This window comes from Gopherus evgoodei, chromosome 1 (assembly GCF_007399415.2).
Source record: "Gopherus evgoodei ecotype Sinaloan lineage chromosome 1, rGopEvg1_v1.p, whole genome shotgun sequence".
Classification (NCBI taxonomy): Eukaryota; Metazoa; Chordata; order Testudines; family Testudinidae; genus Gopherus; species Gopherus evgoodei.
The window spans coordinates 179,412,123-179,556,301 of NC_044322.1; the positions used below are offsets into that span (position 1 = coordinate 179,412,123).

Here is a 144,179-nt window from a genome sequence, read left to right on the forward strand (position 1 = left end):
TCACAAATGTTAAGCACAGTACCAACAACTTTCCAGTAAGTGCTTGTAATTCTGGGAAGCAATTCAACAGTAACTTCTGTAAATTTATATTTCTTTCAAGAGCAATTCAAAAGTTGAAGACTAGCGACACAAAGAACCAATAAATATATACAAATAGCTTGATAAAGTCTGGCAGACTGATTCATTTTTTCATTATGGGCTAGATTCTTCCACCTTTACGCATATGGAGTATTGCCTTATTTGGCAGTGTCATTTGAACTGCCCAATGAGAAATTAGTGTGAGTAAGGGTGTCAGAATCTAGCCCTATATAAATATGATTTAAAATACTGAAAATAAACTGGTTTGTAAATGACAACACTGATTAATACAATCTCAGCTGATTGTGCCACATAAAAAGATGCTTTCCAAGCCATGTTCATCTTATATTTTGCTAACAGTCCTATTACAGAATATTTCAGATAAGCATTCTTAATATTGCTTGTTCACAGTTCCTCATTTTGTAGGTTCCTTCTCAATACAAGACATTCCCTAAGGTTAAGAATGAAAAGGCATCTACTACAGACACACTTGATTGAAATAGCTGGTAAATTGCTGCAGTAATGAGAAAATTCCCTTTCCCCTGGATAGTCCAACTGGTTAGCACTGAACCATTTCTCAGATAAAGAATTTTAAAGAAATTAAAATTAAAGAGAATTTCTTTAAAATCACAAAGGGCCTGCTCTCATGGAAATTAGTGGTAAAACTCTCTTGCAATGTTAGGCAAGATCAAGCCATAACATTAGTTTATGCTTTATAATTCAGAGACTGATTTTTCAGGGATTCTGATGTGCAAATACAATGATGCTTTAGAAAATACTGGTGCTTCTTAAAAAATGTAGTTAAAAACATAAGACTATGAAGTTTGCCAAATCTCTCATTGGCTTAAAAAAATAGGTCAAGTAATACATTATTAGTTCTGCTAGTACACAGTTCCTACATTCCAAAGTACAAGAGATTTTGCTTAATATTTCAACATCCTGTTTCATTCATTAGTCTATAGATTGAAATATTTGGCTTTAGCCATATGCACCTCTTTTTTATTTTTGAAACTGGAATCCAGATGCTATTTGTGTAGTTATATTATCTGACATGCCCATTTATTTAAAAAAGATGTTTTAATATATTCATTTGTTAGTTTCTTTGTGGTTTTTAAAAAGGTGTATGTTTGGGTCTGTTCTATCCTAGAATGTTTGCCTGTGTTTTTTATGGTTATTTGCCTGTATGTAGTTGTGAATGTATTGTTTTCTTTCCTCCTTTAATACTTTGTTTTTAAAAAGGCAAATAGCCTGTGTTGTTTTAGAAAAGGCGAGCATTACCATGTTTTTTGCTGTGTATATAAAAATCTTAAAGTGTGCTGCAAAGTACTTACGAACCCATTTGTTGTTTGCGGACTCTGAGCACAAGCACTCTGTTTGTATAGATGGGATGTGACCAAGGTCAGACATTTTGTGGTTTTGCATATAGAAAACAAATCAAGCAGCAGCATATCCCATCTCTCTCTTCAACTTTTTCCACGGAATGGCACTGGAATACCTGTAGCAAGAGACATTAGATTGTAATTCCTTGGGGGCAGGGACAGTGTCTTCTTCACATAGGTTTGGACAGCACCTCGCAAAATATTTGGTAGCCCTGAATAAGTTAAACACGAAGCTCTGCTCAACCTTAGCTATGGGTGTTACTACCACAGTACCACTTCACTGAAATATTAGAACTAAAGGCAAAGATTCAAGGCCAATAACAAGAGTTTTGTCTAGCAATGGAAATGCTGGTTCAGTGGGAAGGACTTGGGAAAGGAAGGATGCAGTTCTGTCTCCTGCGCTCCCTTCATCACCATCGTCAACTCTGGAGAACTTATAGAGCAGCTCACCATATCTGTTTTCTTTCCTTAAATCCCAGCTTCTGGAGCCATGTGATTGGGGAACCCCAAAGTCTCAAAACAAGAAAGCAACGAGAAAGAATCCCAAGTTTATTATTTTCCAAACACTCATTGGTTTTAACCAATCTCAAGGTTTTTTTGGGGGGGGAGGGGGGCCCTGGCTCCATGGTTTTGGACGCTGGGGAGTGGTAGTAGTGGCTCTTTCCACTCCAGTCTCACTCCCGGGGATGCCTTTCCTCTCGTTGGGTGCTCGATTTCAAGCAAAATTTATTCCCTGGGAGCCATTTACCACCCTGTCCTAAAATCTCCCTTACAAACAGAGCCCTGCTGAGCAGGAGGCAGGGGACAGTCTCCTTCTCTGCCCCTCCCTCGCTGTGGCGGGAGGGGCCAGGAAAGGGTTAAGCAGAAACTTGGCAGAGGAGCTGAGCGGCATGGAGAGGGGAGGGACTGGGCTGCGCTCAGCTGGGTGGGGAGGATGAAAGTCAGCCTCCCAGCCATTGCAGCAGAGCGAGCCAGGGCGGAGGGCAGGCGGCGAGCTGTGTGTGTGTACGCGCGCTGCCTGGCAGAGGAGGCTGCCCCGCTTGCCGTGCAGCCAGGGAGGAGACTCTCCCCCGGCCCCCACGCAGCAGCCCCCTGCTCTGGAAACGCTCCCCGGAGCCCGGCCCTAGAGGACGCGGCTCCGCGGGCGTGAGAGGGACACGCAGGGCGCCTGCGGGCCGGAGGAGCGCCGGGCCGGCGGCGGGGGTGAGTGTCTGCGCCAGCCCGCGGGCTGGGGGCTGGGGGCTGGCCCCGCCGAGCGGGGAGGGAGGCAGGAGGCTGGGAACAATGCCGGGGTGGCCGCGGAGCGGGCGCCGCCGCCGCTGCTGGCTGGGAGGGGAGGGATTGTTTCCGGTGACCGGCCCCCCCCCAGCTGCCTGCCAGCGCCTCGGGCGGGCGAGGAAAGCGAAAAGTTTGGCCCAAAATTGCTGCTTTGAGGGGAGCCGAGAGCGTGGCAAAGTTTGTGTTCCCCGCCGCCGCCCCGCTTTTCCCCGCAAGCCCCGCTCCGGAGAGACTCCCCCGGGTCGGGTGCGGGGCTCAGGCAGCGCGAACTCTGTGCGCGGTCGCTGCACGTCCAGCAGCTCCCCAGGCCTGCGTGTCTGGGGGGCGGGGAAACAAACCCTGGGGTCTAGAAGCATTAAACCAGGACCCCCCAAACCGCGTTGTCTCCCCCTCCTTTCAGGATCCACCGCCGCCTCTTGCTGCTTGCACGGCAGCAGGCAAGGCCATGCTTCCCTCTGCTCGCCCCTCTTGTTGTTCATTTCCTCTCTCCGCCTTTTCCAAAGGCGCCCACAGTTTATTGTGGGCTAGGAATCCCCCCACGCCATCTGCTGTGTATGACACACAACTCTTTTCCCCGCCCTCGCGCAAAAAGGTGCTTTCTCACCATTTACCTTCCATAACGTGCAGCCCCTGGGGGCATCTCTTCTGTGTTTTATAAGCTGAAGGTTTGTATATCAGGACTTGCTATATATTTGGTGCCCCCAAAGCCCTTCAGGATTCCCTTTTGTCCCCTACAAAATTATATTGATTGAGAGTTATCCATACTTCTCTCAATTACTAACAAAATTGAAATCTATTGAAATGTACTTTTGGGTCATAGGATAATAAATTAGGATTACACAATCAAGCCTTCCTGATGTGCACTGTATTATGTTGTGTGGGGTACTCTTTGTCTACCTTGAGTGTGATGGTGTGCATTTTTAGTGGAAAGCACCAGGGTGGTACTGGAAATCCTCAACACATGGAGATGATGTTCTAAGAACTATGGAGTTTCTGACTTTGGAATGATTCAGCCTTAGGGAGGCTGATATGCAGTTGACTCATTCTGGTTATTACTCCTTTTACTCTTCTTGTGGCAAGATACCTTTTTCAAAAGAAAGTTCTATTTGAGTTGTTTGATTCTGGGAGTATTTTATGGGTATTTTGTTGTTTTCCGCTGCTAACACACAGGCCAGGTGGAATTTAACTGAGTCATGGCAGTTTAAATTATCAGATATATAAATTTATGGAGTTTGTTTACAAAGAATGGTAATACAACACACAGAGCTTGATAAGGAAAAATGAAGTCACTTCCGAAAAGGAGGTGACCTGTCCTTCAGTTTATGATACAACACTTGCTTTTTTAAATGTGCTAGAGTCAATTGCTGTCTTAAATGGTTGTTGGACTAGAGACTGGAATGTGACATATTGGTAAACCATCTCACAAACAAAACTTGAGAATGTTTTGTGATTAATCATCTGATTTAATGTCATTCAAGGGGAAACTTGCTATAAAGTGAATTTTACAAACATATTAAAACTGCAAAATTGCCAGAACTAGAGTTGACATCTCATGCAGTGAGCTCTCATGCAAGACAGCTAAATTCAGAACAAATAAAGAGTTTTCTGCCTCTCTTTGCTGTGCTCTTAAACTTCTTAACTTCTCAGCATTCCCTTCTCCTACAGCCTGAGAGACAGAATTGAGATTGACATTTAACTGACAGGAGCACTTGACTGTAAGTTCAGTTCACATACTATGTGCAAGTTTTGGTTGTGCAAGAGATAACTAACAGTGAACAGGCATTCAGTAGTGAATGGGAACTCTTGCCTTTCTCTTGGACTGGCCTGCAATCCTTTATTATCACCACCTATGGTGAGATCCTCTGGTAATGCTTTTTAGAGCATTAGTGCACTAAATACAACCCAGGTAGATTACTTTTCTAGTAGTCTTAAGGGTTACTTGTAACTATGACATATACAACATCTTCAGAAGGAAACTTTTGTGCTTATGTTTTTTTTAAGTTGATGGTGGTTCTTAAAAAAAAAAATCAAAACTTTTGGAGAGAAATAGATTTGGTTACAGTACTAAAAACTGTACTAGGTAAAGAAGTATAGATGATGAGTATCTTCATTTAGTAAGCTTGAATGGCTTATTTAAATATTGACTTTGTTGACTTTTATGTTGTATCTATCATTCTGTAAATGACACCAAGGAAAAAATTGATTTAAAACAACAGAGGTTCACTAAAGGTCATCACAGAGTTCAAACCTGGGTGAACTGAAATACTGATCTTACTTTCCTTTTGGTTTTTGCTTAATATGAGGTCTGTTAACACGAATACACATGCCTGGTAGATAATAGCTTATCACATTGTCCTTGCAGAGAAAATTTGTTCTCTTTTTGCATAATTAATATAGTCTGACAAAAGAAGGTTTCTAGAAATCTTAATGCCAGGCCAGCATTGATACTGTCTTGTGTGATCTTCTTCTCATAAACAACCTAACTGGAGCAACTATAAGGTGGGTGCATAACTGGTTGGCAAACCATTCCCAAAGAGTAGTTATCAGTGGTTCACAGTCATGGTGGAAGGGCATATTGAGTAGGGTCCCGCAGGGATCAGTTCTGGGTCTGGTTCTGTTTAATATCTAAATCATTGATAAAGATAATGGCATAGAGCAGGGATGGGCAACCTTTGGCACACGGCTCGCCAGGGTAAGCCCCCTGGTGGGCCAGGCTGGTTTGTTTACCTGCCGCGTCCGCAGGTTCGGCCATTCGTGGCTCCCACTGGCCGCAGTTCACCACTCCAGGCCAATGGGGGCTGTGGGAAGCAGTGACCTGCACATCCCTTGGCCCGCACTGATTCCGGCAGCCCTCATTGGCCTACAGCGGTGAACCACGGCCAGTGGGAGCCACGATTGGCCGAACCTGCAGATGCGGCAGGTAAACAAACCAGCCTGGTCCACCAGGGGGCTTACCCTGGTGAGCCGTGTGCCAAAGTTTGCTGATCCCTAGCATAGAGAGTACACTTATAAAGTTTGCGGAGCATATGAACCTGGGAGAGGTTGAAAGTGCTTTGGAGGATAGGATTAAAATTCAAAATGATCTGGACAAACTGGAGAAATGGTCTGGTGTAAATAGGATTAAATTCAACAAGAACAAACACAAAGTACTCCACTTAAGAAGGAACGATCAGTTGCACGCATACAAAATGGGAAATGACTGCCTAGGAAGGAGTACAGCAGAAAGGGATCTATGCATTATAGTGGATCACAAGCTAACTGTGAGTCAATAGCATAACACTTGCAAAAAAAGCAAACATCATTCTGGGATGTAGTAGCAGGAATGTTGTAAGCAAGGTACAGGAAGTAATTCTTCCACTTTACTCCACATTGATTAGGCCTCAGCTGGAGTATTGTATCCAGTTTTGGGAGCCACGTCTTAGGAGAGATGTGAACAAATTGAAGAAAGTCCAGAGAATAGTAACAAAAATGATTAAAGCTTTAGAAAACATGTCCTATGAGGGAAGATTGGAAAAAAATTAATTTGTTTCTTCTGGACAAGAGAAGAGTGAGAGGGGACATAACAACCTTTTATGTACTTGAAAACTGTTACGAGGAGGAGGGAGGAAAAAATGTTCTCCTTAACCCCTGAGAGTAGGAGAAGAAGCAGTGGTCTTCAATTGCAGCAAGGATGGTTTAGGTTGGACATAAGAAAAAGCTTCCTAAATGTCAGGTTGGTTATGCACTGGAATAAATTTCATAGGGAGGTTGTGGAATCTTCATGGAGCACATGAACTATTTGTATTATGTGTTGAACATATGTCTAAATTTGCCTCAAGCAAGCTTATGAAACTACATTTCACATAATAGCCCTGCCCAGGAAAGGTGCAGTTGTGGTCGCTTCAATCTCAAATAAATTATATGAGCGGGGGGGGAAGTACGGAGAAAGGCAACAAAAATGATTAGGGGGTATGGAACTGCTTCCATTTGAGGAGAGATTAAAAAGACTGGGGATTTTCAGCTTGGAAAAGAGACAGGTAAGGGGGGATATGATAAAGGTCTGTAAAATCATGACTTGTGTGCAGACAGTAAATAAGGAGGTGTTGTTTACCACTTCACATAATACAAGAACCCTGGATCACCCAAGGAAATTAATAGGCCTCAGGCTTAAAACAAAGAAAGAAGTATTTTGTCATACAATATACAATCAGCCTGTGAAACTCATTGCCCGGAGATGTTGTGAAAGCCAATATTATAACCGGGTTCAATAAAGAATTAGGTAAGTTCATGGAGGACAGGTCCGCCAGTGGCTATTTGCCAAGATCATCAGGGATGCATCCACATGCTCTGGGTGTCCCTAGCCTCTGACTGCCAGAAGCTGAGAGTGGATAATGGGACCATTTGATGGTTGCCTGTTCTGTTCATTCCCTATGAAGCACTTGGCTTTGGCTACTATCAGAAGACAGGATACTGGGCTAGATGAACCACTGGTCTGACTCAGTATGGTTGTACTTATGTAGGTGCTTGACTCCTCACTGAAGGACTATCACTAGGAAGTCATCAGGACCACACTCTGAGGCTATCGACTTTGAACTATTGACCTACCCCTGTGGAACAGTTATTTTTCTACAGCTGGATTGGGAGGTTGAAGTATTCTGGTTGCACACATAAGGAGACAAGAGACTTAAAAGCAGAGTGCTGCTCTGTCCAGGTGGGCTGACCATTGCCATGTGTAATGAGGACATGCTAGATCAGGCCCGCACAACTCGTAAAGCAGTGAGGGCCACATTACTCCAAAGGAAACAGCAGAGGGTGGAAACACACCTCCCCAGCACCACCTAGCCCTGCAGAAACAAACCCTCCTTCCCCAGCACCGCCCCACCAAAACAGCTGTGGGCCAAAAAAAGAAGATTGGGGGTGGGGAGGTGATACTTGATTTTAAACCAGCCAGGGGCTCCAGCTGAAGAGGTGGCTGGGAGCCCTCAGAGGCAAATTAAAGGGCCAAGGGCCCTGGCAGCTGGGGGAACCCAGAGCTTTGTGGGGCTGGGGCAGGGATTTAAAGGGCCCAGAGCTCCTGCCGCTGAGGGGAACCAGAGCCCTTTAAATCCCAGCCTCAGCCCATCCGCTGCGGGCACCCCAGAGCCCTTTGAAGCCCGGCCGCAGCTGGGATTTAAAGGGCTCTGGGCTCTCCGTGGCTGCGGGCAGCCCAGAGTGCCGTGTGCATGGGATTTAGAATCCCCCTGCGGGCCGCACAGTGAGCCACACATGTTGTGCAGGCCTGTGTTAGATAGAGGGTGAGAGATGCTGAAATGCTGACAAACCTCTTCCTCACAGAAGGGGTGAGACCAGACATGGGGAAAGTGCATCTCAGGACCTCTATTTTCAAAGATCTGTAAATCTCAAGTGTTTTAACAGTGAAGTCATGTTGGTTAAGATAGTCCTTTTTGCTAAGCCTGTGTTCCATGCTTTCCTCCCACATTGTTCCCAAATGGGTTAGAGTAGAAGCCCTGAAAGCCCCAGCCTGAGTGGAGCTCTGGGGGAGTGTGTGTGTAAGCAACTGGGGGGCTTGGGAGCTGGGATACACTGGTTCTGGAGTCCAGGGTGGCCGGACTGTGAAGTTCCTTGTTTCAGGGAAGGGCATCAGCCCAGCTGTGAGCCTGGGGCTGTGGCTTACAGACAAAAAGCTAGGAATGTTGATTAGACTTTGGCCAGCTCCAGTTGACCTAGAAGCATGCAGGAGACCACTTGTAACTTAGTGGTGATAGTACTGAGCCAGATTGTAACCCTATCAACTGCTAATATTTTTACAATACTGAGAGCAAGTGTATAAATATAAATTAATTTATCACTAATGACTGTGAATTTAATAGGGTGTGGTAGATGAGTGGAAAAACTACCTCTACCAGTTTAAGGGAACTGGTATAGTATGAAGTTTAAACAGGAGGAATAGAAAGGGATAGAGTATAAACCAGCCAGAATGACTAAACAGACAGGGAGACTTTAATTAAGAAGGAAAAAACAAAGTTTTGAGGCCAGTGTATGAAATATTTAGGGTTGTATGAAGTTGTTGTTACATTTTTTTTTAAACAGTTTAGGCCAAAATAAGACTTAGTTTTAGAAACTTTTTTATTGTATGTAATGCAAATTAAATGATTACTTGATATTCCCTTAGGATTTGTTGCTGTTGAAGGACATTTTGTTAGTTCTGTTTGAAAATATTGAATTTGAGAAGAACATCTTGAGATGGGGAGTCTGTGTTACATGGGAGAAGGAAATAGTCTGTCCTTGTATTCTCATATGTAGGAAGGTCCTTACCACAAGAAAAACTGAATGTAGCAACTGACATTTCAAAAGAATGCTGTTGGTGGAAATATATTTGCTTATGGAAGGCCCCACAGAAATGTGGACAGAAGTATGGTACTTGGATTCCAGAAAATTTGAGAGAATGATACTGTCATGGTATAATTCTCCACTCTGAACCTTAGCGTCCAAAAGATAAGGTACCAGCATGAATTCCTCTAAGCTTAATTATCGGCTTAGAACCTGTAGCACTGCCACCAACCAGGAATTCCAGTGCCTGGTACACTCTGGTCTCCCCCCCCCCCCAAAACCCAGACCCTCTGGATCTTAACACAAGGAAAGTAAACCCTTTCCCTCACCATTGCCTCTCCCAGGCTTCTCCTCCCTGGGTTACCCTGGAAGATCACTGCAATTCAAACTCCTTGAATCTTAAAAAGAGAGGAAAATGCACCTTCCCCCCTCCTTCTCTCTTCCCCTCCCAGATTCTCCCTGAGACAGACAGTAATCCTAACACAGAGAGAAATTAGCCTCTCTCCCCCTTCCCTCCTTTCTCCCCACCAATTCCCTGGTGAATCCAGACCCAGTCCCCTGGGGTCTCACCAGAATAAAAAACAATCAGGTTCTTAAACAAGAAAAGCTTTTAATTAAAGAGGGGGGAAAAAACCAGTAAAAATTATCTTTGTAAATTTAAGATGGAATATGTTACAGGGTCTTTCGGCTATAGACACTGGGAATAGCCTCCCAGCCTAAGTATACAAGTACAAATTAAAATCTTTTCAGCAAAATATAAATTTGAACTCCTTCCAGCCAAATACACATTCGCAAATAAAGATGACAAACATAAGCTTAACTCGCCTTATCTACCTAGTACTCACTATTCTGAACTTATAAGAGCCTGTATCAGGGAGATTGGAGAGAAACCTGGTTGCACATCTGGTCCCTCTGAGCCCCCAGAGTGAACAAACACTAACAGCACACACAAAAACTTCCCTACCTCAAGATTTGAAAGTATCCTGTCCCCTGATTGGTCCTCTGGTCAGGTGACAGCCAGGCTCACTGGACTTCTTAACCCTTTACAGGCAAAAGAGACATGAAGTACTCCTGTTCTATTAACTCTTACTTATCTGTTTAACAGATACTATTTGGTATTTTATTGCCCCTCATTTGGGTACCAGGCATCTAGGCTTCCTGGTTAAGGAAGTAGGATGCAAGCTAAGAATCTGTAAACATGGCAAACTATTAAGTAGAAACGGGTCCTGTCTTGCCTCTGGCCAAAGAAACTAACTTGTCTTCTGTCAGGCCCGGACAACAGTTTACATTCCAACCTATTTCTTTTATAAGGAGTGTATTATTTAATTAGTGTGACTTTTGAGAAAGACATGTTCTCAATTTTTATATGTATATTTTATTTCTAAATGTGTTCCTCTACAACACAGGAAAAAGGAAAGGTTTTTTTGTTCTAGACATAGGGCTTGTCTACATCAGAAAGTTGCAGCGCTGGTGAGGGAGTTACAGCGCTGCAACTTAGGAGGTGTACACATCTGCAGAGCACCACCAGCGCTGCAACTCCCTGTTTGCAGCGCTGGCCGTACTCCCGTTTTGTCTCGGGTGTAGAGGATCCAGCGCTGGTGATCCAGCGCTGGTAATCAAGTATAGACACTTACCAGCGCTTTTCTTGACCTCCGTGGAATAAGCAGGTATCCCAGCATACCTGAGGAAGCCTCTGGTAATCAAACTGGTCTCCTTCCCCAGCTTGCTCTCGCGTTCCCCGAACCCCGAGCAAGCAGGTCTCCTTCCCTGAGGTTTGCTGGGTGGTTCCGGGAACGCGAGAGCAAACCGCGGCGAAGCTGGTCTCCTTCCCCGGTTGCTCTCGCGTTCCCCGAACCACCCTGCAAACCGCAGGGAAGGAGACCTGCTTGTTCGGGGAACGCGAGAGCAAACCGCGGCGAAGCTGGTCTCCTTTCCCGGTTTGCTCTCGCGTTCCCCGAACCCCCCTTGAAGCCGCCCAACAGCGCTGCAGTGTGGCCACATCTAACACCACTTGCAGCGCTGGTTGCTGTAAGTGTGGCCACTCTGCAGCGCTGGCCCTATACAGCTGTACTAATACAGCTGTACTAATACAGCTGTAACAACCAGCGCTGCAAAATTTTAGATGTAGACATGGCCATAATCAGAATAAAGCCAGAAGCTGCTGCCTATTTGGAAGAATGCCTGTTTTCTGTCTGAGATCAGTTCTTTGAAGTTGATCTTCCTGAATACACACACCACACACAATCTTTCCTCATGTGAAGTACTAGTCTAGTTTTCCTTAAACATATCTAGTTTTGAGCAGGAGTGAAATTAAGTGAGAGAAATGCATTTTATAAGCAAGTGTTGTGGTTTGTGTGGGTGGCTGATTTTTTTTTTTTTTTTTTTTTCCCTTTCAGTGATTACATGAAACAAATAAGATTTGGAAGGTTCCACAAAACATTTTGTTGGATTTTTGTGTAAAAATGTCTTGCCCATAAAAAGCACACAGTACTTCAGTTTCCTTTGACAACTGATTGGTACTAATGTTCTGTGTTGTCCGTTTTTTCAGTATCAATGTTAAAGTTTGTGGCTACTACCCTTTTTAATTTCAGAGCTGAAGAAGAAATTGGAATGAACTTCTTTTAGGGATGAAGTGGGCTCTGGTTCTCACAGAGAGAAATGCATTTCTGTCTCTATTGTGACAAAGTTCCTCCTTTACCTTGGTGGGTCCTGCACTTATTGGCGGATTTGCTCACTTCAGTGATCTTCCCCTCTGGTGGAACTCACAGTCTGGGTCAACTCCTCCTGTGTCTGATCAGGAGTCGCAAGGTTTGGGGGGAACCCAGGCCCACCCTCTACTCTGGGTTCCAGCCCAGGGCCCTGTAGATTACAGCTGTCTATAGTGCCTCCTGTAACAGGTGCATGACAGCTACAACTCCCTGGGCAACTTCCCCATGGCCTCCTCCAAACACCTTCTTTATCCTCACTGCAGGACCTTCCTTCTGGTGTCTGATAATGCTTGATTGTCTGATAATTCCTCAATCCTCTAGTAGCACACCCTCTCAGTCTCAGCTCATTGTGCCTCTTGCTCCCAGCTCCTCACACACGCTTCCACTCCTCCTTTCCTGATCTCTTTTTTAAACCCAGGTGCCCTGATTAGCCTGCCTTGATTGGCTGCAGGTGTTCTAATCGATGCAGCTATTTCCACTGCCTTCTAGAAGGATCTTAATTGGCCCCAGGTGCCTTGATTAACCTGGAGCAACTGCCATTTGGTTACCATGGTCCTAGGGATTTGTTTAGCCTGGGGCTAACATACCTGTTCCTTAGTACTTTACTATAGCCATCTGGCCTTGCCCCATCACACTGTGTTATCCCAAGTGGTTGCCATATTCAGATCTTTCTTTTTTAGGTGGTGGTTTTTGTGTGTGTGTGTGTTTTTTTTTTTTTATCCCCCCAACTACCTGTAATTTTAAAACAGTCAAACTTAGTATTTGCAGAAACTGTGCACAACCCATCTTCCAATGCAAGGAGTTGTTCTTGCCAAAATTCTGTTTAAAAACTTTAGGGAGAGTAGGAATTTCTTCCGTCTTCCCAGGAATATCAAAGTGGAATTGCTTGTGCTCTTTTCTCTAAACTTCTGTAAACCTGAAGCCTCTTGTATGTCCTTGGGAGAAAAAACAGCGCAATCATTTACTGCTGGCTTCAAGAAAAGCCAGTGGCTATGTTACAGCATCAAAACTGTTTGCAGTTACATAGAAAGCTTAGCTTCTTTTGCTAGTTGTTTTATTTTGGTATACAAGAAACTTTTGATGTGATGGTGATGGCAATACAGAAGAAGACTGCTCTGATTTACAATAAAGGAGAAAAAAACTATTTAAGAAACCACCTTGCTGAGCACAAAGATGATCTCAAAAGACGAACATCCTCTAAAGAAGCATTGCTTCCCTTCCTCTCCTACCTCCTTTCTTCAGTTTGTGAATCATAAGTCTGTTGTGAGAAAGGTGGATGATGTTGCTGTGACTACATTATTAAAACTTACTTATGCTCACTTGTCTGTCCTACTTGCACTTTTAAGTTAAAATGAAGAGAATGACTCAGATCCTGTTTTTACTGCTTTTTGGTAGTGCAGGGTAAACTCACCATTTACTTATTACATGATTTATTGTGACTCCAATGACAGCCTAATCTCTCTTCCTAATTAAAACAAAAAATGGAGACTTGCTTCTGTTTAGCGAAGCCAAATAACACTTTGTTTGTTTGGAGAAGCATGTAAGAGATTGTATTATTTAAGAGTAGTTCACCTGCTTTTGCCAAAAAGATTTTCAGCATGGTCTTTCTAATGGATCCATCATTCCTTATGGATTCTTGAATGGCAGCAGTGGTCCAGAGGACATCCAGTTTCTGTAGCTGGCCTGGAGGCTTTGACTGTTGCTCTCTTGGACAATGCCCTTGTGACATCTATCTGTGACTTAATTGCTCCTGGCTAGATAGCACTGTTATAGCCATCTTTAGAATTCCTTCAGAGTTCATCAAGGAGCTTGCTTCAGCTGCTAGACACTGCAGCTGGGTGTGACTGCAATAGAAGGAACTGTTGTGTACGCACAGCACGGATGCTCTGGTCTCTACACTGGTTACTTGTTTGCTTCAGGGTGCAGTTGAAAGTGTAGGTGATAACCAGTTCCCATGGCTTTTAAAGGTAATCTCAGAGTGGTAGTTAAAGTTGATTAAAAACAGAAGACCAAATTTCACTGTTTTACTTACACACACACACACACACACACTCTCTAATAGAGCAATGGGGTGTATGTTGGTAGTGATAGCTGTGAGAGCAGCAGATTTAAAATTACCTATAATGTATATCACTTTAATCAAAATACTTTGTTGCTCTAGTGACAAGCACTATAGAAGTTCTTATATACACACACACCCCTCCCTCCTCAGCTGTTTTTATATAAACAGCTAGTTTGGTCCGCCTCTAACCTGAGGGTTTTATCACGTCCATTTAAGGAATGTTAGTGAGGGAAGTAGTTACAAAAGTGCTTCAGGTGGATAGTGATATCACAGTGAACAACTTTTCATACCTATTGGTTGTTTTAAATCAACAAATTGCTCAAACTAAAAGTCTTTTGTGTTTGTTTTTCATCTTTTTGCCTGATCTTTAGAATTTTTTGGGACATATAATATGGTATATAAAAGAGGTTTCTGCTATGGCCTGATATTTTCCTTGTTGCCATATTCATTTCAATAAGGGCCCTTTTAGAAAACATGACCTCTGGGTATTTTGTGGATGTGAAATAAGTGTTAAGTTATAACCATATAGAAAGTCCAAATTTAAAAAAAAATATCAGAGCTATTGTCTTTGAATCCAAAGTTCACTATTTTACATGGATACTATCATTTTGATCTTGAAGAAACACTGTCCAGGTAGTTGAGAAATAAATACAGAAAAATCTATTACAACAATGGTCCTATTCTGAGAGGTCTTAGTTTCTGGAGTTCAAAGTTATGTTTATTTTGCTGACACAAATGGGGGGAGGGGTAGCTCAGTGGTTTGAGCATTGGCCTGCTAAACCCAGGATTGTGAGTTCAATCCTTGAGGGGGCTATTTAGTGATTGGGGCAAAAATGTGTCTGGGGATGGGTCCTGCTTTGAGCAGGGGGTTGGACTAGGTGACCTCCTGAGGTCCCTTCTAACTCTGATATTCTGTGATTCTTTGATTACTTGTAAATCTTAACACACACATTCAGAGAAGTGTAACTTCCCTAACAGTAAACCAGTAGCTGGGTGCTATGATAGAAGACTGTTATGCAGATGCTCATGATTCCACCCACCAATCAAGCATGGAATTGTTCAGGAGAACTAATATATCCTTGGGCTCCTGAATATAGGCTTTCCAAGTTGGACCACTCTCAAGGCAAACCTTTTTTTATTAATAAATAAATAAATAAATAATGATTTTGTCAAGATAGTTATCCGAAAGAAAAAGTGTCTGTTGAATGACTTTCTACCATATAGTTTTAATCTTAATCTTAAAATGTATTATATAATTCTATTTTTGAAGTTAAAACTTGCCAAAGCAAGAAATGGAGAAGTTTTTATACAGTGTACACCCAAGAGGCAGAAACATAAACTTTAGATAGTGTTGCATTTTTATTTTTTTATTTTATTTTATTTTATTTTTTTGGTGTGGAACTGGCTAGTGGGGCCCTAAGATCTTCCAGACTTTGTTTTGATACATTATAAGCATGAGAGAGGAAATAAAATACACATTTAAAAAATGATTTTTTAACCTCCTATAAAATGAACACCACCCATAATAATATGTAATACAAGACAGGTGAGCTTATATGGGAAATGACGACTACCATTTTTAAATGGTTAATGAATATTATCCTACTTATCACAATTGGTTTGCAGACATTTAGTACCACTATCAGTTTGTTAATATATGCTAACTTCATCTCCATTTCTAAAATCCTATTTCCCTTCGGTATAATGGAATCATCCCTTTAGTCTTGTCCAAAGATTGCCTTCTTTATGGCCCAATACTGCAAACACTTGAACATGTGAGTAACTTTACCCACTTGAGTATTGAATTCAGTAGCACTGTTTGCATGAGTATTTGCAGAATAAGGCCTTTAAAGAACATGGAAAAAAAATGAAATGATTGGGAAGGAAGTGGTTGCAGGGTTGCAGGGTAGTCTGTTTTATATTTAGTACTGTTAGGACTGGCTTACCTTGGAAGGGACAATAGCAATGTCAAATTAACAAACAAAAAAGCAGTAACAGAGCTGTATTCAGATTTTAAGATCAAGCATACCACACTGAAAACTAAAAAGTACCTGGCTTATCAACTTTATAATTGTAATCAGTGTGGTTATAATGGATTCTTATTCTGATAAACCAGTCCATGTACCATCTGACTGCAGCCCACATACTACCAGTAGTGGATGTACTACAGTTTGAGAATATCTGAACTAATACAGTACATTCAAGGATAATCACCAGAAAATCTGAATGTTGTTGATTAAACTTTAGATACTTGAGTTTCAGAATCCATCCAGTATCTTTTGATTTTTGCAGCAGCCAGCACAAGTGGAAATCAAAATGTGGCTATCAGTCAGGTTATGTCTTCACTTAGGGCTTGTCTACATCAGAAAGTTGCAGCGCTGGTGAGGGAGTTACAGCGCTGCAACTTTGAGAGTGTCCACATCTGCAGGGCATCACCAGCGCTGCAACTCCCTGTTTGCAGCGCTGGCCGTACTCCCGTTTTGTCTCGGGTGTAGAGGATCCAGCGCTGGTGATCCAGCGCTGGTAATGCAATGTAGACACTCACCAGCGCTTTTCTTGACCTCCGTGGAAGGAGGAAGCCTCTGGTAATCAAGCTGGTTTCCTTTCCCAGTTTGCTCTCTCGGTCCCGGAGCCAGCCAGCAAACCGCAGGGAAGGAGACCTGCTTGCTCGGGGTTCCGGGACCGAGAGAGCAAACCGGGAACGCCGCGGTTTGCTCTCTCGGTCCCGGAGCCAGCCAGCAAACCGCGGGGAAGGAGACCTGCTTGCTCGGGGTTCCGGGACCGAGAGAGCAAACCAGCTTCGCCGCGGTTTGCTCTCTCGGTCCCGGAGCCAGCCAGCAAACCGCGGGGAAGGAGACCTGCTTGCTCGGGGTTCCGGGACCGAGAGAGCAAACCGGGAAAGGAAACCAGCTTCGCCGCGGTTTGCTCTCTCGGTCCCGGAACCCCGAGCAAGCAGGTCTCCTTCCCCGCGGTTTGCTGGCTGGCTCCGGGACCGAGAGAGCAAACCGCGGCGTTCCCGGTTTGCTCTCTCGGTCCCGGAACCCCGAGCAAGCAGGTCTCCTTCCCCGCGGTTTGCTGGCTGGCTCCGGGACCGAGAGAGCAAACCGCGGCGTTCCCGGTTTGCTCTCTCAGTCCGGGAACCCCGAGCAAGCAGGTCTCCTTCCCTGCGGTTTGCTGGCTGGCTCCGGGACCGAGAGAGCAAACCGCGGCGAAGCTGGTTTCCTTTCCCGGTTTGCTCTCTCGGTCCCGGAACCCCCCTTGAAGCCGCCCAACAGCGCTGCAGTGTGGCCACATCTAACACCACTTGCAGCGCTGGTTGCTGTAAGTGTGGCCACTCTGCAGCGCTGGCCCTATACAGCTGTACTAATACAGCTGTAACAACCAGCGCTGCAAAATTTTAGATGTAGACATGGCCTTAGAATACTGCTGCTGTAGTGCTTCAGTGTAGATACTCGCTACAGTGACCAGAGGGGTTCTTCCATCACTAGTTAATCCACCTGCCTGAGTGGTGATAGCTTGTTTGACAGGAATTCATCCATAGACGTAGTGCTGTCTCTACCAGGGGTTAGTTTGGATTAACTGTTGCTCAGGAGTGTGGATTTTTCATACCTCTGAGACACATAGTTGGGTTGACCTGACTTCTTTGGAGTAGACCTGGTCTCAGTCCATGATTGTTTAGTTTGTTACATTTAACCACTCAGAAAAGCTTAGAGGCTGATCTCTTGACTTGCTCTAGTATTTCTTAGTAATCTTGGCAATCAAAGTTGTTGAAAAGTTAGTTGTGTGACTTTTGCTGATCTCAAAACAACCAAGTTATAAAATTTACTGTCTAACAGTCTGAATTGTAAATAAATGTTGTGCATTAAGTATATCAACTTGTCAAAAAAGGTAGCTATTCTGAAAACTTGAGGGGATATTTATTACCTGTTTATGCACAGCGGATATCCTGATATATTTAACATTTGCTTTTTCTTTGCCCATCCAGACCAATACACATTTTGAGTGGGTACCATGTTCTGTATTGCTGGTACAAACAGTCTTGTTATGGATGTTTTTTTATTCCGCCTATTTCAGTACATAAGCTTGCATTACAAGTTGTCAAAAAGTGTTGTGCTGTATTCTGTCCTGAAATTACCTCTTGCGTTAGAACCAGACATTTGTTCTTGTCATTGGAATTGTTTTTTTGGTTATCAGAGTTCTAGATCATTAGGGTAATTCCCAAAAGATCTTTTGAGTTCTTAAGCAAAAGTAATTTGCAGGTGGTAGGGAAGTACCAATCATCCTGCATACCAGAACAGATTTATTCCTTAAAGCAAGAGCTCTCAGCCTGTGGGCCACAAGTCATGATACACCTCTACCCCAATACAACTCTGTCCTCGGGAGCCAAAAAATCTTACCTTGTTATAGGTGAAACTACGTTATATCGAATTTGCTTTGATTTGCTGGGGTGCGCAGCTTCACCCCCCCCCCGCCACCCCCGGAGCACTGCTTTGCCGCGTTATATCCAAATTTGTGTTATATCGGGTTGTGTTATATCAGGGTAGAAGTGTACTAAATGAGAAAGGAGTCTATTCCTATATTGCTGAAAGAGGGGTGAGCCCCAGATACATCTCATCCCTGGATGGTCTGTTGTGGGAAAGAGGGTTGAGGAAAAATGTGGATGTGGAAAAAGTTGAGAATCCCTACCTTAAAGATATTGCAAGTTAATCATTTAAGGCTAGAATCTACCGGCTGGGGAAGCAGTATTTTACTCTGCAAGTAGACCAGCTGATACCTTACTCATTCAATAGCCTCAATGATATTACGCAATGTGAGCAAGGATGGACAGAACATTGCCCTCAGTGAGGAGAAATTGACATCTTAAAAATAAAATAGTGCTTTGTTTTGCAGGCTTCACTGCTCAGCGATCATCCATAGCATAATCCACTCTGATGATAAATTATTGTATTTACATTTTTTTTGCTAAGAATGGGCTGTTTGGGGAAGGTTGGAGGGCAAGAGCAAACATTGCAATATTTTTTTTGAAAAAGATAGTGATCCAGTGACACTTTCTTGTTCTAGGGAGTATACTGTACTTCATTACAAAAGAGAAAGAAACAGTATTTTTCTGTGACAGTTGGTTTGTGTTTTTAGTTAGTGGATATGTAGTACCTTTTAGGATTTAACCCTTACATCACTACCATTTTCCATTTTGCCTGCCAAATGAATTTGATGATATGATGATGTCTATAACCTTTGGGTTAAGAAAAATGACCCATATGCTTTCAGTAGCTTGGAATTTAATATTTTACAGCAAAGTTTTTAGTTTAACATATGTGAACTTGTACTAGATAGGGTTAATAGGCTAGAACAAAAGGTCAAAGCATAAGGCATTAGGCTTAATTAAGGGAGAGCAGAGTGGCAGGAGTGTGTGACAGTTAAATGGGTTTCCCACAGACTAATGTCGGTTACAGTGCAACCATGCCTCAATTTAAGTGGGTTATTTTGTGCAAAGGGCAACAGTGATTAGCAGTTTGACATGCCAGACGTTTCTAGCCAATCCCATCTGTTTTAGAGGTTAAAAAAGCACACCTTTATGAGCTGATGGATTGAATTGTGTGCCTCTCTGGTAAAGATTAGAAGTCCAAGGCCAGTGCAGTAAATGTCAGTTACTGAATATTGTACTTTCTTCGTGGTTCTTTGTTTCCAGTGTAAACTATTTTGTAATAGGGATAACTGCTGTTATAGTGTTATAAACATTGACTATAGAATAAGAAAAAAATACTGCAAAGATTCTGAAGCAGGTGTCTTGAATTGAAACAGGTTGGGGTGTGGGCACACATTTTGTTTAAGTTTTATTTTAAACCTTGAGCAGTAGCTCTTGTTCATTGTGTAAATGCTTTACTCAGCTGGGATCTTTTATGAGAAAGTTACTTTGTTTTGACATGTGGTACATGATTTTTCTTAACAACTGTCACATTAACCAAAAAAAAGAAAGTGTTTGTCCAGTGGTTAATTGTCTCTGTAATAATCTTCAGACACAAATTAAGCTGAATGTAAGGAGGTTCTCTACATTTAAGTGTCATTGACTTATCTGCATAATACTCTCCTTACCCTCTCCATTGTGTTGTTTGACGAGAATATAGATAGATGGGGTGTGTGTGTGTGTGTGTGTGTTTCGATGTGGTGGTTTTTTTGCTATTACATTGCCTGCTCCTGTGGATCGCTTTCCCAATAGTGTGGTAAGTCTGCTTACAAGCCTAAAATCAAATGAGTGGTACAGTAAGTCTGACTGCTTCTTGTCATCTTTATGACTTTGTGAAGTCAGGAAGGTAGCATCACATTTAAATTATTGAGGCAATAAAAGTGTTTTTGGTGTTCAGAGTTCATACTTAGTGAAAAGTGGTTATCCTTCTTTAAAGTGAAGCAAAGATGAGGTTATGCTGTAAGATATGACATCAGCCCAATGACATGTGGTAGCTTCAAAACCCATGTACAGCAAGCGTTACACAAATAAACACCCCACATTAAATCATTGGCTATGAATGAGCTTCACAGTAACTTGCTGGTAGCTTTTATCATTTCTTTAAAGGGAAATGATACAATGAAATGTCTTTCTCTGTTTGATTAAGACTACCCTGGCTTAAAATAAAGGAATACTTGTGGAACTGTTTTCAGAGTATCTCTTTGGGACATTTATAGCTGATGTGTAAAATGAGTGTTGCTTTATCACATACAAGTTGTCCTCATCTTAGCAGAATTTTTTGGGGTTTTTGGTACCCCCTCTTAATCTTTTTAATATATATATAGATATATGACTTTTGGTTGAAAAACAAGGAGATATTTTCACTTTCTTTTTTAGGAGAGGTAAGATGGCATCATTATCTTGCAGTTAATTCAGTAACGTGGAGCTGAAATGGATATATGCAGCATCTTCTTCTCCGTGGAATATCTGTTGAAATTATTTGGATCTAATACATATTTACATGGAAAAAGCATCTTGCCCTTCTCTGGGGAGAGAAGGTGAACAAGCATAAATTTTATAATACTCATTGCTTCACTTGCACTAAATCACTCTTAAATTGCAAAAGGTTGGCTTGAGAGTTGTGTAAAAGTGCTTGGTTAGTAAACTAAAGCTGCATGGAGACATCTAATTTACTACTAAAAAACCATTGTCAGCTTCAGGGAATTTGATGTGCGGTTGCTTAATCTCAAATGTTATACTTTAGATTTTTATATTCTCATCTGTAATATTTAAAATGCCTATATAAAAGACAATTCAGATAATTTCATTGCTATTGATCACACCTAACATTATTCAGTGGAAATATGATTGGGAATGGGATAGACTTGGTATCAGTCTTCTGCTGGTCCACAGAATAACATACTCTGTGTTCATACTATTTAGTGATCACTGTTACAATCTTTAGGATGCTGCTTGTGTGTAATTAGCATAATTTTGGTATTTCCTGTAGTAAGTATAGCACAAATACTGTAATAACTTGAATTAGGCAAAAAAGTAAAGATTTTAGTGGTAATTGCTGTGCTAGATATTTTCTCTCCTTCTACCTCAGGAGTGAAATACTGGCCCCATTGAAGTCAATGGTAAAACTCCCTTTGATAGGATTTCACTCATAAACCTAACATCACTTATGATCCATGAGCTACAATGGCATGACGTTAATACAGTGGTTTTTCCTACTGCCTACATTACTAAATAAATCAGTGCAAAACATTCCCATTTCACATAATTGAAAATAGCAATATGTTGTTGCTAACAATCATAGCATATTTGGCAACCAACATCATTTTGCTCTTAACATTCTCTGTGCTCTCAATTAGAACATTATAAAATATTAATCTTGCTTGCATTGGTCATTAAGCATTAAAAGCAATTTTAATTGTCCAGTGTCTCCAATTTTTGGATCGGCTTCAAAAAGGAAAATACACTGTTATACAGTTCAGCTTTTTAAAACATTGTTTCTTACATGTAATTGATGAAAAGGCAGGCACTTGTTGATATCATCATGGGCCCTTAATAATTGGTGAGATGAGACTGCCACAGCCTGTTTGAGTAAACTGCCCCATGTGTGTATCTCTTCATTTTACTTTTTCCATACTCTGTGACCTTGCAGTCATTGACTTCAGTCTGGAACAATTTCAGAGTCATGTAAATGAATGTAATTAAGGTATTGCTTATCATCTTGCAGAGTTCAGAGGGAAGCTTATTGGCTAGAAAGGTTTGTTTACTTAAAATGGAAGGTCAAGCTAAAGTTAAACACTTTTTTGCATAAAATGGTTTTGTAATATTTTTATTTAGCTGCTAAAGAACGTAATGTTTGGAAAAGCAGATAGTTTTATTTGACGTCAGGGTGTTTACTGAAGCTTGCTTTATTGAAGAAATTTGTTTCCATACCACAAACAGGTGGAATGTTGTCTTCATCTCCCATCCTCCAAAGAACTCTCCATTAAAGCTAATATCTTATGTCTCCACCTATCAGTAATGAAGTACAAAAACGGCCAGTCATAATTAGTGTAAATAGTCTAGTTAGCCCACACTCTTCCTTGTGCTTGAAATTCAGGTTTTGGTAATCAATTAATCTCTCTTTTTTTTTTTTCTTTTTTCCTATCCTGTTAGGTTTAAATACACTCAGTTGTTTCACTTAGTCTTTTGAAATTGGTGGGTTGCCTTTCTGCTGTAGGCAAGCATACATGCCACTCCAGCTGATCTGCTTCCAGAGTCATTTCAGAATCTGTAGTGCAGAGCATTTGTCCAGGGCTGTTCAATTACCTACCAGCTAACTACAGGATTTTTAGGAGAAGAGGAGTGTCCATAAATCAAACCATTTTGAGTAGGACCCTTACTTCCAACCACCGTTCATAATCGTTTCCCTGGAACATATCTTTTGTGGAATCATCCAGAACACTGGCATTATCTCCACTCAGTGAGAACCTCTACAACACAATTCCTTCTTGACGTGGCAGATTGAGCATTTACCTTTCCTATACAGTAATCGGTCACATAGTCTCCTGTAGAAAGAATCCCTTCTCTACTTACAGAATGTTGTTGGGTTTATTATGTGTGTGGATGAGGCTGACTCACAAAGATCAGGGCATGCTAATGCTGCTAGCTTAGGGCAATATCCTTTAGCTAAAGTATTGGCAAGCTGTTTTGTTTTCTAGTCCCATCTTCCTAGATGTGTGACTCATTTGTTAATTTTCTGTCTTCAGTACAGATTTCTATTTTTATGTCGCTCCTTTCATACAAGAATAAGTGATATGTCTATTAGAAGGAATAGGGGAGTTAAGGTGCAGAGAGAGATCACAATAATTTAGAGAGAGAATAGAAAACAAAATCTGGGAGTGAAATCCTGTCCAACTAGCAAAACCTCATTTTGACTTCATGGATTTCAAAGAAGCCAAGATTTCACCCTGGTCTCCTAAATCCTAGATATCTCGTCTAAATGGAAGGCTTTTCTAGATTATGGGGGAGTGATGTCTCAGGAACAGCTGGCTGGAAAATGTCCTGTCCTTATTTCTTCAGACTTGATTCATGAGAAATGTAGCAAAAGTCCTCCCACCACCTCCAGTGTTTCTTTTCCCACTAACATACTACCAAGGGAATAGAGCAGGGGTTCTCAAACTGGGGGTTGGGACCCCTCAGGGGTCATGAGGTTATTACATGGGGGGGATCATGAGCTGTCAGGCTCCATCCCAAACCCCGCTTTGCCTCCAGCATTTATAATGGTGTTAAATGTATAAAAAAGTGTTTTTAATTTTATTATGGGGTCGCGCTCAGAGGCTTGCTATGTGAAAGGAGTCACCAGTACAGAAGTTTGAGAACCACTGGAATAGATGTGGCGTCCTCATCCAAACTGCTCATCAGTGCCACCCTAAGAATGAGTAGAGACTGTTTGAAGTCCTCTTGGCACTGAGGAAACTGTGATTACTTTCCAGGCTGCACTGCAGAAATGGATGCTGGCTCCCCCCTTAGCCCTTCGTTCAGTCTGGAATCTGGGCCTAACTCTCCACTGCCTTGCACCCAGGTAGTCATTTACACCCACACAGAGTGAGTTCAAAAACATTACCAGATCAGGATGGTGGCATTTTACAGTCCCTTTGCACACAAGAGGCACAGGTTAAACTGATAACGCAAGATACAAGGCATTGGAAAATCAGGCCCGTTGTCTCTGGAACTCAACTTATCCTTGGAGTGTAATATCAAAAATGAAAGCTTGACATGACCTTTTTGGTGGAGCTCTTGAAGACAGCCACCCTTATTTTCTTGCTCACAAACTTTCTATGAAGTAATTTCACAGAGTGTTAGGCTTATTTCAGAGAGCTCTGTTTCCCTGCCACCTTTCTAGGGATAGTTAGTTCAGGAGATGTGATATGGCCATTTCCCTCTTCTTCAAAGCAGCCTTATAAAGGCTTTGTCCTTGCATCTCCTTCTGTTCCTTCCTCTAAATGTGGGACGTGGCTTAACCATTTCACAGAGGGGCATACTCTTGCTTACTCAGACTTCACTGGATTAGTTTGCTTTGGCAGTAAGCTCCTGCTCTATGGCTCAAGTTAACCATATATGATGACCCAAAAAAGTTTATTCTCGGGCTATAATAATGATAGGGGGCTGAACTAGGTGTTTTACTCTGGTACTTGGCCCAAAAAGCCGGCATGTCTGACTGATCCTGACTTCTGAATCATAAAACAATTGAAAAACTTTACCAAAAAAAAAAAGTAGGCTAGACTCCCTATCTATTGCATTTATGCTTGTGCTTTGTAAGTCTCAAAGTGCTTATCTGTGTTTTTCACCGTATGCCTGGGGCAAGGTCAATATCTATGATTAAGGTTAAGATTCTAGGTCGTGAGCGATAACAGAAATTCACAGGAGCCCGCAACCTGTCCCTGACCTCTACTAAAAATACCCTGGGCAGTGGTGGGAGGGAAATGATGACAAACAAAGTGCGATCAGAGCTTGCAGCTGTTCTAGTTCTGCCGCTGTTGCTGTGGCAGGGGCTGACTGCTGCTGCTCCAGCCCCAGAGAGGCTGACCCAACCCTAGCTGCTGCTCCTGTGAGCCGCAGGGCTGGCTGCCAGTCTGCCGCTCTAGGGCTAGCCACTGCTCTGGCAGCCTTGGGACTGGCCCAAAATATGCTGTGGAGATCCTAGAAAGTCACAGAATCTGTGACAGAATCACGTCCTTACCTGTGATTCACAATTCTGATAATTTTCAGATCTCCATGGTCTTCCCAAATCTCTAGCTTCAGGACTCTAGTTTTCATATCTGCATGGTCTTCCCAAATCTCTAGCTTCAGGGCTCTATCTTTCACCACAACCCTTCTCTATTGAATCGTCTTCATGTGATGAGGGACTGCTTAGTGAGATGGAGTCACTCTTAATAGGCACATGAGTGTTTCAGATAGTGGACAATTTTCTGACTGAGCTTAGGGCTGTATTTTCAATGTGGTACGAAAGAGAATTCCTAATCCTCTTCATGCTCCCTGTGGTATGTTTAGGATTTATAACTGAGACAATGTTTTGGGTTAGCAGATTGAAGTGTCACATGGAAAGAGCGTCTTACTGCATCCAGCATATTCAGAGCCTTGATTATGCAAACTCTGACAACAAACCTCGATGCCAGCTCTGCCCACATATCTACACCAGTGACACCATCACAGAACCTAACCAGATCATCCACACCATCACCGGTTCATTCACCTGCACATCCACCAATGTAATATACTCCATCATATGCCAGCAATGCCCCTCTGCTATGTACATTGGCCAAACTGGACAGTCTCTACGGAAAAGGATAAACGGACACAAATCAGATATTAGGAATGGCAATATACAAAAACCTGTAGGAGAACACTTCAACCTCCCTGGCCACACTATAGCAGACCTTTAGGTGGTCTTCCTGCAGCAAAAAAACTTCAGGACCAGACTTGAAAGAGAAACTGCTGAGCTTCAGTTCATCTGCAAATTTGACACCATCAGCTCAGGATTAAACAAAGACTGTGAATGGCTTGCCAACTACAGAACCAGTTTCTCCTCCCTTGGTTTTCACACCTCAACTGCTAGAACAGGGCCTCATCCTCCCTGATTGAACTAACCTCATTATCTCTAGCTTGCTTGCATAATATATATGTATATACCTGCCCCTGGAAATTTCCGCTACAAGCATCTGACGAAGTGGGTATTCACCCACGAAAGCTCATGCTCTGTTAGTCTATAAGGTGCCACAGGATTCTTTGCTGCTTTTACAGATCCAGACTAACACGGCTACCCCTCTGATATCAAACTCTGACAGTGTTTTGCCTTTATAGGAGCAAACTTCAGCCTTAAAATAGCTGCGTGATTCCAAGCTTCTTCAGTCGCCACTTACATGCTGTTGGGAAAACTGTTGCTTTGGCTCTTAAGTTTTCTGGAGAAATGGGCATGCACACATGCCAATTAGATACCAAGAGCACTGAAACTCTTTGCATTTTCAGCTACCTGACCCTTCTGGGTGTCAAAGGAAATTGTTGCTGTGCTTGTAAAAAGTGATTAGAGCCTTAAGTCTCTCTTTCTTGTTGGATTAAAGTTTGTGTGAATTTAGCATACAAGCACCTTTGCTTGCCTGCTTCTTAGAGGTCATTTGTTGGCAAGGTGAAGTTAATAATATAGTTGAGTCATAATAGGCTATTGACACTTGTATGGCTGCTATTGGAGCTAATCCTTGTTAGTTTATCAATTATACTAATTGGACCTGCTGTTGTCCTGAGGGGTGTGGTGTGTAGTGTTTGGGTTTTTTTGTGTTTGCAGAAAAATGCTTCGAGCTATATGAAAGTAAGCCCATTTCTGTTACAGGGCCTGATCCAATTCCTATCAAAGTTTGGCCTCGTTTACACTACGAGTTTATCTGGAATTTAGCAGCTTTAAACTGAATTAACCCTGCACCTGTCCACACAAAGAAGCCCTTCGTTTCGACATAAAGGGCTCTTAATATCGATATCTGTACTCCACCCCGACGAGGGGAGTAGCGCTGAAATCGGTATTGCCATTTCGAATTATAGTTAATGTGGCCGCAATTCGATGGTACTGGCCCCCGGGAGCTATCCCACAGTGCACCATTGTGACCGCTCTGGAAAGCAATCTGAACTCAGATGCACTGGCCAGGTAGACAGGAAAAGCCCCGTGAACTTTTGAATTTGATTTCCTGTTTGCCCAGCGTGGAATGCTGATCAGCACAGGTGATCATGCAGTCCCAGAATCAAAAAAGAGCTCCAGCATGGACCGTACGGGAGATACTGAATCTGATCTCTGTTTGGGGAGATAAATCTGTTCTATCAGAACTCCATTCCAATACACGAAAGGCCAAAACATTTGAAAAAATCTCCAAGGCTATGATGGACAGAGGCTACAACAGGAACTCAACACAGTGCTGGAACTTAAGGAGCTGAGACAACCGTACCAGAAAGCCAAAGAATGAAATGGGTGCTCACGGAGGGAGGGGCGACTGATGACTGTAGCTATCCCACAGTTCCCACACTCTCTCCAAAAGCCATTTGAATTCTTGGCTGAGCTTCCAAAGCCTGAAGGGTTAAAAACATTGTCACAGGTGGTTCAGGGTATATGTCGTCAGCCCCCCCTGCCCCCCCCCATGAAAGCAAAGAAGTAAAAAAATTGTTTCTCGCCTTTTTTCAATATCGCCGTATGTCTGCTGGTTGCTGCTGGCAGACGCGGTGCAGTGCTACACAGCAGCATCCCCTTCCCTTCCCTTGTGGACAGCAGACGGTACAGTGGGACTGGTATCCGTCATCGTCATCCCATGAATGCTCCTGGCTGGCCTCGGTGAGGTCGGTGGGGGGTTCCTGAGCCAAAATGGGAATGACTCCAGGTCCTTCTCTTCTTTAAGCTTTGTCTAATGGAGATTCACTCCTGCCTGGAACATCGTAGCAGCTGGAGGCTGCCCTCCCCTTCTCCCTTTGATCTCTGCTTGCAGAGGCAATAAAGTCAGTATTTGTTTCTTATTCATGCATTCTTTATTACTTCATCACACACGTGGGGGGATAACTGCCACGGTATCCCGGGGGGATGGGGGAGGAGGGAAGCAACAGGTGGGGTTGTTGCAGGGGCACCCTCTAGAATGGCATGCAGCTCATCATTTCTGCAGGATGTCTGGGGCTCTGACTCGGAGCGGCCGTTTGCATCTCTGGTTCTTTAGTAGGCTTGCCTGATATTCTAGGCAGGACTGACTCTACCTTAGATAAAACTTAGAGGAGAATGATCTTCGGAGTCATTCCCATTTTTGTCCATGCGCCCCTGACTGACCTCACCAAATTTGGCCAGGAGCACCCATGACCGCAGCAGACAGTACAATATGACTGGTAACCGTCATTGTTAACTTGCAAAAGGGAAGGGGGTGCTGCTGTGTAGCACTGCAGTACCGCATCTGTCAGCAGCATCCAGTAGGCATACAGTGAAAAAAGGCTGAACGGGCTCCATAGTTGCCATGCTATGACGTCTGCCCGGGCAATCCAGGGAAAAGGGTGCAAAATGATTATCTGCCATTGCTTTCACGGAGGGAGGATTGACTTACAACACTTACCCATAATCACCTGCGACACTTTGCCCCATCATGCATTGGGATCTCAACCCAGAATTCCAGTGGGCGGGGGAGATTGCAGGAACTATGGGATAGCTGCCCATAGTTCAACGCTCAGGAAATCGACGCTAGCCTCGGTATATGGATGCATACTGCTGAACTAATGTGCTTAGTGTTTCCGCATGCACTTGACTTTATACAATCTGTTTCCAAAAATCGGTTTTTGTAAAATCAGAATAATCCTGTAATGTAGACATACCCTGTGTGGGAAACTTGAGTTAACTTTAGTTTGCACTATATCAAATCCTCAAAGAAGGGCTCATCACAGCCACTAGTTCAAAAGAAACTTCCTTTTCTAAAAAGAGGGGAGGAGAATATGGCAAGGAAATATGATTTACCTGTAGTTGTTTTGTCCTATTTTCCTCCTACCCTGTTCTCCTGTGTATCTCCAAACATTAACCTCTCTTTTTAAATGTTAACTTGAATTTCCTTCAGTACTGAAAGAGAAGAAAGTTGGTGGTGCTAGTTCAGATCCTCATAGACAATTCTTGCTTCCTGGGAAGTGGAAAAACATCATAATAGCAGTGCTTCTTCCTTTAGAGGAGGAAGAACAGGACTCTCTGATCATTAAGATTACCACTAAGGAAATCTGCCTTAAGGTTGATACAGGCGAAACACTTAGGCAGAAATCAATGATTAAGCAAATAGAAGCATTTCTTTCTCTGCCTCTTGCTATTAAAACAATGTTTCCAAACATGGGGGAGGAGGTGGATTTGCAGGACAGAGAAGAGGAATGTGGGGAAAAAACTGTGACCCTTTGTTCCACTTAAAAAGATGCTTGAAAGCCATCAATATCCATTTCCCTGGTCTTTCTGTGACCTGTTGTGAGACTAGTTAGCACATGTGAGCTGCAAGCTTGGGCTCTGCTTCTCCTGCATAACTGAATTCAGCCATGAAATCTCATCCTGCTGTAAGTAGTGTGTCTAACTGTTTGAGGCTGAGGCAAAACTAATACGGGGGAAAAACACCTCTCCCACCCCCCCCTTTTTTTTAAACAAAACGAGACAAGAAGGGGTGTTTTTTGGGTAGGGCAGGGATTGGCAACCTTTGGCACGTGGCCCGCCAGGGTAAGCCCACTGGCGGGCTGGGCCGGTTTGTTTACCGGCTGTGTCCGCAGGTTCAGCTGATCGCAACTCCCACCAGCCGCGGTTCGCCATTTCAGGCCGATAGGGGCTGCGGGTAGTGGGGCGTGCCGAGGGATGTGCTGGCCGCCAGTGGGAGCCGCGATCGGCTGAACCTGCAGATGCAGTAGGTAAACAAACTGGCCTGGCTCACCTGGGGACTTGCCCTGGTGAGCTGCGTGCTAAAGGTTGCCGATCCATGGGGTAGGAAGAGGTGAGCAAAAAAGAGCAGGATTTAAAAAAATCCTGAAAAAATTAAACACTGCAAAAATTGTTGCAGAACAGCACTGAAGATGAGTTCTTTCCTCTGAAAGTTCGACTCCCTTATAAATGAATGTAGGGGCTCCCTCAAAAAAAAAAAATCAACCACCACCAAAAAACCCATGGGATTTGCATTACCGTTTGAGGTAGACTTTTTCAATATCTGACCATCAGTTTTGTAGTTAGTACAACTATTGATTTATATAATTGGGGAAGAAGATGAAGCCGTAACTACATTTCTAAAATGTAGAGTTCTCTTTGCGAAACGTCAAATTAGACTTGTACTTGATCTGAGGATACCAGAGCTGGACTTGTTTCATCTCAAAGATGATACATGCTGTGGATGAGTTGGTGAACTCTATTAAGTTGTGTTGAACTGTAGTAAGAGGAGTCTTCTGCATTTTATGTTTCTTTTCTGAAACACTAACGAAGTGCCACTGTCTGGTAGTTGCTGTGTTCCAGTATGAATTTATAGAGTGAAGAGAAGCTAAGAGAAAGGAATGTGATAGTATATTTTACTGGTGATGGGGCTGGTAACTTGAAATACGCTGATTACCCCTACCTCAGTTTTAATGGATGAGGATTAATTTTTCAGTTCTTGGACAGCTATCATGCTATACCAGGGATGAAGATTCAAGCACATGGCAATTTTTTTCTCTAATCCTAATTTAGATTCTATATTTAAAACCCCTATCAAATGACCACATGCATGCTCATTAGGGAGAATTAGGGCATACTGCCACCTCATCCCATATTTGAAACAGTAGAGATGGTAAAGCTGACTTTGTGAAAACTTCAGGAAAACTTAACATGATGTTTTCTTTGTTCTTCATAGAGTGTAAGGTATGATTATTTTTATGGTTTTCATGTAGTTTCCTAACAAGCAAGAGTATATACCTGTTCTGAGTTTCAGAGGTCATGTAGCATAGATAAATATGTAGTGCTCGCCACTTCTGAAACAATTCTGCAAAAAGGAGGTTGTGTTTGAGGGCATTTCATGATTTGATAGGTAAAGTTAATTTAATGTTTTTCAGAGATTCTTGAGAAACAAATGCCTTACTTTCCAGGACAGTATTTTTTCAGAATGAGCGGCTTGGTATATCAGTTAAAGTAAAGCTAGTTCCTCCGTCCCCACCTTCTATCTAAAGATCTTGTCAGTTACTAATATATAGTTTCTAAGAGCCAGATTTTTGGTGGGTGTAAATTAACATAGCTTCATTGACTTCTGTTGACCTATAAAGTCACTGTCTATCCCCTTATTAATGCAAGAGTATTCTGATATCATATTCCGGAGCTTTTTTAAATTTCCAAATGAGGCATCTAAATGGGGAAGAACATTGTATTGTCATGTCTATCATTTTCAGGTGTTCTTTTTTGCTCATCTCATTTTTAAGAGGGTTATGAGATTTTTTTAATTTTTTTTGTATGTGTATGTATGTCAACAGATTTTTGAAAGTCTCTTGTATTTGCCAGATGTGCGGTTTACTCTTCAGAATTTGCTCATGTTTGGTGTGCATTAAGGAAAGGGTGGAGGGAAAAAGACTCAATCAACATATTCTCTTTAGAAATTAAGTGAAAAATCAAGAACAATTTTAAATGCAGTTGTGTAATGGCTTTGTCGTGCTAGCATAGCAACCGGCATGCCAGAAGTCAGCACGTTTTCATGCTGTTAGAACAGGGTTTCTCAAACTTCATTGCACTGTGACTCCTTTCAGACAACAACAATTACTGCATGACCCCAGGAGGGAAGACTGAAGCCTGAGCCTGCCTGAGCCCTGCTGCCCAGGGGGTGTAGGGCTGATTCCAAAGCCTGGTGGGGCCAAAACTGAAGCCCAAGGGCTTCTGCTCTAGGAGCAGAACCTGTAACTGAGCCCCACCACCCAGGGCTGAAGCTCTCGGGCTTGGGTTTTGGTCCTGGATGTTGGGGCTCAGGCTTTGGCCCTGGGCCACAGCAAGTCTAATGCCAGCCCTGGTGACCCCACTTTGGGGTCCCAACCCACAGTTTGAGTACTGCTGTATTAGACTGATACTAAGGACTTTGACCATTCACGTGAGCTCTGAGGGCCATTCTTCATTATAAGTCATTATCCTACACTATTTTCTAGAGCAGATCTTCAAGTGATATAAATCTGTATAACACCATTGAAGTCAGTGGAGTTGCATGATTTACACCAGCTGAGCATCTACCTCCTGTATTTAATTTGAAGTATTCTTTGTGTATTTTTTAATTTATTGAAACGCATTGGTCTTGGTAGTGCTGACTTATAAAAAGGAATAACATAAACAACTGGTCTACTGAAGCGTACTTATTACTGCTGTCACAGGAGCGTAGATATGGGAGAAAAGTAGTATTTTGATTTTTAGTATGTTCCTGTGAGAGCAAGTGTTTTATTAAGGCAAGAGATTATTTGTTTCAGTGAACTGTTTCAGTGTATTATAAAATATAAATAACTTGGACAGGTGTTCCTGCCTAGTAGTGGAGTAATGAGGTTAGAAGTAATGCCTTGGGGTAAAATATGGTTCTCTCAAGTTGGGTGAACTCGAAGACAGGAGAGCGGTTCACTGTGTCCCTTCTGTCCCCTCTCCCACAAGCAGGAGTGAATCATAACACTGCTTTCTATACTGAGAGTGCCAGGGGAGCTGCTGCGCTGGAACGCGCACTACACATCCAGGATGTGAAAAGCTGGCATCTTCTGTTGCCTGGGAATCCCAGCCTGAAGTCAAAGGGACTAGACCTGCTTATGTTCTTGCACGCTTTGTTGAATTGTGACAATCCTGCTTCCTTGTATGTTACCGATACTCCAGTCTACTTGCCAGTCTCAGTGCGCCACTGGCTCTGAGACATAACTTGCTCCTCTGCCATTTTTTTGTGATTTTTTTAAGGTGTCGGTAAGTGTATATACAGTATGTTGTTCTGGTTTAGTAGTAACTTTCGAGGCAAGTAGTCCCACTGAATTCAGTGGGACAATTTACAGATTATTCACTCTGAGTAAGAGCGTCTGAATCTGTCCCTTTGTGTACCTCTTAAGACACGTTAGCAAAATTGAACATTCTAGCTAGTTGTGTGCTGCTGTCACTATGGAGTGGAGCAAATGGAGCTTGTTTGTGCTATCACTGAGTAGTCTGCTTTAATAAGATATACAATATTAACACCAATCTGCTTCTATAAATACAGTGTAAAATGGATGTATGCAGCAACGATTTCTTTTCTGATTCATATGTCCTCACTGCAGGCTTTTTAGTACAGTACCTTTTTGTGATAAATTGAGGTGTTTAGTTAAAGATTATAGACAGGCTTTGATGTTTAAAACTGCCACCTTTTTGAGCTAGTCAATTTTAAACATTCTTCAACCCTGGTCAAAGCATCATAGGTTGAAGTATATTTACTAGGGAGAAAACTGGCATCAACTCTAGGTCTTTAGCCTAAAGCCTATACTATGTTTGTTCTGTTGCAAGGCTATTGTCAAGGCTGGTTAACCTAGCCTGCCTATACCCATAAGCTAATAGGTCTAAGGCATGTTCACAGTTTCTCCTGTTTTTAAAATTTGCTTTACCTTCTGTGACAGGAATCATGTGTAGTGGCATGAATACGGTAGGAAGTTAGGGGTCTCAGCCAGCATGTACTGTTTGGGTCTTGTGTACATGGTTGATTCCTTCCTTGCTGGACTTGGCATCTATTTTAATGTAAAATAGTCGGATAGGAACGCTTTTTGAAAAATTTGAGACTGACTGACTCCATTTCTTCCCTACTTTCATGAATGGTGCCAACAGACATAATAGGGAAATCTGCAGCATGGGATTGCAGAGAAAAATGGTTCTTGGAGCTAGTTCTAGAAGACAATCTAGAGGTGAGACTTCAAAACATATCGGAGCATGTCTCTCTGTGTGATTGCATGTGTGTGGGGAGATGAACCCTGGAAAGACTCATTTCATTTTGATCTCTGAAACAGAAAGGCAGGTATCCCTCTCAATCTGGGATGCAATATTGAATAAGTCAGGGCGGGGGACACACTGTAGTAATGAGGGATACACAGATTTCCATATCTGAGGAAATCTGAGGAGCACTCTTTATACTTTCAGTGTAACAATACACCTCATATTTTAAATTATTATTTTGTATTATAGTAGTTTCAGGCCTACCGACAGCAATTCTGGGCCCCAGGGTCATCCCTAGTGGGGCTCGGGGTGGAAGTGACATCAGTCACTTCTGGGACTGACAGTGCTGTACAATCGCACCAGCCTGCAGGGCCCCAAGCAGTCACTACCCCATGTGTGTCTAGGAGCCCTGTAGCCCACCTGGGCGGTTTAAAAGGGCCCGGGGCTCCTGCTCGCTACTGCGGTGGCCAGGGGCCCCTGGGCCCTTATAAGTTGCCCAGGCCTCTGAACAGTTTCCCCTGCCCCACTCTGATGGCAGTTCTGAGTAGTGTCTAGAGGTTCCAGCTGAGATTAGGACTCTAGTGTGCTATGTGCTGTACAAACTCATAGTACAAAAGAGTCCCTGATCTAAAGAGTGTCCAGTCCAAACAAACAAAGGCAAAAGAGGAGGGGGCGTGTCGTAGCAGTATTCCTATTATGCAGATGTGCAACTGAGGCACAGAGAGCTATTAAGTGATTTGCCCATGGTCATACAGGAAGTCAGTGGCAGCACTGTGAATTGAACCCAGATCTCCAGAGTCCCAGTCAAGTATCTTGACCACAAGAACAGATTTCCTCTTTATGCAGAGTCCATTATTTGACAGCTTCACGTTGACAACATGCTGGGTCAGAAGTTACTTAGTAGACTACAGGGGATTATAACCAGAGGTATTGGGTTGAAATTAGCAAAATGGAATATTTAAGCAAAAATATCAGTGTCTTCCTAACAGTGCACTCCATGATACTCTAGGTTAGATGCCTACGAAAAATGGCTGAAGCCTTTCCCAAAGGACAGTTAAGACTAGATGAGACAATGTATTAGACAGTACACTCCAGGAATTTTCTTCATTAGATGCAAAATAGAATAAATGAAGAGTATTTTTCTTTTCTAATTTCCAAGAATATGAAGTGAAGGATAGAGGGAAGCTAGGGTTTAGGTTAAGGAAGCAAGGACATTTTTTCTAGTTGCTTTTAAATATAGGGATGTGTGCTACTTTACACACCTTACACTCCTTTACATGTAGGCAGAGCTGGTGTAAATAGGAGTCTAAAGTGGCAGAAGTGGGAAGAGCTGTAATTTGTGCCTGTATACTTGTCATATCTGACTTTGAGTCAAAATGTCATGCAAATTGAATAATGTGAAATTAAAACCTTTTTTTTTTTTTTTTTTTTTGCCTGTTTTGGCAGACTCTCTGCATTTTCGGAGGAAAGTTTTTGAGAGAGATGACTGAGTCATTTTCTGAATTAGGAATGACCTTCCAGTAGGCGTGGTGGGAGTGAATCCTTGGCTATAATCAGCTGGCCTCTTATTTTATTTTTTTGACCCTTGAAGGGTGAGCCTATAGACCAGATCACCGAGAGCAGCAGGAGGAGAAGGATGAAGAAAAGGGAGGTTCTTATAACTGTTAACTGACTCTTCTAAAGGAAAGAATACTACTGTTTTCTTACAAGAGAGCTGGCTGCCTCAGTGTTCTAAACATCTGTTTTTTTCTTTTCCTTGTCCTTCTCTTGCTGCCCTGCCGGGTTTTATTTCAGCTGCTTGCAGGGGCAAATCCATTCCAAGGGGGGCGGGAGTGGAGGGGGAGAGGGGAAATCCTCAAGAATTTAGGTGAAATGGGACCAGAGCCACCCAGAGAATATTTGCGGTTCAGGCTCTTGTAAAAACTCTAATCTAGCCTATGGTTGTTCTTATTGGAAGTTTAGTTCAGGAGCCAGGCATGTAGGACTTGGAAAGCAAGGCAACATTTTATTTCTAGAAATTAGTGACTACTTCTATGCAGATTACAGTTAACACCTAGACCTAACTTTTATTTTTATTACTGTTGTATTAAAATGGAAATCTAAAATGTGTTATAGTACTTAACAAAGGATTATTTTGATTTAAACATAAATTCTTTAAAAAAAAATTGACATATACAGCAATATATAATAAGTTCCATAGCACTGGAAAAATGCTCTGAAATTAATAGCTGATTAATAGCTATTTTAGAAAAGTAACTATCACATCCATTTCATAACCTTCCCCCATGGTATAGACTGCAAGACTTTTTTTTTTTTTAAAGCTCTCCTTTCTTTCTAGTATATTAAATTGTTTTATAAACAAACCTTGCAAAAGCAAGCTTGTCTGCTGTTTTTTGTTTTTGTTTTTTTGAATGATATATTAAAATGCTCTGGACATAACTTAAAACTCTTAATCAATATTGTTTAATTTGCCTTGAAATACCAACTTCAAGCTCTTTGATAAGTGGTTTGAAAGGTTGTCTAACTGCACTATAAGTACTGGAAATACGTTCATATTTTCTGGTGAAATGCCACTTTGTAAATTGTTGCAGCAATACTCTGTGAATCAGAACAAAAAATCCTTATTCCTCTTACAATGTAAGAAATGCTATTTCCCCCCCCCTCCTCTTTCTTTTCTGGTACAAGAATACTCCGACACACAAACCGGTGCTAAACAATGGGACTGGCCATTACTACTCAAAGGTCTATAATTTAGAAAGTTTGATCATTGTATGTACACATAGACAAAAAGATAAGAGCTAGAAAACGTGCATGAAGGTACAAGGGGTGGGATGGAGTTTAAAGTTCAAGGAGCCACATCACTTCTCTCGCTTTGCCTCTTGTAAGAGAGTCAGGCACAGTCCTGGTCCATTTGTTTGGGGACCAGGTGATTCTAGCAGACATAGCAGTGCTAGACTGTGCAATAGTAAGGAAGATATGACTCTGTTCTTCCATATGAACTGTTGAAACCTGGCCAGCATGGGGCAGCACACTCTGCATCATGTAAAGGAGTATAACAAAGGCCATTCAAGTCTGTGCTTCTGGATGCATTGTTACTTTTGGACATCGCCCCTCCTCAGCACTCTTCTTCCCCCATGGACTGTGGTTTAAAGCCCTCTGCACTGAGAATTTTATAGTGTTTCAGCCCAGTATGTGATGCATCAGAACTTTGCACTAAAGACTGAGGATCATTGCCAGTTACTGAATTGTGTAAGTATATGAACAAATACATGCACCAAAACAAAAACAAACACCCCCCCCAAAAAAAAAACCCACCACAGAATGTATATTGTAAACTTTATTTTGCAGATAGTTTTAACTAAAAACTTTACAATTTACTATAAAGTAAATTTTATTTTTAAAAAGGGGAAATTATAGGTAAGAGGATCCATTACAGCATCTGCTTTTGAAACTGCTCAGAGGTGGTATTCACCCACACTAACTGTGAAAAGATTTAATATGGGCTTAAAGAGCCAGTTAGCTTGCCACCTTGCACCTGAAGGATGGACCAAGAATAATTAAAGCCCAGCTGGGGGAGAACAGGGTTTGTTTCCATAAAGAGTGGGGTGAGCCTTTGTTGTGGGGTAGAAAACCTGAGGAGGGAAAGTTGGGAGTTCCTGCTCTCTGAAAAGCAGCCTAAAGGAAAATTGAGAAGGAGAAAGGGACAAACATGGGACAGGCTTCTGCAGGGGTAAGACCTACCAGGAAACTGCCCGAATCCCTCAGTGGGGAAGGAATGGGCTAGCCTCTGCATTGTGGGGTGGATTGAGGCCTGGGACAGTCTGAAGGTGTGCCCTTGCTGCTTTAACGAGGTAGCTGCCAGCTGAGCCCAGCTGCACTAGAGGTGTGTTGGGTTTTTTGTTTGTTTGTTTGTTTTGGTGTATTTCTGTTGGACTTGTGATAAGACTGGCCTTGGAAGGGAAGTACTCTGTGAAGTTGTCTGGCTGGAGGGCCAGGATGCCACCTATGGCTGGAGTAGGCCAGAGGATAGTGATGGGGAACTGAGGCACAGCTGCCTCAATGCCATATCTGGCCACCAGGGCTCATATCAGAACAGCAGCTTAGCACAGGTGGAAAAAAGCCACCAAGTTTTTGTTTAATGCTAATTAGAAACTAGATTAGTGAGGTTGTGCTATAGTTCACACAGTTTTCTTGAGAGAGAGAGAGAGAGAGGGATGCTCACTTCCTTACTTACCATAATATCCTGAGAGCATATGAGTGGAAAGTGTGTGTGTTGTTTAAATTGAGGAATATGATGGAATGTATTGCAGGTATAGTATTTTGTCACCAATTGTGGGTGACATACTGTTTCTATTTAAATACTTTATCTTGCATTACTTGGATGCCAAGACAGTCTAAATGACAGTAGGATTTTTTTTTTTTAATGGAAACTGATGTGTTAACTGCCTTTTGGTGGCTGTTAGCTAAGAAAGCAACATTTGACACCAGCAAGTTTGGATTAAGTGTCAGATTGTAAATTAGTGTCTCTCCTATTTTTAATAGCTCAGCTTTTTTTGATTATTTATATCAGATGCTAGACAGAAGGATCTCTGTCCTGCATAAACAATAATGTTAAAACATGACAGATGTCTTTGGAACGAACATTGTACAGTGCTGCTAGTTTCACAGATGACCAAAATGGACATCATCAACAGGCACCTTCATATCTGTTGAATTACTGCTCTTAAATACAGTCACTTTTCACTGAATATTTTTGCTGCTTAGTTTTTCCAATTTAAACATGTTGTTTACAAAGATACTTTTATTGAAATACAAGAAAATATTGACCGTTTCATGATTATAAGTTGGTTTTAAAATGGTTATGTTCAAAATTAATATATGAAGTGATTTTTCAGTAATGTTGTTTTGAGACATGTATAGCAATCAGTTTGTGTACTAGGTATTAGTTCAGTGTCAGTTGCTCAGGCTAATATATAGAACCCTGCAAGAAAAAAGCTGTTTTATAGTAATACAAATGGACCCTCAACAATAGTTATGGTGCAAGGAACTTCTGAAATTACATTTACACCATAATATAGCAGTATGTAATATTGAAACTGACTTTCTGGCATTTGGACATGGAAAAAGCATTAGGCTGCAACAATACTTAAATGTAAGGAAAATATTGATTATGTTTTGGAAACCTGCCTTTTGTTGTTGAGTAATATTTTACTCTTTAATTATTAATCCAAACTCTCTCTCTTTCTCTCATTTAAAATGTTCTTTCATGCTGCGTAGTCTCAAGAGTTTGAAGCTTCCCAATATTTTTTCTGATAGCATTGAGTAATTGATTGATACAGCCAGAATTCCAAGAATACTTGTTTATTTTCTTCACAAGAACATATTCTGTGGCTTGCCATTCTGCTGTGACTATTGGCAGGAGTTGCAGGGGAAGATGTGATTTGTATAAATAAACTAGCTCTCAGGATTTTACAAGGGGCTCTCTTGAGAGTGAGTTTTGAGGCTCTTTCTTACAATTCTCTGTCCTTAATTTGAACCAGATTCTGCCTGCCTTATTCTGTGAGTGACCCCTTTTTGGAATCACTGGGAATCCTGGCAGAATAATCCAGTACAAACAGTGGTATCAGAATCTGGTCCTCTGTCACTTATCAACCCAAGTCTAGGAATGGGGTTCATTAACTTGAATTCTCTTTCATTTTTTGCATTAAAAAAACACACAGTATTGTTTGTCTTCCATAACCAATTTTCAAATTATTTTTTTTATCTACTCTCTTCTTTCTGCACAAGATTGATAAAGTTGTTGTGAGGCATCTCTGGTATCATCTGGATATTTTGGGTTTCCTTCAGCCCCTTTCATGCTGGTATTTGCTCCAACAATGACGACAGCCTTGAAATACCCATTTGTTGGTTTCTCCCTCAAGATCTTTGAACTTCCTTGTGTGCTGCCCATCTCTGAAATAATCCGTCAAGCCACTTCCTTCTCCTCTCAGATCCTACTGAAAGACTTTTTGGTGCAGTGACACTAACAAACCAGCCTTGCAACAATGGTTAGCCTGTACAGCAGTCAAGGAGTGCTGATTTTATTTATTGAAAAATGAAATTAACTTAGAGCCTCTCAGGGTTTCAAATGATATCATTCTTCTCTGAAGAGAATGGCTTGAGGCAATTCCTTCTCTGACTCCATTGAGTGGGATTCTGGAACATTCTTTTAGTGATCTCTCTGGTGGAAGATTGAGGCAATTTGGCTTGTTCTTCTGTCAATATGAAGGTGATCTGCAGCTCCTGGTCTCATTCACTTTAGAGCCAGATACTGGGAAGGGTATGTGGGTGCGAGCAAACTGGTGAAACTGAAGATGCAGGTAATACTAGGAGGTTGGAGGAAAGGCTGTTTGGAGTATAGTAGGGTGGTTTCTGCACCTGTAACTGAAGGTGTTTCATTTCACCGTTTTGCCTCAAGACTTCTGCACTCTGGAGTTTCTCTTGGACACCTTTCTGCTTCTGTAATTCAAAGAGTGTCCATGTCTAAGAATGCCTCATTCCATTTTCATTAAGCCAAATATTTTCTTTAGGATCTGGACTTTACTACTGCCCTTTGTGCCTTTGGGACTTCCACATTGGACTACAGAAATGTGCTATTCTGAGAAGTCTTCAAGCTTAGCCTCAACAAATTTGACTAAGGGCTTGTCTATGCTTACCTGTGCTGCAGCTGCAGTGCTTAGTGAAGAACTTCTCCCATCGTTGTAGGTATGTTGAGAAGAGAAGCCCTTCTGTTGATGTGGCACTGTCTACACTGGGTTAGATCGGTATAACTTGTTTCAGGGTATGGATTTTCCACACCTCGGAGTGGCATAGTTATACTGACATAAGTTCATAGCATAGATCACGGTTCATGAAGAATGCAGCTGCCTGCCTCATCAGTGAAGTTGTGTGATGTAAACATACAGTTGCAGTTCTTCAGCTGCTGCACTTGCTTCCTGTCTGGCCTTGGTAACCACAGCCCTGCATGGCTTTGACTCAGGCTGAAAGACTGGTCTGCCTTTTTGATCCAGCATGAAAATTAATGTCAATTGGTATGTTCAGCCTGAATTGCTCTAGATTTTAATGTCAACTAGCCTTTGGCAGCAAGTTCTCAGAAGGACTTTTGAATCTGGAAAGAGCTCCACAACTTGGCCTGCCAGAGTCAGTTTGCTGACAGGGCACAATGCCAGGCCCATCTCATTTCTTTGCCTAAAGAGATGAGGAATTGTTCTCTTGTTTGTTTTTCTCTTTTTGCCTCTGCAAAGAGACAGGTTTGCATGGGTTTTGTACCTGAGCGTTTGGGACAACACATGATGTACATTAAAGAAAAAATACCACATTTATTGTTAAAATGAAAGCAACTTTTCTTTGGATAGAGGGGGTGAATTTTATTACTATTTATATTGAACTCTCTAAGTCCAAGGTCAGAGGGGACCATCATGATCCTCCAGTCTGACCACCTGCACATTACAGGCCACAGAACCTCACCCACTCACTCCTGTAGTGCCCTCTTACCTTCTGGTTGAGTTACTGAAGTCCTCACATCATGTTACAGAAAATCCGCCATTTACCCTAGTTTAAACCTGCAAGTGACCTTTGCTGCAGAGGAAGGCAAAAAAAACAACAACCCAACAGGGTGTTTGTCAGTCTGACCCAGAGAAAATTCCTTCCCGACTACAAATATGGTGATCAGTTAGACCTTGAGCATATGGGCAAGGCCCACCAGACAGACACTTGGAAAAGAATTCTCTGTAGTAACTCGGAGCCCACCTCATCTAATGTCTCATCACTGGCTCTTGGAGATACTTCCTGCTTGCAGTCACAGATGGGCTACATGCCATTAAAGGCACTTTCATTAGACGAGCAGTTCTCAAACTGTGGGTTGCGACCCTGTTTTAATGGCGTCTCCAGGGCTGGCTTAGACTTGCTGGGGTCTGGGGCCAAAGTCTGAGGTTACAGGCCCCCTGTTTGGTGTTGAAGCCCTTGGGCTTCAGCTTTGAGCCCCCCCCCCCACCAGGGAGTTGATATCAGGTGTTGGCTTTGGCCTCCAATGCAGGGTGGGTGGGCTCAGGCCTCAGTCCCCCCTTCCTGGGGTCATGTTGTAATTTTTTGTTGTCGGAAGGGAATCATGGTGCAATGAAGTGTGAGAACCCCTGCATTAGACCATCCTCTCAGTCCTGAAGCCAGGTGTGTGTGTGTGTTTTTGCCTTCACTTCTCCCCTTGGAAAGCGGTTCCAGAACGTGACTCCTCTGATAGTTAGTTAGAAACCTTCATCTAATTTCAAGCCTAAACGTGTTGATGGCCAGTTTATACCCATTTGTTCTTATGTCCACATTGGCATGTAGCTTAATAACTTTTTTTCCTTTCCTGGCATTTATCCCTCTGATATATTTATGGAGAGCAAACATCTCCCCTTTGTCTCCTCTCACAAGGTAGGTTTTCTATTCCTCTGTTCATCCTCATAGCTCATCTCCGCACCTGTTCTGGTTTGAATTAATTATTCCAGATGAGGTCTCACTTTGCCCTGTATAATGGTACTAACACTTCTCTGCCTCTACTGGAAGTGCATTGCCCTATGCACCCCTAGGACTTCATTAACCTTTTCCATTGCCTCATCACATTAGTGGTTCATAGTCATCCTGTGATCAATCCATACATCCAAGTCTTTCTCCTTCTCTGTCACTTCTAATGGATATGTCACCAGTTTATAGAAAAAATTCTTATTGTTAGTACCTAGTGCAAAGTCATGCATTTATTAAATTTTATCCCATTTCTATTACTCCAGTTTACAAGTTTGTCCAGATCATCTTGTACGATATTCTGGTCCTTCTCCATCTTGGCAAAACTTCCCAACTTTGTGTCATCTGAAAATTTTATTAGCATGCTCCTACTTCTTTGTGCCAACGTCAGTAATAAAATATTAATTTGGTCCCAAGACCGATACCTGAGGAACTCCTCTAGGAACCTCTCTCCAGCCTGACAGTTCACCTTTCAGTTTGACCCATTGTAGTAGCCCCTTTAACCAGTTCTTTATCCACCTTTCAGTTCTCCTATTAGTCCCCATGTTCTCCAATTCATTGTTTCCAAAATGGAACTGTATCAAATGCCTTACTGAAATCCAGGTAGATTAGATCTACCACATTTCCTTTGTCTAAAAAATCAGTTTTCTTCTCATAGAAAGAATCAGATTGGTCTGACATGATTTGCCTTTTGTAAAATCATGTTGTATATTATCCCAATTACAATTTATGTTTCAAAATTTGTTCCAAGACCTTGAATACAATTAAGGTCAAACTAACAGGCCTGTAGCTTCCTGGGCCCTTCTCTTCCCTCACCTCCCTTCCCTCATCCCCCCCCCCAATTTTTTTTTTTAAATAATAGGAGCTATATTAGCAATTCTTATAACACCCAGGTTTCCAGATTCATTAGAAATCATTGCTACTGGGCTGCAAGTTCATGTGCCAGTTCCTTAATATTCTTGAATGGAGATTATCTGAGCTGCCCAATTTAATCCCATTAAACTGGTTGAGTTTGACTTCCACCTCATGTGATAATTTCTACCTTCATATCTTTGTTCCCATTAGCCACCCTGCGACTAACTTTAAGCTCTTCATTGCCTTATTTATTTTTTTTAAATAAAGCTAAAGTATTTAAGTGTTGGGATATGCCTAGATTAGCTTTAATCTTCACCGCATCCTCAGTGTTTAGCAAGGAAAGAAGGGGGACAGCTTTCTTTTTATTTATATGGCTATAGAAACTTTTACTATTGGTTTTAATTCCCTTTGCAGGGTCCAACTCTGCTTGGCTATTGGCAATTCTCACTTTATGCCTGCACTTTCTGACTTCCAAGAAGTAACTTTCCTTTCTGATCCATCCCATCTTCCATTCCTTGCAGGATTTCTTTTAATCACCTGTTTGAGATGTTTCCTCATCTAGGTTGGTCTGCAACCCTTCCCTACACATACTTTTTCCCCTTGTTTGGGATGCAGGCAAGTAACTTCAAGCTGCCTCCTCATTCAGATCCTTGAGTTGTTCAATCCAGTCCACTTCCCTAACTAATTCCCTTAATTTTTTCAAGTTAGCCCTTTTGAAATCAAGGACCCTAGTTGTAGATATATTTTTTTTCTTTATCCTTCCATTTAGTTTGAACTGAATTAGTTCATGATCACTTGAACCAAGGTTGTCCCCTACAACCTGTTCTTCTGAGGTGTTCACTACTCATCAATAGTAAATCTAAAATACGATCACCTCCTGTTGGTTCTGCGGCTGTTTTGTTTAGTGAAGAAATCTGTCGGCTACCATATGGAGGAAAATCTGAGCCCTACTATTATTAGTAACACTTGTTCTCTAATCTATATCTGGGAAGGTAAAGTTTCCCATAATCACGCAATTCCCAGTAGTATTTATTTCACTGAAGACAGTAGAGGTGGCTATCTATATCCAAATCAGATCCTGGGGGCCTGTAGCATTCCCCAAGCAGTAGCCTGGGGAACCTCTATTAGCCTTCTTCCCCAAAGTGATTTTGACCCAAACAGACTGTTATCCATTCCATCACTTCTAATTTGTTTAGTCTACTGCATCATTAATATACAATTCCACTCTATCACCTTACCTCCCAGACAGCAATTTTAAGGTATAATAAGTTTAAATTTTACATCTTTACAGTATTTTGTTTTTCAGCATTGTGAGAGAGACTGAGGTTGCATGTGAGTCCCTGAGAGAGACCACCTTACATGAGAGGAGGATTTCAAACCATTAAAATATCTCCAGCTTCCTGAAAATTTAATTGAAGTAGCCTCCCACCGACTCTTGGCTGAAAAGAACTTAATAGGCCTTCGTTGGCACTGAGGCCTGATCTACACCTAAAATTTACATCAACCTAGCTATGTCACTCAGAGATGTGAAAAATTAACACCCCATAGTTAAGCTACCGTAAACCCTGGTATAGACTCTGCTGGATCGATGGAAGAATTAGTCAGAGCTACCACGTTTCAAGGTGGGGATTTACTACAGAGACGGAAACCCCCCTTTCGTTGCTGTAGCAAGTGTCTACACTGCAGGAGTGGAGCTGCAGCAGTGTAGCTCCGCTTGCTGTAGCGTTTTGTAGTGTAGACAAAGCCTCTCCCCCCACACACACAATTTCTTGCCTTTTCCTGGTAAAGTCATGTCTAATGCAATTATCCATCTCAGTTAAGAAAAATACTAAAGAGCAAAAACCATTTTGAGAAGGATTGGTTTTATTTCAGCTGTGTTTGAGAACTGAAAGGGTACATTCTCAGGGAACTACTGTGGAAACATTCTGCTGCCCAGCAGCTATAGCCAGGCATTGGAACAGTTACTGGTAAATGCCCAGCAGCCAATCAAGATGTAGTCCTAAACTCCCAACTTCAGCTGAGTGAAGTCAATGAGAATTACTTCAATGGATCAGGGCTGCATGCTAGAAGACAAGTCACATCCCTGACTGAGCAGCACTGCAGCGTGAGACTATATTCTAGAATCTAACAAAAACTTAACATTGCTGATTTGGATAGCATTAGAAGCATATAATCTTATCACTTTGAGGCTACTTTCTGCTGGAATATTTCCCTGATCAGAACCTGGATTGTCCAGTGCTTCCTGAGAATTTACTGAAGGGCATGTGCCTGGTAAAAGAACAGAAACAGAGAGAGAAAAACAGACAAGGAAGGTGGAAAAAGAGGACTTTAGATTAAGAACTGGTGCTCTAAGAAAAATGGGTATGCTACAAGAAAAATGAACAGAGACTAACATCCCTCACAGGGCCTGATCCAAAGCTCAGTGAAGTAAATGAAAAGACTCCCATTGACTTCAGGGGCTTTGGCTCGTGCCAGTAGAACAAGAAATAACAATGAAAATGTGGAACAAAAGTAAATCGGAGCAGGATAGAGAAATAATGTATACATAGCACCTAGATGCTGAGGCCTGGGCTACACTTGAGAGTTACAGCGCTGTTAGTGGCTTTTATAGTGCTGTAACTCACTCCCCGTCCACACTGGCAAGACACGTTCAACGCTGTATCTCCCTGGCAATAGCACTGCTTGTACTCCACCTCTGCAAGAGGAATAAAGAGTATAGTGCTGCAGGTGCCAGTGTAAACAGGGAATAATCTTAGTATGTTGTAACTGACCTCTGGAAGCTTCCCATAATCCTTTTAAGTAAAGATAACTCTTTGTTTTGTTATGATGCCTCTCTTTATTTTGTTGTGAACTCTGGGCTCCGGGAGCTGCTTATCAAAAAAACAAACACAGCCACTGTTTGCTGTAAATGAGCAGAGGCAGGGGGCTCCCTTTGGAACGCCCACAGCTAGTGTTTGCTTGAAGAGAGGGGAAGGGAGGGGGCTTGAGAGGAGCAGCACGGCGGGAGGGAGGGAGTGGGGGGTCCGTTTTGGGGAGACTGCTTATCTGGTCTGTTTGCTTTCAGTGAGTGAGAGAGGGGTGGGGGAGAGGGTTGGAACTTGCAAGGCAGGGATCTGAAGGAGTGTCGACTACAAAAATCCACTGTCTCTTTTTCCCCCCCCCCACGCTGCCTGTCACACTCCACCCCGCCCCCCTCTTTTGAAAAGCACGTTGCAGCCACTTGAACACTGGGATAGCTGCCCATAATGCACCCCTCCCAATGCCGCTGCAGATCCTGCAGATGTGGCCACGACAGTGCGCTGTCAGTGTGGACAGACTGCAGTGCTTTCCGTACTCAGCTGTACGAAGACAGGTTTAATGCCCAGCGCTGTACAGCTGCAAGTGTAGCCATACCCTAAGATGACTAGATACAGAAGAATAGGAAGAAGTTTTGGAAGCCATGAATGGAAGACATAATTTTTGTTAAATTTCATTTTTTTAATTCTTACATAGAGTCGTCATCCACTGGGTAAGCATATCTTAACGTATCTGACGAAAAATAGTGAAGAAATAAAGGCAAGCTATTGACAATATTAAAATAGCTGCTTGTGTTTTATAGTAGTACATGAATTGGTGTGTGTTTTGTGTGTGAAGGTTTGTTGTGTCCTTATGGGAACCTCCTCAATGTTAATGAAAACATAAACAATTTTTTTCTTACGTTTTGCTCATTTCCTTTGTACGAGCTCATTTAATGCTATATAGAACCTGTTGGAATGGTAGTGAAAGTATATAATTAAACCCTTTCATCATTAAACTAAACCACAACAAAGTTCAAGTAACATTAGCAGCCAGATTTTTATCTGGTAAAACAAGGCAGTTCAGAGTTGAGGTTAACTCTGCTTTTGTCATTTAAGACCTAATGGTATACTAAATCATTAGTTCTCAAGCAAGGAGCTCCTTACCAAATTATTTGCCAAAATTCAGGACTCACCTGTATTTTATAAAACTGTGGTGTTCTACTCGGCTTCTTCTGATCTTCAGCCTTACTGGTGTTACAGTGGGAACTTGGGCTGTGGCTGCTGTAGTGTTGTAGTTGCAAGTGCCAAGTGACCGGGAGCAAATAAATTTAGACCAGCTTACAAAACGTTGAGCACTGGGTTTATGCTTGGTGCCACTGAGGAGAGTGGATGACTTGAGGGGAAAAGGTGGCTAGGTTGCTCCAGCAATGATCAGGCAAACTGCTGTATGCTCTGTGCTCTGGCCTGCCCTGACATTCATTTGATAAGCTCCATTCCCTGACAGGGAGTGGAGCAGCTGGTACAAAGCTGGCATACCAAAAGCAGGTGGAGCTAGGGTTGTGGATCGTGTGTGTGTGTGTGTGTGTGTGTGTGTGTGTGTGTGTGTGTGTGTGTGTGTGTGTGTGAGAGAGAGAGAGTGTGAGGGGGAACGGCATCTTAGGTGTATTCTGTTACAGCATGGCTGCATTCTCTATAATATAACGGTATTTCAATTTGCTGTCTCATAATTGCTTCTGCCTTTTTTACCTTCTCTTCCTGCACTTCGCTTTCTTCCTTCATTTATTTTCTTTGTTTTTCACTTAATCTCTTTGTTCTATCTTCCCTCATGTTCTTTCAGTCCCTCACTATTTCCTTTGTCTTTTCCTTCCTTCTCCTGCTGTTAACTTACCCAACAATCCCCATCCTCAGTCTCTCCATCCTTTCCAGTACTCCTCCTTTTCTGATCAATCTATCATCCTCTGTTCCCCTGCATTCCCCTCCTCCCACCCCCCCCCAAAAACCTATTCAGATCTAGCCTCCACTCAGGACCAGCCCAATTGGAAATTACTGGGAATATGACGGCACCCTTGGAGAGTGCAGGCCACCCTCCTGAGGCTGTCTGAGATTAGCACAAAAATGGAATGTATAAACATGGCTGCTTGATGTGTGTTGTCAGAAAGACAGATGGAATGGCCTCCCAGCCTTGGCTCCCTTATGCATCTCATTGCAAGGACAAAGGAGAGGAAGCTAGCTGGGGAACTTGCCTCTTTCTCCCAGCAGGCAACAGGCAGAGGTGAGGATTGAACTGAACTCAGCTCAGAAGCACAGAGAGAGCTATAGAACTGAGGCAGAAGACTCCAGTTTAGGAACCCTTGGTTTAAATCATTCAGTTTGGAGATAACTATACACTTATCTGATGGGTTTGCTGTAAGGATAGAGGCCAGACATGATTCTACATGTTCTTGGTTTTGGGAATTAAAATCAGATCCATTTGTGTTTTTGTGAGATTAATCTTTTTAGCAATTGTAGCATAATACACTGTGTACAGAAACTGCTCCCCTCAATTTAAAAAAAAAAAACACCAAAACTTTTGCAGTTTAATATTAAAGATCTGACTTACAGTGACAAAAAGCAAAGCAATTATTAAAGCTGCTGGTCCATCATTAACTCAAAGTAATATAAATGTCTCCTGAACTCATGTAAACTCTTTCAGTCACCTTCCATGGAAGCTGATACCACGTTTATTACCCTTAGTATGAAAGAGTTTTGCCCAATTTATGTATTTTACAAGGAGTTTGACATCCCTTTGTATAATTTTGAAACGCTACTAGAACACTAAGTCTTCCCTTTCCTGATGAGAACTCAATTTTTCCTCCTCCCTCCCTCCCTCTCCTCACCATTACACTTTCCTGAGATCTGGTATCTTCCTTGTTCTATGTCAAAGGGCTTGTCTACCCCCGGGGCATGTAGGAAACTTAATCCAAAATAACTAAAGATGTGAATTTAAAGTAGATTGAACTGCATTAAACCCCTGTGTGGGGGGACACATTCAGAATTAAATTGGCCTTAATAATGTTTCAGTTCGTTCACATAAGTGAATTAAACTAAACCGAATTCATCTTTTGGATGGTTTACCCCCCAACTGCAGCTTTCTACTAAAGTTTTTAATTGCAGTCTCTCTCCTCGCCCCCCCGCTCCCCCCCCCCCCCCAAAAAAAAGAAAAGTGAAACCAGAACTGGCTAAATTATGGTTTTGGTTAGATGTCATTCTATGTCGGGGGTTCTCAGCCTTCTTCTTTGAGGCCCCCACAACATGCTATAAAAACTCCATGGCCCACCTGGGCCACAAGAACTGGTTTTCTGCATATAAAAGCCAGGGCCAGCGTTAAGGAGTGGCAAGCAGGGCAATTGCCCAGGGCCCCATGCCACAGGAGGCATTTGTGAAGCTAAGTTGCTCAGGCTTCTGCATCTGCTCCAGGTAATGGGGCTCAGGGCCCCACGCTTCAGCCCCATTCAGTGAGACTTCAGCTTTCTGCCCTGGGCCCCAGCAAGTCTATCACTGGTCCTGCTTGGTGGACCCCCGTAGGGTTACCTGATATCCTGACTTTATACGGACAGTCCTGATATTTGGGGCTTTGTCTTTTATATAGACGCCTCTTAACCCTGACCCCTGTCACAATTTTTCACATTTGCTGTCTGGTCATCCTAACCCCCTGAAACCTGCTTGCGGCCCCCCAGGGGGCCCTGAACTCCTGGTTGAGAACCATTGTCCTTTCTATTTTCACGCTTACTTTTACATAGACTGGGAGACTCATCCTTAACATAACTCCCTATCGAACTCCCCTTGAACTCTCTGTGGGAGGATAAATACTCCTTAAACCAATCACTTTTCAACTGATTGAGTCTTGTAAATTGCAACACTAACACAGTTCTCCTTGGAATTGCTGAACTTTCTTATAAGAAGGCTAATTGTCTCCAAATATCCAAACAGGAATTATGTTGCTTTATAACATGTTATTCAAGAGGCAAACATGTTTATGGGGATACTATTAAGGTTGCTAGGTCCCAGATTTGACCAACTGTAACTTTGCTTATCGCTTTCTGGCAGAGTGCAGGTAAATGGTCAAGTTTGTCCTAGATAGTGTTTGTTTTTCAGCATTTTTGGGGGAGGAGTGAAGGGGAAGGTAAGTTCTGAGCAGCCATGAACAACCCTTTACGTCAACAAATGGTAGAGCAAAACAGTCTGCAAAGGTGCATCCGGTATGCTGTTCATGGCATCTTTCTTCTTGAAACATTACACTGGGTGCACTGAGGGGTCCGGGATTGAAGCCTGAGTTGGGAGTAACAGATGGTGAGACGGGAACAGTGAGGACACACATTGCTCCCAGCCCCACAGGCAATCTGTGGGAAAGTTTAATATACTTTTTAACAACTTCACTGTCCCCTATTTCATGAGTCTCATGGACAAGTGTAGAATGGAAAGAGCAGGCAAGCCTAGCATGAGTCTAATAAAGTCACATCGCAGCAGATCCTAAAGCCAGACTGAGGACACACTGTCTGGGTTGTCATGTGCCTCCAGTAGACCACTGAGACCTGTGATGCTTGGGAGCTGAACCCCCTGCTTCTTTAGTAGAAGGAGCAAGCCACCTACTGAAAGTAGGAAACTTGGTCAGGAGATGGTAAATGTGAAAATATAGCCACACCTGTTGCTTTTCTCATGGGGCTAGGTGATGAGATGTGCATGTGTGCGCACACACACACACTTATAAATATAGCTCGACTGTATTCCTTTAACATGCACTAACATGATGTTATGTATTGCTTTATGTATTAAGAAAACAAGAAACATTTATTAATAAAAGAGAGACTAGCAGGATTTGAAAAATTAGGGTGAATAATTTTTTGATGTGTAAGTAAATAAGTGTTTTCACTGTAGCTTGTAGCTATAGTAAAATCCTGGTCAACACAATTTGTATCTGGGGTGGTAAACTTTTATGCCTACTTTGCAAAGTTGATATAAGCATATTTTGTGAATGTTCCATGTTGTCAGTCTTCCAGTTTTTAGCATGAGTTTTTAGTTCTCCTTGCACATCCGATAGCTCATCTTCAAAGAAATCTCCTGGTTTAGCGTTACTTTATATTGCAATTTCTAAAAAAATAAAAAAAAAAACATTGTCCAGTTACTTACCCATTAGAGCCTTCCTGTTCTTTGAAATGGTTCTTGTTCTTATGTTCTTCTTTGCATTTCTTGACTTCACGTTCTCCACTTAAGAAATGGGAAAATAGCATGTGAAATATTGGTGAATAGTATTGTTTTTGTTGGCATTAAGTAGTTATTTGCTTTTAAGTGTTTTTTGGGCTCAATCCTGTAAGCCCCTTCTCATATAAAATTGAAACCAGTGGTATTGATTTGAGTAGGGTTGTTCATGATCAAGCCCTATCACTGTTCTGTATTATGACTGAAATGATTAGGTTTTAGCTTATCATTGGTAGGCATGTTTGGAAATATAGAGAAGACAGGAATTCTGACTTTGGAACAATCATTTTATTAACATGAAGACTTCTTGATCTCAATTGAATTAATGTGACTACATAGATTTGTTGTTAAGAAAATCTACCCACTACATCTGTGAAGGGTTTACTGCAAAAATAATTTTACTCTTCCTTTTATTATTACTTATCTGATCAAAAAGATAAAATCTGCCAAAAGAGCTTAAGATGACTCGTTTTAAGTTGTCTGAACTATATTGTTACTAGTCTTAGGGTATCAAATCTTTCTGCCTGTTTTATTTTGGTTTTGTTTTTGTTTTGTTCTGACTTTGAAAGAATGAAAGGTAAATGTCTTACACGTTAAGATGAGGTATAATAAAACATACATGGATAATGTGGCAGCAATCCAAAGATATTAGTATGCACGCCTCTGTCTATCTGGAATGGCAGCTAGCAGTCATTCTCAACTTTCGGCTGAGTTCTACACAGTCAGCTTGGTCTGCATACTATCTCAGTGAATTGTATCTCATTTGAAGGATAAAATTTGAATTTAAGGCCTTCAGTATACCAATTTGCAGTATGAAGTTGTGGTAGAAATAGTTTCTGGGCACTACTTCCTCAAAGTTAGGGACATTTTAAATTTTATATTTGTCATGTTGAGGCACAGGGTCCACATTTTTTTTGCAATAGATTTATTATAGAAATTTAAGAATGGAAAAGACCTGTTAGATTTTTATCTAGTCACCGTTCCTGCCAATGCTGGATTATTCCCCACAGCATTTTTTGGTAGTGTATTTCTTTGAAAATGCTCTGAGTGATAGGGCTGTTTTGTCCTCCCACCCCCGTCTCCCCTTGAAATCAGTTGTAGCCTTTCAACTGACTGCAGTGAGAGTTGGGCTGAGTCCTAACTACCAGCTCCTGCTCCCACTAAGATTCCCAGTGATGTGAATGGGAGGAGGATTGGATTGGATAAGGTAGGGAGTGGAGGCTACATTTCCAGAACTAAGGTGGATATTAGATTCGTAACCACTTTGTGTTTTTCTTTTTTTAAGGTTGAATGAAGATGCCTAATATGTTAACATTCTTAGCTGTAGTTAGCTATGTGTAAGGCTGTGATTCTGTCCTGGATTCCGTGACTTTCCATGACCTCCGTGACTTTCGCAGCTGCAATGTCTGGTGCAGCTGATCCCAGGGCCTCCAGAGTAACTGGCCCCAGGGCTAGCTGCTCGGATACTCCGCAACCAGCCACACCAGGCACTGCTCAGGCTGTCCTGGGGCAGCTGGCCCCAGGGAGCGCCTGAACAGCAATCCTGGGGCAACTGACCTTGGGGGTGCACCCAAGCAGTGGTCCCCGGGGCCTTGGAGTAGGGGCTGCTGGGGGCAGTCAGCCCCTGCAGCCAGTGCAGGGGCTGGCTGTCAGCCCCAGCGACCCTAGGAGCTGCTAAGTTTTAGTCAGGGGTATCTATATAGTAAAAGTCATGGACAGGTCACTGGCTGTGAATTTTTGTTTACTACCTGTGACCTGTCCATGACTTTAACTAAAAATACCTGTGACTAAATCTTAGCATGTGCATTTAAATAATTTGGGAGTGAGATCCATTGACTAAGTATCGAGCGAACTAAGGACAAAGTTGCATGGCAGAATCAAGCCAAAAGCCCTTGAAACTCGCTTCAAACGATTCAAAGTGCAAAATCGATAAAATAATAAGGGCAGGACCTTTTTTGCCTTTTAGATGCACTTTGGCACCCTCTGCAAGAAAGGAGGTCAGAATTTTGTTGAGTAAAAGCCATCAGCTGTCTGGAGATGAGCACTGGCACTGCAGGCTTAAATTATTAAATAATACAGGAATAGGAATTGTTAAAGATGAGCTGAAGCGCATTTGAGGGAGAAAATGACACTTGAATTTCCTGATTAATGTTGTCACCAGGAATCACAGTAAACTCTTCATTGCTGCCTGGCACCTCTTCTGTTACTCCCATGCTTACCATACGCTGGATGTGTGGCATCTGTATTGCTGCTGATTATTGCTGGAGCTGTGTACTGGTAATGTATTCATTCACTATGCCTATCCAGTTCTCAAGACTCTTACTACTTATCCTAAAGGACATAGAATACCAAATTAAAAAAAATAAAATACATAAAATGGTCACCCACCAAATCTTTGCAGTCTTTGCATTTCATGACTAAATAATTTTATCTCCATTCTGTATTCACTGTGCTTCTCTGTATTTTGCGCAGGGAATATCTAGGGGGAATACATTACAGAAAGAAATCAAGTTTCTTGGCTTTCAAAGGCAATTGCAAAGTATTGTCAAGACAATCACAGTAGATATAGTGAATGTTCAGGATTTAATCTTCAAATTTGATAGATTCCCCTTTTTTAGTAACACTAGTATCCTACTGTATAGTGGGCATATGAGTAATAACAGCATGTCAGGTGTCCTCAGGATATCAATTTTTTTCAGTCTTTTTAAAATGTAACCTCAGGTAATACAATTTAAGAAATTACTTTTTCTTTGGGTTTCTGACATTAATTTGGGCAGTTGGGTACTGCTAAACTATTTTTAATAGTTAATATTTTACAATCAGATGTTGGGTTTTTCTTTCCCAAAACCAGATCTTTCTCTGTTACAGGGATTGTGTATGTGAGAGAATGAATATGAGTGGGGGAGTCAAAATATTTTTTATTTTTATTTATTTTTTTTGAGGGAGAGACTTCTGTCAGAGAGACTTCGGAGCAAGGCCTCATACAAGGGGCTGCAGGGGAGAGCAGAGCAAACACAATTTTAAAAGATGTTTTTCAGTATTTATTTTAAAAAATTTACAGACATCACTTAAAAAAATTCTAATAAAGTGCATCTCTGCTGTGGGCACAGCCAGAAAGCTATGCTTGTGAATATTTATGATGACCATGAGGAGAAACACTTGAAAGATGGCGGTGCTTTTGTATTTTACTAACATAGCTTCACTGGTTTATGTGAAGAATTTGCGTTAAGTGTTAAGGCCCTGATTTAGCAAAACACTCAAGCACTTTCTTAACTGTAAGCCAGTAAGTCCTCATTGACACTTATGGGAATGCTCACATACCTCCAGGTAAGCAAATGCTTAAGTCCTTTTATGAATTGGAAACACATTAATAAATGTGTGCAAAGACACTGTGATTTTGAGGGCTGTATAAGTAATTCTGAGGTCCATGTGTCTGTCTAATCAGCCAATAGAGCCCTAAAAACTGGTGATGCTAACTGTGGAGAAGATATAGCAGCATGTCTAAGAAATGATTCTGTTGAATATATCTCGCCAGCAGGACACCATGAAAGCCCCAAGTGCAAATTAAATCAGTCCTTTTCTGGCAAAACACCTTTAGGAGGTTGTTGGTGCAGTGTTTCTCAACCTATTTACCATTGTGGGCCACATCCAGTACCACCTGTATGGCCTTAAGGATGTCACATGGGCCACAGCACTGTGCTGACTGGGCTGAAAACAACTTGTGGGCCGCAGGTTGAGAATCACAGGTGCAGACCCATTGGGCACAGTAGAGGCCATGATTCAAACCCTCTGTAAATTTCTACTGACAACCCCCAACCCTCCCCCAAAAAGGGTGAAGGGATGAGGGGCAACAAAAGCACATGAATGTTATCAAAAGACTTTATAGTCTATATAAGTTGCTGGCTTTAAATTGTTATGCTAAAGTCCAAATTCTGCTGTTTTCTATTAAAAATGCGTTTTCTTTTTCTGTCAGTTTCAAATGGTTCACAATTATCTTTACAATGCTCTGTTTACTAAAAAAAAATAAAAAAAAATTCAAACTTAAAGAAGCAATAAGAATGGACATTACCTTTTATTGCGAAGGATTATGTGCATCCTCATAGTAGCTATTAAGTGTTTGTTAAAAGTTTGCGTTCTTTTGGGCCCCTGTAGAAGTTTTCTGTGCTCATGCAGCTAAATAAGCTTGGCCTCTTATCCTTCAGTCATTTCTGGAGGTGTTTTGTTTCTATTGTCTGTAGTCACATAATTAGAAATGGTCATTTTTTTTTAAAGCAAACCCCACTTCACCAAATTTATCAGACCATTGTCTGCATTGTGACTCTTAAAACCTGTGAAAGGATGTTTGATAGTGAGCAGCATGATTTGTGGCTGTTGTCTTTGTAGAAGACTCTAATATTCAGTGCTAAACTATAATAGTAAGAACAGTGTTCTGAGATTGTAGAGTGCAACAGGATCCATGCCATGGTCATAGTACAGTTTTAAAATGGTTCATTTTTTGATAAGGCTGATCTCTCAAAGGAGAGTATGTGCAGTGGCTTCCAAAGGGGAACTTTAGCTTTTGTAGGTTTAATTCTATAGTTGATAGAGTTCCAATTGAGAGGAGGATAAATTGTGGTGAGATCTCCACAGTCTCTCTCCCCTTTTTGGTTAATAAGGGGGGGCAGTGGGAAGTAGGGGTGAGAAAGAGAGGGAGGGAGAGAAATGGGGGGGGAAGGCGTGCGTGTGTGTTTTATATACAACACACACAATCATCACTGTTTAAAGAATGTTAAATGGTTGCAAAATCAAGAACTTGGCAATTAGAAAATTCCAGAATTAAGGATGGTGCATGGGCACACAATGATAGTCTTGCCTAATATCACAAAGAGGATCGAAGTGGGGAGAAGAACCATGGGTCAACAAAATCATACTTCCCGGAACAAGGTGTTCCTCTGCAGAGACAAAGCATGACAAATGTTAGCCCCAGTGACAGATTGCCTGACTTGGTACATTTGTGATGTATGGATGGCTGGCTGAATTCCATGCATATGAGTGTAGAGAGTGCCACACTCTCTAAGTATGTGCATGTAGGTGCTGTATGTAAGGCATTCCTTCTCTTGTTCGCAGTTCTAAAGACATTCCGATTTGGGCAGTTCTCACTGGAGAACTGCAACTCCAGAATGAAGCTATCAACTTGCATTTTGTTTTCTGGCGCCTGCTTTTGGCGTGACTACGCTCTCTCTCAGACTTGGCAGCATCTATTGCCTAACTTAAAGACGCAATGAAAGCTTCTAACTCACCGTGTTCAGCCAGGTTATTGCAACACATTTTCGTTTTTTGCTTTGAGGAGCTTCACAACACTTGGCAACACTCAGGGAACTAGTGACATTTCTGCCTCCACTGTGTGGTTCAATTACAGGAAGGAAAAATTTGGGAAGCCGCTTATGCTGCAACGTATTTCACTGCATACTTATAGTATAAAAGGCATCATAGTACTTTCTTCTAGAGGGACATATAATACATAGACTTAAGGGATTCTCTCCTAGTCCCAACCTAATGAAAGTTATAATAGAAGGATTACTAAAAATGTATTGTAGAAAACAATCCTGCAATGGCAGAGAGAGAGAGAGACTTGATGACCTAGTCATTCTTTTTCACCACTATTTGCTGCCTGTACGTTCCTCTAACGCACAAAGGACACAGAAGGCATTAGTTAATGCAGAAATTCAATGGGCCTAGTCCTTGGCTCTGGCTAAGCTGTGCTTTCTGCAGGGCCCCAAATGAGAAAGGGTTGCAAAGGCAATCTTATGCCACATTTATTCCCCAATCTGGCCACAGTCCAGTTCAGACCATGTCACACATCCTGGAAGTGCTCATGTTTTTGCCCAGCTGCCAGTGATCCCAAGGGGCTCCTCTGACAGCCATGAATATAGTGGCACTTCACCCAACCAAAATAAATACATTTGAAACCTTGGTAGATCTGTAAGGGGTTTCACACTGTGTAGCTTTCTTCTGTGGTGATAAATTAGTGATAGTTCCTTCATATTTATTTGAAAACAGATGATTGAAGTAGGATGTTTTGTGAGAAGAGTTATTCACAGGAGTGACCAATTGAGCCCATTTTAGTGGTAGATGAGTAGTGGTCTTGTTACCTGGGGTTCTTTCAACCCACAGCTCTTGGTAACTTTACGCTGTGCGAGGAGGTGTCAGGAAATAAATCAAGGGAGACACAGCCGTCCGACCGATAGACGGTTGGCACAAACAGGACAACACGAGTGCTTTCACTTAAAGCTAAACTTTACTTAGTCTCAAATACTTACACACGTCCGCAACAGATTAGTAAAACACCCCCAACCCTTGATAATTACCAAAGCTGAGTGTGGCTTTCGAGTGATACAGCGGCAGCCTGTCTGCTGCTGGGGAACAGAAGATGCGAGTCCCACCTGTCTCAAGCTTTTTCCCCTTATTTATACATTTAGTAATTAAAGAAACCTTGTTAAGTAAGCAGTTTCAAGCAAGAGGTTCCTTCTGATTATTGATTAACCAGGTGTGGGTTTTTCCAGAACTTGCAGCCTTGAGACCTCAATAGACATTCTTGGGGCATATCCTACTCTTTGAAAACGCATGTATCAGCAATTTTAACTCAGTTCTTATCAGGAAGGACGTGGGGTCAAGCTGCCCTTTCAGTGGCACCCTAAACCCCCCTCCCCTCTTGCCTTGGTCAAGCTGAGACTTGCTTTTAACAGCTTGCTGACTAGGCTGTCTTTAACAATAAGCCATAGTGGTTTCAGGCACTTTACTAGTTTTCCAAAGTCTCCCCTTACAGTCTAACAGTTCTGATATAATTGCCAAAGCAATATCATCCTTTCAGTAAACTTAAATATCTTCCTTTCTTGTCTATAGCAGAGCCTAGTACTTTAAAAGTCAATGTACAATAGCAGATTAATTTTAACTGTAAGTGCTTAGCCAGAGAAGAATTGGAACACCCTCAGCTGGCATTAATGGGCTCCTTTTCCAGTTCTCCTTCCCCAAGGACTTGTCTGGCCTATACATTGTAAATGTTAAAAGGCATTTCTAAAGTGTCATGGTGATTTCTCACAACTATGATGAGTCTGTTTTTAACCCAGCTTTTCTTGTAATTTCCTACAACAGTTTTATTGTTACTGTTGACTAGATCAGCCATTGTAATGTGAGATAGGGTATGTGGTTAAGCCATCTTTTTCCATTTACATACACCAAAACCCAGGTAGTTTTCTATCTATTAATACAGAAAGCTGCTTTTTTTTTTTTTTTTTTTTTTTTTTTTTTTTTTTTTTTTTGATACATGGAACATTTTTATTTCTTCAAATAAAAAATGAAGTAGAGAGTTCTGTGTAGAAACATATCTCTGAATAACATGCTTCTTTTTAGTAAGAGTGTTGATAGTTTTTAAATGACATTGACATAAGAACATAGGATTGGCCATACTGGGTCAGACCAAAGATCCATCCAGCCCAGTATCCTGTCTGCCAACAGTGGCCAATGCCAGGTGCCCCAGAGGGAGTGAACCTAACAGGTGGTGAAGTGACCTCTCTCCTGCCATCCATCACCACCCTCTGACAAACAGAGGCTAGGGACACCATTTCTTACCCATCCTGGCTAATAGCTGTTAATGGATTTAACCTCCATGAATTTATCCAGTTTTCTTTTAAACCCTGTTATAGTCCTAGCCTTCACACCCTCCTCAGGTGAGGCAAGGAGTTCCACAGGTTGACTGTGCGCTGTGTGAAGAACTTCCTTTTATTTGTTTTAAAGCTGCTGCCCATTAATTTCATTTGGTGGCCCCTAGTTCTTGTATTATGGGAACAAGTAAATAACTTTTTTTTCCTTATTCACTTTCTCACTCATGATTTTATACACCTCTATCATATCCTCCTTTAGTGTCCTCTCTTCCGAGCTGAAAAGTCCTAGCCTCTTTAATCTCTTCTCATATGGGACCCGTTCCAAACCCCTAATTATTTTAGTTGCCCTTCTATGAACCTTTTCTATTGCCACTATATCTTTTCTGAGATGAGACCACCACATCTGTACGTAGTATTCAAGATGTGGGCATACCATGGATTTATATACGGTCAATAAGATATTCTCTATCCCCTTTTTAATGATTCCTAACATCCTGTTTGATTTTTTTGACTGCTGCTGCACACTGCATGGACGTCTTCAGAGAACTATCCACTATCCAAGATCCTTTTCTTGATTAATTGTAGCTAAATTAGCCCCCATCATATTGTATGTATAGTTGAGGTTATTTTTCCCAATGTGCATTACTTTATATTTATCCACATTAAATTTCATTTGCCATTTTGTTGCCCAATCACTTAGTTTTGTGAGATCCTTTTGAAGTTCTTCACAGTCTACTTTGGTCTTAACTATCTTGAGAGTTTAGTATCATCTGCAAACTTTGCCACCTCACTTTTTACCCCTTTCTCCAGATCATTTATGAATAAGCTGAATAGGATTGGTCCTAGGACTGACCCTCAGGGAACACCCCTAGTTACCCCTCTCCATTCTGAAAATTTACCATTTATTCCTATCCTTTGTTCCCGGTCTTTTAACCAGTTCTCAATTCATGAAAGGATCTTCCCTCTTATCCCATGACAACTTAGTTTACATAATAGCCTTTGGTGAGGGACCTTGTCAAAGACTTTCTGGATTCCCCCCTGTCCACTTGTTGAATGCAATGCCTATTTGTCAACCAACTGAAGGAGCCATCAACCAGATAGCCTAGTGAAACTGAGGCAGGCTTACAGTTCTTGTCTACTCCAAGTACACTTCCTGTCTGTACCAGGCTTGTCACATGTAGACATCCCCTCTTTCAGTGATTCCTTACTACCTTGTAAGTCGTAATCAGCCTTTCCCTGTATGTACTCAAATCCACAAGGTGGCTGAGAAGAAAAACATTTTTGTTGCATGCAGTTCACCCTACCTACCACCCACCTTCATCGTCCTTGTGGCAGGTGTCACCTTTTCCCAGTATAAGAATTTGGCAACCCTATATAGTCATGAAGAGCCAGATTCTGTGAAGTGCTGAGCACGCTCTGCTCCTATTGAATTTTCAGGATTGGGCCCAAAGAGAATAAGATTGTCATTGCAGTGTCCTGTAATAAATATAAGAGCAGCAGGAAAATAACGTAGTTCAGGTTTAAGGAGGGGGGAAAGGAATGCTGTGTTGTGAGGTTGCTGAATATTCACTGTTAATAACAGTACCATCCTTCGTGCATGCTTGCTTACATAATTTTGAAGGAATGCAGCTGGTTAAACTGTGTGCATCTCTGTTGCTTATTAAACTGTCTCCAGAATGCCTGCACTATGTTGCCTTCTGCATGAGAAGGGTTAAGAGGAGACAATATTCTGTCAAAGACCTTGTTTTTAATTTTGCCTCTCACACTGGCACAGATCTGGCTAAGAGCAGCCCAGATTAGTACGGAAAACCTTTGAAGAGATTTAAGATGTCCTTCAGCCAGTTTGAAGGTTTTGTCTTGCAAATCCAGAACAAGGGCGCCTGCAGGCATCTCGACCCTTGCTGTGCTGCTGATGCAGCTCAAGGTCACACTAACCCGCCCTGTGACATTCAACAACAACAAAAAAAAAAAAATTATGCGGTGAAACTGCTTCAGCATTCAGCCAACCAACAACTTCCTCAGTTCCTCACTAAAGGAAGAAGTGTTTCTTTCTTTCTCCTTTTTTTGGCTCTGTGGATTTTTGCTGTAGGAAATAATCCAGGATTTCTGGTGTGTGTGATGACAAGGTCATTTCTTAATTAGAACACATGTAAAGAACAAAGCTAAATGGCTTCAAAACAGCTTTGTAGTTGATGGAGAGGATTTAAATTATTTAAAGAGATAGTCACCCAAGTATGATGGAAACTGAATTCTAAAGACATTAACTCTTTCACTGCTCTGCGATTTTCCATATGTTACTCAAAAGGAAATGTCAAACTTCCTGAGAAATACTCTAATTGCTATTAGATGAACATTTTCCATCTGTTTAAAAATAGGACAACAATGTGCATATAATGATGATCTGTATCTGAATTATAAAAGTCAGAGAGAACTTTTTTCTTTTTACCGTGAAATGCTACTCAGTGGCTATAGAACAAGAGTATAAAACTTTGTTTCTGAAAGATCAGTGAATCATTCCTGCTGCTGTACTAATCTTTAAGTGATTCTCACTGTATATATAAAAATGTTTTGATTTTTTTGTGTTCAAAACGGTTACCTTAAGAAATGTGGACTAGTTCCCACACCACTGAAAAATATTATGAAGGAGCAGCCCTATGGAAGATGTGTTTGAGAGGAGGGAGAGAGTGCTCATTTGTAATATAAAAAAGGGCTAACTGCAGTTAAACTTAAAACACTTTTTTTTTTTTTTTTTTTTACAATGCATAACATAAGATGTCTTGGAGTAAGGATTTTTTTTTTTTGATTTTATGTTTGGTCCAAAATATGTATGAAAAATACTGATTCAGTATGGTTAACAACAGTGTGCTGGGCTGCTTTATATTGGTCATCAGTGTTTTTTCCTGTCCTTTTTTTCCCCGTCTTCCTCCCTTTCTTAACCCCCTACTTCTTTTCTTTTTAACCGTAGGGTAGGAAGAGAGCCCAAAATTTACTATAATGCTGTTGCGATAGACTTGAGAGAGGAGGAGATGGAAAGGAAGAGTATTAATGTCCTACAGAGCCTGGCTTTCATGCACCGCTGCAAATTGCTGTCCTCTTAAACTGCAAACTTAAGTTAGTTAAGCTGTTTACCAGTTTTTAAAAAAATATATTATTCATGAGGCAAGAAAATTTTTGCCAACAACATGGAGTAATGTGACTGATAGCATTCTTTGTGCTTATACACAGTTGCTGCCTCAAGGAGAACTGAAATTAGGAGAAATATTTCCCCCTTAATCTGAAGTGTAACACAGTTGTTGACACTTCAAATAGAGATTTAAGGGATTTCAAATGTAAATGAAATAACACACATGATGGATTTATAATTTGAAGTGGTATTCTGGTATTTCTGGACAAACCACCTCAATGTAGAATGTCAGATGCTGTGAACATTAAATGTCAGGCTGAAATTAACTATCTTAGTATAGGTAAATTGTTCTTGCTCTTGGTGGGGACCTCCTTATGAGACAGGAAACTGAGCCTTTGCCCGGATATAAGGGCAAGAGTAGGAAATGCAACTTCTTTTCCTCTTGGGCTCCCTTCCCCTCCCCCACCACATTCTGCACTTGCTCTCTGGCAGCAGGCATGTAAGAATAAAATGATGGAGGAAAACAGACTCCATGCAAGAAAAATGGATAGAAGAAAATTGATACGCTGTGTAAAATCTGTACAATCTTGCCCTTGCCTGGGGTGTAGTATGCCCTTAACATTATGTAAGACCTAAGCTCACCTGCTAATAACTTCTAATTTACTGTCCTAATTCATCGATTTGTTATCACTAATTCTACTTCATTTACTTCTGTGTAGTTTCCAGTACCTAAAGGGTTGAAAGGTTGCTGTAATTGGCACCCGCAGCTGCTCTTTCTTTTGACAGGGGATAATTTTGCAGCCTATGCTTTGTGTGACAGCTGCCTAATTGGGCATTCTCCCCTTGTAGCAAGCCTGCCTCCTCCAGCCTCCCTGCTGACAAATGGTGGTGGATTATAGATGAGGACATGCTGACCCATTCGACCTTGCTGAGACTGCGGGGAGGGGCCTCCTGCTACTTGAGGGAAGCTTTGGGTCATTTAAAGGACAAGGTCATGAGCCAGGTGGGGAAATGACATGATATCACATGACAATAGCCTGATGACACGGTCAGTATGTCAAGGACAAACTCATCAGTATTGATTATGCTTCTCTCTTATATCTCATTGAAGCCACTGATGTTTCAAAAGTATTTTACTAATTTAAAGTGGTAAAGTACCAAATGGTAACATCAGGGTTGTGTTTGACTATTTTTACATTTATTTCTTCTAAATACAGATCCCACAGGAGAAGCAATATTAGTTAAGCCCTGTCAATAATGATTTATAGCGGTGGCCTTGATGTATTTTATAAATATGTGTACGTACTCGGTCTCACTTACTGCTCAAGAAATACCAAAAAGCAAATGCAACTAGGCAAAATTAAAGGAGAAATACACTGCTGTTAAATTTTAACATTTCTCTTCCCGTTCTTTGTATAGCGATAATTCAGTAATTTACAATGCGTGCATGTGCACCTCCACACATTTATAATAAAAATATTTGTTTATAGATGTGTTCATATCGTGTAGTTGTAAAATATTATAGTAGTTTAAATGAAAGGAAGGAAAGTTTAAAGGAAAACGTTTAAAGTAGCTTTAGGGCTATTTGACTAAGGTAATGCCATGCCCATTTTAAAGGAGTAATGCAATATCCAACTATGCCAGCCAACAAAAACCTATTAAATGATTTTGAAAATGTGTTGTGAGTACTGCTGACAATATTTGAGAGCATCTGGATGTTACTTTGCTATGCTAATAAACTTCAAGGTAAATGAACAGCTTGTTTGACTTTTGCAATGTTAGGCAAAAGTGAAATGCTTATTCTTTCTTAGATTGATTATGCTAAAAATTAAAGAGAAATACTTTAAAAAGAAAATTTCCCCCAAAGTACGTTAAATGTGTGTTAAACTTCATGGCATAATTCCATTTTAGCTTCTTCAGAACGGTTTCCCATATACATTTTGTTTCTGAAACAGTCATCCTTTCACTGCAGAGAGCAGGGTTCACTAGTTCTCATTTCAAGGAAAACAAAATTGTTGTTGGATGCTCCTATGTCTAAATCTCATCAGTTCACCAGGATGTAATTTTACTCCCCTGAGGTAAAAAGCCGTCAGTGGTAAAGTGTGATGAATTAGTTCACTCAAGTAGACGCATCCATGTGCGTGTTTAATTCTGACCTTGCTGTGCATGTGTTTAGCTCCTCTCAGTGTCTGAGTCAAGCCTGGTGGAGGTTTAATCCTGTGTCCTTGTACACGTATACTTGATTAGTAGTTGTGGTTATCTCAGCAGAAGACATTTCACCCTCCTCCTTGTATTGGTCGGGACCCAGGCATTGGGGAGTCAAGTCGAAGGAGAAAGAAAGAGATTTTACATTAGCATTCTATGAAAGCCTTACTGTCTGCAGAACAAATTGATTGCTACAGTGTACCTGTGCTTGGCACTACTGCTGTGAAAGAAAGGTATGGTTGTAATCTGTTTTATTGTATTACATATTGTGACACTCCAGGAATATTTAACATTCAGCTCTTTCTTTGGCACATGCTGTAAGTTTATGTAAAGAACAAGAAATGAATGAAAGTTTGTGCGAGCATTGAATCTGCAGCTTTGTTTACTACAATCAACTAAGCCCATTCTCATAAGACAAATTTGCTGTATACTTCACTGATAACATAACCAGATTGATAACAAAAACCCACATATAGTGCTCAGTAACACAGATTTGTGTCACTGGTTGCAACATGCCTGCACAGATGCAATTCCAGGTCGAGGTTTTTTAATATCCAGATGAATGGGGAAAAATCTCACATGTGACTGTTGATTTCTTGTTCTAGTTAATTGATGAGTATGGGTTTTTTCCCTACTTTATTGAACTGGCCCACTGTATTGGTGCTGCAGAGAGGAAAAGCAAGAGGAGTCTATTATAAGGTATATAATACTGTTTAATATTATACTAGAACAAGGCTTAGGAAAAAGTCTTATGTAGTATTTGTGCTCTGTGGTTTATTTTCATTTGCATAGAAATTTGTACCCTTTCTTTAAAAATGTAGGTTAGTTCTGTTCTTTTGCTATGTCAGTTACAGACTTTATCTAGTTGATTCTCTGGGTTTTTTGTTTTTTGTTTTTTTTAAGATGCTGTGCTGATGTCAATTGTATGTTTGATGGGATGTGTAGAACAATCTGTTAATAAGATTCCGGCTGGTTCATATTGAGCTGTACTCAGTGCTCCATTCTTAACATTGCTGAAGTTATATTAGTGATTGTTTGGATGTTTGCTTGTGGCCACATATAAAGACTTTCTGCCCTTGTAATGCAAACAGTCTTAACCAATTAAGTTTAGGACAGGTGGAAGGCTTGTCTGGGACACTTAAATCTTGATGTAAACCCAATCTAATAACTTGATGGGGAAATGAAAATCTGCCTTTGCTGATTTGTTATCACTATATACAAGTATCAGAGGGTAGCCGTGTTAGTCTGGATCTGTAAAAGCAGCAAAGAATCCTGTGGCACCTTATAGACTAACAGACGTTTTGGAGCATGAGCTTTCGTGGGTGAATACCCACTTCCTCAGATGCATGCATGAGGAAGTGGGTATTCACCCACAAAAGCTCATGCTCCAAAACGTCTGTTAGTCTATAAGGTTCCACAGGATTCTTTGCTTCTTTCACTATATACAAGTTATCAGAGAGAGGCTTATAAAACTATCCCTCTACACGTTGTTCGAGTAGATGACAAGTAAACAACCTGCTTTAAGGAAACCAGGGACCTAAAAGATGCCAAATGCTGAAGTATAGACATGTATTAAAATAGTTACTTTGATCATATGGCCTTGTAGATTTAAGGTTAACACTTGTATAAACATACTGCAGTTATATAAGAGTATCCTTATCTTATATATTACAGCTTGCAAAGAGTGTGAACGTAGCTTTATGGATACAAGTTATTTATCATATAGATCCTTTTGAAAACTATAAATTTCTTCAAGAGGCATGGACCTAGGGACAATATGATGTGATAGTTTTAATTTCATTATACATTACTTAAATACAAACTATTTAGTCTAACTCATTTATGCAAGGAAAGTACTCTGTGAATTGAATGTTCTTTCCCAGCACCTTTTGTAGTCAGTTTAAAGCAATAAAAAACATGTTCTGTAATACAATAAAAACAATTGCACAGGTTCTTTACATTCAAACCATAAGTTAAAAGAAACTGAACAAATTTAACAAGACTTTTGAAATCAATATTCAATTACTACAACACTGTAGAATTGGTTAATGCTTATTTAAAATTTATTCCATTCTGCAATGACTTTTAGCAATTTTTAACCAGTTATTGAAAAGCTATTTTGCTTTGAGTTCGGAGGGATACATTTGTTAGACAAATACAGGGCAATAATACTGTATTTCAGTGCAAATAACTTTCCTTCATAAATAATTCAACCTATGACTTTAAATAAATGATTAGAGGAAGAGAAAATGTCAGATTCAAACCATGTCAGACCTTGAAAACACTCTACTAGCAAAGATTTTTTGTGACTATTCCAAATATATACATACATACACACACTTTTTGGATATGCACTACTTTTGGTATGGTGTGCAAGAGGAAGGAAGATTTATTTTATTTTGTTTTTTAAAGGCAAAAGCTTCCTTAGTGTTTTATCACTTTTTATGTTAAATGAACTGTCATGGGATCCAGAACAATCTGTATGCTTAGGATGGTGTGTGGATTTGTTTTTTAATTGGAATGTAGGACTACATCTGTAGAATTAAACTTTTGATGCGTGACAACAATATGTTAAACTATTTCCTTTTGCTGTCAATGTGATGGGAAAACTTGGCCTGAAAAGGATTTTGTGACTCTAATGCATCTGGGTTTTTTTAAATCAAATTGCAGAATTTTCTGACTTTACAGATTGCCAAGGTTAGTACAGTCTAGTGTGGACCTATCTAGTATAGCTTGCCCTTCGGATACATAAAAATATTTTTTAAAAAGATGCAGTTGCCTGTCAAGATGGTATTAAATCATGGAAATGGAATGGAGAGGTTTACAGTTCATGCATCTTCCAGCGGGTGTTATGCATACCCAGGTCAAGATTGTGAAACTTCTGTTCCCCATTTCCATCCCCTTCCCTTCTGTTACCATGTTTCAGCATAAGGAACAGAGGAAGTTGATCTGTTGTATAACTTTCCTAAGCAAACAGAAACGTGTGCAAACAATTAATATAATCTTGTGATTGGGTCTGTAGCAACTCAATTCACATTAATGCTAGAGGCAGTTGTGTAATTAACGTCCCCATGTATTGAACTGAGACTATTGCTAAACCTCTTTGGTGGAATTGTTGCAGCTATTATACTGAGTAATTCTCCCTGAAAAATAAAAGTATTGCTAATATTCTCTATTTTGAAACCTAGGGCCAGATTTTTAAAGTATGTAGGTGCCTAACTCCCACTAAAATTAATTCTGTGATTGTTTGCTTTATTTAAAATTGTTGTTGAATGCTGTGTCCATTCTGAATTAACAAACTTTAGTTTTAAGCATAAAATTTATCAAATTTAATCATGCAATATGATTTGGAGGGTGGGGAGCAAGCCTGGGGTCCTCTCTCTCATTTTATGGACTTCACCTACACTAAGAAATTTTGTTTGTTTATCTGCAGGCTTTAGGGTTGCCAATTTTGGTAGAGCATATTCCTGGAGGTTTTGTTACATGACATAATCTTTAATTAAAGATTAAAGATTTAATTCATGGAGAGTCCAGGACAATCCTGGAGAGTTGACAACCACAGCAGTCTTTCATGACAGTGGTAAAAACAATTGAGCTTTGTCTACACGTGTAGTTCCAGTGTTGCTCCACTGCAGAGAATGAGAAATGTTCTAGTCTAGACAAGGCCATATTGTGTAAATGGCCACAGACATCTATGCTTGTATTTTTCTTTGTTTATGTATTCTTATGAAACCATTTGCAAATCTAGAAATTGCTTATTCTCTAAGTAGTAATTTTGGTGCTTAAAGGATGCAAAAGTTCCAAAACTATTATTTTTTTTCTTCACTCTCGATGTACTTTTCTTCCATTTTGAGCCACAATAAGTAATGATCAACAGCGGAACCAAAGTCTTGGGCTTTCTTCCCCTTCTCCCCTCCCCTTCTGAAGTTTCTTCTGGTATTTGTTTGTTTTAAACCAGTGGTGTGCACTTTCTAAATGTTTTCTTTCATTAAAGTGATAAAAGCCATGTAAGGGGCCTGCAAATTCTACTTATAAAAGGGATCCGGCAACAGAGACATTAAAACACTCTTTGAAAATGCCACACTTTTTCAAGACCAAACAAGAATGTTTGTGTCTTTGAAGCCTGTCTTACCAATTTCTTTAGCCACAAATGAAGTTTTGCTAGAGTTTAATAATAAACACTCATTAGAAAAAGTTAATATTGTTTGATTTAAAAAATACAAATTCTTCCTGTGCTTTGGCTTCTGCTGTACCCATGGGATGATTATTTTCTGAAGGTTAGATTCTGCTGCCTGGTCATAGAGTAGTATCTCCCCCCTCTGAGATCAGCCCCAGTGAAATCAATGGGCTCCTTACAGGGTAAGATACAACTTGGTGTGAGGAAGTGTTCCAAAACCTGGATCTGAATTAGAAAATCTGTTAAATGTGAAGGAAAAAAATCAGGCCTTATCTGGCTTCTTCAGCTCAGGTCCCTTTCCACTATGGCCCATCAAGGCCTCCCTCTTCCTCCAGCACCCTCCCTCATCTGTTTCTGCTCTGCCTAATCAACCACTCACAGAAGCACTCCAGGTGACCCAGACCAAGTGGCGAGTAGATGCCTTATGACCAATTTCCAAAAAATGGATTTTTGTGGGAGAGAGCAACAAGTAACATGTGGAGGGGGTGTGTGTGTGAGAGAGAGAGAGATTTATTCCAAAACTACAGGGATTCTTATTTAGAATCTTATTTAGGGATATGCTTATTTAGAAATTAGTCTATATTGACAAGTGGTTCAGTAGGACTATGTGGAGGAAGACAGTAGTACAATGACTAGCTGCAAAATTCTGTCTTCTGAAGCTGTACTGCAGTCCCATCAGCTCTCACAAGCTAAGAAGGCTTGGGCCAGGTCATTATATGGCACTGCTGAGCCAGGGTGGAGAATCTCTGAGAAAAAACAGGGTGCTGCAGGAAATAATGTCAGCGACCCAGGATATGGCCAATTCAATACTGGACCAGTTGTCCTGGTTAGAGTTGTGCAGTATTCTATTGTTGCATGTGCTATCTGATGTAAAAACCTAGATCTTGACTATATTTGATCATTAAAGACCTCCCATTGGTTTTCTGTCAGATAGGGATATTTACTATGATGTCCTGGATATATTCCAAGTCATGTAACTGCAGTCTCCCCCTGCAATCCTGGTTAGATGAGACTATGAACTGCTATACACTATTTTCTGATACTAGACAGGTGCATACAGGGTGAACACGTAACATCTATCAGTGGGGAGAAATTGAAGTGCTTGACTGAAACTCAGTAGATCTGTGTCCAGTTCCCAAGTCTGCTACAGAGTTCATGGGTGACCTTTGGCCAGTCATTTAATCTTCCTCTATCTCAGTTTCCCATCGGTAAAGTGGAGATAATAGCACTTCCCTCTCTCAAAGGGTAGTTGTGGTGATATGTTCAGTGATGTTTGTGAAGCACTCTGATGCTGCCATGATGAGGGCCATGTGTGTAGCTTTATTGTTAGTATCTGGATGCACCAATCAGGGATCAAGCCCAGACTGTCAGGCTCTGTACAAATAAATAACAGAAAGACTTTCCTTTCCTCACATAGCCTACAATTCAAATATATTACGAAAGATAACCAGCTAATACAACGCAGAGATGGTGGTGCACAAGACATAAAACAATTGTGATCAGCGTCCTAAGCAACGATCACAGCAGGGTTGTTTTGGGTTTTGGTTTTGATTTGCTTTTGCAGAGAAAGAGACATACTGTATTATTGTCAAAATATTTTTCTCATAGTTAGGTGAAATGATGCCCTAAAGTCTTTTATGTGGAGGAAAGTAACTTCTCTTTTCATGTCTCTTGTGCCTTCAGTTGAAGAAAAGTAGACTGCTAAGAATGTTCGAGTTAATCTAGAGAATTTTTCTGTGTGTGTGTGTGTGTGTGTTTACTCCTGTGGCTATCATTTGGCAAAGAAAATAATTTCATGGAAGAGTAGCTGGGAACTGCACTGGATGAACATTTTTTGTAAGTAGCAAGTAGAGGTTATCATGTAGAGCTGAATTTCCTTCTGTGTCCCACCACTGGATAACTTGAGAATAATGGAATCTTTTATTTACAGTTCTGTACTTACACATGCAGTTTCTCTGGTTGTCATCTGAGATGTATCATTTGAGATTAAAGGTGGCTGAACCAACTTCACATGAAAAAACTAACTAGATAAAATTTGATCAAAATGGGTAGCAACTAATCTCACAGTAGAGGAGAGAAGGAAAGGATTTACTGAAGAAGGGATTTATTGGCATCACTAGATTTGTACAATGCTTATTTGCACATCCCAATGCATCAATTTTATCATTCTTAAGGGTTGTGCTGGGAAGACTAAACTGAGTACCGCTTCCTTTCTTTTGATCATTCCGTGCTATTAATGGCCCCTACATATTACTGGACCTGGCAGGTGACTCATTGTCCAGATGCGTTGGAACATTTTATCTATCCTCACCATCAAGGAAATCCTCTTTACAATAGTGGAGAAGGGAATCCTCCTATATTATGAAGAGAGAGCCCCCAAACCGTGCTAGTATTTCCTTTATAACATCAACAAACCCTTCTTGAATGTCTCCAGGGGCTTTCTATCATAGTGCATCACTTTCAGGTTTCTTGTCCTGGTTTACAGTATAAGCTTTACATAATTTTGCTTCCACTTATGTCTTTGCCCTCACATTCCACATGCTTCTTGCTGCTCCTATCTTCCTCTCCTTCCCCCACTCATGATGTCATGCTCTTTATCACACTTTCCCATATATGTGGAATAGTATCTCTTCTCTCATCTTCTAGCACCTTCTTTCTTCCTTCCTTCAAATGCCTCTTTGAAACCTATCATGTAAGGAAAACCCTCCTCCCATCTTCCCTACTGCCAGACTGTTTATTTCCTGAACTGTTGTCCCCATGTCTTACCTTAGTTTGTAAGCTCTTTGGAGCTGGAGACATAACTGTGTTCTGTAATGTGCTGTGTAAATTATTACAGTAATAATTAATGCCATCCTCTAGAGCTGGAGATTATTTGCAACACAGTTGTTCAAGGCAAATGTCAAACGCAGAGTAACTTCTTCACATAAATCTGCCAAAGTAAGGAAAACCCAAGAGTACTTGCAGCACCTCTTGGTACATCAAATTGTTCAGCTTCAGAGAGGCTATGACTGAAACATGCCTATGTGAGCTAGGAGAGGAATACCAAGTCAACTCTGGAAAGAAGGCAGGTTCTCCTTCCCCCCTCCCCACCAGGCAAAGAACAAAGTTTTATTTTAAAGCTTTTTTTAATCCTCCTAGCACATCCTACTCCCTGCATTAGAGTGGGCCAGGTTCTGATCTCAGTTTTATATTGGAGTCAGTTCAGAGATATAGAATTTATTTTAGTCTTACGCTGGAGTAAATCTGTAGTAAATGAGATCAGAATTGGAGCCAATGGCTGCTGCCTTCTCTCACTTAAAAAGTGTGGTGGGGTGGGCGCTTCATTGAGTTAGAAGCCTCTTTTTTTGAGCCAGAAAGGTTATAGGATGATTAAGAAGCATATTGCAAAGCCTTCTCTGTTACGGTGAACCAGGGACTAGTTTATATTTAACTAGATCCCTAGGGTGATTTCCTTTCTGTCCCTTTAAGTCTCTCCTCAAAATTCACTTTTTTTTATCCATTATCTCCACCTTGGCACTATTTGCTCTCATGATTGTTCTAAAAAAATATATCAAACAACCCACTCTCAAAATAAAGTTTTGCTATAAGCAGTGTTTTCTTTCTTCTTCTAGTCTCTCTTCTGTTTGTAATCTCGGGTGAAAGTAAGTTTGAATTGAAGGGGGAAATCTCAGAAGGAGAAATTTCACTATATTCTTAATAGCACTAATCAAAGAGAAGGGGAGAGTTCTATTCCCCTTTATGTTAACCTCAATGAATTCTCCTCTCCTCATCAACACCCACCATGTTCTACTGCCCGTTTCACTGCATTATCAGTCTTACTTAGTTTGTTGGGTTTTGGGAGGAAGGAACCATATGAGGTTTTTTATTTGTCTATGAAGAACTGTCTATCACTATGCTGTTTTTAAAACATTTTCTCCCCAGATCCTTTCTTTACAATAGGAAGGGACAAAAATCGGTTTATTCTGGGGGCTAGTCTTGTTCATGGACCTCATTTAATTATCAGGGGTCAATCTAACTGATATAGGTGTGAGAGGTGCCTCAGAGAATCATAGAATATTAGGGTTGGAAGGGACCTCAGGAGGTCATCTAGTGAGTCCAACCCTCTGCTAAAAGCAGGACCAATCCCCAACTAAATCATCCCCGCCAGGGCTTTGTCAAGCCTGACCTTAAAAATCTCTAAGGCAGGAGATTCTATCGCCTCCCTAGGTAACCCATTCCAGTGCTTCACCACCCTCCTAGTGAAATATTTTTTCCCCTATATCCAATCTAAACCTCCCTGTCACGGAGTCCCTGGACGATGCTTTGTAACTGCTCCCCACAAAGCCAGTCAGGACTTTGGGGAGCCTCCTCTCCCTTGGAGAAGACTGCCTTCAGGGCAAGAAGCTCACATGGCTTCATCTTCCTGGATGTGACCTTGGAGCATTCAGCATATGCCCCTCCGTGCACTTCCCCCAGAGTCCGCCCAGGCGGGGTCCTGGGGAAACCAGAGAGTCCTGCACGCACCTCCCTTCGCAGTCAGACATGACTCTTAGCCAGCCAGTAAAACGGGTTTATTAGATGACAGGAACACGATCTAAAACAGAGCTTTTAGGTACAGAGAACGGGACCCCTCAGCCAGGTCTATTTTGTGGCCCAGCGAACCAGACAACCTCATCTGCACTCACTTGCCGTTCCCAGCCAACTCCAAACTGAAACCTCCTCCAGCCCCTCCTCCTCTGCTGAGTTCCTTTCCTGGGCCAGTAGGTCACCTGACCTCTTTGCACTCCCACACCTTTAGCATCCCCTTGCAAGGGGGAAGGGCCTAGGCCATTAGTTGCCAAGAGACAGTGTGTCAGCCAGAAACTGAGGCACCCACACAGTATTCAGAGGAAACATTAAGAACAGTCCCACTTCGTCATACTCCCCCACTGCCTCGCAGAGGCATAAGATTTGTTCTGAAATGTTAACAGTCTAAATATGTATACATGACATGATGAGGAAGGGCAGCAAACAGTAAGGAAGGACGAGCAATGTGTTAATCCATAGATTCCTTTTCATCATGTTGGTTCTGTTGTGTGTTTGATTTGACTCATTTCTCTTGGGTATTGTGGGAAGGATATGAATGGGGAGAACACAGTGGCTTGGCAGGCTAGTCTTGGGAGGCCATCCTTGTGTAAGGAGCGAGCATGTCATGGAAATGCTTGTAGGAGAGGTTTCTGTTACAATGAAGTTGGCATTGGTGAAGCAGAGTGGGTGTAGGGAGAGGACCTCATTAAGAGAGAAAGTCATATGTAGGTGGGTCAGAGTTACACAGGCCCAGAAAGCTATTAAAGCAAGACCATTTAAACTTGGCATGGTGGACCGGGGAAGCCAATAGAGGGAATAAGTGTATGTGGTGGGGTGAGATGTGATCAGAGCAAATGGTAAGATTGAGAAATTTAGCAGATACATTTGGGATGTACTAGAGGAGGGCCCTGATGATACCGGTGAGGCCAGAGAAGAGCAGGTTGCAGTAACTTAGGCTATGTGTACATTAGTGAGCTTGCAGCAGCACAGCTGTACAGATGCAACTGCGCTGCTGTAAGATCATGCATGTAGCCACTCTATGCCAATGGGAGAGAGTTCTCCCATCGACATAATAGCTACCACTGCTCATGGAGGTGGTTTTATGTAGGCAGGAGAAGCTCTCTCGCTGACATAGCGCTGTGCACATGATCACTTATGCTGGGTGAAACTTGTCACTCAGGGAGGTGTTTTGTTTTTTCACACCCTGAGCGACATAAGTTTTGCTGATATAAGTGGTAGTGTAGACATGGCCTCAGTTGGTAGGTGATAAAGGCATGCATGAACTTAACTATGGGGAAAAAAACAGGGTTCCATCTTGGAGATGGAAAAAGAAATGTTAACTTAAGGAACAACCTGGACATGTGGCAGGAGATGGAGGCGTTGAAGATGACCCTCTGGTGAGAAGTAGGTGACATTGGGTAGTGGTAGTGCCAATAAACAGTGACAGAGGGTATGTCTACACTACGGGATTATTCAGATTATACAATCTGTTTCACAAAACCGGTTTATGTAAAAAGTCGCATGCACGCAGCCACACTAAGCACATTAATTCGGCGGTGTGTGTCCATGTACCGAGGCTAGCGTTGATTTCTGGAGTGTTGCACTGTGGGTAGCTATTCCGTAGCTATCCCATAGTTCCCGCAGTCTCCCCCGCTCACTGGAATTCTGGGTTGAGATCCCAATGCAAAAACAGTGTCACGGGTGATTCTGGGTAAATGTCGTCACTCAGTCCTTCCTCCGTGAAAGCAATGGCAGACAATCATTTTGCGCCCTTTTTCCCTGGATTGCCCTGGCAGACGCCATAGCATGGCAACCATGGAGCCTATTTTGCCTTTTGTCACTGTCACCATATGTGTACTGGATGCCGCTGACAGAGGTGATACTGTAGCACTATACAGCAGCATTCATTTGCTTTTGCATGATAGCAGAGACGGTTTTCAGTCGTTCTGTACCGTATGCTGCTATTATGGGTGCCCCTGGCTGAGGTCGGCCGGGGGCGCAAAGGCAAAAATGGGAATGACTCCCCGAGTCAATCCCTCCTTTATGGTATCTAAAAATAGAGTCAGTCCTGCCTAGAATATGGGGCAGGTGTACTAGAGAACCAGTATATCAGAGAACCAGAGAGCACAGCCGCTCCGTATCAGATCCCACAGAAATGATGAGCTACATGCCATTCACGGGGGTTGCCCTTGCAACAACCCCACCCGTTGCTTCCCTCCTCCCCAACGTTCGTGGGCTACCGTAGCAGTGTCCACCCCATTTGTGTCATGAAGTTATAAAGAATGCAGGAATAAGAAACACTGACTTGTTAATGAGATAAAATGAGAGGGAGGCAGCCTCCAGCTGCTGTGATAGTCCAGGCAGGACATTAAGCGGTGTGGGGGAGAGGAGCCCAGCATCCCTCTGCTATGATAGTCCAGGCAGTACAGAATCTTTTCTTTACACATGAAAAGGAGGGGGTTGATGGAGCTCAGCCCCCAGTTGCTATGATGAAGACCGTTACCAGCCATTCTGTGCCATCTACTGGGAATGATCGGGAATCATTCCTATTTTTACCCAGGCGCCTCCGGCCAGCCTCACCTGAGGCCAGCCAGGAGTACTCAGCAGCTATCAAGCATATTGTACCATCTGCCACCGGGGAGGGAAGAGAAGCGGATACTGCTCTTTACTGCTGCAGTATCGCCTCTACCAGCAGCATTCAGTACACATAGGGTGACATTAAAAAAAAGTCAAGAAACGTTTTTTCCCTTTTCTTTCACGTGGTGGGGGAGGAAGTAAATTGAGCTATACCCTGAATCACGCCGGATAATGTGTTTTGAACCTATAGGCATTGGGAGCTCAGCCAAGAATGCAAATACTTTTCGGAGACTGCTATGGACTGTGGGATAGCTGGAGTCCTCAGTACCCCCTCCCTCCCTCCCTCCATGAGCGTCCATTTGATTCTTTGGCTTTCCGTTACGCTTGTCACGCAGCACTGTGTAGCTTGGAGATTTTTTTCAAACACTTTGGCACTTCGTCTTCTGTAACGGAGCTCTGATAGAACAGATTTGTCTCCCCATACAGCGATCAGATCCAGTATCTCCCGTATAGTCCATGCTGGAGCTCTTTTTGGATTTGGGACTGCATCGCCACCCATGCTGATCAGAGCTCCACGCTGGGCAAACAGGAAATGAAATTCAAAAGTTCGCGGGGCTTTTCCTGTCTACCGGGCCACTGCATCTGAGTTCAGATTGCTGTCCAGAGCGGTTACAATGGTGCACTGTCGGATACCGCCCAGAGGCCAATACCATCGATTTGCAGCCACACTAACCCTAATCCGATATGGTAATACCGATTTTAGCGCTACTCCTCTCATTGGGGAGCAGTACAGAAACCGATTTAAAGAGCCCTTTATATCGATATAAAGGGCCTCATAGTGTGGATGGGTGCGGCATTAATCGATTTAACGCTGCTAAAATCGGTTTAAACGCGCAGTGTAGACCAGGCCTTAGACAGAAAACCAGAGTGCCAATGAGTACTAATAATTATATTGTTGTGTTTTGGAGATACGGACTGCTGCTCGTTAGGAACTGAACTGAGGATTTTTTGTAAATTTTTTTTTTTAAATGCACAATTTTTTTTCTACTGACTGTGTAGCTTCTTCAAGAAGAGGGAAGGTGTAACTAGCCGCCTTAGGCACCCGTTTGATTGGACTGCACTTTGCCTTTCCAATATGAATTGTATTTGTAATGACTATTTTCTGTGAGCTTGGCTCTGGTTCTATAAGGAATGTTCTGTAACTGCATTAGCCTGGAAAAGGTTCTGCCTCAATTTGTGGTGAAACCATTCCCTTTTGAAAGGCATTGAAGGCAATCAACAATAGTGAAACCTTATGTGAAACCCCATAATATCATCCACTAGTCACCTGTAGTCAGCGGAAATGAGACAGAAATCCATTTATTAGCTTCATATTAGTATTCTTGTAAAGAAAGTGAGACAAAAAGAAACAACAATTAGCATAATTCAGTAAGAGAGCAACTGTATGTATGAAATTTATCCATGTGTCAGTACTACTGCATTACAATATATTGACTCAAAAACCTGAAGTTGCTCCACTATGGGAAACACCCATCATGTGCACATTAAAAGAAAGGTGACTATCAAAAAGGACCTAGAGCACGACCTTTCACCCACGCTGGATCTCTGCACTGACAGATTAAGCTGGAAGTAAGATGCAGTCAGTTAGGTTGAGTGAGAGAGATGTGATTGTTATACTGTAGGTAATAATTTTATGCTTCATAATGCAAATAAGTTGTGGGGTTTTTTAAATACAAAAATAAATGCAATTTATTCAATCTTAGACCCTCTTATTTGTACTTTGCCTACTAATGTCTGCTGAGACGACTCCAAGCATTCCAAATCACTGCACAGATTTCAGTCAGCCTTTTACAAAGAAAATAACTTTGGGTATGTGTACACAGCACACACACAAAATAAAAATTAACATGGCAGCTGAGTAGGGCTTGCTCTGCAGGATTAAAAATAGCAGTGTTGATGTTCAGGCTCAGGTCTGATATCTGGGGAGGGGGGCAGACTCTCACTGCCTGGACTCTAGCCTGAGACTGAACATCTACACTGTTGTTTTTCACCGCTTTGCATGAGCCCCACACAGTTGACCTGGACTCTGATACTCATTGCTATGGTGGGTGGGTTTTTTGGTTTTGTTTTTTTGGGTGGGTGAGTGGGAGTGTGTGTTTTGCATTTAAATGCAAATGTCCTTTTTCCCCACCCCCATTCACTCAAATATAGGGGTAAGGAAGTGCAAATTTTTGTCCTGAGGTCCAGAACTGACAAATTTTGGTCTTAAACTCAATGACCATTTATGATTTTAGGAATAACAGTAAGGGCTAGACCCACCTACACCATTACATTCAGGAGCTCACATTCCAGGATTTGAGGTGATACATACATTTGTCTCTGAGTCCCAATGGTTCATGAGATACCATAGCTTAAAAATATAACATGATTCACATGAAAGATTTATTTAAATATTATGAGGGCTTAAAAAACAAACAACCCTCACTGCAAGGCCTGTACATAGTAAACTAAGGCAATGTGGTCAGACAGATGGAATGAAAGAAGGTAGTACCCATAAAACATTTTAAAACTTCATTAAAAAGACGGAACTAAACCAGTTTAAAATGTGGCATAAACAAAATAATTGAGGGCACATTATGGAAAAAGGGTTTTACTGGCGGTGTTTGAGATGCCTGCATTACAAGTGAGTTATGCAGGTCACCCCAAATGAGTGCCAATAAAAGCTTTATACTAACACACATCTTCCTATTTATAGAGCTAGATGTCTGTCTATATATAAACTGTTCCCAGTTATGTCTAGGCTGACATCAAGTGAGCTGTATGTGTGTTGGGTCGAAAGAAGAGCACAAGCTATACTCTTCCTCAAGTGGCTAGGCATTATGGAAGCGTCTGCACCCATCTCTTTCTCAATTTAAAAAATGTCACATGACTTTCTGTTGCACAAGGCAAGGCGTCTTTTTTATTTTTCTCTTTAAGCGTCAAAAGGTGTGTCTGATGAATATGACATATAAGCTAAATATTCCCTTTTTGGTTTTTTTAGCGTCGAGAAGGTAGAGGTTGGTGGATGGATGACTCAGTAGATGACTTTCATTGCTAACTATTTTCAGCAGTTATTTTCATAAGTTGGTGCTGTGTTTAATCTGCTTATTGGCTCAACACTCAGCATTAAGGAAGCGTTACAGGACAACAGTATTGTCATTGTTATGAAGAAGGTTATTGTGATTGTGTTCTACATAAACCTTGTGTTTAGTTGCTCCTTTTTTTTTTCATGTTGAGATATGTGGTAAATGCAGTTGATTAAGATGGATGTGCAAGTAGTGGGACTTCAATGTGTGCAACTAAGCAGACTACCATTGTAATTAGGTGTGGATTGTGGCATGGAATAAATCCTGTGTCACTAGCAAAGACCCTTTCACTCATGTGGAGTCCCTGTTCCAGTGTGGAATTCCACTGACTTCTACAGGGCCTCCCAGAGGACTCAGGGAGCCTGGGGCAAAGCGGAGGAGCTGTGGCACTTGTACTCACTCGGCGGCTGTCCGGGTCTTCGGTGGCATTTTGGCGGCTGGGGGCCCTTCAGTCGTTCCAAGTCTTCAGAGTTATTTCGGCTGCAGGGGGGCCTCTCAGTGCTGCCGAAGACCTGGAGCGACTGAAGGGTCCCCCACGGCCGAAAAGCCGCAAAAGACCCGGACAGCCTCCAGGCCAGGGCTCGCAGGGCATTTCGGTGGCAGGGGGCCCTTCAGTCGCTCTGCGTCTTTGGCAGCACTGAAGGGGCCCCTGCTGCCAAAATGCTGCCGAAGACCCGAACTGCTGCTGGGCCAGGGCTCGCCAGGACTTCTATGGATCAGCCCTGGACTTCTGTGGATCTTAGATCTTTTTGGATCTTGACTTTTTTGGATTTTTTCCCCCAATGTTGGGCTTTAATGTATGTTGATTGACAGTTGTAATTAGTGAAAATGGTGGCAGAAGGCACTCCCTCCACCCCCTTTTTTTGGTCAACATAAATTGTTCTTCCTCAGTTTTGTTGTTGTTTTTTCTCTTAACAGTCCATATCAGATAAAATAGGCATATGGTATAGGTCTACAAAGTTTGGGAACACTTTGAAAATGCAGTGTACGGAATGAATAAAATGTGGTGTGTTTCTTGTAAGTTGACTTAAAAAAACCCAGGAGCTTTGACCAAATGCCAGCTATTACATCAGTCCTGTTTGTAATCTTTCTTGCTGATCTGTGACCTTGACCTTGTACTTGTACTTGTTTTGTATGTCAAATCTATTTTAAGGATGGACAAATCATAGTTGAGTTTTAATAGGCTTTATACTCCAACCTCACAGGATGTCCCACTGCAATATAAAAATTAAAGCAATTAATTGAGGAAGTTATCCCATTTCAGTGATGTTTTTTTTTCCTGACTGTTTATAGTCTTAAAATCATGCCTTTGAAAATTGGTATGATTCTTAAGAATACTGAACTCCCCTCCCCCTTTTTTTTTAATTGTTATATATTAGATCTTCTGTTTGATGATTGGATCCCCCTCTTTCCAGTAGAAGATATTCTTTGTTATGTACAAAACTTCTGCGGCTCCCGAACATATTGATTTGCTTTTGTTGTTAAGTTTGTACACAATAGTCATAAAACTTAGCTTTCAGATAGATGATGCTTACTCAGTGTCTTATTTAGACCCCCAGTTTAGGAGTCCATCTCTATTCAGCAAAGTACTTGAGCACATGCTTAACTTTAGTATGTGCTTAAATGGGACTTAAGCACATGCTTAAATGCTTTGCAGAATTGAGGCCATGGAACAAATGACTATTGTTATATGTACAGTGAAAATGGTGGTGATGATCACTCTCTAAGCCTATTAATAAGCAGTGGTGGCCAAAAATTAGTTGTGGGATTCTATTAAGCAAAATATTATCTGACTTTGAGGGGGAATGTTTTATGTATGCACAACCATAAACTTTTTTCAGAGATCAGTAAGTGCCTATGTACTTTTTTGTTGTTGTTTTTATATAGCTTTTAAATGAGTCTGAGTACCTGTCTTTAACTTTCTTGAAATTTAATGGAACAAGCAGTGAAGATAAATAGCCTTTTCTTGCTATTTTGCAATTATTTTCTTGCTTTAGCATTCATGAAAGACAGATATAAAACATACTAGTAAGGGCTGTTTCCACAACTTTATGACAGCATATCATCTTTTTGCTTAAAATGCCTGTCATTTTTATCAACATAAAATTTGAGGAATTACTTCAGAGTATGTCCTTGTGTTGAGCATTTAGGGTAGTTAAGCCCCGGCATCTTTCTCTACCCCTTTAGTCATAGCTTTATGGCAGTGAATATAGGATAACATTCTTTATTCATGTTGTAGTGATACAACTACTCCAAAAACATTCTGTTCTTATAGCTGGCTTGTGTTCGTAAGTGAGGAGGTTGCAGCCTAATGTTTGATGATTTGAATATTATTATTATTTGACATTTGTGTACAATATATTGTTACTTTTTAACTGTGCAAATATTTAGGATTCATGTTGTGAATAATTCTCACAGTCATTCTTGCACAGTGGCTAAGTTACGGTGGAGTTGCCATAACATTCCTTACTGTATGTTGTTAGTCTCTGAAATATTTCCTCCTTAGTTTTATATAGCGTTGGCTTTCAGGTTGCATCCATATTTCCAGTAAATAGTATGATTTCTCTGGAGAAAAATCAATTTTACTTGGTAGTAATTTTCTGCTAATGCAAATAGTTCCTGTCCCACTTGACAGAAATTGTACAAGGTCTTCTGCATGCTAAGCCATTTATGATTTGAGAGACTAACAGGATCAGTTAACATGGGGGCCATTGTTTAAAGATGGTGGCATAATACTGCACATGGATTTTTCATTTTATTGTGGTGATAAGACAGAATCACTGAATTCTGCTCCATCGTGTTCCCATTAGTATGAAACTATGGTTTGTTTGTTGTTGTTATAATCTGTTTTGAGGAAAATATTCAAGAAAATGACCCACATCAAAAATTTATAGATCAGAACATTCATCTCAAAGTGGTTGAATTGGTGTCACAGTACCTTGGTTACTAAGCATTGCTTGCCTCTCATCAGGCACTGAGCTGAAAATGTGCCTTGGTGCACATTCATTTGATGATGATGATAATAATAAAAAAAGCTACAATGGGAGGTTACTTTTAGTGTGAATGTCACCAACCGTTTAAAGCTATTCCAGCAATTGCAATTGTACTACTGAGAATTGTCAAACTTCATGCAATAGAGAAATTGGCCACTACGTTTATCGTTCTACAACAGGTATGAGGTCAGAGTTCTGTGGAAACACATCATCTGTGAGTATTGATCAAGCCTCAGTGACATGACTGTCCTGAGGAGAATATAGATTTCTTCACTGTATATTAATAAAGTTTCATTCTTTGGGAGTTGGCAAGTAAAATGCTTAATCGGTGATTCGTTGTCACAAGTTTAAGGATAATAGAAATCTAGTTGTTGAGATTTTTTTTTTAAATTTTTAAATTTAGAATTAAATAAGTATCAAATAGGATTGGAAAGAAACTTCCTCTCTTCATCCCTTTTTATCCACCAGTCTTGTGTTTGACTGTGAATTAGATAGTTCCACTTTCGGCTGTCAATCATGAAAGCAGATGTTGCTATTTATTTTTGTCTTCTTGTTCTTAAAAATAGCCTGACTGAAATTTAACAATAACATTTCCTTTCCTTGCTTCACTCTTTGGGCATAGATCATCACTGTATCAATATGATCAGTTGCATATTTCACTGTCAGAGTTTGGTTTTCTCTTCTCTTCCTCTCCCTCCCCGACCCCCTGACCTCTTCTGTGTTTTTCAGTATTCTTCAGTCTGTTCTTCCTTACATCTCCTTTTTTCTCCAGTAGAAGCAGGTTACTGACAGAGACAGTTCTAGGTGTCAAACACTCAAACTGACTTTGTGACTGACATTGACTGTCAGAATAATGGACAAAAGACTTTGCAAGCCTATCAGTTTCTAGGTTAGAACATTACAGGTTAGAAGATCCTAGATTTCTCCTATGGGCTTACTTTTCTTTAAGTAGCCAGTGGCATAGGATGACAGTTGTTTATAAACTATAATAAAATGTATATTATTTAAACTACATTTTTTTTTATTTACACCTATGGCTAAGGGGTTTTAAGAAGTCCTGTGATATTTGTGCATTGTTAAAGATGTTAAATATAAACATATAGAAGAGTACCTGATTCCTCCAGTAGTATTTGCAAGGGGAAAAAATTGATTTTCTGAATGTGGAAGGCTTGTGACAGAAACTTTCTCTTATTTAATTTGTCTGTAATTAGATGCGAGCGTTATACCCATCAGCAACTCTGTAGGTGTATTCAAAAGTTATAATAAAATCCTACTGCTTATTCTGCCAACTGAATTTGAGTCAAATCCTCCCCCATCCTATAGAAAACCTTGGAAAACAAATGAATGTAGGGCAACTTCCTAATATCAGTCCAGGCTCTGAATGATCTGTTGTGTGACGTGAGTGCCAAAGCTGAGAATCCATTCCTTCCTAACAAACCGCTCCCATTTAAGCGAGGCCATGCTTAGATAGGACACTTGAGCTTATCACAGCTGTCATGATATCAGAAGGAGAAAGCCAGGACCTGAACCATCTGGGACTCAGTAGGGCAAAACCAATGCCCCGGACTTTGCTCCGAGAGCAGTTGTTGCCAGCATGGATCGCAGGCGTTTCAGAATGATTCTAAGGTGTAGCCCCACATTCAATAATATGTTGTAAAGAGGCTAAAAATGTGGATATCTCCTGGTGAGGTGAGCAGCAGCCTAATTCACAGGTTCTAGTATGTGCCATTCCTCAGCACTTCCAGAACCGTAACTGGCTTAAGTTCACACAGAGAAGACACTCTCTCTTTATTACCCCAGAGTGACAACTGCAGCAGAGAGAGACATGTTGGTCTAGTTATTATCTGCAAAATAATTTTAAATTGTCTCCGTGAGAAAACACTCCATTCTGTTGCAAGATGCAAATAGAATAGAAGTTCGGACATCCACAAATTACCAGATGCTGTGTTGTAAGTGAAGAGATAGATAGGACTAGGAAAGGTTCAGAAATACTCTTAGTTTAGTGTTAGTATGACTTTGTTCTAAAAGTGTCTGTGTCTGTGTGTGTGTGAGAGAGAGAGAGAGAGAGAGTATGTGCACTAAAGAATTGGCTTAAATATATAAACATACAGTTCATACATGTGTCACTTGGTGAATAAGGTGGATTTGCCTCACCCAAGAATGACACTTATGCATTCTCTTGGTTTGTGGGTAGATGAACTGTCTGTTTAAACCAGTTTGAGATGTGTCAGTATTTTAATGGTGCAGGAGACGCTATAAGTGTGTTTCTTTCAGTAGACAGCACTTTTTTTAGCTAAATTATATGTCCCAGCAGGATATTTTGGGATTCAGGCAGGACTTGGAATCAGCTGGTTTGTGGTAGTACAGGGTACTGGCACCTCTCTCAGGCTGGTACCAAGGTTTCCAGAAACTCCATTTTCATCTTTTTTTTTTTCTATAAAAAAATCATCTAGCTCTTATGATTGTGAAGAAACTTCAAAAATGTTGACCATGTAGTTGATACAGATATGTCTACCTGAGTCTGCAGAGAGCCTGGAACAATAGAGGTGTGAACTGCGCCAGTCATTTCAGTGAGGTGTCCAGTGATGATGATTTAAATGTTCACTGTTTCATTCCTCATGTCAGAAGGAAGAGAGGGACCATCACAGATCTGCACAATTAGTCTACTGTGAAGTCGCACTTCAGTACCAGAAGTAAATGACATTTGAGAGATGCCACCACTTACCTTTTCACTGGTCATAAAGAAGCCAAGCCTAAAGAACCCAGTGTTGCTCAAAGAGCTGTATGTTCATATTTTGAACCTCTCCACAAACTGCTGTTAGTAAGATCTTTAATTTTGATGGTTCACATGGGTGGAGATGAATTTGTGGGCAGCACTTGGGAGAGTACCTCCACCATTTTCCCCCACAAAATTTGACCCCAGGTGCAGGAGATATATTCATTCGGATGAAATGTAAAATTGGAGTCTTGACAGCTATGACTATTAAAGAGCACAATGCTCGTCAAAAGGTATCTAATATACATGTGTATCATGTTGTGTTCTATAATTTGAGAAATACCATAAGGTATTGTGATATATATACACACGTTAATTTCCTCATTTAATGTATACAGACCTGATGTTGCACTGACCTGTGGTCTGACCACAGTTCTCCCTTTTGTCTTTTTGCTGACTCTGGTTTCTGGTTCTTTTTCCTTCCTATCCTGATCCTTCTCCCAGCCCCAACAGCAGCCTCCCTACACATGCCTGCCCAGGCTTCTCACTGATTATGCAGAAGCACTAATATAGCTCCCCTCGCCCCCATCTCCACCCCAAAGACAGGCAGGCTGTGGAAATGTAAGGCTGTCCCTTTTTGTATTACATGTCCTCCCAGAGCTCCTTATTGCCGGTGAGGTGACTGACCCACTTGTAGCTCATGTAGAATTACCCTGTGAAACTTGGGGGAAGGAGAGATACATTGTCTCCTGGGAATCTGAACAACCTTGTGGCATGGGAAGAGGGGAAATTTTGTGCACAGCTTCCACCTCCTTGTTTGAATGTAGGGGGCATAGCTGTAACCAAAGTTTGTTGCGTTGAATTTAATATTTGTCTTTATAAAATAAAATAAAAATCAAGTGAGAATGTTCTGCTTCATCTGCTAGAGCAGTCATCCTTATGGTGTTTCTCAGGTGTTGGGTTACTGATACTGAATTTGATTGAACAGTCTGTCACTTTATTCTCATTGGCAAGAACATTTGTTGTGTTAGCCAGGAGTTTTGTGTTCATCATGTCTGTTGTGAAGATTGCAGTCACACAAAATGTTGAACTGTTCACGTGCTGTGATGAAATTGGTATGTTTTGACTCCTTGAGCAAGGATGTCCTCCAATGTGGAATTAGTTTTCTTGAGGATTATTTTAAATTGCTTAATTGATTATAAAGAACTAATGTGAATATCTGGCCTGATCTGTTCTAGTGTAATGCATGTGTGTGTGTGCGGGGGGAGGAGAAACCTATTCTACCCCCTTTTATGTTCAATAGCTTTTGTTTGTTCTCAATATCAAGAATAGTTACGGGTTGATTTTTTTAAAATTAAAATGTGTTTTATGATCCAAATTAATTTAAAGAACTGTGTACCAGCCAGTTGTCAAGCTTTCTCTTATACAGCATGATCTTAGCATTTTGAATTAATTCAACAAAACAAAGTAAAACAGTGAGAGAAGGTTTATTCCTCTTCCACCATTTCGTCACCAGAGGGATCTCTCAGATGATACATATGTAATACATAATGGCTTATCCTTTTTCTATGGATAATGATGATGTCTTATCGTTCTAGAATTCAAACAGGCAAGTCTGAGCATGTATATAAATTCTTCCTACAAACTGTCTAATATTTGCATGTAGCTATAATAAGGAAGGTGTTAAAGCAACCCATTTTCATTAAGCTGTTTCTGTGTTCTTGATGATCAGTTCCTAATCTCCTTCTTTACTTCATCATCCTTATTTAAATTCACCTCTGTTGCTTCACATCTTTATTTCATTGTTACTTCATATTGAAAAGAAAAAAAAAACATTTGAAGATGGTGAGCCTGGTTCTTCACTGCCGTGCATCCTTATGCAGTCATTTATACCTGCGCAAAGTGAGTTCAAAATACTGCCATTTTGGTTTGGAAACACTTTGCACAAGTGTAAATTACTGCACAATGCATAAAGTCACAGAGAAGCAGGCCATGTACTGCCAGTGATGATGGGGCACCCATCCAGTCCTGTGCAAAACGTACTGTTCAGGAAAGACTATGTGGACTAGTGGGTACAGCAGTGGACTAGTACTTAGGACTCTTAAAATTCTTTTCCCAGTCCTGCTACTTGCCTATTGTGTCATCTTGGATAAGTCTGTTCACCTTTCTCCAACTCTCCTTTCATAGAGAGGTAGGAATGTTGGTCTGGTGGCTAAAACATTGGACTGGGATTTAAGAGACCTGGGTTTATATCTGGCTCAGCCAAGCTTCCTGTATGGCCTTGAACAAGTCAAGTCAATTCAACCTGTGCCTCAGCTAATTCATCCATACTTCACAGAGTTGTTGTGAAGATAAAATCCATTAATGATTGTGAGGTGCTCAAATGCTAAGGTAATATAGCCATATAAGCAGTGCCGGTGCAAGGATATTTGGCACCCTAGGCTAAACTTCCACCTTGCGTCCCCTGCCCCCACCCTTCCCCCCAGAGCATCGCTTATTATAAATGTTCAAAAATGAATACTGCATAATGTGGCATTGGTCATAAGAATTAATACACATTTGGCTTGAATATTTATTATTTTAATTATTTAGTCTACATATTTAACGAAAATAAATGAAAAGTCTGACAGCGTGTGGGGCTGACTGGTTTTGGGCACGGGAGTGCGGCAGGAGTTGGCTAGAGATGGGAGTGTGGGGCTGGATGGCTTCAGGCAGGGCAGGGGATGCGGAGCTGGTTGGAGATGAGGTGTGGGGTTGGCTGGAGACAGGTGGTGTGGGGCTAGCTTTGGGCAGGGGGGCGCGGCAGGGGCTGGCTGGAGACGGGGTGTGGGGCTGGATGGCTTTGGGCAGGGCAGAGGGTGTGGGGCTGGCTGGAGGCAGGGCAGCGGGTGCGGCAGGGGCTGGCTGCGGGCAGGGTGGCAAGTACCAGGGCCATCCCTAGATATTCTGGGGCCGTACGCAGCTCCCCCGCGGAGTTGGGTATGTGGTGCCCCAGGCCTCTAAGGGGACAGGGCTGGCTTTGAGAACGGGGAACTACTCCCCAGCGGCGCAGCTGAGGCCAGGTCTCTGCACTTGTCCCCGCCAGTGAGTGCAGGCCCGGCCCTGCTGCAGAGCTCAGGGGAGTGGGGGCAGGGCTGAGCAGGGGCGGGGGCCCTGGGGAAGAGCCAGAGCAGCAGGAAGCAACGCAGCGCTGCCGGAGGAGGAATGTCATCCCTTCCCGGCTGGCCAGCCGGAGCTGATCAAAGCTGCAGCGCCCCCTCGCACAGCGGCGGGAAGAGGGGTTACATGTGTAGTCGGCGCCAGGTGAGCATCCCAGACATTTTAGACACTGCTTTTTGGCGCACTAGGTGGCCGCCGAGTTTGCCTAGCGGTTGCACCACCTGCATATAGATAGATGAGACTTGTTGTTTTTTGCAAATACAAGTCTAGCACAGCAGGAGACTGGAGAACTAGAAGTTTGCAATGTTGGGGTGGGGCAGGGCACTAAGAAAGGTATGTCACAGAGCCAACTGAATGCTGCCCACTGACCCTTATAACAAGCAAGATTTTGAGATTTAGTTGCACCTTCTGTAGTTTTCCTCCCTGTTTCTTTTTGCTAAATTAGTCCATTTGTGTGTTCCAAGGAATTGCTTTTGAGTCCCAGAATTGGAAAATGCAGTAACCTGTGACTGCATTAACTTGCTCTTTTTCCCCTCCATAGTTTGGATACCCACCTTCTTTATGAGAATTCCTGTAGGGATCCTTTCAGCCATTGCAGATTCTGTATATTTATGGCTTCAGTACATAGAGCTACTACTCTCCATGAGACATAGTAGAGGTGGAGAGGAGAGATCTCCATGTTACACAACTAAAGAATTTGAAGGAAGCATCATGAGAACAAATGTGACTATCTCTGAGCGGGAGTAGCCCTTCAACTGGAATTATTTTCTAGTCCACTATAATTTATTTTAATTATCAACGCCTTAGAAATTATTCTTTGTTTTAAATGCAGTTCTGAGCTAGTGATGATACTGCAGTAGTTGCTAAAATATCTGAGAGTAGAAAAATGGCGCAGGAATTAACTCTGGATTTGATTCATTGGACTGGAGATGCAATGTGCGCATGTACATAGTGAACTAAATAGGAGAATGACAATTCTTTATGGTCTCAGATTAGGTTTTAAACTGCTGTTTAGAAATAGATTCATTCTTATAACTTTTCTTCGTTTTAATGGGGTCTTGAAAGTTCCTTTTGTCTCTTAAGTAGTGGTTTAACTTTTGAAAAGATGTTTTCAGAAAAGTAATTACCTTTGGCTGCAGGGGTATTTTCTTATTATCAAAAGAGCCTAAAATGTACATTTTAGTCACTTGATTTTATTTTCCCATCTTTTGAAGTCACCAAAAATATAGTCTCTGGTAGCAAATCTGTTGACACCTGAAAGTTATTGCCATGGTTCAAGATAAGGTGTACCTTTGTCCCCATCAACCATTCTTTCTCCGGGCACACCTTTCAAGTGACAGTCCCAGTGCCTGCTCTCCTCAGAGTGGAATACTACAATTCACCCCACTTGTATACTGCTGCTTCAAGTTACAGTACCTCTGTTTACCAACAGCTTTTCCTTAGCAGATCCAAGTAGGTTTGCCCCCTGCTTTTAGACTTCAGTCCTACCTAAAGCTTGCCCTTCCCTTCAAGATTTAGCTAGACTCAGCTACTCCCATGGACCTTCCTTCCTGCTTCTGGGGACTGTTGCCCTGCGACCACACTCGGGGCTTGGCTACACTCGAAACTTCAAAGCCCTGCCGTGGGAGCTCTGCTGTGGCAGCGCTTTGAAGTGTGAGGCCTTGGCTACACTGGTGCTTTACAGTGCTGCAACTTTCTCGCACGGGGTGTGAAAAAAACACACCCCTGAGCGCTGCGAGCGCGACTCCCAGCACTGCAAGCTAAGCCCCATGAGGAGGTGGAGTATGTGCAGCGCTGGGAGAGCTCTCTCCCAGCGCTGGCTCTGCGACCACACTCACACTTCAAAGCGCTTCTGTGGCAGTACTCCCACAGCAGCGCTTTGAAGTTTCGAGTGTAGCCAAGCCCTGAGTGTGGTCCCAGTGCTACACGTACTCCACCTCCTCATGGTGATTAGCTTGCAGCTCTGGGAGCTGCGCTTCCAGTGCTGTGGCACTGTTTACACTGGCGCTTTACAGCGCTGTATCTTGCAGCACTCAGGGGTGTGTTTTTCACACCCCTGAGCGAGAAAGTTTGCAGCGCTGTAAAACACCAGTGTAGCCAAGGCCTCGCACTTCAAAGCCCTCCCGCGGCAGCCAAGTGTAGCCAAGCCCTGGGATTCCCTCTGCTTTTCTGCAGACCCTCCCCTTTCTCTCCACTTCAGGGCTAAGACTTTTAAGCCTTTCTTCCCTCCCCACCCCCTTCCTGTTCCATTTTCCCCACTTGAATTTCTCTCTCCTCCCCACCCTTCTCCTTGGGTTACCAGCCAACTTGGTGACTAGAATATAGTGGGGTTAATAGGTCGAAGGGATTAACACCTGTACTGTTTGTTAAGCACAGGTAATTGGGCTATCTACAGCCCTTGATTTGTTTTCTGCAGATATGCAAAAACCACTCAGAACTGAGTTAATCCTTTTCACCCCTATAGCAGATAGCATAATAATAATCAAATAGAGGTACACATCATATTCATAAAAAATAATGTGGATAATCTTACTATACCCAAGAGATGGTGAACTAATCTTTTGGATCTTGTTGCAATGGAAAGTATTATATTTTTAGTTCAGTGACATACATATGCTGTACTTGGTCTGCTTATCTGAATATTTGCTTAATTTATCCATTAGTTTGTCATAATATTTAACTGCAGTATCTAATGCTAGAGGTACATATACGTTAAAGATCCATTACAGTAAAATTACTGGTTTGTTCAAGGATAAACGCGTTGCTGAAGGTTTCTTTGTTTTCTACCTTTACCTCTTTCTTCCAGTTTGTCTCATACAATCTTGTCTCTTTCTCTTTGCTTCTGTAGGTAGCTTCTGTAATACTTTGTATTAATAACTTCTATATAATTACGAACGTTAAAAGAACTTCATAAATCTCTCAACCCCATATCTCCAGGGTTTGTATCATCAATGCTGCTGATCTACCTTTGTGGTGTTTTAAATCTAAACTCGATCTCAGTTTTCACATAGCCATTGTATTGAGCAAGTAGTGGAACAAAAGTATGAGAGACAAAAGAGACCTTTGAAATCTGCAGTTTTGAGACAAATGCCTTTTAGATCCAGACCCAAAAAACTTCAACTAGCTACTCTGGTTCCCATCAGAAATATGAAAAGTGTGTATTTCATCCTCTGCACCTGACTTCTTGTGACCCAGCTTAACTCTCTTGACAGATTTGCTCAGCACATTTTAGCTGTTATGAAAACATACACAATGATGTACAATATTACATAATAACTGATCCTTCACTTGCCTCCAGTAATTGCCTTATTAAAAGGGCTGGTGAAGTCCTCATTCCTTGTATTTTTCAGATTTAATGTTTAGCAAATGCCTGCTTTGATCAATCTATCAGTTTCTCTAAATTATCAATTTCTCCTGCTGTAATTAATTTTTTAAAAAAAGGAAATCACTCCTTTTTCAGTTTCTATGAGTAAACTAAACTGTCTGTGGATACCTTCTACTATCACAGAGCACTTATGCACCTAAGGGATTTGCATAAGTACAATGTCTTTGTTTAATTACTCAGAGCTGGAGAGATTTAAATTAAATCAAGTATTGGCATAACCCGTAGAACATTAGCTAAAGTTTTTAATTTAAAAGTTACCTGCAAAGGATTTCTTTAATGTTGCGTTTTCTTTATTATTTTGTATGCTATCTGAAGAAGGTTTGAAAATATTGGGTTTTTTTTCCCCGTTTGTGTGGGTTGATTTTTTTGTTTGTTTGTTTGTTTTTTTATCTCAAAAATATCAAGAATATGTAGTTGTTTTCTGTGGTTTTGCTGAAGGTCCTCTTAGAAAGATTATAATATGCTTACTGCAAACTCTGATACCTTTAATTGGAGGAGGAGGGATGCAGAAATTGTAACAAAGTCCTTTCTCCAAAATGTTAATTGTTAACAAAAACAACCTTAACTTTCAATCGCTAGACTTTGGGGTTGACATTTCATTCATTCATCAGTCGTCATAGAATCTCTTTCCAGGGTAAACAAAATCTGGATTTCTCCTTTTCTAATACCACCTTGAGTTTTAACACTGTTCATGTCATTTGTCCTAAAATACCAAAGCAGAGCTAACTTGGATTATCCTAAATTTAGGAATAGTAGGACTTGTGTGTTTAAACCATTCAAGGATGAATACAATTTTTCTAGTTGTAAAAGAAGTCAGATTATTTCTAAAAAGAATCCTCTTGGGCCGAATGCTGACTTCAGAGTCTTCTGTGGACTCCGGATTCTCCTCTGAAATGTGCAAACACAGCAGGAGTAAACCATTCCCTCCCCCCCTCCCCTGAATACACAGCATGCCCAAATATTTGAAGAAATTAGGTTGTCACAGGGTGATCCACTGTGAGTTCTTTCTTGCTTTAAGTGCAAACCACACCCACCTGAGGTCATCTTCACCACCACCACCATGCTTTATTATACTGTTCCAGCAGGCCACTGCCTGTAGTGCTATTTGCATATTTACAAGTCCTAGCCAGCTCCTCCACCGCTCTGCCTTCCTTCAGGCTCTCAGTTCCCCCGCTTTCATGGCTTCCTTCCTCTTTGTTTATCATGTTGGGGTTGCTTCCCCCTCTAATTAGCCCTTCAGCTGTATCTCTGCTTTTAACTGATCCTCTAATTTAGGTCCTAGTTAATTTTATATTGGTGGGAATTTGAGTGACAGGGCACTGAGTCAGTTCCTGACTCAGCACCTCTCTTACACAGCCTTGGCAAATGCAGTGCTAATAAACTAATTACTTGATGTTCCCTTTAGGAACCCAGATTTTCAGGGATTACTGATTTTAATTCACATTGAAGTGTGATATTTGGTAAGAGTCTGCTGCAGGGCTCATTGTTTGGGAGAAGCTGTAACTTATTAAACAGCATGTAGTTAGATGAATCCAAACATAGCATACCTCTTCAGGTCTTGTTAGTATCCTTGGATAAATGTAGAAACAACCATAGTTAACTGTTGTAAAGTATGGGTAGTGTGTGTGTCTGTATCTCTGAGAGCAAAGCTGAGATTTTTAGTAATCTTTAGATGACTTTAGACTTGATATTACTATAAAAATGCTGGTACGTAACATTTTATGACTGACATAGGGATTCATTATACTGCTTGAAATAGCAAAACTGAGGAATTTGCACAGCTTGAGCATATAAATTACAAAAAGTATGTGTTTTTTAACTGTTCTACTGACATTTTCAGAACTGAGATGTCCCTTTTAACCTATGTCTGTACATCTTGGGTGAAATTCTGGTCACAGTATACTCAACACCAAACCTCCTTCTTTAAACTTGAATTCACACTGCATTTATAGGAAGTCATAGAGCCTGATTGATTGGTCTTCCACTTATAACCATTTTCTTCCATTTACTTGAACATTTTTACACCAGTTGTACATTGGTATAATTTGAGAGAATAATCGGGCCTGTGCTCTGATCCCAATTGTTACATTGTCCGTACAGTAGCCATTCCCTTGGTGACCAGAGTAATACAATTAGGAACTGCTAGACCTGAGAAGTTTATTGAAAATGTCTCTCCTGATTCCAGTGCAAGTGCCATTGTTGGGATTTCCAGAAAAGAATTTTATGATGTTCTTCTACTTTCACGGATGAAAGAATCAAATAGGTTTCTCTACATATTCAAATCAAGCTGAGAAATCAAGGGAAACTTCCCTGGAAATTAATATAAAAGTAAAAATGTCTCCAAATTTCCATGCATTCAGAACTTGACCCCAGCAGCTTTTCTGTTCCACCTCCAGTGTGGCTGCTGCTAGGTGGGAGTAGTGAGGGAGAAACAGAGGAGGGTCTATTTGTCAGTATGCAGTGCAGTGCAGGGATCTGTTGTGCCCATTGATAATGGAAGGGGTGATAAGAATCTCGTGCTCAGGCTTCTCAAACTGTGATTCATGTACCACTGGTGGTATATGAGCTTGATGTTCCGTCTATTTATTTAACAATATATTTTTTTAAGAAGATGGTACTTGGAACCAGTAAAGTTAGAGAGCCACAGCTCAGATTTCTGCTGGTTGGAGGGAGGCAGAGAAGTGGCTGCATGGATATTTAAGTGTATGATGGGTGTTAATGAAAGACTGAGGCAGACTATTAAGCATCAGGGAAAGGAGGGAAATTATTTTTAATTGACACCTGGTCTGGAATGGCAGTGATTTATTTGTTTTTACTTTTAAATCTCCACTGTGTCATCTGTCTGCCAAGCAGATATAAAAAAATGAAGCTACCTATAAAAAAAAAATCCAATATAGATTCAAAATGAAGGCTGCTTTTAAGGTTAAGGCTTCCCTCTTCTGCTACTGACCCTCATTAATAGTTAGTGTCCTAATTTAATGACAGGGTGCAGGGTATTCTGTGTAAGCTTTACTTGCTAAAGATAATATAACTTTGAAATGTATGCCGACTTAAAACTTCAGTTTAAAAAATTGAAATACAATGGGATTTTCCTTTATGTACTACTTTTCTTTGTTTTGTGCCATAGAGTACATACTTAGGCCTTGGCTACACTACAGAGTTGCAGCGCTGGTGAGGGGGTTACAGCGCTGCAACTTAGGATGTGTACACACTTGCACAGCACGGCCAGTGCTGCAACTCCCTGGTTGCAGCGCTGGCTGTACACCCGGTCGAGCCTCAGGTGTAGAGGATCCAGCGCTGGTGATCCAGCGCTGGTCAGCAAGTGTAGACACCCACCAGCGTTTTTATTGACCTCCGTGGCATAAGTAGGTATCCCAGCATACCTTAGAATCCTCTCTGGTAATCAAGCAAACTCCACTGTCCTGGGCTCACCTGACCCCTCCTTTAAATGCCCCCGGAATTTTAAAAATCCCCTTTCTGTTTGCTCAGCCAGGTGTGGAGTGCAATTAATCAATCAATCAGCGACCATGCCTCCACGCACCAAACGAGCCCCAGCATGGACCAATGCAGAGCTGCAGGACCTCATAAGTGTTTGGGGAGAGGAGGCTGTGCAAGCACAGCTGCGCTCCAGAGGAGAAATTATGATACCTATGGGCAGATATCACAGTCCCTGATGAGAAGGGGCCATGAACGGGACACATTGCAGTGCAGGGTCAAAATAAAAGAGCTGAGGAGTGCTTACTGCAAAGCTCGTGAGGGAAATCGCCGCTCAGGAGCTGCCCCCACAACCTGCCATTTTTACCAGGAGCTGGATGCCATACTTGGGTGTGACTCCACTGCCAATCCGAGGACCACGATGGAGAGTTCACAGCAGGGAGAAGTGGGGGAGGGTGTAGAGGAAGGCGACAGTGAGGCTACTGGTGTGGAGGGAGACACCCCGGAGTCCCAGTACACATGCAGCCAGGAGCTCTTCTCAAGCCAGGAGAAGGCTAGCCAGTCGCAGCAGCAGGAAGTTGATGGTGAGGAAGAAACTGAGGATCGTGCTCGGGGTAAGCAGATTTTTATGTTTTGGGAGAGGAGGGTTTGGGTTATGGCTGCCTGCATGCATGCCTAAACGTGGAATAGCCCATTGATTTGCTCTATCACATCTCTGTAATCTGCCTCGGTAATCTCTTGAAAAGTTGCAGCCAGAGCGTTTTCAATTTGCTTTTTCAAGTTGATCGGGAGAGCCACCGTGGTCCTTGTCCCAGTCAGGCTAACTCGTCCGATCCACTGTGCAGCGAGGGGTGGGGGGACCATGGCTGCACACAGGCAAGCTGCATAGGGGCCAGGGCGGTATCCACATTGCTCTAGAAGACCCTCCCTCTCTTCCCAGGTAACACGCAGCAGTGATATGTCTGGCAGTAGGAAACCCTGTTGAGAATTTAGGGATATTTGAGTGCAGGGCGCCAGGTTTGCGTTTCCCCAGCCCATTGCGCTCTGTTGTTTACCCTCCCCCCAAGCACGTAGCCAGCCACGCGGTGCGCTCCGGTGTTATGCACCCCACTCCCAGCAGGCATCCAGCCCCGCGGTGCGCTCCGGTGTTCCCCACCCCCCTCCCAGCACGTAGCTAGCCCCGCGGTGCGCTCCGGTGTTATGCACCCCCCTCCAAGCAGGCATCCAGCACCGCGGTGCGTTTCCCCCCCCACACACACCAGCAGGACGGCGTGAACACGTACCAAAGCCCAACCCCCCCCCCCAGCAGCTCGCCACCTTCCTGTTCACTACACCAGCTACCTCCTGTACCCATTGCACATAAACCCCAGTGACCCATCGGTCAATTCCCACTCCCAAGGGGAACTCAGGGGAAAACCACTCACCCCATTGCTCGCCATGACTTTAGCTTCCCTGCCCTCTCTGTGTTATGTGAGGTATGTGAGAAGGATGCCACCAAAAGTCTAAAAAGTCCTTCACTGTGTGATAATAAACAATGTAGCCTCTGTGTATTACATGGTTCTATCTCTCTTTTTTCTAGTGACCTTGACTAATGCAGCTGGATCACCGGCCTCACGTAGATTGCAGAACTTGAGATGAAATCCCAGAAAATCAAAAGAGGAATTGATCTAATCAGTTATGAGTCACTACAACAGAGAAAGTAGGAAGACACAGGAATGGAGAGAGAAAATGTATGAATGGAGACAGAGTGTACATGAATGGAGGCAAACAGAAAGCAGGAGAAAGGAATTGTCTGCCAAAAAAACCACAAAGCAGATGATAAGCCTCCTGGCTCGCCAAACTGAGTCTTTCGAGTCTCTCGTAGCCATGCAGACAAATATGTACCGTTGTAACCCACAGCCCTCCCAAAGCCCTCTTTCTTGTTCCCCAGTATTTCCACAAAACAATTTTCTCCAGCAGCCAGTTTCTTATTACCCCCAGCTGCCCCCAACACCTGTACGATCACCTACCAGCCCTGATAACTATAATTCTTACCCTGTTCACTCCACCCCCATTACCCTGCAGCATAGTAATCCTGAAGTGCAGCAGACATTGAATAGTGATCAAAATAGGACATATTCAAACCTGTGAATGTACAGTCCACCACCCCAACCCCCTTGCCTTTTATGTGCTGTATGTTGAATAAAGGATTTTTTTTCTTTTTCACTACGTTATATTATTGCTGGAAGTGGTAAATATTGTACCCCAACGTACAGCAAAGCACATCAAATGCACCAAACATTACTGTTGGCTCTCAGCATCAAATTGCTCCCTTAAAGCATCCCTAATCCTTGAAGCCCTTTCCTGGGCCTCCCTATTAGCCCTGCTCTCTGGCTGAGCAAACTCATCCTCTAGGCGTCGAACCTCGGAGGTCCATTCCTCACTGAATCTTTCACCCTTCCCTTCCCAAATATTATGGAGGATACAGCACGCGGATATAACAGCGGAGATGCTGCTTTCCCCCAAATCTAACTTCCCATAAAGACACCTCCAGCGGGCTTTCAAACAGCCAAAAGCACACTCCACAGTCATTCTGCACCGGCTCAGCCTGTAGTTGAACCGGTCCTTGCTCCTGTCAAGCTTCCCTGTATACGGTTTCATGAGCCATGGCATTAAGGGGTAAGCGGGGTCTCCAAGGATCACAGTGGGCATTTCGACGTCCCCTACTGTGATCTTGCAGTCTGGGAAAAAAGTCCCGGCCCTCAGCCTCCTGAACAGGGAACTGTTCCGAAAGATGCAAAAGACCACCTTGGCTTACCCTTGAGATCTTGCGTGACTTACAAAATAAAAAGGCGTCATATAAAAAATGGAAACTAGGTCAGATCACGAAGGATGAATATAGGCAAATAACACAGGAATGCAGAGGCAAGATTAGAAAAGCAAAGGCACAAAATGAACTCAAACTAGCTATGGGAATAAAGGGAAACAAGAAGACTTTTTATCAATACATTAGAAGCAAGAGGAAGACTAAGGACAGGGTAGGCCCACTGCTCAGTGAGGAGGGGGTAACAGTAACGGGAGACTTGGAAATGGCAGAGATGCTTAATGACTTCTTTGTTTCGGTCTTCACTGAGAAGTCTGAAGGAATGTCTAGTATAGTGAATGCTTACGGGAAGAGGGTAGGTTTAGAAGAGAAAATAAGGAAAGAGCAAGTAAAAAATCACTTAGAAAAGTTAGATGCCTGCAAGTCACCAGGGCCTGATGAAATGCATCCTAGAATACTCAAGGAGTTAATAGAGGAGGTATCTGAGCCTCTAGCTATTATCTTTGGGAAATCATGGGAGACGGGGGAGATTCGAGAAGACTGGAAGGGGGCAAATATAGTGCCCATCTATAAAAAGGGAAATAAAAACAACCCAGGAAACTACAGACCAGTTAGTTTAACTTCTGTGCCAGGGAAGATAATGGAGCAGGTAATCAAAGAAATCATCTGCAAACACTTGGAAGGTGGTAAGGTGATAGGGAATAGCCAGCATGGATTTGTAAAGAACAAATCATGTCAAACTAATCTGATAGCGTTCTTTGATAGGATAACGAGCCTTGTGGATAAGGGAGAAGCGGTGGATGTGATATACCTAGACTTTAGTAAGGCATTTGATACAGTCTCGCATGATATTCTTATAGATAAGCTAGGAAAGTACAATTTAGATGGGGCTACTATAAGGTGGGTGCATAACTGGCTGGATAACCGTACTCAGAGAGTAGTTGTTAATGGCTCCCAATCCTGCTGGAAAGGTATAACAAGTGGGGTTCCGCAGGGGTCTGTTTTGGGACCGGTTCTGTTCAATATCTTCATCAACGATTTAGATGTTGGCATAGAAAGTACGCTTATTAAGTTTGCGGACGATACCAAACTGGGAGGGATTGCAACTGCTCTGGAGGACAGGGTCAAAATTCAAAATGATCTGGACAAATTGGAGAAATGGTCTGAGGTAAACAGGATGAAGTTCAATAAAGATAAATGCAAAGTGCTCCACTTAGGAAGGAACAATCAGTTTCACACATACAGAATGGGAAGAGACTGTCTAGGAAGGAGTATGGCAGAAAGAGATCTAGGGGTCATAGTGGACCACAAGCTTAATATGAGTGAACAGTGTGATACTGTTGCAAAAAAAGCAAACATGATTCTGGGATGCATTAACAGGTCTGTTGTAAACAAGACACGAGAAGTCATTCTTCCGCTTTACTCTGCGCTGGTTAGGCCTCAACTGGAGTATTGTGTCCAGTTCTGGGCACCGCATTTCAAGAAAGATGTGGAGAAATTGGAGAGGGTCCAGAGAAGAGCAACAAGAATGATTAAAGGTCTTGAGAACATGACCTATGAAGGAAGGCTGAAGGAATTGGGTTTGTTTAGTTTGGAAAAGAGAAGACTGAGAGGGGACCTGATAGCAGTTTTCAGGTATCTAAAAGGGTGTCATCAGGAGGAGGGAGAAAACTTGTTCACCTTGGCCTCCAATGGTAGAACAAGAAGCAATGGACTTAAACTGCAGCAAGGGAGATTTAGGTTGGACATTAGGAAAAAGTTCCTAACTGTCAGGGTAGTTAAACACTGGAATAGATTGCCTAGGGAAGTTGTGGAATCTCCATCGCTGGAGATATTTAAGAGTAGGTTAGATAAATGTCTATCAGGGATGGTCTAGACAGTATTTGGTCCTGCCATGAGGGCAGGGGACTGGACTCGATGACCTCTCGAGGTCCCTTCCAGTCCTAGAGTCTATGAGTCTATGAGTCTATGCGTGCATCGTGCACCTTTCCAGGCCATCCTGAGTAAATGTCAGTGAAACGCCCACGGTGATCCACAAGCGCTTGCAGAACCACGGAGAAATACCCCTTGCAATTAACGTATTCTGATGCCAGGTGGGGTGGTGACAGAATAGGAATATGCGTCCCATATATTGCCCGTCCACAGTTAGGGAAACCCATTTCTGCAAAGCCATCCACAATGTCCTGCACGTTCCCAAGAGTCACAGTTCTTCTTAGCAGGGTGCGATTAATGGCTATGCAAACTTGCATCAGCACCATTCCAACGGTAGACTTTCCCACTCCAAACTGGTTCGCCACCGATCGGAAGCAGTCTGGAGTTGCCAGCTTCCAGATTGCAATAGCCACCCACTTCTCCACTGGCATGGCAGCTCTCAATCTCGTGTCCCTGCGCCGCAGGGTAGGGGCGAGCTCAGCACACAGTGCCATGAAAGTGGCTTTTCTCATCCGAAAGTTCTGCAGCCACTGCTCGTCATCCCAAGATTGCAAGACGATGTGATCCCACCACTGAGTGCTGGTTTCCCAAGCCCAAAGGCGCCGTTCCACGGTGCTGAGCACGTCTGTTGCTGCCACAAGCAATTTAGTGTCTTCACCGTCATTCAATATCATCGTCTGACTCCTCACTGTCACTGTCACTCTCACTTTGCAGCTGAAGGAATAGCTCCACTGCCATGCGTGATGTGCTGGCAACGTTCATGAGCAAGGTCCTCAGCAGCTCAGGCTCCATTTATAACGAAAACCGCAGAAATCGCGCTGCAGAATCACAGTGCCGCCAAACTGCTCGGAATGTGTAGCAAAGCACCACGGGGCGTTGGAACAGGAAGCGGAAAGACCCGCACACTTCCTTCCCCTTCCCACAAGCCACAGCGCCAAAATGGGACGAGGTGCTCTGTGGGTTAGCTGCCCACAATGCACCACTCCCAACAGCGCTGCAAGTGCTGTAAATGTGGCCACACTGTAGCGCTGGTTGCTGTAAGTGTGGCCACTCTGCAGCGCTGGCCCTACACAGCTGTACTAACACAGCTGTAACTACCAGCGCTGCAAAACTGTAAGTGTAGCCATACCCTTAGAGGTGTATTCATGACCCCCTCTAATACCTAGGCACATGAGGGTTTGTGTTTCCTCTAAATTTTCATTCTCTAAGATAATTTGAGTGATTTTATTAATTTTAGATGTAGGCCGTATATACTTTTTAGTTTTTCTTTAATTTGGCTATTAATTACATATGTATTGCTAGTTATCTGCAATGATCTAGGAAATGTGACTTACAAGAAAGTATGTCCTGTGCCATTTGAGTGTGTCTTATGTTCTAGATCTCTCCCTTGTATCTTTTCTGAGACCATTTTTATTTGTCTTTTCTCTTTAGGAATTTGACATGCACGATGGAGGTGAAAAAGGATGAAAAACAAGCTGCTATGCTGGACAAAGGTGAAGAAGATGAATGTTTAGTAGAACTTCATTACGTTGGAACGATGTTCTAAATAATTCTTCTAGACATCTTCCATATATATTTTATATATCTACAGAGACTGATATGACTGAAAATTTGGCTCATCAGCAATATATGCTGGAAGAAGCCTGCATGGAACGTAAGATTTGTTTTAGTTCAGATTATGTGAAAAAATTATAGACTTCTACCTATTATTTATTAACCTTGCATCTCAATTCAGCCATACCAAACTAGTCTTTAAAGTGAATAGAAGCAGAGCCTTTGTGGATATTTTTATTGAACATGACTCATGGAGAAGAGCTTGGCTCTGAGATGCACCAGGATTCTGTTGTTCTAACTTACCTAGAGGGATTACTGATGCATCAAGCAGCGGGAGGCTCAGGTACTGTAGTTGACAAAAAGCCTATTGGGCATAGTGGAGAGGATCAAAACTTTAAGATTTCTGGAAATATATTTCCCAACTGTCAAAGTAATGGTCCAGTTGTTAACACACACACACATCAGGGATCTGGCATGTTGCATCTCAAAAAAGCAAGACTATTGCAGTCTTCTGAAGACTGGAATGCAGCAAAGAGAAGGCGGTTGTCTGATTCCATTGTGGATTTGAATGGAAAAAAAGAAGCTTTGTTAGCTGGCATGGTTGAAAATGTGCCTAAAGGCAAACAGGATAGCACATTACTTGCCTCTTTGCTTCAGTCATTCAGCTCTAGGCTGCAGAGTGTTGCTCTGTCACAACAGATTAGGCAGAGCCTCAAGGATCAAGGGTATTCCCTCAGCCAGGATTCTTTACAAGTGGAGAAAGATGTAAGGTGCTATGGTGTTGCAACTAGTCGCTTGAAGACTCTGCTGAAGAAAAGAAAAGCAAAAGATCAAAAGCTTGACACCACTCTGCCTGATGTAACAACGAACCTGCCTAAAGAGAGGTTTATAGAATCTCCACATACAGGGCAGAATGGACCCAAGGTGATGAATGACCCTCTCTCATGTGCTGCAAGATTACAAGCAGTTGCAAGCATGGTAGAGAAAAGATCTAGTCCTACTGCTTCGCCTAAACCCAGCGTAGTGTGTAGTCAGCTAGCTTTACTTCTTTCAAGCGAAGCTCATTTGCAGCAGTATTCCAGGGAACATGCTTTAAAAGCACAAAATGCAAATCAGATAGCAAGTGAGAGACTTGCTGCCATGGCCAGATTACAAGAAAATGCCCAGAAAGACCTTGGCCATTTCAGTCTGTCAAAAGGAATACCAAGCCATCTTAATGGTCAAATGAGATCATCAACCAAAACAGTAACTAACAAGAGCAATATGGCACCATTTCAGAGCCCCATTGGAATTGTTCATTCTCCTCCCAAAAATTTAGGATACAGAAATACATTGGAAAGAAACAATTTAAAACCATCTCCCAGCAACAGTTTGCTTTTACATCTTCTTAAAAGTCAGAATGCAACTAAACAAACAAAAGGGCATGAGCAGAATGAGAGAGCGGGTATTTCTGAGGACAGTAGCACACCAACTACTGTGGATGAGTATTCAGACAACAATCGTAGTTTTACAGAAGATGACAGCAGCGATGATGAAAGCTCCCATTCTAACTGTCTTCCTATAGATTTATCTTTCAAACAGAGGACAGACAAACAAGATTCTGGACAGCCTGCTTCTCTAGATAATCTGACTCAGCCATTGTTTCATAATTGGGATCCAAAAATTCCATGTCTAGAGAACAGTATGGAGAATAAAGAAGATAAAGACACTCCTAAAGGTTCTAAACTGAATCCACATCAGAAGGTAACACTGCTTCAGTTATTACTTGGGCATAAGAGTGAAGATAACAAAGATAAAGATACAGACCCTCAGGGACCACACAGTACAGCTGATGTGGCAAAATTTACTGTACAAACTGGTAAGAGGACTCCTGTGACAGAAAGCCCCAGTGCAAATCGAATAACTCCATTGAGCACTCCACCTTTGCTTCTTTCTACAAAAGCAGACTCTCCTATAAATCTCTCCCACCAATCTTCTCTAGCAGTCAAACGTAATTCACCACCATATGCTTGCAGCATCCAGCCAGAGAGGTTAATGAATCCAGCATCTAAACATTTGATAGATCTTACAAAAAATAAAGAATTTCAAGGAACTAAACTGAACAGAAATGAAAGTGCACAAAATTCTGCAGCTTTCAGTGCCAGCAAGCTGTTGCAGAACTTAGCTCAGTGTGGAATGCAGACTTCCATGTCAGGTGAAGAGCAAAGAACCAGCAAACAGCTGCTAACAGTAAATACAGATCAATCTGTAGGGTTGATTGACAGATTGAATAGTCCTTTACTCACAAATGTATCACGTAAATTTGAAGAGAATAACAAAATATTCAGTTGTCAGTCTACACCCATTGAACAAGAACTTCCCAGTTCAGAAATAGAAAATCTCCTTGAAAGACGCACTGTCCTTCAGTTGCTTCTGGGAACCCCCAATAAAGGTAAAAGTGAAAAGAAGGAGAGGATGCTTTTAAAAGATGAAAGCTCACAAGAGCAGATGGATAGGGCTTTGAGTGAGCAAATATTGACAGTGAAAATAAAAACTGAACCTTGTGAAGAATCAAATGCTCCTCATAATCCAAATGCACAGCCAGTAAGAGAGAGTAAGGGTAACAAATTTCATGGAACAACTCATTCAGTGCAGAGAAACACATGTGCCTCTCCAGCATCTGAGGACTTGAAACCTGAGCCTCCTTCACCTGAAGATTTTTCTTTTTCAAAAAATGGCTTGTTAAGTCGGTTGCTGAGACAGAATCAAGATAGTTACCCCGTGGATGATCTGGACAGAAGTCACAGAAATAGTGAACTGACACTTCTAGACTCAAAGAGCCTTTGCATCATTCCTAAGAAGAGGAAATTTCATACTGAGCCTTCAGAAAGCCCATTAAAAAAGGTAAAAAGTAATGTGTCTGATGCTTCAAACAATCACATATCTCCTGTAGAGACATTGTGTCGGCCTTTGCTTAACCAGCAAGAACTGAACTTCAACAGAAGTGATCTTGAATTTAAATATGCTGCTGGTCATGGTTCAAATAATGACAGTGAAAATAGGAGTTGGTCTAGAGATAGTAAAGGCTTTAATGTGTTGAAACAACTGCTCCTCTCAGAAAACTGTGAGAGAGATTTTTCACAGCATAGGAATAATACAGTAACTGAGGGCAAGAAGAAAGGAAACAAAAATAATGTAGCAAATAATAAACCCGAATTTAGCGTTTCTTCAATAAATGCAATGGGAAATCCTGTGCAACCAAACAGTTGTGTGGATCACAGGACATTTCAGTATCCAGTAGCAGTGAAGAGTCCTGCTAGTTCCCCCTTCTCTGAACATTTGGGATGTACAGTATCTAGACCTGAATCTGACCAATTTAGTGTTTGCCCCATACCTAGTGAAAAAGGCCCCATCAGATGGGTTATTACAGGAATGGACAAGGGTGAATATGAAAAAGACTCCCCACGACTAACCAAATCCAATCCAATATTGTATTACATGTTACAGAAAGGAAGCAATTCCATTAGTAGCCAAGAAGCACATAAGGACATTTGGAGTGAACCTTCATTTATGGAAAATTCAACTCCTGTTACAGTAAAGGAGGAGTTATTACGTGAGACAGAACCTAAAATTCCTTTTCATAATTTAAGAAGCCCTTACAATAGCCATATGGGGAATAAGAGCTCCCATCAACACAATGTGAATGGAGAAGGGTATGGACTCTTGGAAAAAGTGCTAACAATCAAAAGAGAACCAGAGTGAAAAATATAACGCCAACACAATGAGTTTACAGTCAGTGGGTTTGAATCTCTGTGTTTAAAAAAGAAAAAGAAGTATGAACTGGAATACTGTATAAATTGAGCATGATTTGAGAAAAGCATGGTCTTTATTGAATCATATTTTCATTTGAGAAACTTTGTTTTTCTGGTGATATTTAAAAACATGTAGATATGTTTGCTTTACAGTAGATAGTCACAAGGAAACTGAGAGCTGTAAGCTGTACAAGACACAATTCTGTATGCATCAAAGTAAGTTATGAATAGTCTGTGACAGAAGTCTTATTTGGAACTACAGGTATTTAGGTATAAAATAAAGTAAGCATAGAGCAAGGCGGTGGTAATGCATTCTGCTGCATTTCATTCTTTCCACGTACATAGTATATTTCCTTTTTTGGCAGTTTGAGCATAGAGACAATGAAATCTTTGGTAGTTGTTTAATACATTTTGTGAAATGTAAAGGTGTGTTTTTTTCTTTTTTCTTTTTCTTTTTTTTAAAGAGATGGAACAGTCTGTTCAGGGTAGTAGAGCATCACATTTGGTAGTCTGTCAGTGTTAATTAATCAAATGCACTGAAATGTAATTTTTAGTGCTTCCAAAATTTGTTTTTTATTATTTAATTATTTTTGTAGTTATCCCCTAATTATTGTGTAGTATCTTTTTTTTTCCCCCTCCAAGTTCTTCTTGACTAGAGCATTCTGCAGAACCCTGAGTAGTATTCATATAAAATAGAGGTTATAATTAAAGATTGTTTTCTAGTTTTCCTAGCATTTTATATAAAAAGTAGATTTTAATCTACGCTGTAAACAAAACCAAAAAAAGTGATGTCTTTTTGTCCACTTTTACATGTTGCTTCTGCTGTCTTAAGCCAGGTCTACATTAAATATTAAGTTGACCCACCTATGTCTCTCAAGGGTGTGAAAAATCCACATTCTTTGAGCAACATAGTTAAGATGATCTAACCTCCAGTGTAGACAGGGCTAAGTCAGCGGAAGAATTCTTCCATCAACTTAGGTACCACCTCTCACAGAGTTGGATTAACTACCATCAGTGTAGGAAGTGTCTACAATGCAGTTGTGCCACTAGCAGTTTAAATGCAGACATATAAAGGGAAGGTAAAAAAGACATCTTAGAATTTTTTGAGATAAACAGACCTGTCCTCTGTGGCCAGAAAACTGCCATTGATTCCAGTTTGTGAAACACATAAGCAAAATGTTTTTTTTCAGAACCATGTTGCTTCCTGTTAAAAGAACAGTTACTGTGTTTACATAATACATATTCTATATTGCAGTGGAAATTGTGAGATCTTGAAAAACCTGGTGGGTCTTCCTGTAAGTAGAGCCTAATGCATATTCTGCAAATATTTATTACTCTGTGAGCAGCTGATCTGTGGTTAATATACTGGCCTTTCATCTCTGAAAACCTAGATTCAGAACAATTTGTTAGGTGTCACTGTATGTGAAAATAAAATTGGTGGTTTTGGTCTGTTCCATAGTGGATTGTGGAGATCATCTCAGAAATGACCTGTCTCCTCTGTTCCGCTGCCTCCACCCAACATTTTATAATATTGGCAGCATTTTTTCAAAATCAGCCTCGGAGTTGAAGGTCAAAGCTGAGACACGTTGAAAGTGTTGTTGTGGGGGGGAAAGCTGAGCAGTACACGCTTTCCTAGTGGCCAGCCTGAACCCCAAGAAGCATCAAACTTTCATGGAAAAATGCGAAGAATTATCTCCCCCCACTCCTGCAAAACAAAAGTAACTGTATTAATAACCATAAGTACTGCTGAACCTTATGTATCCAATACTGGATTGTGTTCTCAATAGCTACTTATTTCATTGAAAATTCCCTATGTTATGAACAAATCCTGATAATATCAAGATAATGAAAGTTGTAGTGTGTTAGGGAGCACACATATTTGACAGTGTCCTATACAAAACATCCCACAAGGTATAGAGCATTACAGAGGGAATGAAAGATGCATTTTTGTGTTGTCTGGGGAAAGCTTAATATATTATTGAGCTGTAGGAAGGAGATATGCATTTTAAAACTTTCACATGAGTCTAATATTGTTTTAAATTCCATTATCCGTAGCCTGACTTCAGCTATGCAGTAAATTACAAAAAAAAGTTTGTTTTGTGTTTGTCTTTAATAGTTAGCAATGATAATAAGTGGCCTGCTGACAAATAAAAATATGTCATAGAAATTAATTGTTAACAAGGTAAACTATATTTTAGATTATTGCCATTGGAGTTGAATCTTTTTATGAATCAGCCTGGCATAAATATTAGAAAAAGATGGCATTTGTTCCATCCATGAAATGTGTCTCTTAAAGTCTTAAGTGATTATTTTTCTTGAAATTACATGTATATAGCTATGAAATATAGAATGATAGATGGTCCCTAGAATAAATACAAGGCTGTAGTTTACTTGAGGGGCACGGCTTACTTCATATACAGTAGGAGGCAGCTTGAATGTGCGTGAAGTAGATGTGATTGGAAAACTTCTATCATAACAAAATTCTGATGAAAAATGGGGGAACATCAGACTATGCTGTTTTCTAACCCTAGCAAGAAGTGACACAGAATCCCTTAGTGGATGCTTACCCTTGTATTTATTCTATGGTAGTCTATCGTTATTTATAATATATACTTTTTAAAATTGTTTTTTTAAGTTTATGTGACATTTAAGTTAAAATGTTAACTGTTTTTAACCGTTAACAATTTAGCTTTCCTTTTAGATGAGGTTAATGAAAGAAAATTAAAACTCTCAGACGTCAGTAAATTAAAATACAGGATAATATAATTTTAGAACACATTGATAGAAAAATCTCACCCATGGCAGAATTTGCAACGATGATCAGTATGACCCTGGAAAAGAGGTGAGGGCACTCTTCTGGCATGCAGTTCCTGTTAAACTGGTTACTTAATACTGTTTGGTTAGCCACTGGTGGATGGGGCAGAGCTATTGTCTACATTAGCTTCCCCAATACCAATGCGATTCTTGTCTAGCAAAGAGAATTAAAGCCTGGTTTGCCCCTATCCATATTGACAAGCTGAAACCAATTAGAAAGGTTAAGCTGAATCTAAAAGGCCCGATGGCCCTCTCTGTTAGCTGTCACCTAGGAGTTATGGGGGAGGAGATCACCAAAATTCTCCTTATGGGTTTCTCTTCCCAATTGTTCCATCAAACAGCATGCAGAGGCAGGGTTTGCTTCACCAGCAAAATAGTCAGTGGGACTGGCTCCCTAGTTGCAGCAAGTCCCCAGGTTCTGGAATCCACATGGATTCTGAAGGATCAGTGATAGACTAAGATCATCCATACAGAGGCCCTGTGTTTCTGCACTTTCTCACAGCTCTATCCTTAGCAAATCCTCAGCCCCATGATTCAGGAGACCCTTTCTTCCAGGACGTACGCAATTGGTGGTTTTCTCCACTACCACTCCTCAATGAGGGTTCCCAGTTGTGGGAGTGGGGGACAAAAGACAATACACCCTGTAAGAGGAAGTGGTTGGGGTTGCAAGTAGACCTTTATTTTTTTTTAGACCTGCATGGAAGGAGCTTAAATTATCATACTGTGGATGAGAATAATAAGCTAGGAGAGGGATGCAGGTTTGGTGAATATTGCTGTGAGGCCTGACTCACAAACTCCAGGTTTGCAGCAGCATTAAGGTGACCAGATAGCAAGTGTTAAAAATCAGACAGGGTGGGGGGTAATAGGTGGCTATATAAGAAAAAGCCCCCAAAATCGGGACTGTCCCTATAAAGTCAGGATATCTGGTCACCCTAAGCATCATGGAGGAAGAGAGGCTTGCACTTCAGCTACAGAGGAGTGCAGAATATTCCTGATAGCTGGGGTGGAGCCAAGAATTGCACCAAAGTTTCAATGGGAAATAAGGTCTGGGGGACTGAGGGAAAAATTGCTGTTTCTGGTTTCTCTTCTGCCTCCGTTTTAGAAGTATAAACCGCTGAGGTGCATGTGACCACAGAAAGAATAAAGGTTAGGAAGGCTTCCACTGATATGACTAAACCATCATTTCAGGTAGAGCAGTTTATGAACATCAGAAGATTGAAATGGAATTCAGCCTATTTGTCTCTTGTTTTAGCCATCTATTGTTTATAACATTTTAAAATGTTTAATTTACATTTTTTTTTAAAATAAACATATGAATGATTTAAAATTTCCCTGCTAAATGTTGTCAGTAAAAGAGTATTAGAGCTCTCATTGACGTCTGTGAAATGTACCAGTTTGTTCTCTGCAGCATCTTACAGAGGAGGTAAACTGGTAAGTATATATTATATATATTATATATGTAAATAATTGACTTGTTAAACTATAATATGTTGAAATTGGTTTTTAAAAGGTGATGTAAATAGTGGTTTCCTTAATGAAAAATACATATTTTGTATTGTTCTAATGGAAAGGAAAAAACCTTTTAATCTTGTTTTTGGTTATGTATATTCCATGTATAAGTGTAAATATGATCACATAGGTTTAAAAATTTTGCATGTAAGTATACAGTTGCAAGTCTGGAAGAATGTATAGAAAATACCTTTTATTTAAAGTTGTGATTACCTGCTGCATGAAAAGTGCATGGGGGACCCTGTGCATTGGCAAAAATGTCTTAAAGTCAGGTCAATTCATCAAAACACACAACAGTATTCCATTTTTGGACATGACTTCTGCTGTGATATTTTAGCTTTGTGAAAGAATGTGCTTCAAATCAAAAGGGTCTTGAAAAAAACCTCAAAACTACTTTTAAAGATAAAGAATACACACTTGTAATCAGTCATACACGTTTTGAACTCCCATTTTTAAATAATTGAAATATTGTACCAGGAGTATTTCACCATTGTTAAACAATGGAATGACAGTTCTCATTGCCATACATAAGAATTCTGGGGTTTACCGCAACCAAGTTTGTTGTGATGTGTTTTCAGTAATATAACTGGTCTCATTTTTTATTAGAAATTAATTTCTTCATGTGATGTCACAAACCTGTACATACTGCAGAGTGAAGTTTTTTAAATCTTTCAGTGTTTACTTCCTGCAGAAAATTGGAATAAATGAGAAAAATGCATTGTGTTGATGGTTTTTAAATCTACTTTATTATGTGTCGTTTCTCTGTTTTGAGTCTTTGTGATCTAGTAGCACCACACTGGTAATGTAAACTTTCATCAGCCAAAGTAACTGCAGGATATCAAGGACCCCACATTTTCTTCAACAAAATCTGCAATAAGAAGCCCATGAAAATTGGTGGAAATGAGTTAGTAAAAACAGATAAGATTCTCAGCCTAAGATTCAACATAATTTTTAATTCCAGTATCTGTATAAATGTCCTCCGTAATTGTTACCATGAAGTTATTTCAACTGAGGGGTGCAGAATATTGTGTTCCACCACAGAATTTTAAGCAAGTGCCAGAAGAACTTGTTCTAGACATACTGTATCTGGAGTTGTACAACTGCAGGAAGTAATTCAGATTCACTTTAATTGATTATACATTTCCTTGCCTTCACTGCCAGACAGGATAAATACCCGTTCATAAAACTCTGTCAGGAAACTTCATCTGGAAAGTATGACTTGATTCGGGGGGGGAACAGATCCTTCTTCCATTGAGGTTGATACAAAACTCTATAGATTACAGTGGAGTCAGGTCCTTATTGCATGTAACACCTTGTTCTGAAGGATCCCAAAACACTTCAGTACCCTCACGGGAGCTTCACTGGAGTCAATAGTTTTACCATGACATTAATTGAGCAGGCAAATTATGTGACCATAATTGCTAATTTTTTTTCCAATTTTTGCAGTCTCTACAAGAAAATCTTAATTTTTTTTGTACAATAACTTCTCTGGGGTAAATACACCAAGATCAGAGACCTTTTGTTTCAAGTAGAAGGAAACTAGAGATCAGTAGGATTCTGAATGGCATACATAGTCTATGCAGAGCTCCATTGCTGGTTTGAACAAACATTTGGAATTAGTTTAGTTTATCCTGAAATACTGGACAAAATGCTTCTAGCACTCACAATGATCAAGAGAATATCTTTAATATCTACATCCATACAAATTTTCTCTTCACTTCAAACACTTTTATCACACTGAACACTCCCTAGGGCTGTTTGTTTCTGGTAAAATATGATAACCTGAAACCAGGCAGCAAGAGCAAGGTCTTTCTCATGTGAAAACTGTGTTTCCTTCAAGCTAAATGGAGGGGAAAACAAGTAGGGGCAGGATGTGGCCCTTCTTGTTGTTCTGATGCTGACTGAGGTATCGGGGGGTATATGTATATCCATTGCTAACCTGTTTGTTTTTGACCACTGTAGAGTATATCTCTTTGAAACAGTATTTAGAAGGTGCAGTGCCAGGGCACAGAAGGCTTCCATGCTTGTTAATTCTCATACTACCAGTGAGAAAACACAGTATGGGCACAGCTTGCTACATCCAGCACCTGACTGGCCATTGAGATTTTGCGTACCTTCAGTTCATAGCTGTTTTTTCCAAATTTCTGAGTTGTTCCATGAGAAAAAGAACTTAAAACTTCCCTGCAATTGTGTCCATCAGATAAGCTTTACACTACATGTTTGTGATCAAAATTAGTATTCTTGGAGTATATGCTTCCAATGTGAGTCACAGAATGAAGGGTGGTGATGGGAGGCCTTGGGATTTTTGGGAAGTACCTCAGTCACAGTTCACTCTGAGGTGTTAGTTAATTCTTGGTCTTCTCTGATTTAACTATTTTGAAACAGTCCGTAGAAACCACGCAGGTGGTAATTACACCTAGTACTACAACTGAGGGAATTCTGTGCCCCCCCCCAAGTGTGCAAAATATTTTAAAATTCTGCAAATTCTATTGTCAATAAATAAATGTGGAGGCTTCAGCATAGCTGTTGGAAGTGCAGACCACTGGCTGCACAGAGGTGGGAGATCACCCTGCAGCCACCCCTGCTCCTCCTGGGACAGGGGCTCAGTGGTGGTTCTTCACCCAATCCTGACACAGTGCAAGAGCCAGGCCTGCCCCAGAAATGCCCTGGGGCCCTACCCTTCCATGCCAAGTTCACCAGGTGTGGATAGGCAGGCTCAGCCTGGTAGATCCAAGTGTGTGTGGGGGATCTTGGTGTGGGATGAGGGTTCTGTGTGAGGCAATCTGTGTGTGTGCCTCAGTGGGGGGTCTGGGTGCGGGATGGGAGTATCTGGTTGCATTGGGGGGGTGTTCAATGTGCAGGGGCAGGGGGACTTGGGGTGTGTGAAGGTGTTTGAGGCTCAGCAGGATGGTCTGGGTGTGGGAGATTAGTAGGGGGGTAGGGGTGCTGGGAGAGTGGGGCATGGTGAATGGGGGTCCAGATGCTGCTGGTTGGGGGTCTGGGTGCAGAGGGCTCATCAGGGTGGGGGTTGGAGTGCTGGTCTGGGTGAAGAGGGATGGAGTTTAATGGGGGGGTCCGACAGCAAGAGGTGAGGCTCAGTGGGGTGGGGGTTCAGGTGTGAGGAGCTCGGTGTGGAGGGGGCATCCGGATGCATGGGGGAGCAACTCCCCCATACCGTGACCCTTCCCCTCATGGCTGAGGAATGATGGAGGTGGAAGGTGTGTGTGCAGAGCTCTCCGGTGAAACCAGGGAGGTTGCTGGGAGTGCGTCTGACCTGGCCCCGTCTGCCCCAGCTGGGACTAGCAGCTGAGCCTGGCACAGGGTAGGAGCCACCAGACAGGGCATTCTCAGCCCTGCCATCCCCATCCCCACCCCCACCAGTGATTTACCTCTCCACTAGCTGCTCCAGGTGCTCAAAACAACATGCCTGCATTGCTGGGGAGGGGCGCATGACTGCTCTTGCAGCTTACCTTTCTTTCACTTCAGAAAGTCATTTTTCTGCAGGGAAGCAAAGAAATCTGTGCAAGTGTAGTCATGCAAAATTCCCCCAGGAGTATAGTACTCATGTGTGGCCTCTGGGACTTGCAGGTATATGTTCTGTTTATGTGGTTTCCTGATATTTGCCTGCCTGGGTCTCTGTGCCCACAGGAAGGTGACAGCCTCCAAGTTGTACCAGCTTTTACAGACATACTAGGACTCAGACAGAGAGACTGAGCTGTGCACTTAGCATGGTGGCTGAAACTGGTTGTCCCAACACGAGCAGTCTCTGAAGTGTCGTGACATACAAAGGTATTGCTTAGGATCTTGTGTATTTAGGAAACTTCCTGTTTTCATATTCCTTTTGCAACATGTCAGGACAGAAAGCTGCTGTAAGTGTGTTATGTTATATAAATTATTGGAACCATTTACCTCCTCTCCCTCATTTCCTACTTGTGGGCCTTTTCTCTCTCTCCACAGACAGATGTGCTTTTTGTAATGCCTTACTATATCACAGGTGATTCAGGAGAGAAGTGGTTAGGGGGTAGGGAGTGGCAGTTCTGAAGTTGGCAGAGTGGTAGTGCACAGAAACTATTCCACTAGACAATGCATTTTGAAAATCCCAGTGACTGAGAACTCAGGATTAGACTGAGTGCCTACCCAGTTTGGAGGGAGAAGAGTGACAGTATTTTAAAAGTACGAGTACCACCCATATTCTGCTCTTAAAAGTCTCTTTTTTTTTTCTTTTTTTTTTCCTGAGAATCCTGTAATAGCCTTTCCCATCTTCTACAAATAGCCCAGCATGTGATTTCCCCAGATCACACAGGAAATCTATTACAAAGCCAAGAAGAGAACACAGATTTCCTGAGTACTTGTGCAATGCCTTTAACTACACGACCATCTTTATGTATGGTTGAAAACTGAGTAGTTGGTGGTGCAGCCACTCAGATCTAGGCCCACTTTTAATTTTGCAGGTACCATTTGTGCCTCATATTACACAAATTAGCAATAACTGAAATGAGATTTCATACCATCTTCCCGTAATTTGTTGCTGACCTAGCATACCCCTGCCAGATTCACAGCCATGACTTTGACATTCTCATACAGAGGGGCTCTGGAGCCACAGGAGAACATGCTGCAGTGTCATTGCTTCGCCATCTCACCTATATTTCAAGGGGCGTTTTTATGCCCCTTCACTCCTCTATTCAGTGTAGCAGCAGGAAGTATCTGGCCCTTAATATTTGAAGTAATACTTCATAATATTAAAGAACTAGCAACAGCCAGGAAGCCTGGGTAAAACTAAACCTCTGCAGGCCAGCTCCTCCGCTGGTGCAAAGTCAATAGAGTTTACCCTGGTTTACACCAGCTGAAGAACCATCCGTAGATAAAAATCCCTCCATACGAAAAACTAGTTTATTTGTAAATAAGTTTGGAAACCTGAAAGGATTTGGGTCAAGTAATCCTTTTAGGTCGTGGTGTCTGTTTTATCCCAGTCAAAGCCAACTCAGATGTTACTTTTTTCCTCCACTCCTCTCGCTTTGAGTTCTCTCATCTAATTTTGTAACTGTGGGAACCTGACCATACCACCTGAAGGGTAAAGAAAAAACATATTGTAATATAGTTTTTGTTGGACAAAAAAATGCTAGGGGGATGTTTCTTCCAAAAGGTAGTGCATTATGCATGACTGCATGCCATACCTAGCATTCTCCAACTGTAAGTATTAACCTAAGGCACTGTGTTATGGCTGCACACTGAGAAGAGAGAAGGTGACCTATAACCGGGTCTGACCCCAGTATCTGTTTATATTTCAGGAAGCTGCATAGCAGGGCAGAAAGAAAGGAGTGTGGAGTGCAAATCCACATTTTTCTTAAAACCAAATGTTACCTTTTTTACAAAGGCCACTGGGTAGAAAGTATCAGTTCCAGGAGAGAACATCAGAAAGGACATGAGACAACTAGACAGAGAGAAAGATGTGGTATTTTCTTTTTGAAGTCTATATCATTGATCGGAGATGAACTTAGAAGTTAGGGGAAACATGGAAGAAGATACAGGCCATGTCTACATCTAAAATTTTGCAGCGCTGGTTGTTACAGCTGTATTAGTACAGCTGTATAGGGCCAGCGCTGCAGAGTGGCCACACTTACAGCAACCAGCGCTGCAAGTGGTGTTAGATGTGGCCACACTGCAGCGCTGTTGGGCGGCTTCAAGGGGGGTTCCGGGAACGCGAGAGCAAACCGGGAAAGGAGACCAGCTTCGCCGCGGTTTGCTCTCGCGTTCCCGGAGCCACCCAGCAAACCGCAGGGAAGGAGACTTGCTTGCTCGGGGTTCCGGGAACTAGAGAGCAAACCGGGAAAGGAGACCCGCTTCGCCGCGGTTTGCTCTCGCGTTCCCGGAGCCACCCAGCAAACCGCAGGGAAGGAGACCTGCTTGCTCGGGGTTCCGGGAACGAGAGAGCAAACCGGGAAAGGAGACCCGCTTCGCCGCAGTTTGCTCTCGCGTTCCCGGAGCCACCCAGCAAACCGCAGGGAAGGAGACCTGCTTGCTCGGGGTTCCGGGACCGAGAGAGCAAACCGGGAAAGGAGACCCGCTTCGCCGCGGTTTGCTCTCGCGTTCCCAGAGCCACCCAGCAAACCGCAGGGAAGGAGACCTGCTTGCTCGGGGTTCCGGGAACGAGAGAGCAAACCGGGAAAGGAGACCAGCTTGATTACTAGAGGCTTCCTCCTTCCACGGAGGTCAAGAAAAGCGCTGGTAAGTGTCTACATTGGATTACCAGCGCTGGATCACCAGCGCTGAATCCTCTACACCCGAGACAAAACGGGAGTACGGCCAGCGCTGCAAACAGGGAGTTGCAGCGCTGGTGATGCCCTGCAGATGTGTACACCTTCAAAGTTGCAGCGCTGTAACTCCCTCACCAGCGCTGCAACTTTCTGATGTAGACAAGCCCACAGGAAAAAAGATCTCCTCAGTCAGTGGAGAGGACAAAGGAAAGTGCTTAGTTTGGTGCCTTGTGCAAAAAAGGAAGCAATTCGAAGCAATGTTGGCAAACAAATTAGAATAGGTTTAGACTTTTCCTGTGCTGCTCATAGCCTCCCATCTGGAAATCTGGCAATTGCTGAGCTTGCTGAAACTCCAGTGTTTTCTTAATATTGTTTATTAGTTGTATTACCATAGTGTCTATGATTCCCAGTCTTGGAACAGGACCCCAGGGTGTTAGGCACTAATATTATCCAGTTGTGTGTTAATATGCATTGAACACATGAACAAGAAGATTTAGGGTGAAATCCTGATCCCTGGAAAAGTAATTATCTGTGAAGAGACAGCAGTACCTGTGCTGAATACACTCTTTAAAGGGTTGCCTAAAGTATAGGTAATTCACAACAGAGCTTTCATCATTGTTGTTTTTCTCTTTAACTGCTTGGCATTTGGAAACTTTGTTCACTGTGGTAGAATGGCGCTACTTTATCCTTTTATTTTTTCATCTCCCTCTGTCAATGTACTGCAGAGAAACTGTCTCTTTCCCTCTTCCTTCTGGTATACCAGACCTCCTGCTGTTTGTTTTATTTTTACAGTTTATGAAGTGTGCTTAGCCAAAAATTATAGGCTAAGCACACTTACACAAAATAGAACAGACAACTAATGAGTACTTTAGCTAAAGTGACTCCTTGCTCAGAACTGCTCCATACCTCTCTCTCATTACACTTCCTCCCCTTGCATCATCCGACAAATGCATGTGTAAGTGGATGCACCTGTCCACTGGGCTCTAAAAGTAAACAAACACTCTGGGTGAGTCTACACAAATAAAATTTGACTTGTGAGCCATCATTTGGTTCCATAGCACACCTGTAACACATAATCTATTTGCACACACAATAGCTGCTAAGGTAGACAGGCATTTGCACCATTATTTAGAATTGCGTTATTCTGAGCAAGGCTAACCATCCTGGGGTCCTCCACGGTGCCAGTCTTCACTGATGCATTGCCATGGTTGATGGTAAGAGTTGGTATTATCCTAATGGCATTTGAGTCTGATCACTGTCTAGTTAGGTGCTACTGGAAGAGCTTTACCTGTACAAAGAGCTTTGCACAGACCATAGAACTCGTTTCCATATCATTTTACAAGCATCACCAACTCCATTGTTCTATGTTCAACTCCTTTAACAGCGAGGGTATTTTCAGAAGATTTTCTATGAGCGTGCTGTCTGCTGGCCAAAAGCAGAAGTCTGTGCACTGGTGCCTAGGAGGTACGGTTGCAGCCAAACTCTGACTTGGAACACCCTTGTGTATGTCCTAATGTCCAACAAACCTTGCCAGAAAGAGAAAAAGATGGGACCCAAAGGTGCACTAGAATAAGGCCCAGGAGCAGCAATGGGCTTGGGATGAATTAAGACTTCTTGGAGCTCATTGTTCAGCACAGTTGCTGTGCTGTTTGATAATCCATAGGCACAGTGTATTGCCCACTGTTAAGGATGATGAAGGGAGAAGGCCAAACAATGACTCCAGAGCCCAATCCATTACATGGAATGAGGAACCAGATCAGGAGATGACAAAAACCATGCTGGGAGTGTGGGACCTCCTGAGCAGTCCCAAGGTCAAGACACAGTGATTATGCTGGTTTGAGATGAGGAAGAAGAATCGGGTGATAAAGGTATCTGTGTGCTCTTTAGGCTGGGTATGTATCTTTTTGTTGCTATATGAACAGACTGGAGCTGATTAAGCAGGCTCTGGTGCTGCAGAAAAGAGTTTTTTCATGGATCTAACGAATGTGGGTGGTATCGTCTTGAAACTGGCAGATACAGCCTCACATGAGGATAGTAGTCCCTGTTCACGTCTGCCTCCACCTCTATTGCACAAGTAGCAGCTGTTGATCCCCTCCCTACCCACATTCATCATTTCTCTCTGAAACTCCCTCCTCAGTAAGCAGCATGGGGTTCTGTGGCCAGGGAAGGTGGAAATGTCTGGTACACAGTACAATGACTGGCTTAGCCCTTCTTGGAAGGCAAGGGAAATAATATTAAGTCAAACAGAAACCACAGTATAAATATGTACAAGGAGTAGTTTTTTTAGTGCCCAAAACTCAGTGCTGCGGTCTAGGTTTTACATTACTATGATACACATTCTGGCTCCTGCTAAAGCTGTTCTTATCATTCTGGCACAAAGCCACCTTACAAGCAATTTACCCACAGACGGAAGGATGGTCCAGTTGTGAGGACACGTGTTTGGGGCCTGGGAGACCCTGGTTCAGTTGCTGCTACAGACTTCCTGTGTTATGTGCAAGTCATCGCCTCCCTCTGCCTTGCTTCCTCACCTGTAAAAGGGGGATAATAGCGCTTCCCTGCTTCACAGGGGTTTCAGGGAGGTTAAACACATGACAGATTATGAGGTGCTCAGATTCTATAATAATGGGGGGAATAAGTAACTTAGCTAGATAACAAGACAACTTGTTCTACATCTGAATTAGGCCTGCTGTACCAAAACCAGCAAATTTGACCTTTTTTAATATTTAGATGAGAGAAACCAACAAGCTGTGGAGTGGGGGAATCCCAGGGTCATGTTGCTGCTATCCTCTGGCAATCCCCAAATGATGACACTGACTTCAGCAAGTAAGGAACCACAGAGCAGAAGGGAAACTCCACAATTCTGGCCTCTGTGCTTGCTGTCTCTGCATCTGTTACCTGATCACCTCTCTGCAATGCTGGCCATGCTTTGGTCATCTTGCCTGGGGTCATACAGTAGGACTGGATTTAAAAAATACTGGTGAGAGAGGAAAAAAAACAAACAAAATGCATTAAACAAGCTGGTTAAAACAAACTGGGGATGGCCATAAGGAAGAAGGGGTGAAAAAGTGTGAGAGGAAAGGGTTCTGCTAATAGGGGAATAATTAAAATGGGGTCAAAATGCCATTTTAAATTTTGACCTGGACCCTGTAAAACCTGACTGCAGCCCTGATAATCACACAGCAGATCTAATCCCTAGTTGGTTTGAGAATCCTCATACAGCCCCTGTATGGTGGAAATGCTCTATTTCTACTGTGCTAGTGGGAACCTGCTGAGGATTTCTTTCCTCAGCTGCGCTGAGCCTCAACATGTTTTCCTCAGTCCTTTTAGGCTTTGTTCCAATTTTCAGGATTACGGTATATTTTTAGTCCCTTGTTTATCATCTGTAATATCCTTATCATAGATAAAACAGGGCAAGCTAAACATGGGGCTTCCCATCTAATACAGCCTCTTCTGACTTTTGTTGGATTAAGACAGGACACTAAAACAATGTTTTCATTTTCTGAGATTATTTTTAGGATTTAAAAAAGAAAGCTTGCTAGGAAGAAAGTGAAAGTGCAGAACCTTTAAAAGGCTGATTGTGTCCCCAGCTAACTTAGAATGGTCCAAAGTGTGTGAATTTATGTGGAAGGAATTTTTGTACACTGCACTGTAATTTATCTTTCAGTAAAGTCCATCACAAAAAGTTCAGCATCTTACAGAGAGAGAGAAATGTGTGTACATGCACATAGGAGATCGGAACAATGACTCTCACGATCAAAATGGAAAAATTCCGTAAGAAAATGGACAGCAGAAAAGCAGACGTTTAAACCAGCAGTGGTGTAGGGTAAGTACTCTTGCAGGCTAGCAGTTATTTATTAAGTACCATCAGTGTGATTGATGGCATACAAAAATATAAGGAGACCTGCTTCAAGGAATTTGCAGCCTATTACAAACACAGAACAGGTCAGGCACATACAGTACATTAAGGGCTTGGCTACACTCAAAACTCCAAAGCGCTCCCACGGCAGCGCTCTCCCAGCGCTGCAGGTACTCCACCTCCCCGTGGGGATTAGCTTGCAGCACTCCCAGCACTGGGGCACTGTTTACACTGGCGCTTTGCAGCGCTGTAACTTGCTGCGCTCTGGGGGGGGTGTTTTTTTCACACCACTGAGCGAGAAAGTTGCAGCGCTGTAAAGCGCCAGTGTAGCCAAGGCCTAAGTGCTGGTACAACTTAGAGTGGTGGAGGAATCTAGCAGAGGTCACTGTCAAAAGTTCTTGTGAAAGAAACAAGTTAAAGGGGGGAAGTTACTTAAGCCCTCAGAAGAATTTCACCTTACGTGGAACTTAGATGATGGACAGAGGCCTGGCACTGACTCCTCTGCACAGGATGAATTTCATTCTTGGTGCACGAGAAGATAGATATCCCATCTGTAGAGCTGTTGTGATGAAGGGAGACTGGAAAGAGAGAGAGGTTTAGAATCGTGATGAGGGTTTTATGATGGGATCTGAAAAGAAATCCCTTAGAGAGAGAGAGCTGGATGGAACAACACAAGTAATAGAGCGTTCATTATATAAAGAAATGTATGAGCAAGAAGCTGAATAATGGAAGAATAAACGGAATGGGTGAAAGAGCAAGAAGAGGTGAGAGAAATAGGGTGGAATAAGTTCAGAGGCAGCTGTGTAAAGTTAGTGATCAATTTATGAATGTTGTTTGAATTTAGCTTGGAAACAAAGGAAGATGGTGGTGGTCTGAGCCTTTGGATTAGTCTGATCAGAACATTTGGTACCCTATAAAATTCAGAAAACAGGGATTTATAAAAAGTAGATTTACACACAGTGAAACCAGCAGAGAAGAGAGATTTTCTATTAAAAATGAGTTCAATATATATTCCCAAACCATGGCATTCGGAAAACTTTCTTTGGGGGGAGAGAGGGAGAGAAGTTATTTATTGAATTACCCTTGAGATTTAAAAAAAAGAAGAAAATGAATTCCAGCTAGGTTTGTAAAAAAAAAAACAACACCTCAGTGTATAGTTTGGGATCTCTAGTAAAAAGTTGAGTTGGTAGAAGCTGACATTTGAGACAAATGGAAGAGAGAAACTACAGAGATTCAAAGGAAATGTAGAGCTGTGGCCTAAATACTGTGGTCTGGGGTATCATAAAATGTCTGGATACAGGCAGCATGTTCGTCTTGAGTGCTCTCTCACTCAACCTCTACCACTCCTTTCAAAACCTGCAGCAACACTGCTCAGCTGTTAAGTTTTTGTTTGAGGTTGGTGTGAAGGGTTGAATCACAGAAACCCCCTGGGGAGTTGCCATCTGATGTGCCAAAACTACCTTTGCTCCTGTCTTCCCTGCCAGCTCAGACTCCAGCACTCTGTCTTGCTGAGCCAGATACTCCCGTCAGCTTCAACACAGACCCAGGGTCTGAATTACTTGCCCCAAAGCTGCAGGTTTACCTGAAAACAGCTCGCAGAAGTGCGCTTGTCTTTAGCACTCAGATGCCCAAGTCCCAATGGGGTCTAAACCCAAATAAATTTGTTTTACCCTGTATAAAGCTTATGCAGGGTAAACTTATAAGTTGTTCGCCTTCTATAACACTGACACAGAGAGATGCACGGCTGTTTGCCCCCCCAGGTATTAATACATATGCTGAGTTAATTAATAAGTAAAAAGTGATTTTATTAAATACAGAAAGTAGGATTTAAGTGGTTCCAAGTAGTAACAGACAGATTTGCACATTTTATTTTATTTTGCTTGATGACTTACTTTGTTCTATGTCTAATCAAACTGAACACAGATAATCTCACCCTCAGAGATGCTTCAGTAAGTTTTTTCCTCAGACTGGACAGCTTCCAAGCCTGGGCACAATTCTTTCCCCTGGTACAGCTCTTGTTCCAGCTCAGGTGACAGCTAGGGGATTCTTCACGATGGCTTCTCTCCTGCTTTGTTCTGTTTCACCCCTTTATATATCTTTTGTATAAGGCGGGAATCCTTTGTCTCTCTCTGGGTTTCCACACCCCCCTCCCCACTGGAAAAGCACCTGGTTAAAGATGGATTCCAGTTGATGTGACATGATCACATGTCACTGTAAGACTCCAAGCCTTCATTCCTCCCGGCCTGACTCAGGAAAGCTTGCTTGCAAACAGAGCCCCAGTCAAGTCTCCTGGTTGATGGGAGCCATTAAAATTCCAGACTGCCATTAATGGCCCACACTTTGCATAATTACAATGGGCCCTCAGAGTTATATTTCAGATACAAGAGTGATATATTTATAAAAAATAGGATGATCACACTCAGTAGATTATAAACTTTGTAATGATACCTTACAAGAGACCTTCTACATGAAGCATATTCCAGTTCAATTATATTCACTTATTGCCATATTTTATAAACCTATATAGACTGCACAAGGTCACAGCCGAATCCTGAATATCAGCCAGAAAGGTGAGAGTGCATCTGGATCTCCAAATGAGCAAGAGCTATGTAAAAATGAGCAGGCCTCTGTGGAGGAGATGATGCAAAGGCGTCGGGCACCATCTTTGTTTATACTTTCTTGCGGCCTTTAACTGTCAGAGGAGCACAACCTTCTATGTCCAGCAGTGATGCATGTGACCCAAGCCTGGCCCTTACTTTGTCAAAAACGAGAGCTGGCAATGTCCTCTTCTCTGGAACAAAAAATAGCACTGGACTTTGCTGTAAGACAAATGTCTCTGGGGAAATTTACCACGCAAAATGCCTGCAGGAGAGGGGAAAGAGACTCAAGTTATGGGGGATATGGCTATTATGAAGAAAGAAGCTTTGGACCATCAGATTTTTAGGCTGACTTTGAATTACAAAGTAGATGTTCTTGAAATTTATCACTGAAAGTCAACTATAGATGTTGTATGAATACCTGAAAGGCACCAGTTCTTGTTTTGATGCAGTTCAGCATAGGAATTCCTTAGTTTCCTAGTATTGCTATGTGATCCTCAGGGCTTCAGACCTGCAGTGGGGGCTCAAAAATCTATAGATGGAGAGGTTGATTAAGCCTTCAAACAAACTACCAAGGGAAATGATGAAGTTCCCCTCTCAAAGTCTTCAGATCAAGACTGCATACCTTTGTGGAAGATGTGCTTTAGTTGGGATTAAATTCTGTGGCCTGTGTTATTCAGGAGGTCTGATGATCTAGCAATCCTTTCTGGCCTCAAAGCCCAAGAAACTATGAACCCTCAGGCCTTTTCATTTCCCTGCTGAAAGGAAATGCTCTTCTCACTCGGATATAATGTTTATTTGTACTGGGTGAGACAGTCAGGGTCTAGAAACACAAGGCAGGAACAGGGGAGCTTGAACCCCAAAGAATAGGGTTGCCAATTTTGGTTGGAGGTATTCCTGGAGATTTCATCACATGACATAATCTCTAATTAAAGTTTGATCTTTTAATTCCTGGAGACTCCAGGGCAATCCTGGGGGAGGGGGGCGGGGGAGGGTTTGGCAACCCTACCAAAGAATGAGCAGTCAAATCAACAGATTACATATGTTGTTGTACTATAAAATGTATCCAGTAAGATCATCTATGAAAGCTTGATAATCAATGTGTGTACATACACATACAGATATGATTTTATGTATTTATAGATAGAGAGAACTGTGCTCATAAAGTTCCATTCCACCTCATAGCAGGGAGATGAGTGATCAGACAGGGAGAGGCACCTCCCATACCAGGTGTTTACACAAAACTGGACTCAAGTAATGATCAATTGTACGACCCAGAAAAAAAAATGTCCATTAAAGTTAATGGAAAGATATTGAGGGAGGAGGGATAGCTCAGTGGTTTGGGCATTGGCTTGCTAAACCCAGGGTTGTGAGTTCAGTCCTTGAGGGGGCCATTTGGGGATTTACTTGGGGATTGGTCCTGCTCTGAGCAGGGGGTTGGACTAGATGATCTCCTGAGGTCCCTTCCAACCCTAATAACCTATGATTAAACTGGGAACTTCCCTCACTCTGAATAACCATGAGTCACCATGACAGAAAGGGTGGGGGAAGCTCTTTGAAAAGGAGATTTGAGACTGAAGCTATCATCCAGAAACTGAGCAGGAAGCTGTCTGTGGATGCTGTATCCCCCCCACACACTGTTAGTGGGTATGCTGGGGAACAGTTCAAAGGTAATAGGTAACTTACATTAGAAGAGGGAATTTATCAAATACTTAAATGTAAAGCCAGAGATTGCATATTTTTGTCTGTTTTCTCTGTAACGTATGTTTGCTCCCCCTATTTCATCTTTCAATCTGTGGGTTTTCTCTTAAATAAATGTGGTTTATTTTTACCCAGGTAGGTCTCTGGTGTGCAAACTGTGTAGAATGTGTGGGCCAAAATGAGCTGATAACTGGGGGACTGGTTTCACATCTTCAGGTGTGATGAACCAGGGGGGAAGTGTCCAAGTGTCTCATAATTAGGAACTTGGCAGGATGGATTTGGGGAGACGCGGAAGTGGAAGGGTGGTTGGAGTAACTAAGCTGCTGGAAGCAAGTTGAGACATTGTGCTTGTGAGCAGGCTTCTGATGCCAGGGATCTGAACAAAAGCTGTACAGCATAAAAGCACTCAAGGTACAGGGTAGGCAGTGACAAACTCCTTACTGGTCTGGGCGGCTCCCAGAAGGTCACATGTGGTGTAACTAACTAAAAACTAGCCTGACACACAATAGCAGTAGCTCTTACACTTTTGCAGACAAACTTTGCTGCTTTTCTGAGAGATTGATCACAAACCCCTTTATTTATAGTAACTCATACTAAAAAACAGTGCAGTTGGTGATATAACATGGCCAGATCATGCACTGGTCTTGCAAGGCCTGCTCCTGTACATTGATGTCAATAAGAGTTTACCATTGGCTTCAGTGCAGGATGAGGCCCTATATCTCTTAGCTCAGCGGCTCACGGCCTCTGCAGATTATACATGTATCTTTACTAAAAGATGCAGTATTTTTTGACAAAATTGAAGGGGACAGGTTAAAACATTTTAGATTGAATTATATGCTAGATATATATTCACACCTCCTTTGAGAAATGCTCAAAGCGACCTTTGAGGTGAATATGTCTCCTTTGTATCAACTTGGCAAAAGCTGTTTAGGGCAATGTTCACAGATCTGAAACACAAATTTGCACTTTGGAAAAAGTGCCTAAGTGAACTGCTGCCCTGCCGTGTTACAAGAGTTTATTACTCTTAAGGGAAAGCTTAATAGTCTGTTAACTGAGAAGGCAGAAGATCTTCTACACATGACTGTGCAGAATTATTAGGCACAAGGTAATAAAATGAGTAAACTTTAGCTTGCATGTTAAAGTAAAATTTTGCAAAATAAGTTTGATTGTTGCTTATTTGTGTAGCATCTACAGTGTTTTCAGAGCTGTACAGAACTCGGAAATATAGTTTCTGCTGCTAAGAGCTTATGGTGATAAAAAAGTTTACTACAGATGAGGGGATGATCTAATGTTTCAATGGTTTTTTACAAGCAGTTCTACCTTTCAGTGTGCGCTCGCCCAAAAAAGCAGTAAAACTTAAAAAAAAAGTACAGTTCAACTGCCACCACTGAAGGGAGAGGAGAGTTCCAGTACTTCAGCTCCAATCCTGCAAGCTTCCTGGCACAGACAGACCACTGAGCCCATGTGGGAAAGCTTGCAATGTTGGGGCCTCAAAGTCAGACTTCCCTATTCAAGATATGATGAGCTACCCAAAATCTCCCTGCTGGTAAATGTTAGGTCCAGATGGCTAGATCTGACTGAACACTAGGAGACTTTTAAAGATACGGGACAACTTTTGCCAACCTAGAGGTGTCAAGTTTGACTTTTAAGTTTTATTTATTGATTATTTTTATTTGGCACTTTAATAAAAGTGGTGTAATTTTTCAAAAATGCTGAGTAACATTGGCTCCAGTTGAATTCAGTGGAAGTTGTCATAGAAAGTGCAATTAGTGTAACAGGTCCTAAATTCCCAGATACATTCTTCTCTATCAAATACTGCTATCAAAACTCCAAAGAGTGGCTTCTCCAGTCCACTAGTTGCTTAAACCAACAGAGAATTCTTCACAGACAATTCATTTCCTGTAGGGGTAATGTGCCCTAGTGTAGAACTGGAAAAGACAGCAGAACTGTCATCCCTAGCAAAATGCCATATTTATTTTGTTTGAAACTTTTGGCTAGAAGGCTTCTCTGATCTAGAAGGGGACTGAGAGAAGAGCCAAAGAGCCCCCAGAATAGCCTAATGGCTACAGTACTCTCCTGGGATGTGAGAGATCCCTGGTCAAGATCTGAGTCAGGCAGGGCAGGCTTTCTAACACACTGTCTCTCTCGGTGCTCAGCTAGAGAGAGAGAGAGAGTGTGTGCGTGTGTGTGTGTGTGTGTGTGCGCGTGAGAGAGCGAGAAAGAGAGAGATTGCAAAAGGACTGTTTTGTCCCAATTTGGACTGCAAACTAATTTCAAAACCTATTGCAGCCAGATAGAAATTTGCAAAAACAATGTGAACTCTTCTTGAGCTATCGCTGTGTGGTGGTACGTTGCTGGGCTCTGTCTGGCCTCTTCTTCTCAAGCTGTTTGTCATTTGGTACAAATATAAAGGAAAATGTGTGTATAATTTCCTTACTTTGCCCTCAGTTGTGCCTTTAAAGTTACTGACTTGCTTGGGGGGAAAGGGGTGTGATTGTCAGCTGCAGAGGGGCCAGGGCCCTGCCTCCCTCTATCTCCTCCCTCACTAGCTTTGGCAGCATAATCAAGGAGCAGACCTTGTATGCAGAGGGAACAAAGGCACAAATATCTGGGGTCTCCTCCTGTCTCGTGAACATGCCAAGGGTCTGTCTGCAATCTGGCTGTTCCCAAATGAGCTCATTCTGCTTACATTATTTTTTGTTGGTTTTCTGCACCTATTATTCTTAATGGAAATATATACACCTCTACCCCGATATAACACGAATTCGGATATAACGCGGTAAAGCGGGCCGAGGCATTGGATAAGGCGCAGAGGGTCTCAGGGGGCAGTCAGGGGACAGGGAGATGGGGGAGTTGGATGGTTGTCAGGTTCAGGCAGCTCAGCTCAGGACTAGGGGCTGCAGCTCTAACTACAGGAGGAGAGCCCTGCTCTCCGAGGCAGGAGTGAACCGCATGTGCCCAGAGGCTTCCCAGGTAGCTGACATGGCTGCAGCCATGGAACCGCCTCCTCTCTTTACTGGGTGGGACAGCCTGAGCACCAGCATTTTCCGGGACACCTGCACTGCTCCCCCACAGCTGCAGGCCAGCTGGAAACGGCTCGCCCCTGCTGTGCCTCTGCCCAGGCAGCATAATCACAAGAACAGCCAAAAGAAAGGAAGAGCAAGAGCTGCTGCTGCCGGCAGGTTACTGGCTGGCTGTGCACGCCTTGGTGCCCTTTCCAGGCAAGCCCCTCAGGCAGAGGCATGTCTGAAGGGAGGGAACAGAAGTGGGGAGACAAGTACCAACTTCTGCCAACACCACCCTGTGCAGAACAGCTGGGAGCTTGCCAAGGCCCCACTGGCTTGTTCTCAGTTGTGATCTAAGGGGCCAGGCTGGCAATGGCCAGCATCAGTGGGAGGTGTGCATGGGGGCCCTGGGGAGAGACCGCTGCAGCTGTGCCTGGCAGCTGGAAGGGAGGGCACGGGGCTGCAAAGCCAGGGGCTCCCTGGGTCCTCGGTAGGGTGGAAGGTGGCCGGTGCCTGGGCCAACGTGTGCAGGCAAGTTACCTTCGGGGTTGGTGCTTATGAAGATCCAGATGCTCCTGCCGCTGGCCACTAGGTGAGACAACAGAGCCAAGAGGTTCCCAGAGAGAGCCCCCTGCCGGAGCGCCAAGTCCCACAGACAGGGCAGCCAGCTGGCCGCTCCTGCCGGCCACATCTCCCGCCACTAGCCTGCTCAGACCCCAAAGTGCTCTGCAGGAGAAGCCCAAGGCAGCACAGTCTCCCTCCCACTCCAGGCTCACAGCAGCCCCCAGCCCGCAGTGGCGGCAGGGAGCAGTCGCGCTTGTCCCCTGCTCACTGAGAGAAGCCATATGGGCTCCCCATCTCTTCTTCTGCAGGCCGATTCCTCCTGTGCACTCGGGCGGTGATGGGGAGGTCATCGGCAGCAGAGGCAGCTGGGCTTGAGCTTCCCCTGGCCCCGGGAACATGCACCCCTTGCCCCATGGTCAAGGCAGTAGGAGGGGCTTGCAGAAGCAGGTGCGGGTGGAAACAAACTTTACACACTGAGCTCTTCCCAGTTCGATATAATGCGGTTTATCACCTATAACACGGTAAGATTTTTGGCTCTCCGAGGACCATGTTATATCATGGTAGAGGTGTATATAATTTCTGCTTCAGTCTTCATGGGGACTTTCCCCCATGTAATTAAAAGGTGTGATGCTTTTAAAATACAAACTTGACCTTGGTGATATGTGTTTATACAATTTCAACTTGCTTTGCTACGCTCTTGAATGCCAATTAGAGCCTAGAAACACTGTCATTTCTCTGGAGATAGATTCTGTCCCCACCACTCGGACTATCCACTGTCCATCAAACAGTCAATAGGAGGTACTAAAATCTTAGGACAGATACTGTGGTAGTATCAAAGCCTGGATGGATAGGAAAAGCTAAGAAATTGCCCTGTTTCCATCTCAGAGCATTTAAAAGATTAAAAAGGCATCCAGACTGCATATTTTAAATTCCATATAAAAGTGAACCCTTTCCTCTCTGCCTCCTACTTTCTCCCACAGATGTATGAGGGGAAAGTCACCAGCGTACTGTAAGGTGAGTATAACGCAACAGTATAGAAAAATGTGCAGTTGCCCCTTTTTGGCCTGACTGGATACATTCGGGGCCCTGGATACAGTCTAGTTGGAAGTAGACATTGGAGTCTGGTATTTTCTCTGCAGTTTTGTTTATTTACACAAATTGTACAATGTCATGTGCAGAATGACTCATAGCAGGAGACAGCTTCTTTGGCTCACAGCACCAAGGACACCCTTTTTCATCCTGCTCCCCCACCCCCAGAATGTCTCTGCAGCTTTCTTCCAGCCTCAGCTACTGTGCTTTCAGCTACTCCCTTTTTTTGCTGTCTCTTGCTCCTTGCGCGTCTATTTCTGTATGTTCTCCCCTCTCTCCCCTCTACCCTACCTCATGCCCCAAACACTTGGTTACAGTATCTCCACCTCTGAGCATTAGTTCTTTGGGGGACAGACTTAAATAAGGGACTCATTCACACATCACTCAAAAAGATTTTTAACCTCAACCCAGAACAAGATTCCACTCACCTCGTACCAGTGTTGTGCATAGGTAGTCAGTCAATTGGTGGCAGGTTTTTTTGTTTCTCCCTCTAGAGGGCATGGCTAACTAAAGATAAACTGACTGAACAGGCAACACCAGCTGGGCTCCCTCTAGTGGTGGGCTGCAGCATGACAGATGTGTTGGCCTCAGTTTCCACTTTCGAGCAGGGGTAACTTGTTATGATTTTCATGCATTGGACTTTGATTTTAAAAGTCCTACCCCCAATAATCCAGAATTCTCAGCACAGTCCAGACAATAGTCGTCTTCAAAGTCCACAGTTCCCTCAAAGCACCACGGTACAGCTCCAGGGTCTCTCACATGCCTCATTCCAGTCTCTTCAGCTCGGGGGTGGGTACTTTTTCACCCTGTTTTCCTGCCTAGGTATGGTTCCAGCTCTTGCCCAGAGATACTCAGCAGGCTGACCCCATCATCATTCCAAGGGAGAGATCTCAGCCACACACCTCTGCACAAACACCTAAACTCCTGGAAGGGAAGGGGGCTCAGCATTAACCCCCGAACTAAGCACCATCCTTAACAATAGAACACTACTCCTGACTTTGCCCAGGTTAGATGTCAGGATCCGTAGGAGGGGTTACACAGACTCCCTGATGCAGCACACAGCTCCCTGGCCTAGCTAGATCACACAGACTCTCTGCCAGTACCAATGCAATCCCCACCCCTAGCTTTAGGTCTGTTCAATTAGACTAGTCTGGGCACTCTGATGCTGCTGTGGAGTGTGAGCTCAGAGTGGGGGTCCTGTTGTGTGGTCTCAGCTGTCATCTCAGCTGCAGGCTATGTGTTTGAGTCCCCTTTTGCAAGCAGCTGGCTCTGCTCCAAGTCCAAGCATACTCTCTCTCTCTCTCTCTCTCTCTCTCTCTCTTTTTCTGTGCCCCAGCACAGGGCCACTGCTTACTGTGCCTGCTGCTGCTTTGTTCCCGCTCCAAAATCTTCCTGGGCTGGTGCCCTATCCCTCTGTCTGCCAATGGCACAAGCACTCCAACAGGTCCCCCATACAATGTTTGTGCAGAGTGGGAGGGGAGGAAGGGAAGGAGAGTTTTCTGCCCAGCCCCAAACCTCAACTCTGTTCCTCCAGCTTCAGCCCTCCAGGTCAGAGAGCCAGCAGGCATGTCCCTCTGCTACTGTCAGTCTCCAGCCCTCTCTGGCCTGAGGAAGTTTATAGCTGACCTTTCTTCAACTATCTTCCTGCTTTCATTAGCCTGATCTGGCCCACGACTTGCTAGGGAACTCTCATGGTGCCACTCCCTCCCTCAGTAGGATGACCAAATGTCCCATTTTTAAAGAGACAGTCCCTTTTTAGGGACTTTTTCTTATACAGGTGCCTATTACCCCCTACCTCCTGTCCCATTTTTTCACAGTTGCTATCTGGTCACCCTATCCTTCAGGGGCATCTCCTCCCTGAGGGGCTCAGCCCAGTTCTGTTCTCCTGAGCTCACTCTCTCCTTGAGATCTGGGTTCTACATTTACTGTTGCCTTTGGGATGTCTCTGATTTATAATTCCCAGGCAGCCCCATCCTCCTTTTTATGCCAAAGTAGGACACACCTGCACTGGAGCGGGAGCACTGGGCCTGATTTCATTTAGTGTTAATAGATTCAGCCCAAAAATAGGGAAAATAACTCCTTACAAAGGAAGCAAATGATGGCCTGAACTCTGCAAGGGTCTGCTGACATGGTGCTCATTGCAGGGCCATGACATGCTTTATTTCCATTTCACGGGAATGTGTAGTGGTCTGTGGGAGCTAGGAAAAGCACTTTGAAAGATCAAACCTATTGTCTAATATCCTATTTTTCTCTAATTTGTGGTGCTGAGAGGCCCATGTGAACTTCCTCTGGTGGCACCTTCAATGCCTGCAAATTCTGATAATTTTTAAAGCAAAAGAGCTGAAGCCTAAAGGGGCAACATGATATTAATGTGGAAGGTTGTGCATTCTAATCATGCTTTTTCTCTACTTATAATTCCCTAGTACATTTTTATTAACAGAGTACATTTTGCAATGTTTCCATGGGTGACGTAAAGTGTATCAAATGAAATTATTTTAAAGGGTGAACTTAAACTGTAAAGACAAAAAAATTCAGCATTACACTTGCGAATGCATTCAGGTCTCACATTTTTATACCTAGGTAAAACATGTCTCACTAAGCAATGAGTGATTTTTATGAACCATGTGAGGCTTGATTCTAATCTTACTACACTAGTACTCTCCACAGAAGCAGTGTGAAATCAGTGTAAATTAGATATGTCCATGCACGAGTCCCATGGCACTGATGCTGCAATCAGGGCCATATGGACATACCCTTGCACATCTTTGAAGTCCTATTGAAGACAATGTAGCTCCATCCAGATGTTATCATGAGCAGGCCAATTGTAAAATCAGAACCTTTTTCATTGTATAGGTTTAAATTCAATACATTCCCATTTTTTCTATCTAATAGGTCCAGAGAAAATGATTTTTAAGGATTTGTGTGGATTTCTGCATTGTAGAGTCTAGAAAGAGTTTAAGCTTTTTGACCACTAGCTGTATTTCATTTTGTTTATACAGCACCTAACACAATGGGGCTCCTGACTGGAGATGCTACTGTAATTAATAATAATAAGAATAATAATCCCCATCCAATGAATTAGTATTGCTTCCCTTTCCCACTCTCTTTGGGATCTTCTGTGAAGTGTGGGAAATTTGCTGTCTAAAGAGTACTTAGCCGAAGGTAATGGTCATGCATCCAAGTTTGGCTGCAGCTATGTTTCAATCAGGCTCTTATCTGTTTTTAAGACAAGTAAATGCTTACAATGCAGACTACCACCTTCACTTTTTTTGCTTTCTTTGTCAGACACGACGCATGACTGGTACAAAGTTATTTACCTGGTATTTCAACATTTCCCAGGAATGGATCCCCCGGGTATCTCCACCATTTTTATGCCTCCCTGAAGCTCACTACTTGGGCTTAGCTGACTGCAGGCTTGCAACTGACACCTGCAAATGGAAAATAGATATGCCAAACAGCTGGTTAACAGAAAAGCAAACAAAGGCTCTAGAAAGAGGCACAGAGGCCATGATCATAAATCGGCACAGAGGAAAAAGAAAAAAGAGAGAAAATAAAAATAGATAGGAATGGTGATGTGTCAACTGCCATGAGTATAGTGAATGTACAGCATTCAGGCAAAGATGTAGAAGGCCCATCCACTTGGCAGAAGAGTTCCAGCAAAGCAGTGGGCTTTGGATCCAGAGTGGATAAATATCACAATGTAAGAAAAAATGATAAATCAGTTTTTAAAATTTGAATCAGATTTACATGTTGCTAATTCTTTACTTCCCATTTTATAGTCTCAAGTTGGGAAAGAAGTTTTGTGCCTGTTTCTTTAAATAGTTTCCTAATTGTGAGTACAGTTTCAGATTTTACAAAGAGATCTTAATTTCTACTAAAATGTTTACAATTAAAATTCTCATCTGTGCTGAAAAAGAGAAGTCCTGGGCCTCGTTAGCACAAGCTCAAACACAAAATTGATATTTGTTTATTAGATTTAAAATAAGAAAGACATCTATCCGAGGCACTAGGAGTGCTAATGTCATTAATTATACAATCAATGCAATTAAGGGTTGTAGGCCTGGTTTAACATGAGTAATTGGACGGGGCAAGGCCTCATTTCTTGGGAGACAGGATTAGGGAGGAAATGAATCAGCTGTCTGAAAAAAGGGTATGTCTACACAGCAGCTGGATGCATCTCCCAGGCTAGGTAGATAGAGACACACTAGCTCTGATGGAGCTAGAGTGTTAAAAATAGCAGTGTGAATACTGTGGCATGAGTGATGTCACAAGCTAGCCACCAGAGTATGGACCCAGAGCATCAGATAGCCTAGCCACCAGAGTACAAACCTATGTCCCACCACTTATCCCACAGTGCCCATACTGCTACTTTTTGCTCACTAGCTCAGACAGAGCTAGCACATATCTGACTATCCAAGTTGAAAGGCTGCAGTATAGACATAACCTTAAATTAAACCACAGCAGCATTAAAAGAATCAGTTCCACAGTATCTTAGCCAGCTGCCTAGTCCTTTCATCATCTAGGAAGCACAACCTCCGCCCTCTCCAAAAATCCTGTTAAACAGCTGTCTTTTGCAACAAGCCGAGAAAGTCACCAGATTCAGACTGTATCACACGCAGGTAGGGAGCAAATTCCAGTGTCCTGGAGCTTTCACACTGTGCCAGCCACACTCTCTCTTTTATAATGAGGGGGATCCAGTTTAAAGTGCTCTGGCTGACCACAGTTGTGGCAGGATAGCAGGGAGTGAGAGATCTTGGTCCCTCCGGATTTGATAACCAAATATTCTGTGCCATATTAGCAACCAATGCCACTCTCCAATATATTGAGCATCCACAAGTCAAGAAAATTGAAATGTTTCAACCAGGCTATTCACCTGCATCAGGATTTACAGTTTGAAGTCAACAGGATTTGTGATTAGAAATCACTAGGTGAAAAAAAATTCATTTTCTGATTCAAAAAATCTTTTTTTGAAAATCCCCTCCTTCGATATCATATAACTTTTGCCTATTTTTCAAAATGTCAGCTTGTGTATATACAGAGTTCACAATGTCTTTGTAAATGTATTGAAAGGCTAAATAACTTTTTTCATTGTTGGCATGGGACCAATTTTGTTTTGAAATGAAAAATATTTTTACACTGCTCAGAGAAGTTTTTAATAAAAATAAAAATTTAGCCTCCTTATGCTATAACCATGCTTAATTTTAGCTTCATTGCAATAGATCAGCTGGACTATTAATGTCAGTAATGCTATCTACCTGCTTAAGGGTTTGCTGGGGCAGGGCAAGTCAAGTTCAAGCTACTTTACTGGTAGTGGCATTAAAATATATAATTTGCTTGTAGGAACTTTAAATTATAATATATAACACAAATTTTCAAATTAGTATGACAAAACCTCAACCTGATTTCTGTCAAAGTTATTTTTAAAATATCAAGGGATTTAAATGAATGATGCAAAATGTCTTGGTTTTAAATTGCTCCACCCTATTTTATATCAAGCCTACAGTGAGGAAAAAACATCAGTCCTGGGCAAGTGTGAACAACCAGTGAAGTACAGATGCAAAATATCCACAAACTTATGGTTCACTGTAGATTGAGGAAAGAGACCAATCTTGGGCCTTCCTGTAAAGTGCTGGTGCTAGTCAAGAGGGATATGCCACAGAGAGTCAGAATACTAATTCTGATAACAAAATGTAGCAGAGGCAGATAGGCTAACTGCACTATATGAAGATACATGCACAGGAAAGGGTGTCTCCTTGAAGCATGCAAAACATGGTTATGGGAGGATGCCACCTCCCATGCCATCTGATTTTATTAAAATTTTTCATTATAGTTCTAGGTACTATCCTGTGCTCTGGACAACTATGCCACACAAAATACCAACTAATAGAAAAGGACTGCATATAAATATAACCACCCCAACCCTCAGCCTGAGAAAAGAGAGAGACAGCTCTGTAGAACTCCTTAAAGGTTGAGCAATACAGGTTCTGACAGACCAAGGGAGGCATGATTTCCAAAATGGAGAACTCCTCACAGAAAATGGCTTGCCAGTGGCATCTTCTCATTTATTTGAGTTAGAGCATCTCAGGTGAGTTCAGCAGTGGCAGTATATCATGAGGAATGGAGGTGAAGGCTTTATAGGTTAAAACCCAGCACCTTGAATTCCATCCAGAAGATTACTGGAAACCAAAGCAGATCTTTTAGCGCTGCTCTAATGTGCTCCTATTGTGTAACTCTACTTAATAAGCTGGTCACAGCATTCAGCACTAGTGCTGAATGGTCCGAAGGTACCATGTAGACTAGAACGCTTTACAGCAGGAGTTTTCAACCTTCTTCTTTCTGAGGCCCCCAGACATGCTATAAAAACTTCACAGCCCACCTGTGCCACAACAACTGGTTTTCTGCATATAAAAGCCAGGCCAGCATTAAGGGGTAGCAAGCAGGATAGTTGCCTGGGACCCCATGCCACAGGGGGCACTGCATAGCTAAGTTGCTCAGGCTTCTGCTTCAGCCCCAGGAACTCAGAGCCCCAGGGTTTAGCCCCATGCAATGGGGCTTTGGCTTTCTGCCCTGGGCTCCAGCGAGTCTAACTCTGGTTCTGCTTGGAGGGCCTCTTGAAGCCTGCCTGCAGCCCTCCAGGGGGCCCCAGGCCCCTGGTTGAGAACTACTGCTTTACAGTAATCTAATCTTGAGGTGACTAAGGAATGAATAATTGTGGCAAGGCGAGAAAAGGTCATATCTGTCTTGCCAGGCACAGATGAAAAGAAAGTGCTCTGGTCACAAGCTGTTCCTGTGGCATTCAGGACCAGCCTAGGATTTACCAGCATGCCAGAGTTGCTCACCTGTTTTACAAATAGTGGTTTCACTCCCTCAATGAGGGGAACAGAAACAAGTTCCGTCAACTAATGTGTGCTTCCTCCCCAGCACACAGAGATTATCTCAGTCTTGTATAGATTAAGTCACAATCAACTAACTCTGACCTTAGCCCCAAATTCATTTAGGCACTAAAGGCTGTCTACGTGGAACAGTGATGTGCACTATGGGATTTGTGTGTGATTTCTAAAGTCCATTGACATGTTGTGCATTCACTGGTCCATATAGACCTTGGTAGTGTGCACTAAAAGTCCCCTAATGCACATTATCATATTACTGTTTCAAACAGCACTACATTAAGGTGCATTAGGGAAATTTTAGTCTACATGGACCAGTTGGTACACAACACGTTAATGTGCTTTAGAAATCAACCCCCTCTAGTGCATTGCCACACCAGGTAGACAAGCCCTACGTAATTTATTCTTCTGCTCTGGCTGGGTCAGACATGATGGAGACATACAACTGCCATCCATGTAAATGTAATGCAGCCAATGTTACCTCATTAATCCTCCCATGTCTTGAACAAGAAGAAATCACCAACTAATACAACCAGTGCAGTTTCTACACCATACCAGGTTGGTCAGGATCAAGGTAATTTGAAGATTCAAGAATCTGCCAAAATTGCCCCACATCAAACTTCTCCACGACCGTTCCTGAAATGGGACACAAGTTGATAGCCAGTTTGTCAAGGTCAAGAGTTGGCTTCTTGAGCATGGGCCACAACATCTTATTTAAGAATTGTACAGAAATGCTGATAATCTCAATGAACAATGGAGCCAGTATTTGGCCAGCAAGGAAGGACAAGGCTCCCACTCACAGACTGCAGCACAAAGCAGTCTAAGCACCTTCATAAACACAGTATGTCCTCTCAAGACATTGATCCCTTTCCGTAACAGTCTGTAGCAAAGTCCAAATCTAAACAACTTTGTCTGCAAAGTAACATGAAAATTCCTCACAAGAAAAACTTGTGATAGCAGCTGACATAATTCATAGAACAGAAGAGTCAAGAGACTGGGTTAACTCAGATTCTGCTTTACCCTTGAGGAACTGAACAAATATGTTAAAGCAGAACATTTCTATTTTCTCACCAAGACTGAAATGTTTGCTGGGCTGAAAGAAGCCACATTTTTTAGCAAATTTAATGTGTTGGCAGGATTTTGGCAGATTCCTCTGGATGCAGAAAGCTCCTAGGTTTGCATTTTGAATATGCTATTTGGCAGATATTCTTGAGGATTCCTGTTGGAATATGTCTGGCAGTGGCAATAGCTGCGTATGCTAGATGGCCTCTCAGCGTGAAAGTGTACATTGGTGACACCCTAATTTGAGGCAGCGGAGCACAATCAGGAATGATGGTGCAGAGCAGTGGAAAGTGAAAGAAAGAAGCTTGCACTGAACAAAGCCTAAGGTCAATTTCCAAAAATGAAAACCATCTACTTTGAAGAAAAATTGACGACAAAGCCAATTATGCATGATGCGCCTAAGACTGGGACAATATTGAACATGCAGGTTCTGCTGTCTCAGGTCTTGAGCCTACGTCTGGGAATCCCCAGAGAGCTACCACATCCTGGCTTCCACCCAATGTCAGCTGAAAAGTAGTGGGTTCAGAAGCTTTTCAGACTGTTGCTCCAGCCAATGCATCACATAAGGGAGACCTGATTGGAGGATTGCCCGGCTCCGCTGATGGTCGAGCCACGCTATTTAAGCCAGAAGGAGGCACAGGAAGTTTGTCTGAGTGACAAGGTGATTTCCTGTTGTTGCTATATGGGAGCCTGCTTGTGCCTGCCTCCTGCATCCGCCCTTGTTCCTGATTCTTGCTCGGCTCCTGCCTCGCCCTGCCTTTGCTCTTGCTCCTGCCATGCTCCTGCTCTGTGCTTGATCCTTGCCTTTTCTCCACTTCCTGCCCTTTTACCTTGCCTCCAGTCATCAGTTACCAGTCCTGGCTCTGACCTCAGCCTCCAACTTCTGACCCTGACTCTGGCTTGACCCTTGGCTCTGGCAGTTAGTATTTGATCTTGGCCGTGACCCTCAGCTTCGATTCCTGGTTCTTATTCTGTCTTGACCCCTGGTGCTAGTAATTGGTAGTTGATTCTGGTGCTGACTGTTTGCTTTGTTCCCAGCCTGAACTCCTGCTCTGATTACTAGGCAAGGCGGCCTACATCCCAGCCCTTAACACAGATTAAAAGGAAAAATATGAGATAAATTCAGACCCAGAAAGGTCATTGAGTTCATACCCAAATTTGAAGCAAGGACAAGATGCTGAAGATGTCTGCACATTTATAAAACCATGGGCAGTACCTAAGGCCACTACTTTCCAGGAGATCCAGAAGGCTGTTGAAACATCTGAAAGTGTGAGACCTGTTGCTGCCATAATAACCTAAAGAGATGAGGTGAAATCACAGTATTTGTTAGAATTTGTTCAGTCAGGGAAAAATAAATTTTAAAAAGGATTAAGCTGCAAACCTCCAATATGTAATAATAGCCCCTGGTATCCATGGGAAATGACCCATTTTTCGAGGGAAGTACTTGTTTTTTGAGACTGTAAACTATGACTCAGACTGGGGCCAGGAAACAAAAGTTAGGTTTTGCCAGCACTCCAGTGTGTTAGATCCTTATTATACCACACGTCCTGTGGGATGCTGTGCAGTGCCACACTTCCTATTGGCTCTCTGATGCCCGCTGACAGGTACCAGTTGCAGAGACAGAGAATACAGCCTGCTTGGTTTGCAGTAGAACCAGTGGTGTGTTCATTAAAATGCCTCAGGGCTTGTCTACCTGTTGAGGTAACGCACTCTACAGGAGTATGATTTCTAAAGCGCAGTAATGTGTTGTACTTGAATTGGTCCATTTAGACCCAGCTGATGGTCTAAACTCTAAAGGGTTCCTCAGTTCCTTAATGTAGTACTGTTTCAAACAGCACCATGTTAAAGCGTACCAGCAGGTCTATCTAAAGAGACCAATTAATGCGCAACCCATTAGTGTGCTTTAGAATTCTCACCTCCATAGAATGCATTACCCTACCACGTAGGCAAACTCTGTCATCTTTAAAATGACAAAGGTGGGGAGCTGAAGGATAAATAGGTGTCTGAGAGCCCTGGTTGGGACTGTGACTTCTAGAGTTGTTCCTGAGGCAGTGCAAAAATGTGGCAGAATGGTCCGGTGTCCATCAGTTGCAATCTATCCCGGTAGCAATCAGAAAAGCATGCAGTAGGATCACTACTTCCTGCCATGGATCTAATGCTATTAATAAAAATAGATTTGTTAATATTACCGATCACTACCCAGGAGCAGCAACATTGACTGATTACTCATGCTGGAAATGGTGACTTTATTCATTTGTTTTTAAAAAGGAGCTGTATTTTGTTTCATAAAAGAAAGTAAAGCTAGGTTTCTGGCACGACAGAGAGATTTTCAGCCCCAAACAAGGAGCTCAATTAAGCAAAAGCGGGACCAAGTGGCACCATGTAGCCAGCTAGAGGCCTTAATCATTCCTGATAGTGCAGGGAAGCGTATACAGACTTTCACAGTGAATGACTTAGGTTGATATTTAAATTTATTTGAAAAGAAATCAACCTCAAAATATAACAAGACGGATGCAGTTTTCTAGGTTAGCTCTGCCATAGTTAGTGAGCTTCATTACATGTTCAACGACATAAAACCAGGTGGCAGTTGACACACTAAACCAGTCTAAGCAGGTCACAGTCTGCTCCAATGTCAATCATTTGCCTGAGGTCAGGAAGGAAAACTAGGCCATGACTTCATTTGTGAAAACATCAGACTTGCTTTTGTTTCTTATTAGTTATGTTCAACTATTGTGTTAAAATGAGCTGGTCACCAACTCTGGTGCAAACAGTGTGACTGAGAGTATCTCTGGGACAGAATGCAAAGACAGGATTTGGCTGCTGCTCTCAGAGATGTTTACCTCTCCATTGCTGGTTGTTGAAAGAATGCACGCAGTAAGGTTGTTTATTACTTAACATTGCCTCCCCTCTTCCTCTATTAACAATCATTTCATATTTCACAGCGCAGATATCTTAAATGAATTTATGTTGAAGGAATCCATAGCGAAAGAACAAATTTCCTGGGGCAAATCCTCAGCTGGTGTAAATCAGCATAACTCTATTGACTTCAATTCAGCTATGCCAATTTATACCAGCTGAGGCTCTGCCCCCTCTATTTTCAAATATAGTTTACAGTAACATGACTAATTGCTGGAATGAAACTTTCCTATAGAAGTGATACTGCAGGAACCACCTTAAAGGGACATCAGCTGAACAAATAGTCTTGCTAAAGAATTGCATTTTCTGTGGAACAGGTTCACAGATTTAATGGCTGTCCACTCTATAGAAAGAACTTAGTTGTACAAATCACACCAGTTTCATCCTCCTGGCTTCCTTTTTCCAGGAAAAAATACTCCTCTGAGAAAGAGTCACTGTAGACTGAAGTACTGAGACTACATCTACACTGCAGTAAAACACCTGCAGCCAGCATGGGTCAGTTGACTTGCACTTGTGGGGCTGTCATAAACAGATAAGTAAGGATTAGTAGAACAGAAGTACTTCATCTCTCTTTTGCCTGTAAAGGGTTAAGTTCAGTGAGCCTGACTGTCACCTGACCGGAGGACCAATCAGGGGACAGGATACTTTCAAATCTTGAAGGAGGGAAGTTTGTGTGTGTGCTGTTAAATTTTGGTTGTTGTTCACTCCGGGGGCTCAGCCGTGCAACCAGGTTTCTCTCCAATCTCTCCGATGCAGGCTCTTATAAGTTCAGAATAGTGAGTACTAGGTAGATAAGGCAAGTTAGGCTCATGTTTGTTTTCTTTATTTGCAAATGTGTATTTGGCTGGGAGGATTTTAATTTGTACTTGTATACTTAGGCTGGGAGGGTATTCCCAGTGTCTGTAGCTGAAAAACCCTGTAACATATTCCATCTTAAATTTACAAAGATAATTTTTACTGTTTTTTTCTTTCTTTAATTAAAAGTTTTTCTTGTTTAAGAACCTGATTGTTTTTTTTATTCTAGTGAGACCCCAGGGGACTGGGTCTGGATCCACCAGGGAATTGGTGGGGAGAAAGGACGGAAGGGGGAGAGAGAGGTTATTTTCTCTCTGTGTTAGGATTACTTTCTCTCTCAGGGAGAGTCTGGGAGGGGGAGAGAGAAGGAGGGGGGAAGGTGAATTTTCCTCTCTGTTTCAAGATTCAAGGAGTTTGAATCACACAGTGATCTTCCAGGGTAACCCAGGGAGGGGAAGTCTGGGAGAGGCAACAGTGAGGGAAAGGGTTTACTTTCCTTGTGTTAAGATCCAGAGGGTCTGGGTCTTGGGGGTCCCCGGGCAAGGTTTTGGGGGGACCAGAGTGTACCAGGCACTGGAATTCCTGGTTGGTGGCAGCGCTACAGGTTCTAAGCTGGTAATTGAGCTTAGAGGAATTAATGCTGGTACCCTATCTTTTGGATGCTAAGGTTCAGAGCGGGGAATTATACCATGACAGGGGCTCAGGCTGCGGAGTTATAAAATAGCAGTGTAGACGTCTGGCTGGAGCCCAGGCAATCTGGCTGGAGCCCCCTCCCCTCCTCATGGAGTTTCACGTGCTGGATTCCAGCCCCAGCCTGAACATCCACACTTCTATTTTCTGGCCCAGTAGCCTGAGTCAGCTAACACAGGACAGCTGCTGGTATTTGATTGCAATGTAGACATAAACTGAGATGCAACTATGGCATTTTGCTTTGCTTGCAACTCCCAACCCAATTACAGGAGCTAGAAATGAAAAGCAAGGGGTTGATTGTCCTCACACACTAACGAATGGGGTTATATGGCTGGAAAGCTGTGATAAGTGAGATGAAAATCAGGCCCAAGAGCTTTCAGTGTGAACTTGGCAAAGACTTGCTCCCTTTTCCTTTACTATGCAATTGTTCCACTTAAATAGGGTGACACCTAATCATTTCTGACTATAAAGGTAGTTAAGCTCTGGAATAGCTTCTAAGGGAGGTTTCGGGATCCGCATCACTGGAGGTTTTTTAAAAACAGGTTGAACAAACACCTATCGGGGATGGTCTAGGTTTACTGGTCCTGCCACAGCACAAGGGGCTGGACGTGATGACTTCTCGGGTCCCTTCAGCCCTAGAGTTCTATGAATCTATGCATACTTGTGGCACCTTAGAGACTAACAAATTTATTTCAGCATGAGCTTTTGTGAGCTACAGCCCACTCTTCGGATGCATCCAAAGAAGTGAGCTGTAGCTCACAAAAGCTCATGCTGAAATAAATTTGTTAGTCTCTAAGGTGCCAAAGTACTCCTGTTCTTTTTGCGGATACAGACTAACACGGCTGCTACTCTTAAACCTATGAGTCTATGTCACTGATGCTTTCACCAGAGAGTGGAAATGTTTTGGTAAGTAAAATATAGACAGCCACTGAATGAAGTGGAAATTCATTACAATCGTTTTAGATAAAAAGCTAAGGAACCAGGACCACACGTCTTTTAATGTTAAATATCTATTATTTAATAAATAAAATTATTCAGAATCATATTCCAGTTTTTAATCCCAGGCAGCTGTGTGGATCATCAACATTCCTAAAGGATCAGCAGTAAATTCAGTTACTGAGAAATGTTTCACCTAACAGAGAAAAGCTGAGTGGTGTGCATTACATGATTAGATGTTGTTTATTGATTTCTGAGGAGTATCTTATTATAGTGTTTTACTCTTCTAAGGCTTGCCTCAAAACTGTCTGAGAAACTTTGCGCTCATAAGGATCCTTTTCATCAAAGGTGCAACTTACTTGGGTTTACGGCGAGTGGAGAGATTAAATATATTGGATTTTTCATCACATGAAATCTGAGATTAGAAATTGATTTGGGTCAAAATTAAATTGGCTTAAATCTACTCCCTTTTGAAAGAACAGAGAAAGGGACAAAAAAATTGAAAACCAACCAAAATTTATAGTATAGAATTCTCTGGAGCTTTGACCTGAAAGTTTTGCAAAGTAAGAACCACATTTTTCAAACTGCTGTGGGATAAAGTGGGGTTTAATGTATCTTCCATCACAATTGACCATGTCAGAGTTCTGTGTGCCTCAGTAACGTGAGTAGTGGAAGCAATTTCATTAATGACTGTAAAGTGCTTTGAGAGCTTCAGAAGGAAGACTCTGTAGAAATGCCAAATACTGCTATCATTATTAAGCAGACAGAACTCCATTGGCTTCAGTGGATTTGCTGCTGTGATGTACGTAGCTGGTAGCTTCTATGGCAGATTGTTTTCTCATGCTGTGCCTTTAAATGTTGAAGGCATTTGCTTAGCTACAGTTGTCATTTTGTGGAGGATACATGCTGCACATGGCTCACACAGCCATTGGAGGTGGCTCACACTGTGCAATCTAACAGAGTGTTTACTTTTTTAACATTTTTTGTTTGTTTCCCTTTAATTTAAACAAACAAACAAACAAAAAACGTTGGGTTACCTAAATGGCTGGGTTTTGAGTGGAAAACTTATTGCATCCATTCACACCAATGGCTGAATTTGATCGCGCATCTTTTCACTTTGGCCTCAGTAGCTCATTTTTCTTGCATCCACCTTGGTGATAAACCACTGGATGAGTTTACAGCACCATGGGAAGAAGTGGCCACTAGATCAGGGATTGGCAACCTTCGGCATGTTTATTTACCTGCTGCGTCCGCAGGTCCAGCCAATCGTGGCTCCCACTGGACATGGTTTGCTGCCCCACGCCAATAGGGGCTGTGGCAAACAGCGCAGGCCAAACCTGTGGACACGGCAGGTAAACAAACCTGCCCAGCCCGCCAGGGGGCTTACCTTGGCAAGCTGTGTGCCAAAAGTTGCCGATCCCTGACCTAGATAGTGAGGCAGTTTAAAGCTGTGTAAACAGCTGGCCTTAGGGTAAAATTCCGGACTCATAATCCGTGGCCCTGGGACGTCCAAATCAGAGTGAAACCACAGCAGTTGTGCTGCATGGAGGGTAGGCAGGAACTGGAGAGACTAGGAAGGGGAACTATGGAAGTGGGTTTCTGGGTAGACTGCAGGAGTGGTTTTGGGGGCATGGCCAGGAGATACATGAACTGTGCAGATCCACTGGCCACAAAGCAAGCACTAGGTGGGAATGGAGGGGCAGACTGTAATGGGCTATGGCAATTGCTAAAGTACTGAGTGGTTTTGGGGGTGTATTGAGATTGCCTGTGGATTTGGGGGAGGATTCTTTATTGCCTAATATCTGCGTGGGTTTCATGCAAAGCACCTCTAATCGGGCTTTGCATAGAGGATGTGAATTATTGCTCAAACATTTTAACAGAGTCTTGAATATGTGTTGAGAATAATTATTTATAAAGTGCTGTTGAATGGGATGAAACAACATTCCCCATGCTCTCCAAAACTGGTTTTAAATTGTGCAGACATGTTTTATTCTCCTACGTCCAGCTGTAAGCAAGCCCTTGTTTTCTATTTCAACAGTGCTAAATATATTCTTGAGAATGACCACAAGTCCTTTGGAAAAAATACTTGACTCTCATAAGAGGAAATTTACATTTAGTAGTTGTATCAATATACTCTGCTTTTGCAAAACATTGCAGTGTTAAAATCTGTGCAATATAGTGCTCATGCTCTCCATTAACTGGCTATATAAACTTTCAAAAAAATTGTTCTGTTTTTACACTCCTAAATAAATTTCCAAAACAGGCAGATATTGGTTCTGGGAATACACAATGGGGGCAGTGAATCAGAATTCAAATAATTGCCCCAGTAGAGTGGTTGATGAATCATTTCTCTTTATTTCCTTTGGAGAAACCCTTCTCAACAGTGCAAGGTTATATACTTTGGGATCATAGAGTAATTGTATCCCCAGAGCATACCAGTTCAGTTTATATGCAGAGCATCCTGGCATGTATCATATGAATTCACTGGTCAAATGCTATCTAGTAGTGGCCTGATTTAGCTCGGGTTACTGTTGAACAGCAAGTGCAAAACTGTGATCTTTGTTATCATTTATAATTGATGGGTAGCACCATCTTTCATTGCTAGCTATAGGTTACCAAATCTTTGCCATGAAATCAGACAGGTTTTGCAACTTTTATCTATATTGGCAATAGATATACCACTTTAACTAGCTCTGAAAGTGCCCTGCTGTGTCACATTTGCTGAAGACTATAGAAATTAATAATGCTATATTTGCATAGGACTCTCGGGAAGTGGGTGATATTTTACTGTTTACATCAACAAAGTTTATTCAGTAAAACTGAGTCCTCTAACTCTTTGTCATTGCAGTTCAGTGCAGGTATTGAGAACTATGAGAAGTTTTACTGGAATCTTTAATAAAAACTGAGTTTCTTTAACAGAATGTCTCAAACTCTCTTTGCATCATTAGACTTACGTTACATACCTTGTTGTGTTACATGCATTTTGATATACAGCAATACTGACTAGGATGTAATGGAGGTTCCCCTGTGTAGTTATTTTTTGAGATCACAGAATATTCAATCAGAGGTAGAGAACACTATTAGGTTATCTAGGGCCTGATCCAAAGCTCACTGAAGTCAATGGGCATGTTTGTGCTAGACACAGTCAACAGCAACAAACAGAACTATTTTTTTGTGGACTGTTTAAACTAGTATGAAAACACAATATGTGAATAATCAGTGAGAAGTGGATGTCTGTGAT

At 42.1% G+C, this 144,179-nt stretch overlaps 1 protein-coding gene across 2 annotated transcripts; it reads left to right on the forward strand.

Moving 5' to 3' along the window:
• The first annotated feature begins 2,411 nt into the window (after positions 1 to 2,411).
• NRIP1 (nuclear receptor interacting protein 1) lies at positions 2,412 to 109,304 on the forward strand. Of its 2 annotated transcripts, none has more exons than XM_030579955.1 (2): positions 2,412 to 2,660; positions 100,350 to 109,304. In XM_030579955.1, the coding sequence occupies exon 2, from the start codon at positions 100,716 to 100,718 to the stop codon at positions 104,211 to 104,213; it is 3,498 nt and encodes a 1,165-aa protein (XP_030435815.1). In that variant the 5' UTR covers positions 2,412 to 2,660; positions 100,350 to 100,715; the 3' UTR covers positions 104,214 to 109,304. The 2 variants fall into 2 exon arrangements, with proteins under 2 accessions (XP_030435815.1, XP_030435824.1); XM_030579964.1 differs by lacking the exon at positions 2,412 to 2,660 and adding an exon at positions 53,328 to 53,379.
• The last annotated feature ends 34,875 nt before the right edge of the window (positions 109,305 to 144,179 follow it).

Excerpts from the sequence above, each read along its gene's own strand:
- NRIP1 (XM_030579955.1), top strand. The coding sequence starts at position 100,716 with ATGACTCATGGAGAAGAGCTTGGCTCTGAGATGCACCAGGATTCTGTT.